General features: G+C 39.7%; 1 protein-coding gene across 1 annotated transcript; it reads left to right on the top strand.

Moving 5' to 3' along the window:
• The first annotated feature begins 32,734 nt into the window (after window positions 1–32,734).
• On the top strand, window positions 32,735–136,327 carry LOC126253694 (uncharacterized). The gene is made up of 6 exons (XM_049955220.1): window positions 32,735–33,021; window positions 33,107–33,344; window positions 35,767–35,955; window positions 68,386–68,630; window positions 90,249–90,403; window positions 133,057–136,327. The coding sequence occupies exons 2-6, from the start codon at window positions 33,242–33,244 to the stop codon at window positions 135,593–135,595; spliced, it is 3,231 nt and encodes a 1,076-aa protein (XP_049811177.1). The 5' UTR covers window positions 32,735–33,021; window positions 33,107–33,241; the 3' UTR covers window positions 135,596–136,327.
• The last annotated feature ends 7,852 nt before the right edge of the window (window positions 136,328–144,179 follow it).

Below are 144,179 nucleotides of genomic sequence, written 5' to 3'. Positions count from 1 at the left end.
TCTTTATTAACAAGGCAATCTTTTATGGTTCACCAAAACAGTTACTCAAGTCTAGTGGATTTTTAGGTCTCCTATTTTCTGCATCTTTCACTACACTATTGAGATCTTGCCAACATTTTATTTCATTGGGTGGCTTTTTAGGTCTTGGAATTTAAAAGTCTGTAGTAACATGCAAGAGCTCCTGTTCTGTTATCATTTCATTGGGTGGTTCTTTCTGCTCCTGTAATTCACACTATTTCAATGCATTTGTTAAGGCTTGCCCCAGCGTAGTAACATCTGGAGGTCCCTGCAAATTATGTTCCTGTGCTACATTCCTTCGGTTTTAGCCCAGTTCTATTTCCTGTATCTTGCTTTGGAAAAATGTCACTAATTTTTTCATACCCTCTTTCAGTAAAAGTATATTCACTTCCGTTTATTCCTGAGAATTCATCTTCAATGGAATCATCACTACTCCCTTCCTCACCATGAGATTCACTTAAGTACGCGACTTTTGAAAGTCAGTATATTCATTCTTATTTGTATCCTTATACCCTTCATGATCTGAACTATCACTGAATTCATTTTCCTTATCAAATTCGAGCAGGAATGCAACTTTCAGACAGTTGAGCAGCTCATCATTCAATGGTTCAGCCACTTCGTTTTTCGAATCATTTTATCCACAATGCACATCATTTGGACACTCAGGCACTTTATTGTATCACTTTGAAAGATTTCAGCCTTAACTTCATACTTGTCACATACATAGATAACCTTCATTTAATTTTCCTCTTTGCTATCATTCTCAGACAATTGTACGAAATTCCTACCTGATCTTTCTGCATCAGAACCACAAAACATGATTTCATCAGCAAGAATTTCATCTGCACTGTTTATAACGTCATATTTACTAACACCATTCTTTGCATCTATTCTTTCTCAGATTAATCAGTTTTTGACTGATACAATTTCAAGTCAACAATGTTACATACACCTAGCAGTTAGGAAAAACTGAACATTAAGTATCAGTATGAGGTATACCGACAATCTTAAAAGGTCCATTATAAATGAATTAAAAATCATTAACTATCTGGCTTGATTTCTCCCTCACTTTGACGAGAACGAGGTCACTAGTTGCAAATTTGGCAAACTGTGCATTCATGTCATGACGGCGTAATCGCACCTTGGCTTTCTTTTGCATTACCTCATGTAAACGTTCTTTTTTCAACTCAGTGTCAATATCAGTTCACAGGGCGAAATCAATTATCTCTTCCGACAAACTCTTAGACTTATGGTGTAATAGGATTTCCTCTGGAGTGAATACTGTGGATTCGTGCGTCATAGCATTCCTATATGATCATAAGTATCCGGACACCTGACTGAAAATGAGTTACAAGTTTGTGGCGCCCTCCATCGTTAATGCTGGAATTCAATATGGTGTTGGCCCATCCTTAGCCTTGGTGACAACTACCACTCTCGCAGGCAAACGTTTAATCAGGTGCTGGAAGGTTTATTGAGGAATGGCAGTCCATTCTTCACGAAGTGCTGCACTGAGGAGAAGTATCGATGCCGGTCAGTGAGGCCTGGCATGAAGTTGGTTTTCCAAAACATCCCGAAGGTGTTCTATAGGATTCAGGTCAGGACTCTGTGCAGGCCAGTCCACTACAGGGTTGTTACTGGCATGTAACAACTCCGCCACAGGCCGCGCATTATGAACAGATGCTTGTACGTGTTGAAAGATGCAGTCGACATCCCCAAATTACTCTTCAACGATGGGAAGCAAGAAGGTGCTTAAGACAACAGTGTAGGCCTGTGCTGTGATAGTCCCAAGCGTAACAACAAGGGGTGCAAGCTTCCTCCATGAAAAACACGACCACACAATAACACTACCGTCTCTGAATTTTACTTTTGGCACCACACATATTGGCAGATGATGGTCACTGGGCATTCGCCGTACCCACACCCTGCCATCGGATCGCCACATTGTGTACCTTGATTCGTCACTCCACACAACGTTTTTCCACTGTTCAATCGTTCAATGTTTACGTTCCTTGCACCAAGCGAGGCGTCATTTGGCATTTACCAGTGTGATGTTTGGCTTATGAGCAGCCCCTCGACGATGAAATCCAAGTTTTCTCACCTCCCGCCTAACTGACAGAGTACTTACGGTGAATCCTGATGCAGTTTGGAATTCCTGTGTCATGGCCTGGTTAAATGTCTGCCTATTACATATTACGACCTTCTTCAACTGTTGGCAGACTCTGTCAGTCAACACATAGGGTCGATCTGTACCTTTTTGTGCCGTACGTGTCCCTTCAATTTTCCACTTGACTGACAAGGAGTACCTGGCAGTAGGTGGCAGCACAATGCATCTAGTATGAAAAACATAGGTTTTTGGGGGTTTCCAGATACTTTTGATCACATAGTGTATTTGCTCCATGCCCTGTGATTGTGACGACAATACGTTCAGCAAAGTAGCCCCAGCTCACGCATGAATCGTTCCACTGCATTTCTGGCCAGGCATTAGACCGAAATGTGTATCACTTCAACCCCATTGCTTTCCATAGTTTCGTTCCATAATTCGGAAGAAAACTGTATCCCATATCGGACAAAATCCCTTTTGGTTTGACAATATGCACAAAGTAATCGTTGCAAGTTTGCTATAAACGGCTCTAGCTATCGCTTTTCTTATCGAATTAACTTAATGAACTTCAGAAAGGCTTCCAGCTCTGTTATTATATGGCAAAAATTACCTGTGGTCTTCGGCAGGGGGCCTTAGATATCCGTGCACAGTGACTCTAATACATCGTCAGGCCCTATATTCTGTATACGATCACGATTTATGTAGTTGGCCTCTATCACCTTCTGATGCTTATCGCAAATATTTATCCTATGTGCTAGTCTCTTTAACATGTTGTTAAAATTCACAACTTCAGCCATTTTTTCTGTAATTTCTTTGGTCTGTGATGACCAAAGGCTAAGTGATAATAGTCTACTATTTTGGTGATGTCGCTGGTGGGCCAGCACACCCTCCAAGTGTCGCTACCCCCATCTCTGTGTATGTACAGGATATTGTTGTGTATCGTGTAATACTTCCTCGAAATTTCTTCGTCTTTATTCTTTTCGTTAGACTTGCTCATTTCATTATTTCAAGCATTCATTATCGAATTGACGACGACGCATATTTTTACAAGTACTCTCTATTTCCTTTCGTTTTTCTACGTCTTGAAAGTAGTACAATTTCAGTAGACCTTCGGATTCGCCTTCTACTATTCGCTGATCGGTTTCAGGTAAACGAGACAGCGCATTCCCTATGCAGTTGTCTGTATCTTTTACATAACATACATCATAATGAAACTGCTGTAAATAAAGAGACTTTCTTGTCAATCATTCGTGCAGCAAATGACTATCTTTGAGATGAGTGAGCGCCTTATAGTCTTTGTGAATTAGTACTTTTTGGGTACCATAAGACACTTTCAAATTTTCTGAAACTTCATTCAATTCCGAGACTTTCCTTCTCGAAATCGTATAGTTTTACTCACTTTTCGTCAACGTCCGACTTGCGAATGCAATCTTCCAGTATTCCTCGTGCTCTCCTTCTTCATCTCCTGAAACAGTTCAATATCTAAACCATGATTTGACAAATCCGTTCCCATGTGTAAAGGTAACGAAAGGTCAAGATGGTACAACATGTTATCAGGATGGTACAGTATGTCACTCTGTAACAACTCGCTTTTCAGTCTCTCAAATGCGGCCAGACACTAGTTAGTCCACACAAATGGTGTATTCTTGAGTAATAAGTTCTTTAAAGCTTGGATCATTGAACGCTTGCCCCTGCACGAACTTGCAATAAAATCTGGTTAATCATAGAAAACTTTTTTAGTTGTTTTGTAGTCTTTGGAGGGAGACAATTCTTTATTGCCTCTAACTTCTGGCTACCTTTGGCGATCCCTGCTGTAGTAAGTATGTGACCAAGAAAATTCAATTCTTTTTTCACAAACTCACACTTTTTCAGTTTTAAAGTCAGTCCACCTTTGCGTAACGCACTGAAAACGTCCACATATACAGTCAGTCTGGAACTTAGGGCTGCACCTAGTACTTTATCACGTGCTCTAATAAAGACAGACACTGATATGTTCAGTCCAAATGACACTATCCTTTACTGGTAACATCTCCCTGGACAAAAAAGGAGAAATCTGCCAGTAGCCAGTCATAAGGTCGAGACTAGTCATAAATGAAAGTGTACAACAGAACCTTCTGAAGGAGGAATCTATTCTAAACTCTATCTAAATACTGATAATAATTTTGAAATGGGTGGAATTTAGTGCAACCGATAATAAACCACAGAGATGGAAAAGGGTACCATGCAATATTTAACACAAAAAATACTGATTAGCAGAAAAAGGGGAAAATTAAATTGTCGCTGGCCCACTAGGACAATGAGTACACAAATCTCAACAAAGGTACTGGCAAAGAAAATTAAGCAATAAGCACTTACATGGCAACAGAAGGCTGCCATGCATTTCCACAAGACAACAGCTCATGAGGAAAATAAATGAATGAGAAAGCACTGAGTTTGCAGTTACTTATTCTGAAACACTAAATTTTGAAAGCAAAGTTCAATGAATTTCTGGTTAAATAAATGGCTGGCTGTAACTGAAACTTTGTTACATAAATATGACTCTCAGTAACCTCAGCATAACATAATACAAATTTGGAAAAAAAGCAAGCAGTTTACTTTTAAATCATTGAAAGATTGAATTGAAATTTACTTTTAGAAAATGAGCAACTGATTTACTTTTAACAGAAGAACAGCAAAATACGTACCAAGCCAACAGAATAAACGAAACTGGGCACTCTTAATTTGTGCTGTATCTTTAGTTACTAGTTTTGCCTGTGAAATTTTACATTACCTTAAGTTATTACTCAGAGTTGCAAATTAGTTAAGACTCTATTACGCAATAGAAGAATGAACAGTTACTTAGGCAGGAAAATTTTGACTGAAACTGGTTAATAGCAAACAAACGAAACTGGTAGTAAAAACTTAATCAATTTTCATATTTTTACAGCACTCGCAGAATGCTTGGAAAGAAAAGGGTCCCTGCTTGGTAATATGTCTGAGCTCAATGACAACATTGGTGCCCTACAAGTTTAAACTATTGCCGGTTTTTTCAAGAACGTCAGCGATTAAAACTTGTTAAAGAAATTCCATTGGGTAAATCCTGTACAATGTTAGTTATACTCTACCAATTAACAGTCTTATGATACCGTAGCTGTGCACATGACAAAGAATGCAGCCAACGACAGTATTGTGCCACTTTTGCTGCTGCTGCTAGTTGAGAACCACAAGTCAGCTCCAGAGTCACAGTTAATTATGGGCAGGCAATATTTAGAACTGCAGATTCCTCCACCTGTCCACTCTGTGGTCCCAATACTCGCTGGTTAATAAAGTAGGTGGCATTGACTTGATTATAACTGCACACTGCATCTCAGGGAGCGCCGAAAAACACTTCTGCACTCTTTCAAAAGTCAAGCTCACAGAGTAACAGAGATTCTCCATATACAAAGATAAACAATGGGACAGCTACAGGCATTTCTTCGTAGGTTGGACAATTTCTCAGTTGTTTGACGAGATTATGGTCTATAGCCCTCTTCTGTTTCCTTTAGCCCTAGTATCTTTATGATGATGTTACTTTATTCATTTAATAAGTTTTGTAGGTCATCTTTTATGTAGACTGTCAGGGTCTCACTGGCATACAGGACTTCAGGTTTTAATACTGTATTATAATGCCTAATTTTAGTGTTGCTGGAGAGAGAGAGAGAGAGAAAGAGAGAGAGAGAGAGTGTGTGTGTGTTTCAGAAGTGATGGTCAATATTCAGGTATATAACAGGAATGATCATTCGAAACAAAAAAGTCAAGTAAACCAGCACACCTCAAGAGCTATGAACAATTCTAGATCATCAATACTGAGAAAGAAATCTCTTCCACTGCCAGCTCTTTGCTATCCATATTTGGGGACGTGGTAGTATGGTCCACGTAAAAACAATCTAGTAAACATGTGCTCCAAAATGCATACTTAAAACAATGATCATTAGAAGAGTTGTGTTTCAAAGTAGTGAAGATGAACAAGTGTTCATAGCTCTCAAGGTAGACATTTTAGAGCACACGTTTACTGGACATTTTTTTCTTGTTTTGGTCCATATTACCACTTCACATGATATGGAATGCAAAGAGCTTGCAGTAGAATGGATTGGTTTCACAGTGTCAAAGATCAAGAATTGCTCAAAGTTCTTAAGGTATGCATTTTAGGCCCAATGTTTACTTGACTTGTTTGTTTCGAATGATCATTCTTGTCATGTCCCCGAATACTGACCATCACTTCTGAAATACATGTAGTTGTATTATGTTCAAACACAGGAAATCCCAAACCCATGAAGAATTCTAGAAGCAATGACTACATCAAGATGATGTACCATATTTTGTGACATAGAGAGTATCTCCTAGGAAACATAATCTACTAGCATGTTTGGTTGCTCCGGTGGGTACTATAACTGTGTAATATGGCACCAAACTAGACGATTAGCGGCCTTCAAATAACAGCTCGAAAAATGTAATGCCAGCTCATCCCTTCCTATTCATTTTGATGCAGATTTCCTTACACCACAGCAACTGAGGCTGAAGTCAAGACATTATCCTTTAGCAGTCGCCAACCAATTCAACGACTTCAACATGAACGTCACTTTGGCAAGATGAGAATGTCCCAAACTCCCTCCCCACGAGAGATTCAACTTCGAAGGTACCAGGATTTTCTCTTCCAAGAAGAAAGTGGAGCAAAATCAACAGGATTTTCACAAACCATAGTATGTACAACAAGAGCCTGACTCAGTGACAAGCTTCAGAATGCCCCTGATGTGACAGATGTAGAGCTGAATAGCAAGCAGTTATCCACCTGGCCCTGGTTTGCCTCAATACGTCTTTCAGGGTTATGTGACAAGACAACACCAGCAAAGTATTTGCGTGGCTGGCCCACAGTGATCCGTGTTCACAACAAAAAAGTGGAACAAATTAAACTGATACCTGTTACTTTAGTTTATGTTTTCTATACTTATTGTGAATTTTAATTTATTTATTAGTTCATTGTAATAAATAAAAAAGTATGTTTGAATAAAACAAATGAATAATGTTGCCCACTTTGTCAAATAAACATTATTCTCAACTACCTTGTCAGTTATGTTTAGATTGTTAAATGAGTAAGAGTGTTTGAAGCCACAGTACAGAACACAACTAACTGCCTTCTTCTAACATACTATTGATTACTCAGCATTGAGATAAGCCCTACTTTGTATTACATAGTTGTTGAATGAAACCATGTGTTCAGGATAATAGTATTCACCTACTGATTACCCCAATAGTACCAATTTTTCCATGTTTCAGACGATTAGAAAATACATCAGGAAGACAGAACAAGCTAAATGGATGGCAGAAGATGTGAAAATGCGAGACTGGCTTTTGTTGGAGGTTAATCGATGAGAAAGCTGCTGAAAAATTTTTAATGCCTTGCACCATGGTGCAAATCAGATTAAGGAGTGAAAATGAATAGGGCCTGAAAGTAATCCCTACTCTGCATCACAAAGTTGAATTAAACGATGTTATGGTCATCCTGTAAACTCATCTTATAGGTACAAAATGAAAGCAGAAGGTTGGAAAAAGGATAAATACGCTGTTGCTGGATGTTTATTGATTGATGAGACAGCCGAAATTTTTTAAACACCTCATAGAACACTACAAATCAGATTAAACAGCGGAATAGAATCGGAGCTGAGATTTTGAACGAAATGTGCTCCCAAGTGCTGTCAGCATTCCAGTTAGTACAACAATGTAAACAGAATGGAATGCAATGGTCGAACAGCCCCACATATTTCTGTAATCAATGCTAAATGGCCCTTGAAGTGGTTTAAAGAATATGTTACTGGACAGTGGACGACTGGAAATGATGATTTGAAGCGATGAATTGTCAGTGAAATATGGAGGCGATGGTGGTTTTCGTGATACGGGCGTGGATCCCTTATTCACTTTAGAAAGTGCCGAAAACAGAAGGATACGCAGACTTTTAGAGCATTGAGTACTGCATACATTAGAGGAGTGGTTCAGATACAATAATTGATTTTATCAACATGACGACACACCCTGTCATTAAGTAGCACCTATGAAGCATTGGATTGTGGATAATAACATTCTCAAACTGTCCTGTTCTGCCCTGAGTCCCAACCTGAACCCAAAGGAACATCTCTGGATTGATTATAATTCCGACTTAACTCCAGACTTCAGCATCCAACGTCACTGGTTTTGGCCATTGAGAAAGAATGAACTGTCATTCCTCTACAGACATTGAGATGTCTCATTTAATATCTCCCTAGCAGTGTTCAGGGTGTCATAAAGGCAAAGGAGAGACACATTTCATATTAATTTTGCAATTTGCAATTTTTTGCTGAGGGGGTTTGCTATAATGATGGGCAATCGAAAGTGAGAGACAGTAATTCACATGATAATTAAATAATATTCACTGAAGAGGATCTTCCATTATTACTTAAAGTATAAAAAGACTTAATTGTAGAAAATTCCATTGGTTGAAGGAGATATCTCGCAGAATGTGTGGAATCCCTTCATGTAATTACATTGTTTGGGCACATACCACGAGGCCAACATCTTGAGACCGCCTACAGGTGGATGTGTTATCTTATTGCTGGAGGCTGTGGTCAGCCATTAACTAGTCTTGTCATATCTTAAGATGTGCACCTGTTTTGAATTATTATGTCTGCTGTAAACAGCGTAAAAAAACCACAAAATTTCAGGGTGGAGTTGTGAGGTCTACTTTTCTGTTCCCCATGCCACTGCAAGAGATTCAACAAGCACATCTGCAAGATTGAGTTTCCTGGGGATATCTCAGACCCTGGAGCTTGTATTCCATGAAAATGTGGTAGACAATAAAAAGTTAGAGCCCTTGCTGACTAAACACTTTCTTTGTCTGCTGCCTTCACATTGTGGCATACTACAAAAGCTGGAAGATACACTGCAATAGCTTAGAAGGGAACATTTCCAGGTGTCAATAAACGATCATGGTGAAACTTGGCACTTGTCTAGAGGGAGCAAAATAGTGCAGCACATATACACTCCTGGAAATTGAAATAAGAACACCGTGAATTCATTGTCCCAGGAAGGGGAAACTTTATTGACACATTCCTGGGGTCAGATACATCACACGATCACACTGACAGAACCACAGGCACATAGACACAGGCAACAGAGCATGCACAATGTCGGCACTAGTACAGTGTATATCCACCTTTCGCAGCAATGCAGGCTGCTATTCTCCCATGGAGACGATCGTAGAGATGCTGGATGTAGTCCTGTGGAACGGCTTGCCATGCCATTTCCACCTGGCGCCTCAGTTGGACCAGCATTCGTGCTGGACGTGCAGACCGTGTGAGACGACGCTTCATCCAGTCACAAACATGCTCAATGGGGGACAGATCCGGAGATCTTGCTGGCCAGGGTAGTTGACTTACACCTTCTAGAGCACGTTGGGTGGCACGGGATACATGCGGACGTGCATTGTCCTGTTGGAACAGCAAGTTCCCTTGCCGGTCTAGGAATGGTAGAACGATGGGTTCGATGACGGTTTGGATGCACTATTCAGTGTCCCCTCGACGATCACCAGTGGTGTACGGCCAGTGTAGGAGATCGCTCCCCACACCATGATGCCGGGTGTTGGCCCTGTGTGCCTCGGTCGTATGCAGTCCTGATTGTGGCGCTCACCTGCACGGCGCCAAACACGCATACGACCATCATTGGCACCAAGGCAGAAGCGACTCTTATCGCTGAAGACGACACGTCTCCATTCGTCCCTCCATTCACGCCTGTCGCGACACCACTGGAGGCGGGCTGCACGATGTTGGGGCGTGAGCGGAAGACGGCCTAACGGTGTGCGGGACCGTAGCCCAGCTTCATGGAGACGGTTGCGAATGGTCCTCGCCGATACCCCAGGAGCAACAGTGTCCCTAATTTGCTGGGAAGTGGCGGTGCGGTCCCCTACGGCACTGCGTAGGATCCTACGGTCTTGGCGTGCATCCGTGCGTCACTGCGGTCCGGTCCCAGGTCGACGGGCACGTGCACCTTCCGCCGACCACTGGCGACAACATCGATGTACTGTGGAGACCTCACGCCCCACGTGTTGAGCAATTCGGCGGTACGTCCACCCGGCCTCCCGCATGCCCACTATACGCCCTCGCTCAAAGTCCGTCAACTGCACATACGGTTCACGTCCACGCTGTCGCGGCATGCTACCAGTGTTAAAGACTGCGATGGAGCTCCGTATGCCACGGCAAACTGGCTGACACTGACGGCGGCGGTGCACAAATGCTGCGCAGCTAGCGCCATTCGACGGCCAACACCGCGGTTCCTGGTGTGTCCGCTGTGCCGTTCGTGTGATCATTGCTTGTACAGCCCTCTCGCAGTGTCTGGAGCAAGTATGGTGGGTCTGACACACCGGTGTCAATGTGTTCTTTTTTCCATTTCCAGGAGTGTATTTTTGTCGTGTCCACCTTCAGTTTTAAGGGCTTAAACACACCCTAAAAGATAAAGATAATGTGGCGTTTTAGGTTTAGAGCGAAGATCTTCGAAATGAAGTCTAAAAAAAGTTTTCATGTAAAATTTGATATAATTAATGTTCTCAAAAACTGTATAATCAACTTTTGTAATAATTTGAAAATTTGCAAAATATCTCACCACCATTAAATAATTTTGCAAAATGTAAACTTATGTTACAACATAAATTAAACAATCTTTCAAGCCACATACACCTCTGTGTTTCTCAATGTTCCACAGAACACTGAGTACAGCTTATTTTCTAGAAATGGTATTTCGGAACACTGCTTTATTACACAGGGATGTACATAGCTTGAAAGCTTCTTTAATTTATGTTGTAGCAAAAGTTTTCCTTCTTCAAAATTATTTGATGATGGTGGGGTACTTTGCAAATCTTCAGATTATTAAAAAAGTTGATTATATAGTTTTCAAGGGCATTAATTACATATCAACTTTTACATGAAAATATTTTCTAGACATAATCGTTTTGAAGATATTCTGTCTAAACCCAAAGTGCCAGATTACCTTTTGGGATGTGTTTTACCCCTAAAAACTGAAATTGGACACAAACAAAAAAAAGTACTGTAAGGTGTAGGCTTCGCCGGCGATGGGCGAGGCATGACAGAATATCTGAGCAGAGAGTAGTTTATTGTTAGTTGTTGCTTGTCGCGAGTCTGCGCTTGTCTGCGCGAGTCGACAGTAGAAGTCAGTCTGCGCTTGTCTGCGCGAGTCTGCAGTAGTAGTCAGTCGTCTACAGTAGTAGTCGGTCGGCTTTAGTAGCGAGTGGACGGTAGTAGTCTGCGGGAGTCGGCATGCGTCAGCTGTCTGCTCTGGTCGCGACTCTGCTCAGGACTCTGGAGGATGAGTATTGGTGTAGAAGGTAAAGAAGCAGCCTTGCGCATAATTAATAATGTATGTTAATTGTAATTTAATTTGTTCAGAAAAAATGCCCCAAGAATAATTTTTATAATATAAAGTAACTCTTTTGAAGAAAAAGCATTCATTTCAATTTAAAGAATTTTTTCAATGTATTATCATTGCTTCCAAGAATCAAAAAGAAATATACGCCAGCATTGCATGAAGCTGTGTCGATAAATAAGAACAGAAATAGTTGCAGTTGTTATTGAGGTAAGAATTTTTGCTTTTGTTATTCAGAATACAGGTTCGAAGGTCAGTGCTGCTGTCCTTATAAAATTTACCAGATATTATTATTTCTGTTAGGAGGTTACATTTCGTTCATGGTTCATTATTTAATTAATATTGTTGTTGGTTTATGGTCAATTTTCATTCTTTAATTTTTGTGGGGAGGTTTCGCTTGGCTTTATTTCAAATTTTCATTTATCAATTTTCTGTGGGGAGTTTACACTTGGCTCCATTTCCATTATCATTTAACAATTTCTGTGGGGAGGTTACCATACATACTGCACTATTTGGCCCCCCTCTTCTTTCCTGCCAAATTCCATCAAGACCATTTATTGACACTTACGAAAGTTCCATTGTTTGTCATCAGAGATGCCAACATCAGTGTGGACAGTCACCTTCTAAACGTTTCAGCAGGTCCTCAGTTTTTTCCAGTTCAACCCCTCATCAATGCATACAGCTAGAAATTTTGAATATTCTACCTTAGCTACCGATTTCTGATCGAAGTCTATATTTATTAATGGTGTCATGCCATTTACTGTGTGGAACTGTGTATACTGTGTTTTGTCAAAGTTTAATGAGAGCCCATTTGCAGAGAACCACTTAATGATTTTCTGAAAAACATCGTTTACAATTTCACCCGTTCATTCTGATCTGTTGGGAGTGATAGCTATACTTGTATCATCGGCAAAAAGTAGCAGCTTTGTATCTTCGAGAATATAGAATGGCAAGTCATTAATATGCAGGGTGCCCCAGCTATCTTGTCCACCCAAAATATCTCTGGAACAATAACAGCTATTGGAAAACGACTTTCACTGTTATCAATGTAGGGCTGGGGCTCATGAATGTACATATTTGGAAACATTCTAAAACAAAAGCGTACGTGTTTTTTAACACAAACTTATGTTTTTTTAAATGGACCTCCTATATTTTTTCTTCAGCAATCCATAGCATGACAAAGCACATACACAGTGGCGTTGATTGCATCGCAATATTCCCATTACATCACCAGATATTAAGACGCGAAGTTGACGCTTGAAACACCCGACATGCGCTGCTAGCGCATGTCCTGAGGCTCAGGCGTGAACCCCATGCTGCCCGTAATCGCGATGTGATTGACATGCGTAATCACACTTCCATACTCATCAGGATGTCCGAAACGAATAATATGGTCTGCTGCCATTCTGCATTAACGTCGTACATTCCAGCAGGTATTTATCCCATAGGCTAGGGGTGATGCGGTTCTGTAACATATCTGTGTACCGCAACGTTAGTCACAAAGTTAACTTCGCTTATCGTTACTCCGTTACTAAAAAGGTAATGCCGTTCAACGTTAAAACTTTACTTTACTGTAGATCTAGCGCAAGTGACAGTTAATCATTCACTCGTAATAGTAAAATTCATGTTGATGGTTTTTGTGAAATGACCAAGTGGACTAAAAGTTTTACCGTTGTTTAGGTAAATATTTTTGATTTGGGAAGTTCAGGTAGGACATAGAAGATGAATGTAAACATGTTTAACCAATTAGTTTTATTATCACATAATTATCACTGTTATGTTTATCTAATGCGTTAAATGACAAATTGTTGCAAACAAATATTTCTTAACATCACTGTGTAAAATGGCCCTTTGTAGAACTTCCACTGTGATACCAGCACTACATACTAAACATAGCGTTCACATCTCATGCTCAAAGTGATACCCATTGGCTTGCATACATAGGGCCACTCTGCAGATGAAGGATGCCCTACTTCGTGCCACTGTTTCCTCTTTGATGGCTGTACAAGCATCAACAATGCGTTGCTTCATGTCCTCTGGTGTTGTTGGTTCATGTTTGTAAACAGCATCCTTCACTGCTCCCCATAGAAAATAATCCAGCGGTGTAAGGTCCGGAGATCGGGCAGGCCACCTAACTGGGCCACCTCGTCCAATCCACCTACCAGGGCACTTACAGTTCAGAAGTCGTCGTGCTTGTAAGGCATTATGTGCAGGGCATCCGTCATGCTGATACCACATGACCATTCTCCGGTTCAGAGGTACGGTGTCCAAGAGAACAGGAAGATTGTGTCGTATAAATCTGGAGTATTGTCTGCCATTTTGGAAGCCATTTATAAAGAAGGGTCCGATAATGGTATCTCCAATAATCCCACACCAAACATTAACTTTCCACGGACGTTGATGCTCTACCTGACGGAGCCATTTTGGATTGTCTGCAGACCAATAATGCATATTCCTCATATTGACAATTCCTTTGTTGGAGAATGATGCCTCGTCGGTAAAGAGAACATCTGCAAAAAAATTTGGATTAGTCAGAAGTTTTTGCTGAGTCCACCGACAAAATGTTACCCTATTGCAGAAGTCATTTCCATGAAGATCCTGGTGTAAATGAACATGGTAAGGATGAAATTTATGACGTTTAAGAATACGCTGTGCACTTGATTCCGACACACCAACTTCACGTTCAATTTGACGTCTGCTGATTTGAGGATTCACAGCTATGGTAGCGAGCACAGTAACTTCAGCACGTTCATCTGTGTGTGTTCTACGACAATGTCGAGGTCTTGGATTTAAGCTTCCCGTTTCACGTAGACGAGATGTGAGACGACCAAACATCCGGCGCGAAGGCGATGGCTTGTCAGGGAATCGTCTTCTGTACAGTCGTCCTGCCTGAACAGCATTTCGTCCACCTACAACAGGGTACAGTACAGGTATGTAGAGTAGGGTAGAAAACAGACATATTAACTTAATAATCATAATGTTCGCTAACAGTACTATCAAGAAACAAGCAATCTCATAACGTATTTCCCGTCAACTTACATTCTCCATAGATCAGCAGCATTTCTACCATCTCTTCATGGGTGTACATTAAACTGTACAGTATAAGTTCCACAACATAACGTTTATTCACAATGTGTGCTACCTCCGTGCCGTCACTAGATTACTCTGATGCATGACTACACCGGCAAGCGGTGTACTGCACGCCAAAGCAACAACAAATGGGATGCTCGGAGGGTGGTGGAGTACAGGAGTCTGCATGGGTCGCAAATCATAAGCAAGGCGAAGTGGTAACTGTGGCAGTAGTGGGAACTACGTTGGACACTTGACTAGGTAGAGCCAGGCCCTGTGCGACAGGCACAATGGGTCATATAACGCATTAGATAAACCTTATTTTGGGTGTGCAGGATAAATAAGACAACCTGACAGGTGTACACCGATCGGTACTGGTTCATATTGTGTACGTAGATATGTAAAACGTGCAAGAGGGAAACCATTATGTGCTTATGAGAGTTGATGGCAGCAGGCCGTATTATTCGTTTCGGACATCCTGATAAGTATGGAGGTGTGATTACACATGGCAATCACATCGCGATTACGGGCAGCATGGGGTTCACGCCTGAGCCTCAGGACGTGCGCTAGCAGCGCATGTCGGGTGTTTCAAGCGTCAACTTCGCGTCTCAATATCTCGGGATATAATGGGAATATTGCGATGCAATCAACGCCATTGTGTATGTGCTTTGTCATGCTATGGATTGCTGAAGAAAAAATATAGGAGGTCCATTTTAAAAAAACATAAGTTTGTGTTAAAAAACATATATGCTTTCGTTTTAGAATGTTTCCAAATATGTACATTAATGGGCCCCAGCCCTACATTGATACCGGTGAAAGTCGTTTGCCAATAGCTGTTATTGTTCCAGAGATATTTTGGGTGAACAAGATAGCTGGAACACCCTGTATATTAAGAACAGCAGAGTACCCAAGACCGAACCTTGCGGCACCCCATTCTTGATTGTTCCCCCAGTTTGAGAAATCACCAGTTTTTGCATATTATGCGAACTGTTTATTTCAACTTTCTGCACTCTTCCAGTTAGGTATGATTTAATCCATTTGAGCACTTTCCCATTCATACCACAGTACTTTAGCTTATCTAGTAGTATTCCATGATTTACACAATCAAAAGCCTTTGAGAGATCACAAAAAATCCCAACGGGTGACTTCCAGTTACTAAGAGCATTTCATATTTCATTAGTGAAAGCATATATAGCATTTTCTGTTGAAAAACCCTTCTGTAAACCAAACTGACATTTTGTTAAAACTTAATTTTTACAAAGGTGTGAAGTTACACTACAATACATTAGTTTCTAAAGCATTTTGGATAAGGCAGTCAGAAGAGAGATTGGGCAGTAGTTGTTGACATCAGACGTATCCCCTTTTTTATGCAGTGGTTTAACAATGGCATACTTCACTCTATCTGGGAAAATACCCTGCTTCAGAGAGTTATTACATATGTGGCTAAGAATCCCAGTTGCTTATTGGAAACAAGCTTTTATTATACTGCTGGAAATGCCATCAATTCCATGAGAGCTTTTATTCTTGAGAGAGTTTATTATCTTCCTAATTTCAGAAGGAGAGGTGGGTGGAATTTCAATTGTATCAAATGGTGTGGGCAAGACCTCTTCCATTAACTACTTTGCTTCTTCTGATGAACATTTAGATCCTATTTTCTCTACAACATTTAAAAAATGATTATTCAAAACGTTTTCGACTTCTGGCTTGTTGATTGTCAAGTTTCCATTCGCTTTGATGATAATGCGATCATCCTGTACTCTTGGTTGCCCTGTCTCCCTTGTAATAATATTCCAAATTGTTTTGATTTTGTTATCAGAGGTATTAATCTCAGACATGATGCACATGCTTCTGGACTTTTTAATAACTTTTCTTAATGTAGCACAGTAGTTTTTATAATATTTGTCTATTTCTGGGTCATTACTCTTTCTTGTTGGTAGATACAGTTCCCTTTTGTGGTTACAAGATATTTTTATTCCTTTAGTAAGCCAAGGTTCTTTTGCATGGTTTCTTATAATTAGATTTAACTACTTTCTTGGGGCAACAGTTTTCAAATTCTCTTACAAGTGTATCATGAAATAAGTTATATTTTAAATGAGCATCAGGTTTCTTGTACACCTCATCCCAGTCTAACTGCTGAAAATTTTCTCTGAAATTTCTAATTGTTGAGTCAATACTTAAATGCACAACTTTAGAGGGTAGTTTTGAATTACTGAATGGAGCTATGTCACATACTGTAACTAGCTGAGCACCATGATCAGAAAGGCCATTCTCAACAGGACAAGAATTTATATTTTTAAACCTAACTTGGTCTATAAAAGTGTTATCTATGAATGTGCTGCTGTCCTTTACTACCAGAGTAGGAAAATTAATGACAGATGTCAAATTGAAAGATCCAAGCAAGACTTCCAGGTCGTTCTTGCTATTACACTCTTTCAGTGAATCAAAATTGAAGTCCCCATAAATAATAATTTGCTTTCCCCTATCTGACAGATAGCACAACAAGGCATCAAAGCTTTCCAGGAATAAATGAAAGTTTCCTGAAGGGGACTTATATACTGTTACAATTATAGAAGAGCCCTCCTTCAGTTTAAGTTGACAGGCCCATGCTTCTATATGTTGCTCTAGTCAAAACGTTTTTGTATATAAGCTTTTTACACAGTGATAACTTTTGACATTTATGGCAACTGCTCCTCTCACCTCCTCTCTACTCATATGTGCAGCTAGTTTATAACCACTGATATTTACCTTTTCCATATCAGACACAATGTGATGCTCAGACAGGCATAGTATATCTATTACGTTATCAGATTCAATGTCATCTAAACAAACCAGGAGCTCATCTACTTTATTCTTCAATCCCGGAATATTTTGGTGAAAAATCATTATTTTTTACTTTACTTTTGTGAGAATCTACTTTTTTCTTTAATCTACCAATATTTTGGTTAAATATGGTAACATTATTATTTACTTTCCTGTTGCGAGAATTTTTTGAGTTTTGGACCACTTTAGCACCTGCCTGCCAGAATGTCTCATTGGACACTGATATTAGTCTAAAAAAGAGGTACAACCATGAGTACTAGTGTGCCTTGCCAGTTTACCCTTCCTTTTCCTATTGAGGGACTCACTGGAGCAAAGCACCACCTCCTTCTGGCAGAAAGCTTGCGCATAATAATAATGAAAATTTCTCCAGGTCTTGTTAGGGGAAGTCACACACAAACATCAAAACATGCTGGGAGTTACTTCACCACAGATAAGATTGTGGATGAAATAGTTCATTGCACAAATCTGGAAAGACGACGCTCAGCAGCTATAAAAGGTCAAACATGGAGTAACGCCACAAATGAGGAACTGAATGCAATTTTTGGAATTCTCCTATTAGCTGGCAGTTACTTAGCTTGTGTTCCTATAAGGGAATTATTATACAACGTTTCTGGCAACACTGTTTATATGGCAAATTTTTCTATAAAAAGGTTTGGAGAAATAAGGAGAGCCATAAGGTTCGACTATAACACACTCGACAAGCTAGGAGCCAATATGTCAGCTTTTCGCAATGTGTGGGAACTATTCATAAGCAACTGCAGGAAAAGTTTCATTCTGGGGAGAGTGCACAATAGATGGACAGCTAGTGTTTTTCAGAAGGAATTGTAAATTTCTACAGTTTATTCGAAGCAAACCAGGAAAATATGGAATAAAGATGTTCTGGCTCTACAACTCTTTGACATCATATGCTATAGATGAGCTGGTGTAGTCATGAAAAACTCCAGATCGCCATCATGAAGCTAATTTGCAGCTCATGTGGTAAAGACTCAGGCAAAGTCGTTCAGAGGATGCTTTACCAGTATTTCCCTGTTTCAAGATTTTTTGAAGGATAAAATTACAGCAGTTGGCACTCTTCGCCATAAAAAACCACAAATTCCACCTGAAATGAACCCATGTTAGACACAAGAGGTTCTGTCTTCAACGTTTGTATGCAGAGATGATTTGACTATTGTGAACTACATACCAAAGAAGAATAAGAGTGTGGTGTTACTACGTTCCATGCATCATGATGACACAGTTGATGAGACTCATAAAAAGAAGAAACCAGAAATAATTCTATTTTATAACAAAACTAAATCTCAGGTGCAGATTCTCTTGATCAGATGGTGTGTACATACACTTGCAAAAGGCAGGGAAGGAGATGGCCGTTTGTATTGTGGGCTAATGTAATGGATGTAGCAGCTGTAAATGCTTTCTGTTTACTCACAAAACAACATCCTGAATATCACAATGGGAAATCACATAAAATGAGGCTTTTCTGGAAAGACTTGGTTCTACAACTTATTCGTCCACATATGGAATCCAGAGAAAAACTCGAAATTTGCAAATAAATGTCATACAAGCATTGGCTATATGTGGCGTCAAAAGGTGCCACGAAGTGGATATCAGCCACAAAGAAGAAGGCCCAGAACAAGATGCTTTTTGTGTCCACGTGAACTGGAAGGGGAAATTGCTCAGTTTTGTTCAAAATGTTCTAACAATGTATGCAATGAAAATAATGTGTTTTTTTGTGAAGATTGTTTCCAGTAACGTGTAAAACTTTGTGACAGGCAGCCTAATCTTTATTTGTATAATATGCTGTGTACCTCAATTTTGGTGAGCCCATGATATATGAAACTTAGGCATTATCTTTCTTTCTGTTTTGTATTTGGATGCTTTATGCATACTGATTTGCATTGTGCCTCACCAATGTACAGTTCATAGTTTATTTCAGTGTCAATATAAGTTGTTGTACACAATAATAATAAAATTAGTATTCATTGAATTAAAACTTATTCCATTGAAATTATTGTCCACACCTTTTCTTTAATATTTTTCTAATTAAACTAGCTACACACATGTTTTATAACTGTAAGATTTCATAATAAATAATGTAACAAAACTGAGAAATAATCATTTTCATGGAAGTCCCATTGGGGGCATCTGAGGCCCCATCTTGCGTAATGTCAGTCCAAACACTCATGCATCCAAGGGTTAAGACGTCTCTTTCTCAGGAAAGGGCAGAGGTAACAAGTTGAAATTTCTATCCCATGCTAAGATGTATGGTCCCTTGGTGGTGTGACAAGTTTCTAAGTCAATGCACTCAAAAGATGTGACCATATATGTCACATAATTCTATGCTTGCATACACACTAAGCAGAAGTTAAATGGTACTTCCTGTTTACCTGTCATCATAAATTTGGGAAGAAGCAAGGTTTCACAACACAAATAATGGAAAAAATCCGAAAATTGGAAGTTCATAATTACATCACACATAAAAATATATTTTGCGGTTTGTTGTCCGCCTGTCTGTTTTTATCATGATGGGGTATACATTTCAAGTTAAAATTTATCTCTGACACTAAAGTCTACTGTCCCTTGGTGGGGTAAAAAATTTAAGTTTCTAAGTCAATGCTGTCAAAAGATACAGCCATATATATATATGACATGTTCTGATACTAGCAAACTCACATATCAAAACCTACAGACAAACTTTCTATATAAATGCCAGGCCTGGTGCTCTAGTGGTGAAATGCGTAGCTGAAAACAAGAAGTTGTAGGATCGAGTCTTCGTTGGATGACAAATTGCTTTCGTCTCTACTTTAACCTAGCCATAACCTCTCAACAAAGTAAGGAGTCAACAGAAGCAACACATGGTTCAGATTCCACGTTAAGCTGTAGGTCTCTTTTCCCCAGCTGGATAACTGAAATAGCTTAGGGACATGCAAATCGCCAAAGCGGCACCCAATAGGAAGACTTGCACCACGCCGCTAAGCCACACGCAATTATTATTATTATCTACATATGTAATTGTGCCAGCGGCTTGCTGCAGTGGTAACACTGGTTCCTGTCAGATCACTGAAGAGGTATTGGGTTTGGTAGCACTTAGATGAGTGACCATCCAGTTGTGCTGAGTGCTTTTGTCAAGGAGTGTGCACTCAGCCCTTCTGAGTTCAATTCTTTAGCGACTTGGCTGAGAAATAGCAGCTCTGCTAACGAAAACTATCAACAGCTGGGTGAGCATTGTGCTGACCACATGCTGTTTCATATCTGCATCCTGGGATGCCTATTGGTCTGAGGATGACAAGGTGGTCAGTCAATACTACTGGTTCTTGCAAGGCCTGTTTGGACAGAGAATAAACATTCATAATTAAGTTTATTCAGAACCCTTAGTGCACCAGTCCTACTCACGTTTGTCTTGTTTTTTACAATCAGGGTATTGTCACCACTGGCCTTGCACATTGCAAAATGATTTATTTGGTTAATAGTCAATTGAAACTTCCTGGCAGATTAAAACTGTGTGCCCGACCGAGACTCGAACTGCGGACCTTTACCTTTCGTGGGCAAGTGTGAAAGCCATAGGTCCCGAGTCGAGTCTCGGTCGGGCACACAGTTTTAATCTGCCAGGAAGTTTCATATCAGCGCACACTCCACTGCAGAGTGAAAATCTCATTCTGGAATAGTCCATTGACTTTTTACATTAACTTCACTCCTCTCTCTGCTGTATCATTTCATGGTCTGTTTGGCATTAAGTTAGTTGTTGAGCCAGTTTTAATGAGAGTACCATTTCCTTTGCTCTACTCCATCCAGTAGCATTGTCCCTATACACGGCGCAAATATTTCTGGGTGCCTTCACTGCTGGACCCCTCTACTGATCTCAAACAGAAGAAAATGTCGGAAAAGTTCCAACTTCTCCCCTTGCCAGCGTCCACAGTTCCACTCACAACTTCCACATGACAATATGTAAAGTCAAATAACAACAATTAACTTTAAATAGAAAATGACAATCGATAAATAAGCCCATGGCAACTGAAATACCAATACACAAAACGGAAACGCTACTTTGGATGTCGAAAGGAAGCAATGATGAATGCTTGACGCTTGTACGGAGGTGGAGTGGTAGTTTCAAACGTAGTTCCAGCCCCTTACGCCACCTGACGTCACTCAGCCAACGGCGGCAGGGGCGTCTATGGGCTGCCCAACTCAGCTTCTGCGCTCATGTCTTTTCAGCTCTCTCCGACTTGTGCCAGATGTTGCAACTGTGCCTATATAAGAGGAAAACCATGCCAGTCTGTGCAGTCAGTAGTTTAACTCTTGACGACAATGATCGGATAGCCACCAAAACCTTGAGATTTTTATTCGAACTGAAATCGCTCGAAAACCGAAAAAATTTTACCCAAAAATTCTACGAACGTATGTTCCAACCTATTACTACTACTACTACAACTACTATTTATTTGCACCTTTATGTCCAAAATAAGTGTCTATTACATATTCAGAAATTTTAATGAGATGATACAAGCTGGAATATTTCAAGGACTTGATAATTGTGTACCACACTCTTTAATTTATACGTTGACTGCATCACAGAAATCTCAAAAATTATAAACAAAACCTTTGCAATAAATCGCCCAGGTAGACCACTCTTTGCAGACAACGTAGTGATTATAGCTGCACAGAACAGGATCTACAACTTGCATTGTACCTCCTTGCTGAATTGCCTCAAGACAACACTGTATTGACCCATAGTGAACACGGGTTTAGAAAACATCCTTCTTGTATAAAGCAACTAGCTCTTAACTCACACAGTGTTGAGTGCTATCGACAAGGGATTTGAAATTGATTCAATATTTCTAGATTTTCAGAAGGATTTTGACACCATACCTCACAAACAGCTTGTAATCAGATTTCGTACATATGGAATATAGTTGCAGTTATGTGACTAGATTCTTGATTTCCTGTCAGACAGGTCACCGTTAGTATTAATTGACAGAAAGTCATCGAATGAAACAGAAGCGATTTCTGGCTTTCCCCAAAATAGTGTTATATGCCCTTACTGTTTCTTATCTATATACACGATCTGGGACACAATTTCAATAGCTGTCTTAGATTGTTTACAGATGAAGCTGTCGATTATCGTCTAATAAAGTCATGAGAAGATCAAAATCAACTACAAAACGATTTAGATAAGATATCTGTATTGGGCAAAAATTGGCCATTGACTCTAAATAAGAAAAGGTGTGGGGTCATCCACAGGAGTGCTAAAAGAAATCAGTTGAACTTCGGTTATATATGAACTAATTAAATCTAAAGGCCATAAATTCAACTAAATGCTTAGGAATTACAATTACAGACAATTTAAATTGGAAAGAACATGTAGAAAACGTTTTGGGGAAGGAGAACCAAAGTCTGTGTTTTATCCACAAAAAATTTAGCATATGCATCAGATATGCTAAAGAGGCTGCCTATATTACACTTGTCTGTCCTCATTTGGAGTACTATTGCACAGTTTGGGATCCTTACCAGATAGGGTTAATGAAGTATACCAAGCAAGTTCAAAGAAGAGCAGCACGATTTGTATTATTGAGAAATAGAAGAGAGAGTGCCACAGACATGATACAGCATTTGGGATGGAAATTATTAAACCAGGGGCGTTTTCGTTGCAGTGGGATCTTATCACGAAACTTCAGTAACCAATCATATCCTCCTGCAATGGAACTGTTCTGAGTTTCACTGTCACTGAAGCAAGCTGCAAATTGATATTCACCTACCTCAGATCGGCGTCTGCTCAGTGTCCCTTCACTCTGCAATGTAGATGCTTACAAAGCGGTGAAAAAGCAGTGTTGACGAAAACAGCACCTAATATCTACAATTACTGAGGCTGCGTAAATCTCGTTATGATTGTTCCTGTAAATATTCATAATAAATTCTTGTGTGGAAAACAGAGTCCTGATCTTCATTGAAAGTTCGGAAATCTGGTAAAAGTAGGTTTTATTTTCTTTGCTTAGACATGTGTCATCAGGCCACATGTAGTATGCAAAACTCCTATTATAAGTTCCCAGTTTATGTCACACGTAAAGCCGCCAGAATTGTCCTAAGTCCATTCCAAGAATAATCACGCGAATATACAGTCACTTTCTACACATAACGTTGATTTCTTACATAAGTCATTTAGTGGATTTCTTTCTTCCCAAATATATTATTCTGTAGTAGAACACACGGAATTTTCTAAATCCAAGTCACTTTCATATATCTCCCCAACAAAATATCTCACGACTCTCAAACTTTTACAAAATGTTCATAGCAACAAAAGCTACCATTACAAATCTATCTGAACTCAAAGGAGCGAACATTTCTTCATCTAATATTTTTTATGGACGGACACATTTAACATGACCTTTGCATCTCAAAAGCTCGTCCGCAACTCTCTCGATGCCATTGCTCACAGCACATATACTACTTGATAGAGTGCACGAAAGACTTCACTCTGATAGGTTGATCAAATGAACAGCCAATCAGATCACTCTTTCAAGATCATATTCGTGCCTAAACTGTTCTGAGCCAATCACTACATCAGATTCATTGGCATCACTTCGACAAGCAAATTATTACTATAATGTTTATTAACTGAAACTAAACGAAAATTAATCTTGAGATAACTTTAGGAAATCATTACTCTACAAATATAATTATTTGCATAAAACTAATCTTGAAATTTAACGTTTGTCCCGCATACACACTCTCGCTCACTCTCATTTACTCCCACAACAACATAAGACACAAATAAAAATTTTGTCTGAATTTTACATGATGAAAATGAAAGTTTTAATATGAAAATCTCATTTAATTAATTCTGCACACTGAGAGTTCTGGTTATGTTTTGAAATAAAACCAAAAGATAAACTATTATAGTTCCTAACTGAATTTAATTCCCTAAGTGTCGGTTTTTGATATTTTTGGTAATTTTCTCTAATTTTGAAAATACCCCAGCCAGAAAGCTGAGATTTTGCAACCAGCTTTTTTTTAAGACTACATATTAAATTTTATGAAAATTGAATAATATTTAGTATCGTTTATTTAGAATCTTAGGTGCTTGAATATTCTGTCGCAGGAACTGACACAAGCAGCACATCCCACGGCCGTGCTAGCGACAGGCGTGAGTGAATCACGCCGAGATACTAGTGGCTGTCACCGCCACCAGCTCCAAAGCTACGAGCCCGTACTTCATTAAAACACTATTGTGGATCGACTCGCGACATTCCAGTCCGAATGCGAAAAATATTTTATTGACGTCGACCTACATAGGGAGAAACGATCTTCATAAGGGAAATCGGAGCTCGCACGGAAAGATACAGGTGTTCGTTTTTTCCATGCTCTGTTAAAGAGTGGAATACTAGAAAATTAGAGAGAAGCTGGTTCAATGAACACTCTGCTATGTACTTAAGTGTGATTTGTGTAGAGTAGCCCTGTAGGTGTAGATGTAGAGCTAAATGTGTAATTAATAATAAGGCAGCAGACTAAGTTAATAAATCCCTTCATCTTGGTCCCAATATTGCTTACATACCAAATGCCAACATGAGTACAGAAATACAGAAATTCCATTACCGATGTGTTAAAATGAAGCAGCATTTTATGTGAATGAAAAATAGCGAAGTACAAGAACAAACATAAAGAGAAAGCAAAAAAACAGAAACAAGGACATCATAGACCCATTTGAAGTAGAAACCGAAAAAAGAAAGAAGGAAAAAGCATTTATCAAAGAAAATATGGTCAGAGTAAAATGATTTGGTATACTAACATAAACTACTAGTCCAAGAAATCGAAAAATGAGTTAAGGCGGCATAATGCTGTGTTCAGCATTAAGCACATGATTATACAACTGCTTTTGCCAAAAACACCTCAAGTCGTACTGCATAGGCTGATAAAAATACGGCGAGTCTGCAAAAGCCCCACAAGTCTAGACTGCAGCTAGCTAGAGCACCAATAGTTATTGGTGCTTCAGGCAGCTGCAGCTCAGCTGATCTCTGGATAAACCATTGACACATTACACTTCGTTTAGAACTTCCCTCATTCTTCTAGGTTATACTCCTGTTCTCTAAGTTTTTAAATTAATATGGACACAAATCGTTCAGAGTGGCCGCAAAAGAGAACAAGAAAGACGAAAAATGTGGATAATATACATGATGCCAAAATGTATGGTGAGAAATACGTCAACCACACAGGAACTTGGTACCAGCTTGCATGACTTTAAAGGACTGCAGGTTAATAGCAATATATATTTATTATACTGTCATTATTCATTGGTATTGCAGACATTACCATAAGGTGACCACTTTTAAAAATCCAAAATTAGCACATTCGAAATAGCTCAAATGTCAGTTTTAATTCTATTTGTCTTCATCCTTTTTTTAAATTTAAGAGAAAGAATGACATAAAATGTACTTCTTTTACTTGTGCTGCATGGGAGCTTAATTATAATACAATAAAAATAATTTTAGTAGCTGTGTATCTGGTTACGAAGTCTCGTAACCGGTTGGCCCTGGGTAGTGTTAGTATGCAATCTGACTGCATAAAATAACAATAAAGAATGAAGGGAAATTTCCGTTAACACAATTGATTAATTAAGTCCCCAGCAACTATAAAAGCTACGAAACAACTAAGCACAAGTGTAACTGTTCTGTGTGTGGTAGTGTGACTCAACGTACATGTATCTGGCACGGTTCTTCCTCAATACGACAATAAATTTTAAACACCATTTACAATGAACTAATTACTAAAAACCAGAAATACTATAATTGCACATAGAAACCAGAATTACAAGTCTAATACATGAACATGAGCCAGATGCTTTGTTGACTGAACCTGTGACCGAAAGGCATTGTTATTTAGGAAATTGAAATAAAAAAATGTTTTTGTTACCTCCATATATATTGACGAAAAATGCATTGTGATGATTCAACATCTTCCTTATATACATTACGCCAACCGAACAGCATCTACTCTCTCGCCAGCAGAAGAACAACTGCACCAACATGCTCTCAACTAGTACAGCTCTCGACATCCTCTCAACAAGCACTTCCCACGACAACCTCTGAACTACTTCTGCCCTCGACATTCTCTGAATAACAACTGCGCTAGTGGAGGCGGCGGAATAATACTCTTTGGCGCAATATCTGGCGCTGTGACTCAGTGTAGCCACCTTTCAGTACTATAAAAGTAATTTTGCAGAACAAAATGTATATGTGATGTTTAAAGCTTCGTAATTTTTTTTCACAACTGTATTGGTTTTATTTCACAACAATCTAGGCACTGACGAAAGAACCAATACTGTACTGGTAAAACCAGCACGAATAGCCACCTTAAATATGATCATTGTTCTTGTTACTTCCTATAATTTCTTTGGTTTCTTATATAAGACATATGCAGCGCTTAATCAGTTTATATTTAAAAGATAATCAGTTTCTTTGTCTGTTTTTAGCTGGGTTTGAGGCTGCGCTCTTTTGAGAAAGTGGTGAAAGAAGCCCAGCATAGCATCATTGTAGACTTTAACAAAATGATTTAGAAGTAGTCTCAAGATAGTCATCTCAGTAGTTTAATAGGCATGCATGGTGTTGCGAATTTTCGGCCAAGAACAGATGATGAGAAGAATATGACATCTAGGGCACCGACATTCAGCTGTAAAGTGCGGGTAACAGGAGGAAATGTTGTTTGCAAAAATGTATTTTTACGTTTTCTTGGAGATAGCTAAGAGAGATTGGGAAAACTGGAAAATAACTTAGTTCATTGTGGGAGCTCACCAAAAGACAACACTGGTAAATATTTGAACCGGCAGTGCCAAGCACCAGAGCAGCTTGTAAAGATTATTGAAGTCCATATCATATACTGCCCTGCCTGGAAATCCCTTTTCGCACTCAGACATAATTCCAATAGGCGCTGTTTGCCAGAAGACCTCACTGTCAAGGATGTGCATGACGATTTCCTTAACTACTACTGAATAAATGTGCCCTATAAACTTTACTTGCAGATTTCCAGAACTTTCAACAGCCATTTCGGATGACTCAGATCTGACATTTCCAAAGAACGCTATTCGCTTCAGTAAAATATAAAAGTAGCTAAAGAAGATGCAGAGAGAAACTTTTGAGGAATAAAAGCTGTGCACCTCAGAAAAGTGGAAGCTTTCTTGGATGAAACATGAGTGCTAATTATGAAAGCTGGACAGGGAAAAGTTAACTGCATCTCGATTGATTTTATGCAGAATTTACCTCTTCCTCATTTACTAACAAGTGTTGCAGATAAATTTGTCAGTTGTGGCATTATGTCTTTGGGACAAACGATTTGGTAACAAGAAATGTCACAGTATAGAGATATTTGGAAAATGAGGGAAAGAAAGGTCCCTATGAGGTCATCTTAATACTGCTACAATTTCATAAACTGCATTTGACATTCAGATTTAACAGAGGAGTTGTTTTTAATAAATGACAGTTGTCCAGGGCATAGCAAAAATAAAACAATGGGTTACTCCTCTTCTGTGTGGTGCTCATTCTCAGGTTTTTTTTAAAAGAATTGCACAGTGTTTCCCTATTCATGGTCATAGCTACTACTAAATTGACAAGATTTTTCACTTATTTCTGCTCAACCCAGGAAGACTGCCACCGCTGGAATTTCCAAAACCTTGGATGAAAGGATTCCGCTGTCCCAGACGCAACCACCTCCATATTTTTGGAGGTATTCATCCACCATGATTTCAAGGATTTTATGAAAGCAACCCCCAGTTTGTTTTTAAAAACGAAAAGCCAGTATTCTAGCAATTTCAGTTAAACAAAGAAAGCTATATGTTTGCATACCATAGTAACTTGGAGCTGTCACATCATAATAGCTCTAAAGTTCAAAACTCCCAACACAATGAACTTACCAGGAGCTTCCACATCCCCTCCTGGAGTGAAACCTGCGAAGGCTAAATATATATTAAATCTTGCGGAATATCGAAAATCGTCGTATTAATGAGAACTACACAAGACTGTTTGGTATAGCTGCATCAAAGGATTGATATCTACAACCAGTAGACAATGATGACAACAGTGATGGAGATGGAGATCAACGTTTTGAAATGTCATTGTATGGTGTATATGACTTTTTCGTTATCTACCTTTAGCAAATAAGTGTTTAACTAACACAAATCATTAGACATTACTTCAAATTTTCCAATAACATACGCATGATATGTAACTACAATATTATTCAATATATTAGTAGCTTTTACATTGAATTCTGCAGAAACCCCACTAGTGCAATCCATTTTCCTTCTCCACACCCAGAGAATATCAGTTCTGATAGCATTCCTGATGTCTACAGGATATTTAGACAAAAGAAAAACGAATGAACAACTTATCGGACGAAGACACTCTTTTTTTTGTTTTCTCAACATTGTGATTTTTCTGACTAATGGGTTTTTTGCTGACAAACCTTCAACTGAGTGTGAAAGAAACTAAGATATTTTAATGTTATCAAGAAACTGCCTAAAATTTCTATTTATAGTAGTAGCTTAACAATATAACTTGGTCCAAATCAAAGGCTGTAAACTAAGAACTAAGAAAGGGAACACTGGAAGCTACTAAATAAAGGAATTTTATTGTATTTAATATATACTATAGAAGTAAACATTCGAATACACTTAAAAAGAAAATGTTTTTACTGAGTGGAAAATTTTAAGAAAGAAGTAGACATGTAACACATGTTTCAATTTTTGCATTATAATCTATTTGTGTGTATGTGCATATGTGTGTGTGTTATTTTAATATGACTTTTTTCTTTTTATATGTGGCTATGTAGGCTATATAACTATATTCACTGATGAGCCAACAATGTTTCAGTCAAATGATTTTACATGACAATAAACATTCTGTTATGTTCTATTCTGTTCTATACCTTTTCATTTGTACAAATGGTATGTGCACTGTTTATAAATAAAATATCTTCTCTACTTGATATTTCTTGTATGTAGTTGAGTCACTCATTGCTGGAGGATATGTTCCTGGAAACTGAGGAAATTTACAGTTGACATTTTGCATGCAATATTTTGATTACTATGCTACATTTCTTCGTTAAATGTTGGTAATTACGTCATTATATATTCTCTAGACTTTAACTAGTCAATTGAGACTGCATGTTGAGCTTTACTTGTTTATTTGTTTATTTTCCATGTTATGCATTTGTGTGCAGTCTATGTCATCATGAGTAATGTACAAGAGGCTATATAAAGCTTTACTAACATGTTAGGAAACATGTATACTATGATGCTACTCGAAATTAAGATACACATAATGAAAGAAGATAGATGATGAAACAACATGGGTGATACACAAAACATTCTCCACATTGTTAAGTTACTTCCCAAGGAATATACAACAAAAGCACTGATGGTGTGCACAACAATTTTCCCATTGCGATTAATAGTAAAATATTAGCAGAACATTATTTAGGTGCTTGCATATTAATTATGCACATAGAACAAGAAACTAGAAGAAACAAAAATGGTTAGAATGGCGGCTCAAATGTGTCAACTTTTGGTCAGTTTTAGATTCTTTAAAAGAATAAAACGCTAAGTTTTTCAGCCATTTGAATCCTTATTTTTACAGGAATTAAGAGAGGCAGCATGTGCCTGCACAGATAACGCACTGAAAAGCCTAATACTTACATATTTGTAACTGCACTTTTTTTAACTTCGTGTTGTCTGTCTTTAAGTTTTGATGTGTGTTATAACTATGAACAATTTGCCTATGGTTATATCTGTAGGAATTTCCCGAATGTAAAAACTGTGATTGTGTATATAGGGTATTGGGACTGGCATTAGATCTAATAGTTTGAAATAAAGGAAATATGGTATAGCACTCCAGAGATGCTCCTGACGGCTTTCTTCTGTCAACTAATTTTTTCCTGGCCCCTGGATCTTTACACCATAGACAGACACCATAGATTAGATAATGAAATAGATAATTTGTGGAAGCTTTTGAGACATATGTTCTTTGTGACTCTCCCAAGTTAATTTCGTGTCTAGGTATATGTGAAGAGTTTGGTAGAAGTGGACTCAACATCAACATTGCACAAGTTGAAAGAAATATTTACAGTTTTTTCGTAGTTAACAGGTAATCCATTGTCATCACGCTACATATTGGGCAATCTAAGATAATCTTTACATTGTTCCTTCAGTTTATTTATGTCGTTTTCAGAACTAATGAAAGTTGTATCACCTGCATAAAGCATCGATTTGCAAGTCATGTTGCTGGGTGCATCATTTATAAATGTTGCTAACAGTCATCGCACAAGCACTGATTCATGGGGAACATCTCTGGTAACATTCGGTAACTGTGAATTTTGATCATTATAGTTTAAAATTTGTTTCCTGTTACCGAAAAAATCATTGAATAAGGGAGAGTTCCAGCTCTATAATTCTATAACATAATAGTTTCTCCAGTAATATTCTATGGTTTACGGACTCAGATATCTTGTTCAAGTCCACTAGTGTGGCTTTAGCAGATAATTCTGATTCAAAAGAGGAATGCACAAAAGAAATATTGTTTTCAACAATTTTAACCGTTAATACTTCGGACCTAAACCCATACTGAGATTTAGTCAATATATTAGATTAGATTAGTACTTGTTCCATAGATCATGAATACCACACTTCGTAATGATGTGAAACGTGTCAGGTTAATAAAAGGTGTCTATACAAGATATTACATTACACAAAATATTACATGACACTTAATACTTTTAATTTTTTGTGGGGTTGGGGAAATTACCCACTTACTATATCCAAAAATTGGGTAGGAAGTTACCATTAAGAAATTCTTTTAATTTCCTTTTAAATGCTATATGTCTGTCTGTCAGACTTTTGATGCTATTAGGTAAGTGACCAAAGACTTTTGTGGCAGCATAATTTACCCCCTTCTGAGCCAAAGGTAGATTTAACCTTGTGTAATGAAGATCATCCTTTCTCCTAGTGTTGTAGCCATGTATAGTGCTATTACTTTTGAATTTGTTCAGAGTGTTAATAACAAATTTCATAAGTGAATATATATATTGTGAGGCTACAGTGAAGATCTCTAGCTCTTTAAATAAGTGTCTGCAGGATGATCTTGGACGAGCTCCAGCAATTATTCTGATTACATGCTTTTGTGCAATGAACACTCTTTTACCCAATGATAAGTTACCCCTGAATATGATGCCATACGAACCATAGGTAATGAAAATAGGCGCGGTAAGCCAATTTACTGAGATGTATATCGCCAAAATTTGCAATGACACTAATAGCATAACTAGCTGAACTCAAACGTTTCAGCAGATCCTCAGTGTGTTTTTTCCAGTTCAGCCCCTCATCAATGCATACACCTAGATATAAATTAATTTTTTGACAAATAAATTCAAATATGCAGTTGTATCTTTTACACAACGTACACCTGTTCATAATTTTACTCCCTCTACACAGCATTACATTTATTATTGGGGTTTTAAATGAAGTTATTATTTGCTCTACATTTGGGGAATCTTACTTCTGATCTGTAGCGTCTTTTGAATGTAATTTAATACAATCATTTTCAACGTGTAATATTGACTATTAGGTCAATTATCCATATTTAGTGGACAAAAATGAATTACCAACTCTGCTGCATTGATAAAATGCTTATATTTTGCTGAATAACATATGTTCCCTTTCTCAGAACACATTTTATTTCATTATACATATGTTCTCTACTTGCTGGTACTACAAGGTGAGAGATTTAGTGGAGGCTCTATAGTAAATGATTAGTACATTGGAAGTCAGTTCGAGAGGATCAGGCTTCAAATTTCTATCCGGTTTTCGGCGCTTAACAAAATATGATTACAATATCAATAAGTGACAGTCGAAATCAATCAACTCTTACAAATTAGCTGTATGTGACAGTTTGTAGGAATATGAAATGGAATCATCACATAAGCTCAGTTGTGAGAAAGACACGTGGATGATTTTGCTCATTTATTTGGTGAATTCCAAAGTTGCATAACGTGAAAGTCAGAATGGTTTCATTGAAAGGAGACATTGCTGCTTCCTTCTCCACTCTCAAATTGTTTGCAGTCGTCGGCGTTAGGCTCTAATCTGCTAGCGCTCCTAGTATAAGGTTATACTTCCTCTGCACTCTTCAGACAATCGCACCATTCGTGTAACGGAGCAAGGCCCATGTGTCCTTGAAAGCTGCGCATGACGTCATCATGATGTCATACGCGATGCTAGCGCCAACACAGGAACGTTTCGAGAGATATGGCAACGCAGATTATTCAAACATTTGTTTCTTTGTTCAGAGATACTTCCTGAATAAAGTTTATGGCTTTCGAACAATCCGAACTCTTTAGTAACGGTTAAAAGCAGAAAATATCGTAGACCTTTCTATCATTATATGCAAGTACTGAGAGGAGAACTGGCAACATCGCCTGTTCCAACTCTCTATATACTGCGCATTATTTTTTTGACGCAACAGTAGCGCAAAAAGAGTATGTTGTGTTGTCTCCTGAATGGTATGTTCTTCGCATTACACAATCCTGACGCGAACATGCAAATTGCACAAGGAACTATGTTGGAGGTATGGTAGGGAATATCTTTGTTATGTTGTGCGACAAATGTTTGTGGCGCGTTTGGCGGGTGACGTTTGTTTTGTTGCTTTGCAGAAAGAATGCAGATTTTATGGATTGTTGCAGAGGTGGTGGTTGTTAATAGTAACGGTGTAAAATAACAGAAAGCGAACTATATAGGAAGTTATACGAATATTTTGATGTATATGCTTGCAAAGGGAAAGAAGAAATATGGATGAAGAAGGGGAGGAACCCTTTGTAGCATTGGACTCTTTACTAGAAGTGAATCTTGTTGAAGATACGACTGCTGGAACGCCTACACTTGGTGAAGGAGGTAATATGAAGAATCAGTTATATTTTAGCGTTGCATTATACATAATTTAAAGAATGATGTAGAGCTATCTCTTTTTAAGCATCTGTTAAAGATGCCTGTTTGGTAGGAAATTAATGGGTTACGTTTCGTAACAATCCGTTGTTGTTGTTTAAGAGAATTAGACTATCGTATAAACCAATTTTTAAGAGAGTCGCTTGTCTTTTGCTAAATAAAAAACGTGACAACTTTATGTTGCCGTGGTATACAATGTGCAAGACCTCGGTTTACTCTGTAGACCAGTCTTGTCGCAGCAACAGATTACATTGCTAGAACTGTGGATTAGCTTAGATTCAGTTTTTCTTCCATAGACCCAAAACTGAATTGGCTCACGTGGGTTTGGAACTAGCCATAAAATCTAAAATAAAATATCTGGATATAATACTTACTATTCTTCTCATTTGTCAGGAGATTGTCAAAATATGTGAATACACTACAGTGAAGTGGAACTGCTAATATTACAGAATTAATACCCTTGCAGAATGAAGCATAATTATGCACTTTTAATAAATTTATTACACACAAGAGAACATTCTTTAATGTTGTGACCAAGTGCTGTGAACACCAAAATCTAACAGACGTTTTTACTTAAGCTGATCTAACAGTCCCTGTTAAGACATTCATCTATAAAGTAGGGGTTCCTTACCAAAACTGTCTTTCAAACTCTGTTTACACTGTATTTTATCTGAAACCAAGTTTTTAATTTTTCTTGGCAATTTATTGAAACTGTATGTTCCTGAATATTGGTGAGTGAATTTAGGTCTTCATGTAGATTGTTATTCCTAGCATTGTTACTATGTTTTGAGCTACTGGTTGGAAATAGACATATTACTTGCAACAAATTTCATTAAGGAAGAAATATACTGAGAAGTAGCAGTTAGAATACAAAGTTCCATAACAGGATTGTACATTACATTCATGAATTTAGACAGCAAATGAGTCTCATTACATGCTTTGTACACTGAAAACTTTTTCTCAGTTTGACGAGTTACCCCAGAATATGATCCTTTATGTCATGATTGACTGACAGTAGTCTGAATACGCAAGTTTTGTTATATCTCCTATCTGTGACCTTATTTTCACTGCAAATACAGGCTTGTTTAGGCACTACAGTAAATCTGTGGTAGCCCTTTCCTACTGAATGTATTATCAAGTTGTAATACCAGAAATTTAACTCTGCCAGCGTCTTCAATCAGCATGTCTTCATATATTATAACTATGCTGGTTACAGGATCTGAACTGCATAGAGTGGGTCTTTTCAAAGTTTAATTACAGTGAATTGCTTTTAAACCCTTTATTACTGTCAGTGAAAATTTGATTAGGAGCGATCTCGAAATACGTACTTGACATTGCTACTTAATGCAATGTTTGAGTCATCTGCAAACAAAAGAAACTTTAAGCATCTGGCATTGTAACAGACAAAAGGTCATTTCTGTACTGAAGAAAAAGCAAGGGACCCAACATGGAACATCAGGAACACCTCATGTAATTAATTTCCTATCAGATTAAGACTGATTGCTTACTCCACAAGTATTTCTGCTTACTCCACAAGTATTTCGCAATGACACTCTTTGTTTCCTGTTTGGTAGGTAAGACTCGAGTCGTTTTGCAGCACTATTAGTGACACCATATTTTAATTTGCTTAAGAGATTGCTGTACTGTGATTCACACATTCAAAGACTTTTGACAGGTCACAGAAAATGCTAGTAGCCTCTTATTTGTTATCTAATGAATTATGGACGTTCTCACTGTATGTATAAATAGCCTTCTCTATATCGGATCCATTAAGAAAACCAAGTTCTTACTTGGACAATATATTACTTGCAGTCAGATGCTTAAGGAGATGCTTGAACACGTCCTTTTCAGATATTTATGAAGAAGCTGGCAAGAGTGAAATTGATTGATACTTTGATGGTATCTCTTTGTCCCCATTCTTTTAAAGAGGCTCAACTTCAGCATATTTTAGCCAGTCTGGAAATGTTCTGCCGATAACAGATTGATAACACAAGTAACTTGGATAGAACTCAACTTGCATGAGCACTTTTGATTGACTTTGTTGATTTGTTGTCATAACGAGTAGAATATTTTGATTTTAAGGATTTTGCGATGAATGCTACTTCCTTAGGGAGATGTAAGTGTTCATTTTACTAAAATTATTTGTAAAGACTGGTCAGATATTCCATTGCACTGTTCACTGCACCTGATAACCCAGGCGGTGAGTTACAAAACCATAGTACTTCTTTAAGAGGTTTGCAACACTACATGCTGTTTCTTGTTGTTAATCATTGTGTTTTCCAGTACCTTATAAGCGCTGTCATCAGAAATGACCATAGTCATTATGATATGATCAGTTAAGCAAAAGTTCAGTTGTGATTATGTTTTCTAGATCCTTTGAAAGATGGCGGTCTAGAGAGCAGGCCTAATAGGCTTGGAGAAGACATTGTGAACAGTAACATTAGTTATGCTAAAAATACAGGGCTGGATAATTGTGTGCCAGACTGTAATTTGGATCCTATTCAGATTGCATGGGGAATGGATTTGGAAGAGGATACGTTCTACAAGGATCTCTTCAAAGGTAAGGCTCAGAACAAAGTAGGTTCAACACATTTTTCATCCTACATTTGCTGACAGAATAGACTAAGAGTTTCTGTGATTGAATGTACATATTCCGACATTTTTATACCATTTCTCTGTAGAGTAACTCATTTATCGTGCAGTATTTGAAGGGTTGCATGCTAGTTGCTTTGGTTGAAGAGCATTGCAAGAGAACACGTAGGCCCTGTTACGCAGCATTACTCTGTTAGTGGGAATTATAGATTTTGTAGTGACCTCCGATCTTGCTGTAAAGACACAAAACTGGTGGTTTCACACCCATTAATTGAAATTGATAACAGTGAGATTTTCGGGGAAAATTCAAGCCGAAAGGAAAGGCACATGGAAAGTGGAGGTGCTGTATTTGTTGCATTAGACAAAAAACTCAAATCCACCAAGATATAAATTGAAGCTGCATGTGAAATTGTTTGGGCAAGACTCAGTATCAGTGGTGGGAAAAAAATGATAATTGGTTCCTTGTGTTGCCCTCCAGACTCATCTCGTGATGTAACTGAAAACTTACGAGGAAACCTCTGTTCACTTATACATAAGTTCCACAGTCATACTGTTATCGTCTGTGGACACTTTAAATCAGCCACCATTTAACTGGGAAAATTTTGTTAGTGGTGGGCGGGATAATCCATCCTGTGAAACTTTACTAAATACCTTCTCTGAAGACTACATTGAACAGATAGATAGGAACCCCAGTGATGAAGGAAATACATTGCATCTAATGGCAGCAAATAAACCTGACCTCTTCGTGGATGTCCACATTGAAACCAGTATCGGTGACCATGATGCGGTTGTGGCAACAATGATTACCAGCGTACAAAGGACAACTATATCAAGCATAAAGATATATATGTTCAGTAAACTGGATAAAAAATCAGTAATGTCATATCTCAATGAGGAACTTGAAACATTCAAAACAGGTCAGCAGCAAGTTTAAAAGGACAGTTGATCATGCAGTGGATAGATATGTACCCAGTAGAACAGTTCATAATTGGAGGGAGACTCCATTGTATACAGTCACTGTAAAGAAACTTCCAAAGAAACAGAGATTACTGCATAATAGGTGTAGAACAAAGTGTTGGTCTGTAGATAGAGAGATTCTGAATGGAACTCATTCGGCTGTCAAGACAGCAATGTGTGATGCATTCAGTGACTACCGTTTGAGAACACAATTCAAATGACATTTCACTAAATCCAAAGAAATTCTGGTTATATGTAAAGGCTGTTAGTGGCACGAAAGTTAGTGTCCAGTCCCTAGCGAATGAGGCAGGAACTGAACTTAAGAGTAGCAAAGTAAAAGCTGAAATGCTTACCTTTGTTTTCAAATGTTTCTTTATAAAGGAAAACCCAAGAGAACTGGCCCAATTTATTCCTTGTACCACTGAAGAGATGAATGAAATAAGTATTATTGTCAGTGGTGTTGAAAGACAGCTGAAATTGTTAAAATTGAAGAAAGCTCCAGGCCCCGATGGAATCCCTGTCAGAATGTATAATGATTTTCGGCTGAGTTAAGCCTTCTTCTCACTGTAATCTATCATAGATCCGTCAAACAAAATACTGTGCCCAGTTCTCGGAAAATGCACAGGTCACACATGTCTACAAGAAAGGTAGTAGAAGTGATCAACAAACTACCGCCCAATATCATTTGCATCGATCTGTTGTAGAATCTTAGAACATATTCTGAGCTCAAACATAATGAGATATCTTGAACAGAATGACGTCAATGCCAGTCAACATTGTTTTCAGAAACATCAGTCATGTGAAACCCAACACGCACTTATCTCATGTGACATACTTAAAGCTTTGGATCAAGGCAGCCGGGTAGATGCAGTGTTTCTTGATTTCCGAAAAGCATTTGGCACAGTATTTCACCTACGCTTATTGTCAAAAATATGATCATATGAAATTTGTAACTGGATTGAAGACTTTTCGGTAGGAAGGACACAGCATGTTATCTTGTATGGAGAGTCTTCGTTAGATGCAGAAGTAAATCCGGGTGTGCCCTGGGGAAGTTCATTGGGATCCTTGCTGCTCATGTTGTATATTAATGACCTTGCAGACAGTATTAATAGTAAAATCAGACTGTTTGCAGATGACACTGTTATCTATAATGAAATACTGTCTGAGAGAAGCTGCATAAATATTCAGTCAGATCTTCATAAGATTTCGACCTGATGCAAAATTGGCAACTTGCTCCAAATGTTCAGAAATGTAAAATTGTGCACGTCACAAAGTGAAGGGGGGGGGGGGGGGGGAAGTTGTACCACATGACTGTATTATCACTGAGTCTCCAATGGAATTGGCCAACTCATACAAATACCTGGGTGTAACACTTCATAGGGATATGATTAGATTAGATTTACTTTCATTCCAATTGATCTGTAGTGAGGTGGTCCTCCAGGATGTGGAACATTTCAGAAAAAACAACAATACATGACAGATATTTACAACTAAAACAAATAAGCTAATGTACCATTCCACAGGTCCCAAGTGGAATGATCGTCATTTTTTAATGAACACTATATGAAAGTCATTTTACAAATACTAATGCACTGAATTTAAAATAAAAAAGTTTTTTATTTATTTATAAGGTAATAAACATGTAATAAAACTACTATAATACTTATTTACAATGAACACATTACTGCACTGAAATTGCGCAGAAGTTATATTGTACTTATATATATATATATACACAAATCAGTTGGTTTTACTGAGAAATTCATCAATGGAGTAGAAGGAGCTGGCCACCAATAAATCCTTTAGGTTTCTCTTAAACTGAATTTCATTGGTTGTTAAGCTTTTTACGGCTGCTGGCAAGTTATTGAAAATGTGTGTTCCTGAATAATGCACACCTTTTTGTACAAGACTAAGTGACTTTAAATCCCTGTGAAGATTATTCTTATTTCTAGTATTGATTCCATGTTGGTTTGAAAAAGTGACATATTTTTAATGACAAATTTCATTAAGGAATAAATATATTGGGAAGCAGTAGTTAGTATCCCTAGTTCCCTAAACAGGCTTCTGCAGGATGTTCTTGAGTTCACACCACATATAACTCTTACTGCACGTTTTTGTGCCCGGAAAACTTTAGCTTGGCTTGATGAACTATCCCAAAAAATAATCCCATGACATTATGGAAAGAAAGTAAGCATAGTATGCCAGCTTTTTCATTTTTATATCCCCTATGTCTGACAAAATTCGCATTGCAAACAGAGATTTGTTAAGACGCTTCAGCAGTTCTGTGGTGTGCTCCTCCCAGTTGAATTTATTATCAAGCTGTAATCCCAAGAATTTAACACTGTCCACTTATTCTATCTTCTTGTCATCGTATGTTAGACATATACTCGTGGGACACCCCTTACAAGTTCTGAACTGCATGTAGTGTGTTTTTTCAAAGTTTAGTGTCAAGGAATTGGCTAGGAACCAGTGATTAATGTCCACAAATTTTTATTAGCTGATATTTCTAAGACTACGCTTGATTTGCTATTTATTGCAATGTTTGTATCATCGGCAAACAAAACGAACTTGGCATCTGGTAATGTTACTGATGAAAGGTCATTGATATACACAAGAAAAAGTGAGGGTCCCAAAATGGAACCTTGTGGGACCCCACATGTAATTAGTTCCCAGTTGGATGATGCCTGATAGCTTGATACATGTCTCTTTCCTAATAACACCCTTTGTTTCCTGCCAGAGATATAAGATTTGAACCATTTTGCAGCATTTCCTGTTTCACTATAATACTCTAATTTACTTAAAAGGATATTGTGATTTACACAGCCAAATGCCTTTGACAGATCACAAAATATACCAGTTGCCTGCAATTTTTTGTCTAATGAATTAAGCACATTTTCACTGTAAGTGTAGATAGCGTTCTCAATATCAGAACCTTTTAGAAATCCAAACTGTGACTTTGACAGTATGTTATTTGAGATAAGATGGTTATAAAGCCGACTATACATTACTTTTTCGAAAATTTTTGAGAATGCTGGCAACAGTGAAATTGGACGGAAATTTGATGCTATTTCTTTATCTCCCTTCTTAAAGAGTGGCTTAACTTCAGCATATTTCAGCCATTCAGGAAATATTCCATTGATAAATGACTTGTTACACAGATAGCTTAATATGTTACTTAACTCAGAATCATATTCTTTAATTAACTTTGTTGATATTTGATCATACCCACTAGATGTTTTTGATTTCAAAGATTTTATGATGGACATTATTTCTGTTGGGGTAGCGAGGGTCAAATTCATATTATGGAAGTTGCTTGAAATTTCTGGTCTGAGGTATTCCATAGCAGCATCTACCAAACCTGACATCCCCATCTTTTCAGTAACAGTTATAAAATGTTGATTAAAAAGTTCTGCAACACTATACACATCTGTCACCAATGTATCATTTACTCTTAATGATATTTGTTCCTCTTCATGTCTGGTTCTACCGGTCTCCTTCTTCACTATATCCCATATTGTCTTTATTTTGTTATCTGATATGACTATTTTTTCGTTGTAATATATTTGCTTTGACATCCGTATTACAGTCTTTAATATTTTGCAGTATTTCTTGTAATGTGCTATAGCATCAACATCGGAACTGTTTCGGATTGACAGATACAGTTTTCTTTTTGTTTTACAAGATACCCCTATTCCTCGTGTAATCCATTGCTTTTTTTGTAGACTTTGCTCTAACCTTGGTAAGTTTTGGGAGAAAACAGTGTTCGAATAAGGTAAGCACTTTATTAGCAAAAGTGCTATATTTTTCATTCATGCCATGAGCACTGTAAACATAAGTCCAGTGAATGTCTCTGAGGAGTGTCCTAATATAATCAATTTTTGGCTTATTGATTACCCTCATGAGCTCAGATTTAACAGATTTTATATCCTGTTCAGTATTAACATTTAACAGAAGGAACTGCATGTCATTGTCTGAGAGGCCATTGACTATTGGTTTTGTAATATAATTTTGTTCATTGGACTTTTCTATAAAGATATTATCAATGGCTGTTTCTGAGCAAGTGGCTATCCTAGTGGGGAACTTTACTGTGGGAATTAAGTTGAATGATAGTGTTACTAACTCAAATAAGTTCTTATTGGGAGAGTCTTTCAGGAAATCTACATTGAAATCACCAGCAACCACTATTTCTTTGTTTTTGGTTGTTAAATGGGCCAGTACAGCTTCAAGGTGGTTTACAAACAGATTAAAGTTACCTGCAAGTGCTCAATATACACTTAATATTATGAAGGATTTTTTGTGAAATTCTAATTCTGTTGCACGTGCTTCCATATGCTGTTCTAGGCAAAATTTATGAATGTCTATGTTCTTAAATTTATGACAGTTCCTAATGAATGTGGCAACTCCTCCTTTCTCCATTTCTGATCTACAAAAGTGAGATGCTAACCTAAACCCAGTAACACTTAAAAGTTCTATACCAGTGGTCACATGATGTTGAGAGAGGCAGATTATGTCAGCTGGGTTTGAAGACTAATTCATCTATGCAGATAGTTAATTCATTAATTTTATTTCTCAGTCCTCGAATATTTTGATGCAATAAAGATAGCTGACATTTCACATTGACTGAGTTAAAATTTGGTAGAGTTATAATATCTGTTGACTGTTGAAAATTCTTAACCAATAGCTGTTTATGCTGATGTAATAAGCTAGAATTATGTTTTTTGTTTCTTTCTCAAACTTAAGGTTTGTCTCAATTCTAACCTCTCTTAAAATTTGCTTTCTTTCTGTCCTCCCTACCCTAAAAAAGGGTCTTTTCTGAACCCTATAACCACTGTATTTTACCACTCATGACAGTGCCTCCCCCCTTTAACTTTCCTGCTATTTCCCCAGCCAATTTACCCTTCCCCTTCCTGTTGAGGTGAAGGCCATGCCTAGTATAATCCCACCTACTGAGAGAATCAACAGGAACCACACCAATGTGTGACCCTGCACCCGAAATAAGCAGCCGTTCCAACTACAAATTAACTCTCTTGACAGAAAAGTTCAAATGAGGTTGGTCATGGCGCCCAAGAGCAGATACAAACTCAACACTAGTATGCTTCGATGCTGATACAATCTTTGCCAGGTCACACTCTATACTGTACCGAGGATCTCTGTCAATACTGTTACCTGTCCCACCCACTATAAGCACGGTGTCTTCCTTAGTGAAATCTTTGCAAAGTGATCCTAAATCCTCTGACACTTGCTCCAGACCAGCACTAGGTTTAAAAAAAATGGTGACCTGGTATTCTGATCCTAGTTCATCCTGCAAAAGTTGGCCAACACCTCTTCCATGGGAACTACCTAACAACAACACTTTCTTTCTCTTTACTGATTTCCCTACATTCTTACTTTTCAATTTGCTGCTGAAAGTTTCTTGTGCCCTGTCTACACCTGCAACTGCTTGAGGCTCACCAGCTTCTAACTGAAGCAACAGGTCAAATCTATTTTCCACATTCACCATGAAGCTGTCAAAGTTCTGGGCCTGTTCCTCCTGTTGCCTGTTGCCACTTCCCACCTCTCTTTACCCTTCTCCCTCCTTAACTTGTCAAGATCTCCCCTGGCCTTGTGTAACTCAGCCTGAAGGACGGCAACTTTGCCCTCCTATTCTAGTATCTTCTTATCTCTACTACAAATCCTACAAAACCACTGATGAGTCTCATTTACTTCCCCTATTCCCACGCCACTACAGTCACCCACATGGAAAAACTACAGCACCCATCACACCAAAGCCCCGACCTACGGCAAGTCAAGCACTTTTCACTCATGATAAACGTAATGGTTTATTAAGAATAAGTCAGTTAAGTTACAGATAAACACGAAAATTCGGTTACACAAATTTGGCCTATACGCAACTGTGTGTAAACAAAAACAAAAGTGCAAAGTTTCTGAAACAACAACTTAAACTTTACGCTACTTTCCGGAAATGCTAGTTAAATAATGAAGAGGTACGCTAAGTTAAAGTGTTGGAGAGGGCAAGGAACAACTAAACGAAATTCTATAGATTTGCTGTAGCAGAACGTGAACAGAAAATATGACTGTACGGTCTTTTCGCGTTTTCTGCTTTATTACGTAAAGAAAAATGAAACTTTTAATGGTACACTTAAAAGGCACACTAATACACCTATTTACCACGTAATCAGTACTAATCTATATGTTTTATAATCTTTTGACTTATCTTTACGAGAACACCAAAACGCGCGCTAGTCGCCTGGCTACAGGGCTGCAATGATCACAGAGATTCATTTGTGGGTGAAGCAGGTGGTGGACTAGAGTACTGGGGAAGTGCAATTAGGCTACAAGAGAAATTGTTTAAAAGTTACTCAGGTGACTCATCCTAGAATGTTGCTTACATGTCTGGGCCCATACCAGATAGGACTAACAGGGTATATTGAGTGTATACAGAGCAGGGCAGCATGAATGGACACAGGTTTGTTTAATTTGTGGGAGAGTGTCACAGAGATTCTGAAGAAAGTGAATTCGCAGACTCTTGAAGAAAGATGTAAACTATACTTAGAAAGTCTGTTAGGTACGCCCCTTTATAAAACCCCTATTCTTTCGGCCACAGGTCGTCCTATCTTCATGTAGGTATGTCTGCCCTATATACTTCGCAAATCCTGGGTACGCCCCCCTATGTCCTTCCTGAGTAGGCGTCATAGTGCATTACCCTAGTACATATTCCTGTGTATACTATATTTAAGTTTTCTCTGGTAAAAATAAAAATCTATTCTACACTTTGCATTCACTTTTTACTGCATTTACTCCCTAGAGTCCTATTCTACTTCTCAACTTCTGAACTCTTAGTGGATACTGTGTCTATATATACTATTAAAGTCCCACTATCCTACAATTCGTCAGTGTACTTATTAAGCTGACATTCCCTCTGTGTGTGTGTGTGTGTGTGTGTGTGTGTGTGTGTGTGTGTGTGCGCGCGCGCGCGCGCACGCACGCATGCATATTTCCCTTTGTACACATATTCTTTCCCCTACAATACGTGGCGATTCTCACATCGTGACAGGCTTTTTAGTCTGTAACTTCAATGTTTGTGTTTAAATGTATTTTTGTATGTATGTGGATGTGTGTTCGTGTAGTCAGATTCTTCGTCCTTCTTATCTAAAGCTAAGATGTAGGTTATTAGAAACTAAGGAAAAAAGAAAGGACTTCATCGATAGAAGTTTGTGAGTATGGAAAGAGAGAAAAATAGATAGGTCCTCAAATGAGAAGTAAGAAAGGGGGAGAAAAAAAATAGATATGGGTGCTAAGATCTAAGAAGAGAAAGAAGATAGCTCCAAAGACAGGAAATCCTTCCCCCCCTCCCCCAGGATCCCTACCCCTCAGGTACTTCGGTGAGACGTCGGAGGTGGTTTGGTGTTAAATCGTCTCCTACATAACGGACATTCCCACCTTCACCCTAGAGGTCCCCGAACGGTATCTTAGCAATCCTATGGAAACGGCAAATGGTGAAGAATTGGGCACACTTGTTTGCGAGGGATGTTTGAAAGGTGTGATGTGTTTTTTTTGTTAGCAATGATTTATTTACTCTTGTAAACCATGCTTTTATTTACAATACCCACCCCTTTCAAAACCTATACAAACCCTCCCATTTACGTCACATCTCATAAAAGGTATTTTCAAGTTGCCGCCGCTCATACCTCACCTGTCTTTCAACAACATCTTTGCCCCTGTACTTCTGCCTCGACTGACATCTCTGCCGAATCTCTTTGCCTTTACAAATGTCTGCATGTGTCTGTGTATGTGTGGTTGGATATGGGTGTGTGTGTGCGAGTGTATACCTGTCCTTTTCTCCCCCTAAGGTAAGTCTTTCCGCTCCCGGGATTGGAATGACTCCTTACCCTCTCCCTTAAAACCCACATCCTTTCGTCTTTCCCTCTCCTTCCCTCTTTCCTGATGAAGCGAAAGCTAGAATTTTGTGTGTGTGATTGTGTTTGTTTGTGTGTCTATCGACCTGCCAGCGCTTTCGTATGGTAAGTCACATCATCTTTGTTTTTAGATATATTTTTCCTGCGTGGAATGTTTCCCTCTATTATATTCTATACAAAATAGAAAATTTATACACTATAGTATCACAGTTGTTTAATTATTCACCTCATATTATATTATCCATAAATACAGAGTTATTACAAATGATTGAAGCGATTTCACAGCTCTACAATAACTTTATTATTTGAGATATTTTCACAATGCTTTGCACACACATACAAAAACTCAAAAAGTTTTTTTAGGCATTCACAAATGTTCGATATGTGCCCCTTTAGTGATTCGGCAGACATCAAGCCGATAATCAAGTTCCTCCCACACTCGGCGCAGCATGTCCCCATCAATGAGTTCGAAAGCATCGTTGATGCGAGCTCGCAGTTCTGGCACGTTTCTTGGTAGAGGAGGTTTAAACACTGGATCTTTCACATAACTCCACAGAAAGAAATCGCATGGGGGTTAAGTCGGGAGAGTGTGGAGGCCGTGACATGAATTGCTGATCATGATCTCCACCACGACCAATCCATCGGTTTTCCAATCTCCTGTTTAAGAAATGCCGAACATCACGATGGAAGTGCGGTGGAGCACCATCCTGCTGAAAGATGAAGTCGGCGCTGTCGGTCTCCAGTTGTGGCATGAGCCAATTTTCCAGCATGTCCAGATACACGTGTCCTGTAACGTTTTTTTTGCAGAAGAAAAAGGGGCCGTAAACTTTAAACCGTGAGATTGCACAAAACACATTAACTTTTGGTGAATTGCGAATTTGCTGCACGGATGCATGAGGATTCTCTACCGCCCAGATTCGCACATTGTGTCTGTTCACTTCACCATTAAGAAAAAATGTTGCTTCATCTTTGAAAACAAGTTTCGCACTGAACGCATCCTCTTCCATGAGCTATTGCAACCGCGCCGAAAATTCAAAGCGTTTGACTTTGTCATCGGGTGTCAGGGCTTGTAGCAATTGTAAACGGTAAGGCTTCTGCTTTAGCCTTTTCCGTAAGATATTCCAAACCGTCGGCTGTGGTACGTTTAGCTCCCTGCTTGCTTTATTCTTCGACTTCCGTGAGGTACGCGTGAAACTTGCCCGCACGCGTTCAACCGTTTCTTCGCTCACTGCAGGCCGACCCGTTGATTTCCCCTTACAGAGGCATCCAGAAGCTTTAAACTGTGCATACCATCGCCGAATGGAGTTAGCAGTTGGTGGATCTTTGTTGAACTTCGTCCTGAAGTGTCGTTGCACTGTTATGACTGACTGATGTGAGTGCATTTCAAGCACGACATACGCTTTCTCGGCTCCTTTCGCCATTTTGTCTCACTGCGCTCTCGAGCGCTCTGGCGGCAGAAACCTGAAGTGCGGCTTCAGCTGAACAAAACTTTATGAGTTTTTCTACGTATCTGTAGTGTGTCGTGACCATATGTCAATGAATGGAGCTACAGTGAATTTATGAAATCACTTCAATCATTTGTAATAGCCCTCTATAATACTCTATTCATTTTATTTTGTTTTGATATCACTTTCTTTCTTATTCTGTGATTCTCCTAAGTTTTCTTTAGCTTGTAGTCGTATCCAGTTTTTCTAAGCACTATGATTATAGGATAGTTCAAGATGTTAGGAATAGATGACAGAATATTTTCAGATTTTAAAGGAATTCTGTGCAGGAAAACTATCTAGTATTGCCGAGGTTTGGCAATATCTTTGATCCAGGGCTGATGCACAGAGCAGTCTGAGTTGTAGTGGGGAGATGTATAGTCTCAACGTGCCCCGTGTTTAAGTTTAATGATTTTGCTGTTTCCTCTTCGTTTATTGCTTTCATGTCAAATGAAAACAAATTGGATTTCTGTGACCGGGAGCTATCAAGTGAATTAAAATACATTCACATAATTATGGAAAGGTAAAATATATTGTTAGTTTCAGGTTTTATTTTATTTCCATCTTTCTGAGAGTTGAGCATTAATCGCCTTGCGGAACAATGAAGTTATTTTTGTCGATTTTCTAAAGAAATTTGGCTTTTATTAATCTTTTCTGCTGAGGCGATCAATGTATTTGAAGCAAAGTGTTTCATATGCATGTTTTCATCTTCTAGCGCCTATGCCATTATGCCATAATAAAGAACCAAACACAAGAATATAGTACTGGTACTCCAAGAAAATTTACATATGAATCTGCACTGTAAGCCGAATTATGCGTTTTAGTATGGTTCACGAAATTCCGATGCTCGTGGAGTATCCTCTGATGTCTTGCTTCTTTTATAACATGATGTAAGATCTTTTAATGTTTTACAATTACGAACACAAGGGGTTCCTGCATCATTGTAGCTGCACAAGTGCGGTGATGCCTGTTATCTTGTGCTCTCTGGTAACTCCTGAAATGAACCTATTTCTAACAGGTTGTGGGAAAATATTATGAATGATTGTTTGTAAAGCGTTACTTTCAAAGTAAATTTCCTTTAACGCAAGATGAACTTTGTACAAGAATGTATGATGAATTTCTTACATCACAGAGCATTTGACTCTCATTTAAAAATCAACTCTGTGAGGACGATCATTAAAAAAAATTTTGAGCCCAGAAGATCAAACATTTATGTCATTATTAAAAATTTTACTGGCACATTTGTGTGATGTATCTGAAAGTGTAACATACGAAAAAAAGAACAACATAATATGTGAAAGCTTCTCTTGCAGCTTATTAATCTTCGAGACCAATATTATATGTGAAAGCTTTGCTTTTCTTGTAACAACACTATATATATATATATATATATATATATATATATATATATATATATATTAATTTAAACCATTAACTTTTCCTATTTCTCTGTACGCGCTACTTAACAGTGTTGTTGCTTTTGACGGACTACATCACGTGTTCTGCTGTCATTGGCTGGAGAAATCACATGACATGAGCCATAACTGGCTTACAAAAGTGCATCGCAATATCTATTTCAATGCTGTGGAAAGTAACATGTGGTGTTTGGTTGAATTTGAATTTATACTTTTGTAATACGAAAATATGCAGCGCACATGTTGCTACACATCAAATATCTTTCCAAAATGCTCTTTTTTTTAAGGGGGGGGGGGTGAAGTATATTTTCACCCGGGAGAAAGTGTATTTTTTACTGTGAAATCCGGGAATTTTTTTTTCTTGTCCACGTTTACACCCTGTTTAATCTTCTTTTGCAAGCTTTCCCAAGATGATAAATTCTCAATATTTACTGTACCTGAGGCTTCCCCGAGAAGGTACACCACAGCAAATTCTATCTTCTTAGAACCTCCCCATTTTTTTGGTAATGCTTGGTTAAATCTTTTTAAGAAATGGGTCGAATGTACATCTCCGTCCAGCTTAAATTTGGGGAGTTGTCTATAATTGTCTAGATAACCCTTGGGGTGGTGGGGGGGGGGGGGGGGTGTAGCCATTCTAGCACCATCTGAGGAGGAAACATTAGAAATAGTTCTCCAAGCAGACCTGAGTCCCTAGGAGAGATTGATTACCTGGTCCTTGCCGTTTGTCTTGATCTGCATACATTCCTAAAAGTATTGTGCAACATACCCTTTCTAACTCATTTCTGCCCAGTAGTTTTGATTTGTTTTTCCAAATTTTACATGAATCACAAAGACTTAAAGAACAGTCATCTATTTTGAGATTTTAGCATGTATGAATGCTCCTGACGTGTTGATCTTATGCTGAACCAACTCTATCTGTATCTGTATCCCCTCACTGTACATTGAAACATTCACAAAAAGCTGTTCTGCCAGTTTTTCGGATATTCATTTCCTTATGGGCGCAGAACAGAACCATGAACCATGGACCTTGCCGTTGGTGGGGAGGCTTGCGTGCCTCAGTGATACAGATGGCCGTACCGTAGGTGCAACCACAACGGAGGGGTATCTGTTGAGAGGCCAGACAAACATGTGGTTCCTGAAGAGGGGCAGCAGCCTTTTCAGTAGTTGCAGGGGCAACAGTCTGGATGACTGACTGATCTGGCCTTGTAACATTAACCAAAACGGCCTTGCTGTGCTGGTACTGCGAACGGTTGAAAGCAAGGGGAAACTACAGCCGTAATTTTTCCCGAGGACATGCAGCTCTACTGTATGATTAAATGATGATGGCGTCCTCTTGGGTAAAATATTCCGGAGGTAAAATAGTCCCCCATTCGGATCTCCGGGCGGGGACTACTCAAGAGGACGTCGTAATCAGGAGAAAGAGAACTGGCGTTCTACGGATCGGAGCGTGGAATGTCAGATCCCTTAATCGGGTAGGTAGGTTAGAAAATTTAAAAAGGGAAATGGATAGGTTAAAATTAGATATAGTGGGAATTAGTGAAGTTCGGTGGCAGGAGGAACAAGACTTTTGGTCAGGTGATTACAGGGTTATAAATACAAAATCAAATAGGGGTAATGCAGGAGTAGGTTTAATAATGAATAAAAAAATAGGAGTGCGGGTTAGCTACTACAAACAGCATAGTGAACGCATTATTGTGGCCAAGATAGACACAAAGCCCATGCCTACTACAGTAGTTCAAGTTTATATGCCAACTAGCTCTGCAGATGATGAAGAAATTGATGAAATGTATGACGAGATAAAAGAAATTATTCAGGTAGTGAAGGGAGACGAAAATTTAATAGTCATGGGTGACTGGAATTCGTCAGTAGGAAAAGGGAGAGAAGGAAACATAGTAGGTGAATATGGATTGGGGGGAAGGAATGAAAGAGGAAGCCGCCTTGTAGAATTTTGCACAGAGCACAACTTAATCATAGCTAACACTTGGTTCAAGAATCATAAAAGAAGGTTGTATACCTGGAAGAATCCTGGAGATACTAAAAGGTATCAGATAGATTATATAATGGTAAGACAGAGATTTAGGAACCAGGTTTTAAATTGTAAGACATTTCCTGGGGCAGATGTGGATTCTGACCACAATATATTGGTTACGAACTGCAGATTGAAACTGAAGAAACTGCAAAAAGGTGGGAATTTAAGGAGATGGGACCTGGATAAACTGAAAGAACCAGAGGTTGTAGAGAGTTTGAGGGAGAGCATAAGGGAACAATTGACAGGAATGGGGGAAAGAAATACAGTAGAAGAAGAATGGGTAGCTCTGAGGGATGAAGTAGTGAAGGCAGCAGACGATCAAGTAGGTAAAAAGACGAGGGCTAATAGAAATCCTTGGGTAACAGAAGAAATATTGAATTTAATTGATGAAAGGAGAAAATATAAAAATGCAGTAAATGAAGCAGGCAAAAAGGAATACAAGCGTCTCAAAAATGAGATCGACAGGAAGTGCAAAATGGCTAAGCAGGGATGGCTAGAGGACAAATGTAAGGATGTAGGGACTTGTCTCACTAGGGGTAAGATAGATACTGCCTACAGGAAAATTAATGAGACCTTTGGAGATAAGAGAACCATTTGTATGAATATCAAGAGCTCAGATGGAAACCCAGTTCTAAGCAAAGAAGGGAAAGCAGAAAGGTGGAAGGAGTATATAGAGGGTCTATACAAGGACGATGTACTTGAGGACAATATTATGGAAATGGAAGAGGATGTAGATGAAGATGAAATGGGAGATACGATACTGCGTGAAGAGTTTGACAGAGCACTGAAAGACCTGAGTCGAACCAAGGCCCCGGGAGTAGACAACATTCCATTAGAACTACTGATGGCCTCGGGAGAGCCAGTCATGACAAAACTCTACCATCTGGTGAGCACGATGTATGAGACAGGCGAAATACCCTCAGACTTCAAGAAGAATATAATAATTCCAATCCCAAAGAAAGCAGGTGTTGACAGATGTGAAAATTACCGGACTATCAGTTTAATAAGTCACAGCTGCAAAATACTAACGCGAATTCTTTACAGACGAATGGAAAAACTGGTAGAAGCCGACCTCGGGGAAGATCAGTTTGGATTCCGTAGAAATGTTGGAACACGTGAGGCAATACTGACCTTACGACTTATCTTAGAAGCTAGATTAAGAAAAGGCAAACCTACATTTCTAGCATTTGTAGACTTAGAGAAAGCTTTTGACAACGTTAACTGGAATACTCTCTTTCAAATTCTGAAGGAGGCAGGGATAAAATACAGGGAGCGAAAGGCTATTTACAATTTGTACAGAAACCAGATGGCAGTTATAAGAGTCGAGGGGCATGAAAGGGAAGCAGTGGTTGGGAAAGGTGTGAGACAGGGTTGTAGCCTCTCCCCGATGTTATTCAATCTGTATATTGAGCAAGCAGTAAAGGAAACAAAAGAAAAATTCGGAGTAGGTATTAAAATCCATGGAGAAGAAGTAAAAACTTTGAGGTTCGCCGATGACATTGTAATTCTGTCAGAGACAGCAAAGGACTTGGAAGAGCAGTTGAACGGAATGGACAGTGTCTTGAAAGGAGGATATAAGATGATCATCAACAAAAGCAAAACGAGGATAATGGAATGTAGTCAAATTAAGTCGGGTGATGCTGAGGGAATTAGGTTAGGAAATGAGACACTTAAAGTAGTAAAGGAGTTTTGCTATTTAGGGAGTAAAATAACCGATGATGGTCGAAGTAGAGAGGATATAAAATGTAGACTGGCAATGGCAAGGAAAGCGTTTCTCAAGAAGAGAAATTTGTTAACATCAAGTATAGATTTAAGTGTCAGGAAGTCGTTTCTGAAAGTATTTGTATGGAGTGTAGCCATGTATGGAAGTGAAACGTGGACGATAACTAGTTTGGACAAGAAGAGAATAGAAGCTTTCGAAATGTGGTGCTACAGAAGAATGCTGAAGGTAAGGTGGGTAGATCACGTAACTAATGAGGAGGTACTGAATAGGATTGGGGAGAAGAGAAGTTTGTGGCACAACTTGACTAGAAGAGGGGATCGGTTGGTAGGACATGTTTTGAGGCATCAAGGGATCACAAATTTAGCATTGGAGGGCAGCGTGGAGGGTAAAAATCGTAGAGGGAGACCAAGAGATGAATACCCTAAACAGATTCAGAAGGATGTAGGTTGCAGTAGGTACTGGGAGATGAAGAAGCTTGCACAGGATAGAGTAGCATGGAGAGCTGCATCAAACCAGTCTCAGGACTGAAGACCACAACAACAACATGGGCGCAGACCACACAGTGTAATTTTGTTGCTCTGCATTTCTCATTTGTTGGCTGGGACACACAACATAGTGTCTATATCATGTATGCAGTAGTAATATTTAATAATCGGTGGTGTATTGGCAATTTTATCTGAACCTCAAAGCCACAGAACATGCTTAATGAAATTGGTGATAATGAGGACCTTCAGGTATTGGCATAGGCCATCATTGTGTGTGTGTGTGTGTGTGTGTGTGTGTGTGTGTGTGTGTGTGTGTGTTTGTGTGTTTTGCATGCAATCAGTATCTGTTCTTCGTGTTCTAATTGAGTTTCGCATTAATTCCAAACTATGTTGCTGAAAAAAGACCCTGTCTGCATGTGCAAATTTTGTGAAGTAACATTAACAATAAATATAATCTTAAATATTTAGTAATGTTTCATATCATAATGCAAGTACATTATTTTTTCATAGAGTGGGTACATCATTTTTTTCATAGGAATTATGGGATTTTGAGATATGATTGAAAAACAATTGAGACCAGTGAGACAGATAGTTTGTGTTCAAATTTGATTTTACAGACATTCACTTTTCTCAATACTTTGTTTTGGGCTTTATGTCCTAATGGTTATCAGTGCCTCATGAAACTGTTTTCTTCACATTAAGGGTCAGTATATTGGTGTTGAACCGTTAATGGAGGGGCTTGGGGACTTGATTAGTTGTTATGGACATATATTCCTTGACATCACTCACCTCGACATTAGTGTCATGTGTAAACAAATTTGAGTCTTGTGAATAAAAAAGAGAACATTCTCCAGAAAAGATTCTCAATTTCATATCAATACAAAATTCAAAGCATATTCTCTGACATTGGAGTTTTTCCTCACAACTTCACCTCCTTTTTGACAAGATTCTTGGTGTGTGTGTGTGTGTGTGTGTGTGTGTGTGTGTGTGTGTGTGTTGTCTGCCGTGTCGGACGTAGAACAAATGCATAATCTTTGATTTTGTTCAACGTGCTCAAACAGGCAAATTATTCAGTGTACAAATATGGAACTACCATCAATATATTCTGGAAAAGTTACACCATCTTTCAATTTCACTTTTAAGTGAGGCAACAAATTATTAAGACGATTATGGACACTTTACAAAAATGTGTTTTCTGACGTTGTTACCGAATTTTTGATGTGCACGAAACTTTCTCTTTATTTAGTTTATGTGAACTCATTATATGAAAAAAATCTTAAGAATTCATCACAATTTCATCTACACCAAACTGGAACTCTTGTCAGAGCTTACTAACATGAATTAATTATGGTTGAGGAGGTATTGAATGGAATTGGGGAGAAGAGGGATTTGTGGTACAGCTTGACTAGAAGAAAGGATCGGTTGGTAGGACATGATCTGAGGCATCAAGGGATCAACAATTTAGTACTGGAGGGCAGCATGGAGGGTAAAAATCGTATGGGGGGGGGGGGGGGGGGAGACAGAGAGATGAATACAGTAAACAGATTCAGAAGGATGTAGGTTGCAGTAGGTACTGGGAAATGAAGCAGCTTGCACAGGATAGAGTAGCATGGAGAGCTGCATCAAACCAGTCTCTGGACTGAAGACCACAACAACAACAGCATGAAAAGATTGGATTCAGAATACAGCTTTCTCCTCCAGTTACTTGCACAACAGAGCCTTGTCTGAGCAATGACATCATACAGGGTAAAGAGGTTATGTTATCTGTACAGAGTCATCACAGGCAGCTAGTCAAGTTGCAAAATCCCAATACACCACACACTAGCCAGTGAGGATATTCTACACACAGGTCAAAACCAGACAGAGCTACTACTAAATCTACAGTCAAATGTTGCATTAGCAGTTGTAAATAAATCAGAGCTGCAGTTACAGAATAAACATTTGCTAGTACATAAATGAAAATAATGAATTCTCAAAAATGTATTTGGATAGATGAAAACCCAAGGTGCCGGGTGAATTTTCTATTACTCTACTTATTTCCTAAACTTCACCAGTCCTTTTACTTCTATTTAGTAAAATATGAGTCTTCATGTATCAAGTCTCAAAGGTTACTTGAATAAAAGAAACATCTTTACACCCTGGAGAAAAGAATGAAATAGAAAGAAGTAAGAATTGTTTAGGAACAGAAATGTAATCCTTGTAAATACTTTTTTAAAAGAGAAATAAATGACATTAATGGTGTAAATCAAAAAACTTACTCACCAAGTGTTGGCAGGAGAAGACAAACATGAAAGGAGGTTATACTTATCCAAGCTTTTGGAGCCAGTGGCTCCTCCTCCTGGCTGAAGGGTTCAAGGGGAAGGAAGAGGACTGGGGCGGATTAGAAAGAGGGGTAGATTTGAGAAGTGTCACTCGGAACTGTGGGTCAGGGGAGACTTACCAGATGGGATAAGGAAAGACTGTTGGGGACCCCACCATACAAGTTGAAAACCTGAGACCTTAAAGGTGGAAGACAGGGTAATATGCTAAACAGAGATTACTGCTAAAACATCATGCATAGACTAATAAGAGTGAAAAGCTAAGTGCATTGTATGTAACAGAAGTTGGAGGGGGATGATGAAAAATAGACAGGTAATAAATGAAAGAGGTAGAAAGCTAAAATGGAGTTAAGAAACAAGAAGTTACTGTGAAGAAATGGTTATACAGAAGAAATTATCGTAAATTAAGGTCAGGTGGATGGCGAGAACCAAGGACATGTGTTAGTGCTAATTACCACCTGCAGAGCCCTGAGAAACTGGTGCTGGGGGAAGATTCCGGTGATGAAACAGGCACTGAGATTGCTGGTAAATGTCCTCTACCTATGCCCATTCATCCTAACTTCACCCCTCTTCTTTCCTTTTCAACCCTTCTGCCGGAAGGAGGAGCTACTGGCTCTAAACGCTTGCATAAGTATAACCTTTTTTTTATGTCTGTGTTCTCCTGCCACTGCTTCCTTAGTGCTTACTTTCGTAGTCAGTCCAGTTACATTATATTGTAAAAAATTATTTTCATTGTTATACTGTTATAAATTGTAACACCAATGACAGCTATGCATCCTCACTGGAAGCAGCGGCAGTGGTGAAAGACTGAAACTTTTTAGGATCAGATGTCCTTGCTAAACAGTTGAAGTGTACTATGTTGTTATACACAGGCTGAATCAGAGATACGTAAACCATTGTATTTAATTTATTGTTGTTTGTTGTAATCTTCAGTCCAGAGACTGGTTTGATGCAGCTCTCCATGCTACCCTATCCTGTGCAAGCTTCTTCATTTCCAAGTACCTACTGCAACCTACATCCTTCTGAATCTGCTTAATGTATTCATCTCTTAGTCGTCCTCCCCGCCCCCCCCCCCCCCCTACGATTTTTACCCTCCATGCTGCCCTCCAGTACTAAATTGTTGATCCCTTGATGCCTCAGATTGTGTCCTACCATCCGACCCTTTCTTCTAGTCAAGCTGTGCCACAAATTCCTCTTCTCCCCAATTCTATTCAATACCTCTTCATTTGTTATGTGATCTATCTATCTAATCTACAGCAGTCTTCTGTAGCACCACATTTCGAAAGCTTCAATTCTCTTCTTGTCTAAACAGTTTATCGTCCATGTTTCACTTCCATACATAGCCACACTCCATACAAATACTTTTAGAAAAGACTTCCTGACATTTAAATTTATGCTCGATGTTAACAAATTTCTCTTCTTCAGAAACACTTTTCTTGCCATTGACAGTCTACATTTTATATCCTCTCTACTTCGACCATCATCAGTTATTTTGCTCCCCAAATAACAAACCTCATCTACTCCTTTCAAGACACTATTCATTCTGTTCAACTGCTCTTCCAGGTCCTTTGCTGCCTCTGACAGAATTACAATGTCATCGGCGAAACTCCTCAAAGTTTTTTATTTCTTCTCCGTGGATTTTATGGGGATAGGCTACAACCCTGCCTCACTCCCTTCTCAACCAGTTCTTCCCTTTCGTGCCCCTCTACTCTTATAACTGCAGTCTGGTTTCTGTACAAATTGTAAATAGCCTTTCATTCCCTGTATTTGACACCTGGCACCTTCAGAATTTTAAAGAGAGTACTCCAGTCAACATTGTCAAAAGCTTTCTCTGAGTCTACAAATGCTAGAAAAGTGGGTTTGCCTTTCCCTAATCTATCTTCTAAGATAATTCATAGGGTCAGTATTGCCTCATGTGTTCCAACATTTCTACGGAATCCAAACGGATTTTCCCCAAGGTCGGCTTCTACCAGTTTTTCGATTTGTCTGTAAAGAATTCTTGTTAGTATTTTGCAGCCATGACTTATTAAACTGATAGTTCAGTAATTTTCACACCTGCTTTCTGTCCGATTGGAATTATTATATTCTTCTTGAGGTCTGAGGGAGGGTATTTCGCCTGTCTCATACATCTTGCTCACCATATGGTAGAGTTTTGTCAGGCATGGCTCTCCCAAGGCTATCAGTAGTTCTGATGGAATGTTGTCTACTCCCAGGGCCTTGTTTCAGCTCAGGTCATTTAATGCCCTGTCAAATTCTTACATGCAGAATCATATCTCCTGTTTCATCTTCACCTCTTCACCTAAGTCCTCTCACATGTCCATTATATTGCCCTCCAGTTCACCACCCTTGTATAGACCCTCGATATACTCCTTCCACCTTTCTGATTTCGCTTCATTGCTTAGAACTGGTTTTCCATCTGTGCTCTTGATGTTCATTCAAGGGTATCTCTTTTCTCCAAAGGTCTCTTTAATTTTCCTGTAGGCAGTGCCTATCTTACCCTCTAATAGTATATACCCCATCCTCTTTACATTTGTCCCTAGCCATCCCCGCTTAGCCATTTGGCACCTCCTGTCGATCTTATTTTTGAGACGCTTGTATTCCTTTTTGCCTGCTTCATTTACTGCATTTTTATATTTTCTCCTTTCATCAATTAAATTCAGTATCTCTTCTGTTACCCAAGGATTTCTACTAGCCCTTGCCTTTTTAACTACTTGATCATCTGCTGCCTTGACATTTTCATCTCTCAAAGCTACGCATCCTTCTTCTACTGTCTTTCTTTCCCCCGTTCTTGTCAGTCGTTCCCTAATGCTCTCATTGAAACTCTCTACAACCTCTGGCTCTTTCAGTTTATCTAGGTTCCATCTCCTTAAATTCCTACCTTTTTGCAGTTTCTTCAGTTTTAGTCTACAGTTCGTAACCAATAAATTGTGGTCAGAGTCCACATCTGCCCCAGGAATCGTCTTACAATTTAAAACTCAGTTCATAAATCTCTGTCTTGCCATTATATAATCTATCTGAAACTTTCCAGTGTCTCCAGGCCTCCTCTACATCTGGCATAATCCGTATCACTTCAGGCGGTGGGGGGTTCCTTCGTAGTCTTGGATGTTATTGAATTTAGCATATGTTAAAATTCAGGAGTAGGTAATAAACGTGTAATTTTTTTGTTTTCTCCAAAAAAATTCCTGTCCTGAGATACAGGCCTCCAAAGATAAAACTGCGGACACCATTTTGAAGATGCGGATTTCAGAAAAAACTGATTGACTGATCTGGCCATGTAACACTAACCAAAACGGCCTTGCTGTTCTGGTACTGCAAATGGCTGAAAGCAAGGGGAAACTATAGCCGTAATTTTTCCCAAGGGCTTGCAGCTTAACTGTATGGTGAAATGATGATGGTGTCCTTTTGGGTAAAATATTCCGGAGGTAAAATAGTCTCCCATCTGGATCTCCAAATGGGGACTACTCAGGAGGACATCGTTATCAGGAGAAAGAAAACTGGTGTTCTACGGATCGGAGCACGGAATGTCAGATCCCTTAATCGGGCAGGTAGGTTAGAAAATTTAAAAAGGGAAATGGATCGGTTAAAGTTAGATATAGTGGGAATTAGTGAATTTCAGTGGCAGGAGGAACAAGACTTCTGGTCGGGTGAATACAGGGTTATAAATACAAAATCAAATAGGGGTAATGCAGGAGTAGGTTTAATAATGAATAGGGAAATAGGAATGCGGGTAAGCTACTACAAACAGCATAGTGAACGCATTATTGTGGCTAAGATAGATACGAAGCCCACACCTACCACAGTATTACAAGTTTATATGCCAACTAGCTCCGCAGATGGCAACGAGATTGATGATGAAATGTATGATGAGATAAAAGATATTATTCAGATAGTGAAGGGAGAGGAAAATTTAATAGTCATGGCTGACTGGAACTTGATAGTAGGGAAAGGAAGAGAAGGAAACATAGTAGGTGAATATGGAATGGGAGTAAGGAATGAAAGAGGAAGCTGCCTGGTAGAATTTTGCACAGAGCATAACTGAATCATAGCTAACACTTGGTTCAAGAATCATAAAAGAAGGTTGTATACATGGAAGAAGCCTGGAGATACTGGAAGGTCTCAGATAGATTATATAATGGTAAGACAGAGATTCAGGAACCAGGTTTTAAATTGTAAGACATTTCCAGGGGCAGATGTGGACTCTGATCACAATCTATTGGTTATGAACTGTATATTAAAACTGAAGAAACTGCAAAAAGGTGGGACTTTGAGGAGATGGGACCTGGATAAACTGAAAGAACCAGAGGCTGTAGAGAGCTTCAGGGAGAGCATTAGGGAACGATTGACAAGAATGGGGGAAAGAAATACAGTAGAAGAAGAATGGTAAAAACGTAAAAAGATGAGGGCTAATAGAAATCCTTGGGTAACGGAAGATATATTGAATTTAATTGATGAAAGGAGAAAATATAAAAATGCAGTAAATGAAGCAGGCAAAAAGGAATACGAACGTCTCAAAAATGAGATCGACAGGAAGTGCAAAATGACTAAGCAGGGATGGCTAGAGGACAAATGTAAGGATGTAGAGGCTTATCTCACTAGGGGTAAGATAGATACTGCCTACATGAAAATTAAAGACACCTTTGGAGAAAAGAGAAGCACTTGAATGAATATCAAGAGCTTAGATGGAAACCCAGTTCGAAGCAAAGAAGGGAAAGCAGAAACGTGGAAGGAGTATATAGAAGGTCTATACAAGGGCGATGTTCTTGAGGACACTATTATAGAAATGGAAGAAAATGTAGATGAAGATGAAATAGGAGATATGATACAGCCTTGGGAGAGTCAGACCTAACAAACTTCTACCATCTAGTGAGCAAGATGTATGAGACAGGCGAGATACCCCCAGACTTCAAGAAGAATATAATAATTCCAATCCCAAAGAAAGCAGGTGTTGACAGATGTGAAAATTACTGAACTATCAGTCTAATAAGCCACGGCTGCAAAATACTAACGCGAATTCTTTACAGACGAATGGAAAATCTGGTAGAAGCCGACCTCGGGGAAGATCAGTTTGGATTCCGTAGAAATATGGGAACACGTGAGGCAATACTGACCCTACGACTTATTTTAGAAGATAGATTAAGAAAAGGCAAACCTACATTTCAAGCATTTGTAGACTTGGAGAAAGCTTTTGACAACGTTAACTGGAATACTCTTTCAAATTCTGAAGGTGGCAGGTGTAAAATACAGGGAGCGAAAGGCTATTTACAATTTGTACAGAAACCAGATGGCAGTTACAAGAGTCGAGGGACATGAAAGGGAAGCAGTAGTTGGGAAGGGAGTGAGACAGGGTTGTAGCCTCTCCCCGATGTTGTTGAATCTGTACATTGAGCAAGCAGTAAAGAGTAAAGGAAACAAAAGAAAAATTCGGAGTTGGTATTAAAATCCATGGAGAAGAAATAAAAACTTTGAGGTTCGCCGATGACATTGTAATTCTGTCAGAGGCAGCAAAGGACCTGTAGGAGCAGTTGAACAGAATGGATAGTGTCTTGAAAGGGAGATATAAGATGAACAACAACAAAAGCAAAACGAGGATAATGGAATGTAGTTGAATTAAATTAAGTGATGCTGAAGGAATTAGATTAGGAAATGAGACACTTAAAGTAGTAAAGGAGTTTTGCTATTTGGGGAGCAAAATAACTGATGATGGTCGAAGTAGAGAGGATATTAAATGTAGACTGGCAATGGCAAGGAAAGCGTTTCTGAAGAAGAGAAATTTGTTAACATCGAGTATAGATGTGTCAGGAAGTCGTTTATGAAAGTATGTGTATGGAGTGTAGCCATGTATAGAAGTGAAACATGGACGATAAATAGTTTGGACAAGAAGAGAATAGAAGGTTTCAAAATGTGGTTCTACAGAAGAATGCTGAAGATTAGATGGGTAGATCACATAAATAATGAGGAGGTATTGAATAGAATTGGAGAGAAGAGGAGCTTGTGGCACAACTTGACTAGAAGAAGGGATCGGTTGGTAGGACATGTTCTGAGACAGCAAGAGATCACCAATTTAGTACCGGAGGGCAGCATGGAGTGTAAAAATCGTAGAGGGTGACCGAGAGATGAATACACTAAACAGATTCAGAAGGATGTAGGTTGCAGTAGGTATTGGGAAATGAAGAAGCTTGCACAGGATAGAGTAGCATGGAGAGCTGCATCAAACCAGTCTCTGGACTGAAGACAACAACAACAACATCTCTGTAACAGTTTTAGATACTTTGTTAGAATTTTTTTATTTTAAAGATAATTGCAATGAATACAACAGTATCCTTCCTATGGACATATCTGTCAAAGTTCTTTAATGTCGCCTTTTGAGTTTTTTTATAATTTACAGAAAAAATTTTTTTTTTTAAAGATGTCAATCCAGAAAGTTAGACTTTTTTCTGTTGATTAGTACCATGTAGTGCTATATCCTCTGTAAAGAAGAGCTTCCACTTTTAAGTTTTGTAGGTTTTATTTTTAAAATATTTTTTTTTAACTTTCAGGGGTAGTGTATGTCTTCACTGAAGTCGTTTCTTACTAATTTCTTTGTTACAATATTTATTTTTATTGTCTTTGTTGCAGTTATTTCTTTTCACTTTCATTGTTGCAGATATTTCTTACAGTTTGTTTCTTGTCACTTTCTTTGTTGTGGTCGTTCATTGCAGGTTTCTGTATTGTAGTTGTTCAGTGCTAATTTGTCTACTGAAGAGGCTTCTAAGGAATCTGAGACCGTCAAGTGAGTTCTGTGTTTTCGTGAGGAATTTGTCAGTTGAGACAGTTGCAGTGTGTCTTATGGGAAGGACTGTTTGAAATGTCTTGTGACTGGGGCCACAGGAGTGTGAAGTGTGCTGACTATTTGCATATCCATGAAAGAGCGATATATAATACAAAGAAAAAAAAAACAGACTTTGTTCAGGTTGAGAATAAGTGTTCTCATTTGAAGACTCTGTTTCAAAGTGTAGATGTTTCCAGTGATGATTGTCTGTGTTCTAAATGTTTTGACAGAATAACGACAGTGATAGTATCTGAACGAGGTGAAGCCTCTTGTGGTGCAGATGATGTAGATTTTGCATCAATAGAGGAAGAATTAAATACCCTGAATCAGTTAACTACAGAGGTAGGTATTAGTGCTGTTAAGAAACCGTGATCAGTAAAGTCAAGTCATAAGCTCTGTGCATCAAGAAAGCACAGAGAAATTGCTAAAGCTATGGATGAACACACTACAGCAAAACTGACAACACTCTTCAAAGTAGAAATTCCCACTTCAGAAGAAAATGAACCATAGCACTCGTGCACCTCTTGCCGGGAATTTTTCATGAATATTGATTAAGCTGTTAAACTTTCTGCAGCCTACAGTGAAAAGGTGCAAGTTTTAACTATTATTCCAGAGACATTTTCAAAGAAAACAATTTTTAATCACGTTCCATCAGTATCAAAGTACATTGTAGACAAATCAAGAAATGTGAGTTCTGTAAAAGGAGTTTTCGGAAGACCAAATCCCAATTATGGTCATCTTGTAGAAGCAGCTCAAGTTCAAATAGTGCAGTCATTTTATCCAGCACATCAATGGGACTGTTTTCACCAGAGTGCCAATAAAAAAGACACTATAACTGTAACAGTTGAAGGTCAAAAAGTTGTGAATGTGAAGAGGTACATGACTCACAATATTAAAGAAACTTTTGCAATTTATAAGAGCAACTATACAATTTCACGTATTGGAAGATCAAAATTTTATGCACTACGACCCAAGTGGGTTGTTCCACACCCACCTAGAGATGTCTGTTTATTTGCGTACTGTGCGAATCTTGAACTTTGTGTGGTAACTTTGAAGAACTTACTGGAGCACGTGACATATGACATCATGGTTGGGTGTGTGAAGTCATTAGTAGTCTGTGACATAAAGTGAGAGACTTGTTTGTTTCAAGAATGTGGTGACTGCCCTGGAAAGGGAGGATTGTGTGAAACTACTTGATAATCATTTCGACGAAGACACAGTAGAATTATTCCGCCATGCACTCACAACCACGTAGTACCAGTGAGGGGACAAGTTTTACCAACAGGTGGATGGAATCGCTGTGGGATCCCCATTGGCACCATGTATTGCCAATCTGTGCATGGAATACTTCGAGGATATCGCCTTGGAAACAGCACGCCTTAAATCCAAGGCCTTTTATCGGTACTTGGGCGATACTTTTGTGGTCTGCCCACATGGCGAGGACACTCTTAACGGAATTTCTTAGCCATCTGAACAGCATACATGAGAACATCAAGTTCTCAATGGAATTGGAAGAAAGTGGGTGCCTACCCTTCCTCACTATCTTGATAAAGAAGAAAACGGACAGCACACTGGGACACTCGGTCTACCGACAGAAAACACACACAGACCTGTACCTCAACGCTAACAGCTGCCATCACCCAGCACAACGGAAATTTGTACTCACTACTCTTGTCCGCAGAGCTCATGACATATGCGACAAGGGCGGTTTATCTACTGAGATTCAGCACCTGAAGAAAACCTTCCAGAAGAATGGATACACCAAAACGCAGATGAGATGCGCTCTCAAGATGGGCAAGAAGAAGAAGGAGAAGGACCTTCAGGAAGAGAGGAGAACAAAAAAGGTCTGGTGTTCCTCCCGTGTGCAGGGCTGCCCATGGCCAAGATTGTTAGGATACTGGAGAAGAACAAGATAAAAACTACCTTCCATCCTCCATCAAAAATCAGAAATATGCTGGGCTCAATGAAGGACAATTTGGGTCTAAGAACACCATGTGTTGACAGTATTTCCTGTGAATGTGGGAAACAATATATCGGACAGACACAGCGTTGCATAACACAACGCATCTCTGAACATCTGAAAAGTGTCCGCCTTGGAGAAAAAGAAAAATCCGCTGTAGCGGAGCACAGCCTCAGTGAAGAACACACATTTCAATTTGAAGAAACCAAGAGACTGTGTCGAGTGAAAGGTTTCTGGGACTCTGTTATTAAAGAGGCAGTGGAGATACGGGTCAGTGATAACCTGGTCAATCGGGGTAGTGGCTTCCAACTCAGCAGTGCGTGGAACACAATATTATCAAGAATCAGACGAGAGCGCACCAATGGAGGCAGGTCGGTGGCGGAAGATGGAATAAACAGGCTGCACCAGGACGAGACGGCAGGATCCAACGCCCCCACCCCACCCCACCCCACCCCCCACCCGCTCCCCACCACCACCATGCGCCGCCGCGCCAATTCTGCTCGGACCGGATTGGCCCGACTGCTGGCGAGGATGCAGAGAAGCCTGTGGTCCAGTGGCTATAAAGATCTGGACTTTGCCTGAGGATAGCAAGTAAGGAACTTGATGAAATGTTGCTGGAGAACAGCACACTGACTCCGCTGTCAACCTGAGAAGATTCTGTCATCAAGATTTGGTGAGAAAGTCTGCATTCTCATATAAAATTGTGTTAAATAATTCTAGATTTTGATTTTTATGAGCCTGTTATGTGATAATGTGTTAGTGAAACAGGTTTTATGTGTGGCAGAAATTTCAGTTGTTTATAAAACCTGTTCAACCTAAAAGTGGAAGCTCTCTTTTTCAGGGAATGTAGAACTATTTGGTACGAACGAACAGAAAAAAATCAAAATTTTATGTATTGGCATTTTTGGATAGAAAATTTTTTTTTCCTGTACATTATAAAGTTCAGAATGTTATAGTAAAAGAACAAAAAAATACGTGTTCCTTATGTAGTCCTTCATATTAACACATGCTAAATCCAGTAACATCAGAGACTATGAAGGTAAGATTTTTTCCTAGCCTGCCTGAATTGATATGGACCATGCTGTATACAACCTTCTTTCATGATTCTTAAACCAAGTGTTAGCTATGATTAAGTTATGCTCTGTGCAAAATTCTACCAGGAGCCTAACCCCCACTCCATATTCACCTGCTACTTTTCCTTCTCTTCTTTGTCCTACTATCGAATTCCAATCCCCCATGACTATTAAATGTTCGTCTCCCCTCACTATCTGAATGATTTCTTTTATCTCGTCATATGTTTCTTCGACCTCTTCGTCATCTGTGGAGCTAGTTGGCATATAAACTTGCACTACTGTGGTAGGCGTGGGCTTCGTGTCTATCTTGGCTACAACAATGCGTTCACTGTCCTGTTCATAGTAGCTTACCCATGCTCCTATTTTTTTTATTCATCATTAAACGTATTCCTGCCATTATCCCTATTTGATTTTATATCCATTTCCCTTTTTAAATTTTCTTACATACCTGCCTGATTAAGTGATCTGACTTTACATGCTCCGATCTGTAGAACGCCAGTTTTGTTTTTCCTGATAATGACGCCCTTCTGAGTAGTCCCCGCCGTGAGACCCGAATGGGGGATTATTTGACCTCCAGAATATTTTATCCAAGAGGCGCCATCATCATTTAACTATACAGTAAAACTGCATGCCCTCAGGAAAAATTACGGTTGTAGTTCCCTTGTTTTCAGCAGTTTACGGTATTAGCACAGTAAGGCCGTTTTGGTTTATGTTACAAGGCCAGATCAGTCAGTCATCCAGACTGTTGCCTCTGCAGCTACTGGAAAGGCTGCTGCCCCTCTTCAGGAACCACATGTTTGTCTGGCGTCTCGACAGGTACCCCTCCGTTGTGGTTGCACCTACGGTATGGCTATCTGTATCACTGAGGCACGCAAGCCTCCCCACCAACGGCAAGGTCCATGGTTCATTGGGGGAGGGGAGGGGGGGTTAATTTATTATGAATAACATATTTGTCTGCTCTGACTTAGTGTCTTGAGCTTTAGAATACTCCCGTATCAGAATTTTATGTACTTGTGGTAAAACTGTATTTAAGTACTCTCTGACGGTTTGATTGTAACTTAAATGGCAAAAAAGTACTAGTAATAGCGTTAAAATTAAAGAAATTTCTCAGTTATTTCTTTGTATGGACATTCTCTTATGTATTGTTGAGCCCGATTCCGAAGCAACAGAGCATCATTGAAAGAAAAAATGATTTTTATGTTAAGGGAGAATTGGGCTAAAACCAAGCTAGTGTGTAAAGTTTGCATCTAGAATTTGTCTAATGAACATTGTAAAATAATGCCAAATAAATGTGCAAAAGTAGGAAGTCGATGTGGAATGCACCAACAAAGATGTAGCCCATGCGGTCCAGTCTTCTATAAAGTAATTGAGTGCCATAATCCAAGTGTTGTTTAAATTGAAACCACTGTCCTTGTTTAATATTTTTTCTGACATTTTTATGTCGGTAGACAACTTAATTATGCTGTCCCAGAAACTTGGCTTTTGCACAGTGATACTCGTCTCCTCATATTTAATTTTATATGAGTGTATTGTAGACAGTGCTCGGTGACAGCAGATTTACTTGGTTTCCTTAATTGGGCATGCCTTTGGTGTTCCTTGCATCTCTCCTCGATGGTACTGATTGTCTGCCCCATGTAAGATATGCCATATTTGCATGGGATGCGATACACACCCACTTTCAAAGATGTAGATTGTCTTTAACATTACAAAGAATACTTTTTATCTTATTTTAAGGGAGCAAAATACAACAGATTCCATGTCTTGAGGAGACTACGTATCTTTCCAGATATTGTGCCAGCGTAAGGTAGATAAGTGCTTTTTGGCTTCTCTTCCTTTGTCACGGCCTCAACTTCTTTCTCAGGCGTTCTTGACTTTGACTGCATCACCATTTCAATTTGATGATCTGAGTACCCTTTCTTTAGAATGCTGTTCTTGAATGTGAAAATGTTGGAGCTCTATGGAAAAGAGTCTTGAGCATAAAATTTCTTTGTGACAGATGGTAATGGGTAGAGATGTGGACATACAGGTCAGTGTGCATGGGTTTTCTGTATACACTGTGACTCAGTATCCAGACGGATCAGTAGGTTTCTACAGAAACTGGGAATTCAGTGTATTTAGCTCCATTTAGCTCCCTTCAACTAAGTATCCATTGTAATATTAAGGATGATCTAGGTCTCTGAAAGCTGGGTGTGTACTGCATTCCATGCGAATGTGGCTTATATGGGGCACACTATCAGAACAGCCAAGGAAAGATGCAAACAATGTCAGAAACATACCTGATTGAATCAACCAAACAAATTATCTGTTGCCGAGCACTGCCTAGAACATAACCATGAAATGAAATATGATGAGACCAGTATCATTGTGCAAACGTCAAGTTTCTGGGACAGCATAATTGAGGAGTCTTATCAAGATAGCGATATCAGGAAACTTAATAAACAGGGATGGCGGTTTCAATTTAAGTAACACTTGGGGTCGAGAATGCATTTTATTAAAATCTTGCTGCTCATCACATCCACAAAATTTGGAAGGCATAGAGGGAATTTGTGTTCGTGGAATATCAGTACGGGCTCTGAAAAACAAAGGTACCCTATAGAGCATAGTGAACGTAGGGACTCAAACTTGGCTGTAAATAGCACATGAGACCAACAATAGTCCACAGTCTGGTTGGAGTCCAGGAGAAAGTACACGCAGCAAAATTCACAGCATCTGAAGGAGATGGCAGGGGTGGCTGTTGAAATATTGTGCATAAAATGGAAACAACAACTCGGCAGAAAACGCGGAAGCACAAGGTTACAAGGTTAATGCTTATAATATAAACTTTGTTTTATTGAATGTAGATGCTACTGCAGTAAAATGGTAGCAAAAGTCTGATATGATGTGTTGTTGTAAAGTAATATAATCTTTACTTTGTGTAACTTCATTTTAATCTGAATGTTCATATTAATACAAAACTTGAGACCTAATGTTTATATGCTTTTGAAAAAAATATTTTATAGCCCGAGTGAAATATATTTGTGACTTGGCAATGTATGGGGCAATGTTGCCAGGCAATATATAATATTCCGTGTTCTCCAAAGGTTCCTAATAATGCAAACTTGGTGATAATAGAAAGAATGTTGTGCTTGTAGATTGTTCTCACCACAGCCTGTCGGCAGTGGGGGTAACAGCAACAGCAGTAGCTGTAGTGATTGTGATGCATATATATCAGTAGTGTAACGATTTGTTGAAAAAGTATCAATTTCACATACTAAATATCTTGAAATAACAAATAGCCTATCTAGAACTGTAGCCAGAGTGTAATGAAATAACGTGTAGCTCAATGTCATTTTCAAATACATAACAATTCCCTCACATTTTCATTACATCTTACTATGTGTCGAACAATTTTATGCCACTAAGATAAAGCTTCTCAGTTGTTTGAGTTTTCCAACATATGTTTTGTAGTATTCTTTCTTTCGTAGCCCTCAGTTGTATCCCATTCAAGGTCTATGCAGTTAAAGTGGTGTGACACAGTTGCAGTCTCAGAAACCTGTGACCAAAATTTGTGCCACTTCATGTGTTACATATAGAGGCGACTGTCGGCTATTCAGAGCTAGGAGGCCAAATCATTTGCCCTTCCTATAGTTGTTTGGTATGGGAGGGCTTTTTAGTTTTAACCAGCCAATAATTTCCATTTTCTAGAGGCAGCTGTAGATGTCTTTCAGGGATGGTCAGATTTTATGAGTCATTATTCCTCACAGTTATGGAAGGGGAAAAAGGGAGATTTGGACTTACGGTGATGAAAGGCATGGATGTTCTGATGATTCTCATTTCAAAACTCCTCCTTTTTTTGCTTAGCACTCCTCTGGACAGGTGTATTATCCTGAAGGCATATAATACTGACAAAATAAATTTATTGAGCATTTTCATACAATGTTCAGAATTTACTGTAACTGGACTTTGATTGTGGTCATGTTAACCATTTCAGGTAACGCAGTGCAAAATTTCATTACTGAAGGGAAGCTGCTTTGAAAACTAAAGTAATAGATTTTTGTAACAGCTGTTTTATCTTAATTTTAAATATGTAGACAGTTCTTATTCCCAACTGCTAAAGTGCTGATGGATGAGTAATTACCCCCCCCCCCCCTCTCTCTCTCTTCGTGTAGTGTGTGTGTGTGTGTGTGTGTGTGTGTGTGTGTGCACTTTATAGTGAAAGTAGGCACTGTGATTTATGATTCTTGCTTTCAGATGTGTCAACTGTGCGGTTTCTGCGACTACACTGCACCGTCTGTGATACCCATTTAGGATGTAAACCAGGTTCTGTGCTCATGAGGCATGTTCGCTTGGGAACACTCTTGTGTAAGGACTGCTTTACATTTTATGGTGCAGGTGAATTTCCAGTTGCAGAAGATGGAAGTGAATCATTCTGTTGCTGGTGTGGCCAAGGTGGAAGTGTAATTTGTTGTAGCAGTTGCTCAGCTGTCTTTTGCAAGGTTTGTTGTATGATCTGATTCAGTGTATGTTGTGCTTGTGTGGGACCTGTGTCTGTGGGGTCAATTTATTGACTTGTTTAACTCAAGCTATTCATTTGTAATCATTATTTATATGTTGCTTACATAATGTCAAACTGAAAGGAGTAAAAGGACTGGAAACTGTTAGCAATGCCCTCAGATTCATGTTGTATACTTACCAGTATCTATCTTTGGGTATTTTATTATATTTTTTGTGTACTTTATTATAGACTTCTATATAGATTTTTAAATTGTTAGGAATTTTTAGACTTGTTCATTATGAGTGCATAACAAATACAGACAGTAAGTTTGTTAATCACTTGTTTGGTTTAAACCACTTCTTTGATAGTATACAGTAAGCTCGAATTCTACTTCTCATTTAATATAAAATTTTGAATCATTCACAGGCATCTAAAAGAGCAAGACATCAATAATTGAACCTTATAAAACATTCTTTGTGATTTCTTGCCATATAGGCCGGCTGTATGGCCGAGCGGTTCTACATCTACATCTACATCCACATCCATACTCCGCAAGCCACCTGACGGTGTGTGGTGGAGGGTACCCTGAGTACCTCTATTGGTTCTCCCTTCTGTTCCAGTCTCATATTGTTCGTGGAAAGGAGGATTGTCGGTATGCTTATGTGTGGGCTCTAATCTCTCTGATTTTATCCTCATGGTCTCTTCGCGAGATATACGTAGGAGGGAGCAATATACTGCTACACTCTTCGGTGAAGGTATGTTCTCGAAACTTTAACAAAAGCCCGTACCGAGCTACTGAGCGTCTCTCCTGTTTAGTCTTCCACTGGAGTTTATCTATCATCTCCGAAAAGCTTTTGCGATTACTAAAGGATCCTTTAACGAAGCGCGCTGCTCTCCGTTGGATCTTCTCTATCTCTTCTATCAACTCTATCTGGTACGGATCCCACACTGCTGAGCAGTATTCAAGCAGTGGGCGAACAAGTGTACTGTAACCTACTTCCTTTGTTTTCGGATTGCATTTCCTTAGGATTCTTCCAATGAATCTCAGTCTGGCATCTGCTTTACCGACGATTAATTTTATATGGTCATTCCATTTTAAATCACTCCTATTGTCTACTCCCAGATAATTTATGGAATTAACTGCTTCCAGTTGCTGACCTGCTGTTTTGTAGCTATATGATAAGGGATCTATCTTTCTATGTATTCGCAGCACATTACACTTGTCTACATTGAGATTCAATTGCCATTCCCTGCACCATGTGTCAATTCGCTGCAGATCCTCCTGCATTTTAGTACAATTTTCCATTGTTACAACCTCTCGATATACCACAGCATCATCCGCAAAAAGCCTCAGTGAACTTCCGATGTCATCCATAAGGTCATTTATGTATATTGTGAATAGCAACGGTCCTACGACACTCCCCTGTGGCACACCTGAAATCACTCTTACTTTGGAAGACTTCTCTCCATTGAGAATGACATGCTGCGTTCTGTTATCTAGGAACTCTTCAATCCAATCACACAATTGGTCTGATAGTCCATATGCTCTTACTTTGTTCATTAAATGACTGTGGGGAACTGCATCGAACGCCTTGCGGAAGTCAAGAAACACGACATCTACCTGTGAACCCGTGTCTATAGCCTTCTGAGTCTCGTGGACGAATAGCACGAGCTGGGTTTTACACGACCGTCTTTTTCGAAACCCATGCTGATTCCTACAGAGTAGATTTCTAGTCTCCAGAAAAGTCATTATACTCAAACACAATACGTGTTCCAAAATTCTACAACTGATTGACATTAGAGATATAGGTCTATAGTTCTGCACATCTATTCGACGTCCCTTCTTGAAAACGGGGATGACCTGTGTGCCCTTTTCCAATCCTTTGGAACGCTACGCTCTTCTAGAGACCTACGGTACACCGCTGCAAGAAGGGGGACAAGTTCCTTCGCATACTCTGTGTAAAATCGAACTGGTATCCCATCAGGTCCAGCAACCTTTTCTCTTTTGAGCGATTTTAATTGTTTTTCTATCCCTCTGTCGTCTATTTCGATATTTACCATTTTGTCATCTGTGTGACAATCTAGAGAAGGAACTACAGTACAGTCTTCCTCTGTGAAACAGCTTTGGAAAAAGACATTTAGTATTTCGGCCTTTAGTCTGTCATCCTCTGTTTCAGTACCTTTTTGGTCACAGAGTGTCTGGACATTTTGTTTTGATCCACCTACCGCTTTGACATAAGACCAAAATTTCTTAGGATTTTCTGCCAAGTCAGTACATAGAACTTTACTTTTCGAATTCATTGAACGCCTCTCGCATAGCCCTCCTCACACTACATTTCGCTTCGCGTAATTTTTGTTTGTCTGCAAGGCTTTGGCTATGTTTATGTTTGCTGTGAAGTTCCCTTTGCTTCCGTAGTAGTTTTCTAACTCGGTTGTTGTACCACGGTGGCTCTTTTCCATCTCTTACGATCTTGCTTGGCACATACTCGTCTAACACATTTTGTACGATGGTTTTGAACTTTGTCCACTGATCCTCAGCACTATCTGTACTTGAGACAAAACTTTTGTGTTGAGCCGTCAGGTACTCTGAAATCTGCTTTTTGTCACTTTTGCTAAACAGAAAAATCTTCCTACCTTTCTTAATATCTCTATTTACGGCTGAAATCATTGATGCAGTAGCCGCTTTATGATCGCTGATTCCCTGTTCTGCGTTAACTGTTTCAAATAGTTTGGGTCTGTTTGTCACCAGGAGGTCTAATATGTTATCGCCACGAGTCGGTTCTCTGTTTAACTGCTCAAGGTAGTTTTCAGATAAAGCACTTAAAAAAAATTCACTGGATTCTTTGTCCCTGCCACCCATTATGAACGTTTTAGTCTCCCAGTCTATATCCGGCAAATTAAAATCTCCACCCAGAACTATAACATGGTGGGGAAATCTACTCGAAATATTTTCCAAATTATCCTTCAGGTGCTCAGCCACAACAGCTGCTGAGCCAGGGGGCCTATAGAGACATCCAATTACCATGTCTGAGCCTGCTTTAACTGTGACCTTCACCCAAATTATTTCACATTTCGGATCTCCGTCAATTTCCTTCGATACTATTGCACTTCTTATCGCTATAAACACGCCTCCCCTTTCACCGTCCAGCCTGTCTCTGCAGTATACATTCCAATCTGAGTTTAGGATTTCCTTACTGTTTCCTTTCTGTCCCTAGTACTATATGGGCATTGTGACCGTTTATTAATGAGAGCAGTTCTGGGACCTTAGGTTAGTTAGGTTTAAGTAGTTCTAAGTCTAGGGGACTGATGACCTCGGATGTTAAGTCCCATAGAGCTTAGAGCCATTTGAACATTCTTGACATATAGAGGATGCTTAGTCCATTTATGAAGTATGAAAACAACATAACTTCCTAGGAATCAGTAAAGAATGCAGTACAGTGCCAACAGACCATTAACATAGTGGAGATATGAGCCTCAAGAAGCTACCGACAGATGACATTGTTCACAGCATGAAAACACAAGGAAAACAAAATACTAATGGGACCTTCACATTAATAGGGGTTTTTGGTTGGGAATGTTGTTATTAGTACCTTGAAACACATTAATAGCTTGAAAATACCAGGCCACAGTGGAAAAATGGAGATTTTTGGTGGAATGTGATTGTAAGTATTGAATACTCATTGTATTTATGTATTTAAAAAATGTCGTGACTCATGAGTTTGGTTTGCCAACTCTCAACCAATGTGTCACGTAGCTGCCCAACGTAGACCTCAGGCTACGCAATAAACCAATCTGTCACCACAAGTGACAAAAAAAAAGGGTAGAGAACAGAACAGCACTGTCGATATCTTCAGTAAACAATACATCCGCCATCCGTGCTAGAGTACATATGTATAGTATGCAACATGGTCTAAGCTGCACCTGCAATAAATAAGTGACATCAAAACATTGCATGTGATTTTGAAGTTTTCTTATTGTAATGAATATTCCTGGAGGTTTTGAGGTGTCTGACCTAAAAAGTGCAGGGTGTCTCGTGTAAAACCAGTACTCTTAACGTCCCGCTTGTGAAGTGGCCTGGATGCCTATATGGTGAGTAGCAATCTGTCCTTTTCATAATATTGTCATTATTCCATCCTGGATTTTTCATAGTTTAAACAGATAACTACACGTTTTTGAACATTACTGTTATCTATCCTTTTTTGGTTGTTCATTGTTGCTTGAATCTCGGGCTTGAGGTGTACCGGTTTTATGTGGGACACACTGTATAACAACAAAGGCTTGTTTTGTTCACCAGAGCGATTTCCTGTGTTACTTTCCGTAAAAAAGAAGTAAATCACAGATGAACTGAATAATTAATATGGTAAAATGTAATGTCTCCAATACAGTGTTATTACTGACATTATCTAATTTCTGGGATAAGTATTAGGAGATTTCAAGTGGTGTTATTTTGTCTTACTGGAATTTTATTATATGGTCAGTGTTTGTATGAATAGATGACTCACACGCTCTTGAAACCAAACTATGACAGCTATGTATTCCATTATTTAAGCAATGAGTTTATCAACCCATCTCACTTTGTTTAAACAGTGTAAGTAGAATGACAAACTGATAGTTAACATTTGTGAAAGCTATAAAAGCACTCTTCTTGTAGCTTTATGTGTTCTTATTAATGAGATATGAGAGGTTTTAAAAATTTCATAAATTATAATTTATCATCTTCTTTTGACTCATTACAAACTATTGCTCAGGCATCGTAATTGACATATGCCTGCTTCCCTCTCTGATGGGTTGAATATTGATGGCACATTAAATTCAGTTGCTGGTTAAATATGTTTAAGTCTGATTATTCATACATGTTTTCGGAGTTAAATGATTCAGCAATTTCTTTCTAAATTATGCTACAAAATGTGACTTATGCTAACAGTCATACAGGTATGCACTAATTTATGATGTCATGTCTCCTGAACCATGCATCATAAAATGATATAATTTTGCACTTAAATTCAGCGCCATACATATGTACATACTGTCTGTGAAAATAGTACAGTTGGTAGTAAAGGAGTAATACATTTAACATCATGTGTCATGAAGTACCTTTACTTCATGAACAGGGGAAAAGAAGTAAGTCCTTGTTACATATTGCACTGTTAATAACAGAATAATTCAGCCACAGTACATTTCAGTCTGAAACATCAGACCATTGTCTTTATATAAAAAATATATTTAATTTTCCAACTACAGGGTGTATGTTGAATTTGGTTCTCACTGTACATTTAGCGACACATAATTATATTTGTATTACAAAGTAGTTACATTTTTCATCAAAGAATTTAGAGCCACAAACTACTCATCAAAGACTTTCTGTTAACTATAATTAGATGAATACATGTATTTTTATTTTCATGTTACTGATTTGTATTACAAGGATGTTGACCACTTTCATATTAAATGCGTTACCATAGAATATGATTAAACCATTTACCTCACAATATTTGTATTTCTAAATTATTAATGGAAAATCTCATATGAAGATGTGAAACTAATACTAATAAAGAGATAGAGGGGCTGGCCAGTACTTACCTCAGCTCAGTACAGCCGATAGATACACAAAACAGAACAGAAAATTTACATTCCTAGCTTTCGGAACTTTGTTCCTTCACCAGGGAGGAGAGAGGGGAAAAAAGGGAAGAAGGGAAAGTGGATTCAGTTACTCACAACCCAGGTTATGAAGCAATAGGGTAAGGTAAACAGGGAGGGTAGTAAGGATGGAGGCATGGTCGTCAGAGGGAAGCCAAAGATATTCTACTGTAAGTACTGTGCCAGCTTCAAACCAAAGAGGATGCATACAGAAGTAAAGAGGTATATAGTATAAAGATAAACACAACTGTGTAGGAAGAAAAGGTGTGAATGGCTAAAGAGGAGAGGGAAAAAGGAGAAGACTGAAGAGTAAATGGGAGTGAGGTTCGTTAACGTAGGTTCAGTCCAGGGCGATGGCGGGATGAAAGGATGTGTTGGAGTGCAGGTTCCCATCTCCGCAGTTCCGAGCGACTGGTGTTGGGTGGGAGAAGCCAAATGGCACGTATGGTGTAGCAGGTTCCTAGGTCCCTAGAGTTATGCTGGAGGGCATGCTCTGCTACTGGGTATTGGACATCTCCTAGGCGGACAGTTCGTCTGTGCCCGTTCATGCGCTCAGCCAGTTTATAGTTGTCGTCATACCGATGTAAAAGGCTGTGCAGTGCAGGTATGTCAGCTGATAAATGACGTGTGTTGTTTCACATGTGGCCCTGCCTTGAATTGTGTATGTTTTACCAGTAGCGGGGCTGGAGTAGGTGGTTGTGGGGGGATGCATGGGGCAGGTTTTGCAGCAGGGTCGGTTACAGGGGTAGGAACCGCTGGGTAGAGAGGATGCCTCTTTATCTACATTATTCCGTGATTTATTCAGTTTTCAAATTTATACTGACTTTTTGATCACCCGGTACTTACAGTAGAATATCTTTGGCTTCCCTCTGACGACCATGCCTCCATCCTTATTACCCTCCCTGTTTACCTTTCCCTGTTGCTTCATAACCTGGGTTGTGAGTAACTGAATCCACTTTCCCTTTTTTCCCCTCTCCTCCCTGATGAAGGAACAAAGTTCCAAAAGCTAGGAATGTAAATTTTCTGTTCTGTTTTGTGTATCTATCGGCGTTACTGAGCTAAGTACTGGCCAGCCCCTCTATCTCTTTATTAATATTTGTATTACGATAGTTTATGAAGTGGTATGATGAGTATAACATACAGTTAAGAAAATTGTGGTGTTTCTGACAAGCACTCTGGAAATACTTGTATGTGTATTCAATTTATTAGTTCGCTATTGAAGGATCACAATAAGATTACAATTATTATGACAGTTATTGTCATTTTTTCCTGTTTAAGCCAAATGTTTTGAATTTCATTGTGTCCAGTGCATCGTTCACCCATGCATTTGGCATCAGTTGTCCATTTACTATCTCATAAAGTCCCAAATGTCTGTTCTGAAAATATTTCAGTTTTGTGCTTTCTGGTGAAATACACAATTATTCTAGATATATCTTTGCTGTCGATATACCAAGGAAACTTGTTTTAAGTCAAAGATGTTGAAGATGTGTTTTGTCCATGTGGAGTCATTCATTCTTCATTTCTTCATATGTTGACATAAATCCGAAGACTACATTTGTGTTTTTTTTTGAGGGGGGATGTGTAGTGATGGGGAAGGGGGGGGGAATCAATCAGAAGTGGATAAAACACCCAAATCCATAGCAACAGGCTTTATGACAGGAGTAATTAACATTCACATACACAAGACAGGAAACTTCGCTAGCTTTTGACAGATTCTCTCTCTCTCTCTCTCTCTCTCTCTCTCTCTCTCTCTCTCTCTCTCTCTCTGTGTGTGTGTGTGTGTGTGTGTGTGTGTGTGTGTGTGTGTGTTTTCTTCCCCCCCCCCCCCCCCCCCCCCCCCTCCACACACACCTCTGTATGGTAACAGTGTGCCGGCAGAATACACTGTGCTGTGCAGTTTTACTGATAGACTGTGTTGATGGAGTGTGTGTAGGGAGAAAGAGGGGTCCATGAGGGAGAATTGGAAGGGTTGGGGAAGGATGGCTCATGGCTGGGAGGAAGATGCAAGTAAATGTGAGGGAGGCAGAGGCAGCTGGTGCATGGGATATGAATGTAACATGGCTACTAGCCCTGATGAGCTTCTGCAGCTTGATGTGTGGAGGAGCAGATTGGGAGGAGATGACAGAACAGTGTAGTAGAGATCTCAGGGAAGAGGGTTAGGGTGTGCAGGATGAGTGAAGCTAAAATACTGGGGTAGGGTTGAGTGGATGTGAGGCAGGGCACTAGCAGAGATTGAAGCCAGGATGATTACATGAATGAAGGATGTGTTGTAAAGATGGGGGGGACGGGGGGGTTGGAGGCAGATGGCATGGGTTGTGAAGCAGCCATTGAAATCGAGCATGTTGTATTCAGCAGTGTGATCTGCCACTAGTTGTGTATACTGCTCTCGGCCGTAGTTAAGCTATGGTCATTAATTTGGGTGGGTAGTTCCCTCCCTTATCGCAAGGGTTGAAGAGTGGGTGTTGCATAGATTTCAGGGAGGGGTGGGGGTGGGGGGCAGCAGCACAACTCCACTTTTAGAGAAGTAGGAAGGTTTGCGCGAAGTATGTTTCTTGTTTCCAGGCAAGACAATAAATAGTCAAAGCACTGACAAAGGAAATGATTCAGTTACACAGCCCAGGATGAAATCAGCCGAGAGGTAGAGCACTCCTGGGCAGTAGTTTCTTCAGGGGAGTTAGGAGGATTAGGGTTGACTGGGGATATGGTCTGGGAAATTGCGCTTCATGGGGATGCCCTGGTGCTACTATGATAAACATACACTTTATTATGATAGGAAAAGCAGACTATACTTGTGATGATATATTATTTTGTAATTACTATTCCACCTGCTTTACTTAATGTACACAAAAGAACCAGTGATTCTTACGGAAAACCAAAGAAAAGTAAAGTGAGTCTCAGATCGATGAAAAAGCAACTTATAACCAGCAAAAGAAACAGTATTACTTCTTCCAGTAACTAATGAATTCAAGCATTGCACAAATGGTACAATTTTATCAATCTGACATTTCTTTATGGGTTTACTGATATTTTAGCATATTTCCTGATAACTTTCAATAATATTTTTTAATTTCACTCAGTCTTACATTTAGTGCCTGTAAACATCTTCTCTTTGGTATATTAGTTAATATTTCATTATTCCGTATGTTACGGATAAATTGTCCTTTTCCACTTCTCAACTTTCATTTATCAGTTAAACTTAAGCAACAAATCGACAATATAATTTTCTTCAGAGATAACTCGCTCTGTATTATGTTGTATCCAATAATTTTATTTGTTAATTTACAAGACAATGTTCCTTCATCATGAAAGAAATTCCTTTACATAATGATTTCCATCACACAGTTGACTTAGTAACTAACTTTCCCAGAATGCTGGAATTCAAATTAGTCTTTCTATAATTCTCCTTCAAACAAATAAATTTCTTTTGATACTTCAAATAAGAAATCAAATATATATCATTCATTTATTATCAAAATCTAATATTAAATCTATTTTTGGGGTAAATAACAAATCGTGTTTCATGCTGTAATGCAATATTAATTTTCTTTTTCTTTCCGTAGTTCATAAGTTTTGACCTTTCATAAAAATAAAAAATTAGTTGCTACTGCCACAGGTGTTTTACTTTTTAAGGAGAGCCGGACGTGGTCAAATCCAAAAAATTACGATTTTTCTTTTTTTGCTACCGAAAATTAATTGGAACATTCCTCTTTAATGTAAACTTTGAATTATTGTTCTACTCGCCCTAGAAGTGGAGTTATTACCATTTTCCCCAACGCCTGCAGAGGAAATGGGCGGCCGCTGAATGCATCTAACACCCTCTCGTGACTTCCTGGCGAACTGCTTGGGATTTTCTCGGCCTGTTACGCATACAGCACCTTATGTTACGCATACAGTGAGTGTGCAAGGGTTGGCTACATTGTTTTCTGTGACAAATATTACCCGTATTTCCTTACAGCTTACTCCTATTTTCCTCAGAATTTCGAACATCTCGCTCCATTTAATATTGTCATACACTTTTGTTCTGGTTACGATGCCACGTTTTAGTAACTGTGTATATAAGAAGAGGAAGAACGTAGGGAAAAGAAAATTAACACTAATACCAAGTTGCGATACTACAATGAATAAGAGCGCGGAACATCGTCTCTTTGCTGTTTACCGTTTCGAATTAGTTCAGTGTTACGGCTGTTGTTGGTAGTATTATACTTCTTGTGTAAAGCGGGTAATATGCAGTATGTACAAGAATCAGGAGGGAACAATAAAGCCAATTTTTCATGACTTAGCACAGCCAGAATTGTTACACAAATGTCTACACGGAAAGACGCAGAATCCTAATGAGAGCGTAAACAGTTTGATTTGGAAAGTGATTCCTAAAAGGGTGTTTGTAAGCATAAAAACACTGCACTTTGGCATTTATGATGCAATAGCAACCTACAACCAAGGGAACAGTGTGAAGTGTGTAGTTCTGAAGCCATTAGGATTTACAGCTGGGGTGAACACTGTACGAGCACTAAGAAATATTGACAGGGAAAGGATAAGAGGAGCAGAAAGAAGAGAAAGGCATATGAAGTATGATGGAACAACAGGCAAGAAAAGAAGACAGAAGAGGAAGCTTTTGGAGGATGAAGAAGAAGACCCTGATAATCCATCCTATAGTGCAGGAATGTATTGAGAAACTTTGATACCCATTTCCCGTAAATTAGAATTTTTCGAATATAAGGAACATTTTCTCAAAATCCACTCAAGCTAGAGAGATGAAATTTTTATACAGCACTCCTAGTGGTCAAACTTACATTGTAACACAGCCATTTGGCAATATGTTCAGTAGTTTCATTTCAGTTTAATTATAAAGCAATTATTTGTAAAAGAAATTGGGTCATTAATAAAAAAAAGTAATTAGAAGGAAACTAGAAAAGATACTCCAAAATCCCTCTGTCATAACTGCAATACTAAACCACTCTACATGTAAAAAAAAAAATTCAAATTTTTCTATTTGGTAGTTTGTTCATAAATGTTCCTCAAACTTAGTGATTTTAACATGGGCAGCATAGGCACCTCCGGCTCCCCTTAAACATTGAAGGGGAAGAAAGAAAACAACTATGCACTTCAAACATTGGCATATCATTACTAGTAAATATCCCAAATAACTGCTTATAAATAGTGGTTGATATTTGAAGCAGCCTATTCTTTAAGTGGTAAGTAATGCTGTTCCTTGATTCATAATGGAATGAGCATGAAAGAACTGTAGTAGAGGAGGCGAATGATTGAGTTTGGTTTATTGGGAATATTTTAGGAAAGTGTGGGTCGTCCCTAAAGAGACAGCGTGTAGAATGCTAGTGTGAGTCATTCTAGGGTACTGCTCTAGTGTTTGGGAGTTTGCCAGGTTAATTTGAAGGAAAACATCGAAGCGGTTCAGAGATGAAGATTTGTTATTGATAGGTTTTAACGAAGCACAATTACTATGGAGATGCTGTCGAAACTCAAATGAGATCCCTGCAGAGAAAGCAATGTTCTTTCTGAGGAACACTTGAGAAAATTTAGAGCGCCTGCATTGTAAGCTGAAGGCAGTACGAATCTACTGCCACCAACGTACATTTCATGGTCCACAAAGGTAAACGAGAGAAATTAGGGCTTTCACGAAGACATATAGACAGCTTATTTTTCCCTCATTATATTTAGACACGAAACAGGAAAGGAAATGCCTACTACTGGTACAAGGTACCCTCCACCATGCACCATACGGTGGCTTGCAGAGTGTATTTGTAGATGTAGATGTTCAACCATGAGAAATTTTGAGAACCTTCGAGAAATGAAAAATACTGAATAACAAGACATTGTTTGTGGTTGGGTTTGAACTGGGAACCCACAGCATGCCACTGACACTAACCACTAGGCCACACTGCATGCGGCACGGCACAGCTCGCAGCATCAGTATCAGTGTTAAAAGTAACCATTTGTCTCTTCTCTCCTAAACTTAGAGAAACCGGAAAACCAAAACTTTGACTGCTGTGGAAGAGTTAACTTGCCATGCTCCGCTGGTCTCCATTGCGTTGAAACTCAGCCTCTGGCTTTTCTTTGATGTCAATTGACGATGTCAGTTGACATGTTTATGCACTTGTTACACTGACCCTCTCACCGTTGTGTATGAGTTGTTTACATATCTCGAAGAATAAAAAAGTTTTGATTGTTTATCATGCAACATTCATGCCTCTTTGCATGCTCTCATTTCCAAAAAACCTCGTTTCGATATCTTGAATTGTTTATGAAATATGGTGATAGTTAAGACCACATGATTCCTGATGCCCTGGGATGGATTGGGCAAGCAAGGCGTGACTGTCTGCCGGATATAAAAACTAAGAAGTTGAACAAAGTGAGATATTGTTCTGGTTTCTGTTTTAAATAAAATTTTGACATGGTATCTACACTTCATACACGGATTTGTTTGAGCTAAATCACATGCAAAGTTTGTACAATGCATTTTTACCTCTTGCAACTCTTCACAGTTTCATGCTGTGCTTTACTTAATTTGATGCAGCACAGTAAATAATATGAATAATGAAAAGAGATTGTCAATTATCGAGTGAAGGTAACAGACTGTAGGAAGTGCAGACATCAAATTTTTACACTGAGTAGGTTTCTTAAAACTGGGTAAGTAGTTTGTCGCAGCCAGAATGCCGTCTCTTGGCACAGATAGGACCATAAGGCAAGCACCAAAGTTTTCAGTCTTGTGTATTTGTCTGTTGAAGTCTTTACTATTAAGTGCACTGTTACTGTTACAGGTAAATAATTTATATTCTGCAAGAACTTTTCATTACCAAAATTCGTCACAAAGACTGTGTGCTAATGGACCAGTGTTTTATCAGCTCTTGAGACATGTTTAGCAAAAAAGTTAAAATGAAAAGAGAGAGAGATCTTACACAGTATTCTATGTCTAATTTATAGAACTGGTTCTACTCAAAAATCATTCTTAAAAGACTGAAGGGGTGACATCTTTAGCCTAAAACTGAAAACCGGTTTCCTTGGTATATGAACATCAGAACATAATGTTTAGGAGAATAAATATGTATTCAACCAGGAGATACAAAACCCGGGTGGCGCTTGTTATGGAGTACCTGAAATTCTCAGGGAGTTACATTTTACCTGGAAAAATCAGGGAAATCTCGGGGGAATTTCAGTCATTTCATAAAATGTCAGGGAATGCTGTGTTTTTTAACCAAGCATTGGAATTTAATTTTGTTTAGTTTTATAAATCACAAATTTAAAAAAAAAATAATCTTCCAGAGTGTGTTAATTATAGGAATGTGCATATAAAGTATCGATGTTTAAAAATTGTGCTCAAGCTGCTGGTAATGGCCAGTATATCTCAGCCGAGAGGAAACAAAAGTCGTTATTGTGAGATGCCCGCTCCCTTCCTCCTTTCCCCTCTATCCAATTTATAAGGAACTTCTTATGCCACTATCTTGCTCCTCATACTTGGATTCTTGTGTTTCTTTTCCAAGTTTGAATAGCCACCCTGCAAAACTGAACAATTTTCCGAACAGCTATTGTGACATTTGCAGCTTTATGAGATATTAAATGGACAACTGGTGCCACACTCCCTGCATATGGCGAATTGTGGAGTTTGTATGTAAATCATGACCAGATAAACACAGTGCTGGACACAATGAAACAATGGAAAAACCATGTGGCTTAAATGAGGGGAAAATGAGAATAATTTCATAACTGTAATTTTATCATGAACTTTAGATAGCCAACTAATGAAATAAATAAATATTCAGGCACTTCCAGTGTGCTTGTCAGAAACACTCCGATTTTCTTAACTGTATTTTGCCCCAGTCATACTACTACTCTATTGTAATATAAATATTGGGAGTAAAAATGGTTTGTTCATGTTCTGTGGTAACATAATTAATGCTCAACTTTCTTTGTAAAGAAAATTCTTATGAAGAAAATAAAAATACTTGTGCTCATACATCAGCAGTTAGCTGGAAATCTTTGATGAAAATTCTGTGGCTCTGAATAATTTCGTGGAAGGTGTAACTTCTTTTGCAGTGGAAACGTAAAACTGTCTCTCTACATTTACATTCAGGACCATTGGCGATTTTTCACATCTGAGTGCTCATGTTCATTAAGAGTGAGTGTGTGTGTGTGTGTGTGTGTGTGTGTGTGTGTGTGATTTTGATGGTTACACTATCATTATCAAGTAGAAAAACTATTTTACGTATCTATTGTTACATGACAAACAGTTGTCTTGATTGATGTGCCACGTGTACAAATTCTGTGGCCAAATTAATTTATTAGATGGAGTGCAAGACATGACATAACCTCGTGCCCATTTCATATGCTGCTGCAAGATATAGTTAATGCTTTCCTCTAGCAACATTATGTAAAATAGGTTTTGCACTACATAGCAATGTTTTAACAATCAAAACTCATAGAGAATAAAATCAAAATGCTTGTGACTGTAATGACAGAATGATGAAAAGTTGCCAAGAATAAAAAGAAAAGAAGGAAGGAAAAATCAACTAAGCATGAATATTAGTTGTAAGCCTTTTAACTTAAGTTGATGCACACAGTGCATGCCGTTTTTATCCCACATTAAGATGTCACAAGTACTGGGAAACTGCACTGATTTCACACTCACTGGTTATGAATTGAAAGTAAAAAGTGATATAAATCGTGTCATCTATGAGCAAACGGCCACAAAAACTCTATATAGAGACCCTCAAACGCCAAGCAAGGTAGAGTTAGAATTCAAGAGTTCCAGCAGATGACAGCAGCCTGGAATGAATGAGCCTGCAGCAGATAATATGTAAGTGAGCATCGGACTCGATTAACTTTTTGCACAAAAAGAAGGGCTTGAAAAAGCTTGCCTGTATGTACCACCGGACTTCAGTTACTGCTTTACATCATAACATTTGCCTACATGTACCTATGTCTTTGTGTCACTTTTATTGTGACAAGCACTTGAGCGTAAGGGTTCGATTGAAACAATAGGATGTGGCATCCATAGCTCGTGATCAGTAGTATCATATGTTACTGCGTCTTGACAAAGGGATCAGTTGCTTTCCACCATATAGTGGAGGTATTGAGTCACAGACAGGAACAACGAAAGGACTGCTAAACAAGTAATCATTCGGTCAAAAGGCCTTCTTTTGACTTAGACAACATAAACATGTGCCCCGCCTGCCATCTGTGTCAACTGCGGAGAGCACCATTCGCCTTGCTCACCAGACTACAGGATTCTCCAGAAAGAAAGAAAATCATGGAGTACAAGACCCTGGGCTGAGTGACCTCCACTGAGGCTAAGAGAAAATTTGAATGCCTGCATCCTGTATGTATGACATCGTCTTATGCCACTGCTACAACAGTTCTGGCACCATAAGCTCCGCCAACCTGTCACCTCTCAGAGCCGGAAGACTACACCTGCCTCCTTGATGGTGGGGGGGCATTTCCCTCCATGTTTCTCCCGCACCACGTACTTACCATCAGGGACATCTGTCCCCACTTCTAAGCCAGAGAAGCGTAATTCTTCTTCGGCTTCTCTCACTAGGAAGGGGTCACTTGGGTCATTCCCTTCCCAGGTTTCTGCTAGTAGGAAAGATGACACCCGCCAGTGGCTGAAGAGCCCAAAAGCAGCTGGTCACAGGACTTCACACTCATCCTCAGTCCCTGAGACTGAGACTGAGCCAGTGAAGCCCTCCCAGCTAGGGAAACCCAAGGAGCAGTGAGAGAAATCCAAAAAGAAGACCCCCCAAGACCAAGGAAATAGCAGCGGCACCCACACCACCGCTACCTACAAACTCTGCATCTGAGGATGGGGTGGAGATTCTGGCGTTCGCCATACCCTTAGACACAATGGATGTAGACTGCTCAGGCAATAAGTCGGTGGCAGCAGGTGACTCTGAGGCGTAAACTGCTGCATTAAATGTCCCATGACTTACCAGTCCCACGATGACGTCATCTTTCAGTGGAATTGTGGCGGTTTTTCCATCGCTTGGCTGATCTACACAACTGTTAAGCTTTACACCTGCTATCTGCATTAATCTCCAGGAAACCTGGTCCCCAGCAATGCAGACCCCTGCCCTCCACGGCTGTAAGGGATATTACAGGAACCGTAGCGACTATAATTGAGAGTCAGGTGGTGTTTGCGTTTTATGTCCTAAACTCAGTCTGTAGTGACACTGTGCCCCTTCAAACCCATCTTGAGGCTGTGGCTGTCAGAATATGGACTACACAGGAAATAACTGTCTGCAACGTATATCTTCCTCCAGATGGTGCAATACCCCTAACTGTATTAGCTGCACTGATTGATCAACTCCCTAAACCTTTCCTACTTTTGGGAGATTTTAATGCCTATAACCCCCTTGTGGTGTAGTACTGTGCTTACCAGCCGAGGCAGAGATGTCGAAACTTTACTGTCTCAGTTCGACCTCTGCCTCTTAAATACTGGAGCCGCCACACATTTCAGTGTGGCTCATGGTAGTTACTCGGCCATTGATTTACCAATTTGCAGCCCAGGACTTCTCCCATCTATCCACTGGAGAGCACATGATGACCTGTGTTGTAGTGGCCACTTCCCCATCTTTCTGTCACTGCCCCGGCATCAAGCCCGTGGACGCCTGCCCAGATGGGCTTGAAACAAGGCTGACTGGGAAACTTTCACCTCTGCTGTCACCGTCGAATCTCCCCCACACGGTAACATCAATGTGATGGTTGAGCAGATGACTACAACAATTGTTTCTGCGGCAGAAAACGCGATCCCTCGCTCATTAGGGTGCCCCCGGTGTGAGGCAGTCCCTTGGTGGTCGCTGGAAGTCGCTGAAGCAATTAAGGAGCGTTGGTGAGCTCTGCAGTGGCAGTGCACCTCATAGCCTTTAAACGACTCCGTGCTCGCATTCACCAACTTATCAAATGACGTTAGCAGGAGTGAAGAGATACGTCTCGACCATTGGGTGCCATATGTCACCTTCCCAAGTGTGAGCAAAGATCAAACGTCTTTTCGGGTACCAGACCCCAACAGTTGTCCCTGGCGTTAGAATCAGTGGTGTGCCATGTACCAATGCAAACGTGGCCGAGCACTTTGCTCGAGCCTCTGCATCGGAGAATTATCCCCCAGCCTGTTTGCACTCTCAAATGATGGCTGGAAGGGAAAGTCCTCTCATTCACTACACGCCACAGTGAATCCTATAATGCGCTGTTTACAGAGAGGGAGCTCCTCAGTGCCCTTGCACGTTGCCCCGAGACAGCTCCTGGGCCTGATCAGATCCACAGCCAGATGATTAAACATCTCTCATCTGTCTACAAGCAGCATATCCTCGTCAACTTCAACTGGATCTGGTGCGATGGCGTCTTTCCATCGCAATGGCGGGAGAGCACCATCCTTGCGGTGCTCAAACCGGGTAAAAACCCGATTGACATAGATAGCTATCAACCCATCTGTCTCACCAACGCTCTTTGTAAGCTGCCGGAACGTATGGTGCATCAGCGGTTGGGTTGGGTCCTGGAGTCACGTGGCCTACTGGCTCCGTGTCAGGGTGGCATCCACCAGGGTCGCTCTACCACTGATAATCTTGTGTCCCTCGAGTCTGCCATCCGAACAGCCTTTACCAGTCGCCAGCACCTGGTTGCCGTCTTTTTTGGCGTACATAAAGCATACAACACGACCTGGCGACATCATATCCTTGCCACAGTGTATGAGTGGGGTCTCCGGGCCTCGCTCCAGATTTTTATCCAGAACTTCCTGTCGTTCCGTACTTTCCGTGTCCAAGTTGGTGCTTCCCATAGTTCCATCCATACCCAGGAGAGTGGAGTACTGCAGGGCTCTGCACTGAGTGCCTCTCTATTTTTAGTGGCCATTAACGGTCTAGCAGCAGCTGTCAGGCTCTCTGTCTCACGTTCTCTGATGCAGATGACTTCTGCAATTCGTATTGCTGCTCCAGTACTGGTGCTGCTGAGCGTTGCCTACAGGGAGCCATCCACAAGGCGCAGTCATGGGCTCCTTCCCACGGCTTCCAGTTTTCCGCCACGAAGACGTGTGTCGTGCATTTCTGTCGGTGTCGTACCGTTAATCTGGAACCAGCTCTTTACCTTCATGATGATACACTCACTGTACTGGAGACGTTTTGATTCTGATTCTTAAACGGAAGTGTTGGCAGCACCTCAATGCCCTCCGCTGCCTGAGCAACACCAACTGGGGTGCAGATCGCTACACGCTGCTGCAACTCTACAGAGCCCTTGTTCAATCCCACCTTGACTGTGGGAGTGTGATTTATGGTTCGGCGGCACCCTTGGCATTGCGTTTACTCGACCCATTGCACCATTGCTGAGTTCGACTAGCGAGAGGAACTTTTAGGACGAGTCCAGTGACAAGCGTACTGGTGGAGGCTGGAGTCCCTCTGTTGAAGATCAGACGAGCACAACTGCTTGCCATTTACATTGGACACATTCATAGCTCTCCTGAACATCCAAATTACCGTCTTCTTTCCCAAACCATGGCGGTTTACCTCCTGCATAGGTGGCCCAGGTCAGGGCTAACAATTGCAGTTCATGTGCGATCGCTTCTGTCTTGAACTGGAGTCCTTCCCTTCACCACTTCTCCTCGGGGTCAATTCACATACACCTCTGTGGTGTAGCTGTAGGCTGAAACTGTGCCTGGACCTTTCGCATGGCCCTCAGGACTCCGTTAACCCTGCCACTCTCCACTGTCACTTCCTCTTGATTGTTGATGTGTTCCGGGGCTCTAAAGTGGTTTACACCGACGGCTCGATATCTGATGGTAATGTTGGCTTCACCTTTCTCCACAGAGGCCATATTGAACAGCATTCCATGCCCGATGGCTGCAGTGTATTCACTGCAGAGCTGGTAACCATATCTCGTGTACTTCAGTATATCCGTTCATGCTCCGAGGAATCATTTCTTCTATGTACAGACTCCTTGAGCAGCCTACAAGCTATCAACAAGTGCTTCCCTTGCCATCCTTTGGTAGTGTCCATACAGGAGTCCATCTATGCCCTGGACCGGTCCCATTGTTCAGTGGTGTGTGTGTGTGTGTGGGGGGGGGGGGGGGGGGGGGGGACCGCAGGACACGTCGGCATCCCAGGCAACGAACTTGCCGACAGGCTGGCCAAACAGGCTACGCGGAAGCTGCTTCTGCAGATGGGCATCTCTGATCCTGACCTGCGTTCTGACTTACACCATAGGGTTTTTTCGGCATTGGGAGATGGAATGGCGTAACAGTATGCGCAACAAACTGCGTGTCATTAAGGAGATTACGAATGTGTGGAAGTCTTCCATGCAGGCTTCTCGCAGGGAATCTGTTGTCCTCTGCCGGCTCTGCATTTGCCATGCTTGAGCGACCCACGGTTACCTCTTGCACCATGAAGACCCGCCTCAGTGTCGGTGCGGTGCCCGGTTGACAGTGGCCCATATTCTGGTGCACTGTCCCACTTTGACTGCCCAGTGATGAAATCTTGGGTTACCGGACTCGTTGCCACTCATTTTATCTGACAGCGCCTCACTGGCTGATTTAGTTTTAGGTTTTATTCGTGAGGGTGGGTTTTATTATTTGATCTAAGTTTTAACGCGTGTCCTTTGTCCCTCTGTCCGCCACCCAGTGCTTTTAGGGTGGAGGTTTTAATGTGTTGCGGAGTGGCTGGCTTTTCCTTTTTATTCTCGTGATCAGCCAGCCACAGTAATCTGCTTTCTTGTTTTACTCACTTCTGTTTCTAGCGTCTGTTGTTTTCTTGTCCTCTTTTGTTACTTTTAGTGTTCGTTGCTTTTCCTTCGTTCTTGTGGTTTTCCTTTCTTTACGTTTTGTGTTACATGTCTCGTCTGTTTTATTCTCACACTTGTGGCTTTGTTTTATTAGGAACAAGGGACTGATGGCCCCTTCCCCCCCTCTTTTAAATCAACCGACCAAAATGCACAGTTGCTTGCAGTCTGGCCTTGGCAGCAAAAGACACTGGCCATCTGTATGAGAGTTATGTTTAAAATAGAGGGACACATTCCACGAGGGAATAATATATATAAAAACAAAGATGCTGTAACTTACCAAATGAGAAAGTGCTGGTATGTTGATTTAACAGTTTTGTAAGGTTTTTGGCCATTTAAGATTTCTATTACAAGTTCAGAGTCCAGGATATGCACTGGATGCTGTACTTAACAGCAAAATATAATTGATTTTAATATGTTCCCATTTGAATACCCTTCATAACAAAAAAGGTACTCACTTTGAAATTTTAAGAATTAGAAAAAGAATTGGTTTGGGGAAAATTCAGCATTTTTATGAATTAGATCGAGTAGTAAAAATGCCAATAATTGCACAATTTACACAAATTAAAAAAGCAAGAACTCAAAAACGAAAGACCCAAAAAAAGTTAGAGATTTTTCATAGAAACAGCAATTACTATCATTGTACAAAAAAATTGACCCACTCTGAGGTGTCGACAACCAGAGTACTGGCTGACTTCACATTGACTTACCAACATGCATGTCAACAAAACACCCACGAAGACAAGGAAATGATAAATCGAAACGTTCAGGTTTGGATGTTATGTGCAACATTATTGTTGATCTTCTTGTATTGTTGTACACTGATTAGTATTTTTATTAATTAATTGTTGAATATGTCATTATTGTGGCATCAGTGTAAGTGAATGAAAATACAATTAAGATTTGTGTTCTGGAAGAGTATTCATGGTCGATAAATACAGAACCACAATTCTATTTATCTTAAACCTTTCACTGCTGTGTGCTGCTACACTATTCCTCAGGAGCTGTGGATGTGTCTATGCGTGCAATTTTAAAATTCATTCACTTTAGTGTATGGACTAAAATCAACCATACACAAAGTGCAATCCATTTTTACCTCTGCAAAATCTTTAAAATTATGTGCAATGTTGTACTTAATTTGATGCATTACAGTAACTATGGCTTACAACGAAACAAAATTCAGTTCTTTGTCGAGTGAAGATATTACTCTGTAAGATGTGCAAAAATCAAATTCCTTTCACCGAAAAATTGGGTGGTAAATACTTCATATTGGCTGGAATACCATCCCTCACTTCAGCCACCAGTGTTTCGTTAGCAGAACAGCCGTAACATAAGCTGCCCTCAGCATGGAATGCAGAGAGCACATCTGCAGCAGCGAAAGTGTTAAGGTCTAGAACCATGAAATGTGCGAGAAATGCCAGTGTGTTGTAGTCAGTAAAGTGGACATGGGCTGTGTCATTTTGGGTTTGCTCCTCAAGCTGTGTGCTGCGGTTCTGTGCCAGTGGGATTTTAACGTGTACCAAGGCTGCACATATGTACCTGCAAAGAAACAAAAACTTAACCGCATATCTTTGTTTTCAGGGTGGTAAAATTGGATTACTGCCCCTCATATGTTACTATTCTTAATAGGAAACTGTCCAATAGAGTAAAATGTTACTACACCTGATGTGGTCAAAGGAAGACAATCATAGGACATTGTTTCTGTGAATAATAAATTAAACAGTGTAAATAAGCCACCAACAGAGATTCATCAGCAGTGGCACAAGTTTTGAAACGTGATCAGTTATTTTAAAAATGCTAAGTTATTATTACTATATTCATTCAAAGTGCTGGCATACACCTGTGTTCCATATGACAATTTGTTGTGGAAACAGATGTCTTCCTTCTCGTGTTACTGAGGTGGTTTAGTCTTCTCGGATGCAATTCTCAATGCACTGTTAGGGCAATCGTTTGTCTCTTGTCTACATAATTTTAGTTGTTGTAACATGAAATATTATGCATTGTTTGTGGTAGATAAAACCCCATGTTACTGTAGATGAACGGTGTATGAAATATAGGATTACTTGAACATCTGATATTTAAGTGTGCCCGTGGACCTCTTTACCGCCATATCATTTCTATGCTCGTGAGTTGCTCCCTGTCCTCATTACGTGTTTATTATTGCCCTCCTATAATTTCCACTGTTGTAATAGGTACTATGTTCTCTTCACAGAAATGCATCAAACTAAATTATACCAAGAGTACTATAAAAGAAATTGAAACGAGCCCTGAATGGATGTGCTTTGTTTGTAATTATCGTTCGTTGTGGGAACACCGTGCAGTTTGTCGTGCAGCGATTACATATGAATCCTCAGATCATGTCTCCTTGTAAGTTGCCATTTATAATATTTTACTTCTGTAATTTTTATTCTGATATGCTGATTGCTAAATTAACTCTGTAACTGCTGAGCAGAGCCAACTTTGTGTGTGTGTGTGTGTGTGTGTGTGTGTGTGTGTGTGTGTGTGTGTGTGCGCGCGTGCGCGCGCGCGTGTGCATGCATGTGTGGGCGCACATGTGTGCGCCTGCAATGGGACATTTTATTGTATTACCAAAAGTATTTCACACATTTTATTACACTGTACACATAGTTGAGACACTAAGACGTTAAGCTCTCATTATAATTTTACACTGTTGTGTCGGCAGTTTCACTGCTGGCACTGAATGATGAGTGCTTGTAACCACCAGTGTCAGGAAAATTCAGGAGCCGGGTTGACGTGTAGGTTGTTGATATGCTAAGAATGAAATTGATTTAGGGCTGAGCTTGGCATTTGTTTGTTGTTGCAGTGACCTACTCATGTCATAGCATTTGGCTGTTCAGCATCTAGGGGAAAGTTGTGTTTCGTGATCACAGGGTGAAGGAAAATTTATTTGGGAATGCAGGGAAGAAATAAGGCATTGGTGGCGGCAAGCCAGACGAGTCGAGCAGCAGTCTGCCGTGACACGTGGAACAGGAAGGCATTTTTAGTCCAAGAAATCGACATCAGAAGTGAATCAGGCATATGCTGTAGGTTTTTCTGCAAGTTAGCTGAATGGCACCTAGCTTTAAATGTAGAAAAATGTAAGTTAATGCAGATGAATAGGTAAAACAAACCTTTAATTTTGTACGTGGTGGTCATGACGTGTAAGTGGGCATCCAGAGCTGCCTTTAAATGACAGAACAGAAAATTGGGTGGAAGAAAGAGGATATATTTCGATGTATGGTATACAAGGGGCAATCCTAGGGTTGGAAGTTGCCAGATTTAGGCCACTCTGGGAGATCGAACAACTAACGGAAACCGGCAATGGAAGGGGAGGCAGTTCATGTTGATCGATGTCAGTGGCCAGTCGTGGAACACAGAGCCATAGGCTCTGCCTCGTAAGAATGCGTCTGTTCTGCTCGAGGTGTGAATCACAAGAGAGAGAAGAAACTGTGTTCTGCACTGCAGAATCTTCCTGCGTCCACACACGTGACCTGTATCTCGTGCACGCTTTCTGCTAAAACCAGTGGTGTGAATTTGCTAGTGATATCAGCAGAGGGCTGAGGGCTTCTCTTGCTAGCAGCTTTAACTGGACAGAACTGCCTCGGTTCTGACAGGCAGGCAGCTTTGTCACATCGGCATAGCAGAAGTTGCCCTGGGAGTTGACTGGGCCTATGAAATAAAGTTTTTTAAACCAATTCCCTAAAATATTCCTTGACTGGCTGCCACCATGTACATTTCTTCCCACTTCCAGATGAGTGGTGACTCACATTTTCACAAAAGGATGTAAGTCACTCCCCGGAAAGACAGTTTGCCCTAGTAGGGGCCTTAATGCTGTGGGAGGGATCTGTTACAATATTTCATTTAGTGTAAGTGGGAGGGGACTTAGACCTTTTCAAGTTTATCAAATTTCATGAGTTAAGAAAATAGTAAAATATTAACAGTTCAGATTTTGTGCAGAAATACAGTAACTTCTGGAATAATTGAAATCATTGTTATCCAGATATCATCAGATCTTATGATAAATGAAGTAAAAATTGTGCCAGAGAGTTTCACAAAAGAGGAGTGAACTATTACGGTTTCTGTTAGGTTGAGGAAAAAAAATCTATTATTAATTTGCAGTAGCAGTGCTAAACTCAGTGCCATAGAAAGTAGATGCTGGCTGAACTGAATCAGCACTGATCGTGCAATGGTTTCCAGGTGCTGTTAGTATTGTCTGGCAGATATTAATCTTGTTGCTACATAGTGGAACTAATACAAAAATAAAAATTGCAACGTCAACATAACAAAATACAATGGAAAATCCAAAATTATAAAAAAAAATTACCTAATTCTATGATGATCAGAATATTTGGGTAAAAACGTAATAAATCAGCTTACTGCAGAACATAACACCTGTCTTGGGTTAGAATTGGATTAAGTACATTTGAAAAACAGTGATAACCTAAGTAAAATCTTGCTACTTATTCTGACTATATTTTTGCAGATACTAGTTGCACAGATTCCGCAGGTTACAAAATATTAACGCTGTTATAGTTACAAGTGGAATTCAGTTAGGAAGACCGATAGATGATGTACCGTAAAATATAAAGACATTTAACCATATTAACCCATGTTAATATACAAGTACAGAACTTTTCTTATACTGATAAAATACTGGAATTGTGGATGAAATCAGGGGATAGCAAAGGCTACACATCAAAACCCATGAATTTCTAATATTAACGTTCTACCCACTTAATTTAAAATACCTTAAATTACTTCATAGAGCAATCGTCCTTCAAAACATGGCATACTAGAATACTTACTCAGTAGTTAAATCGAAACTGGGTAGCTGTAATCGATATTTTTCGTAAGTTAGTGCTCAAGATCCCACAATATTGTCCAATTGCCAAATGAGTATCTGGTATGACCTCAGGTATTTGTGGGGTGAATGCACCTAGTATAAGGGCTTGCTAGTCATAATACAGTTTTGACATTACTCATTAATTGTAGAAACTACATGAACTTTTAAATGGTTATCCATGGTGCATACAACCCGGGAGATCTGGGAAAAACCCTGGAATTTTTTCATCTGGGAGAAAACTGTGAAAAACCCAGGAATTTTTTAGAATTCCGGTAATTTTTCAGAATTCCGGGAATTTTTCATTGTTTTAGTTTTCTGATAAATTTTTGTAATTTTGACTGGGATGAACAGATAATCTAAAAAAAGGATATTACTTTATCCGCTACTGCAGAATAATATTCAACAATAAAACATAAACGAGAGAAAAAACGAAACTAACTTAAATTGCAAAGGAAATGCGCCATATACAGCAATGACACACAGTGCTCATGCAAGCGTCTGCCAACCTCAAAATGTGTCAAAGGTTTTAGGAAGACTATGGAATGCTTCATAACAACAAATTGCCTCCGATGAGCGTGAAGTCGCAACTGTTTACATTGGATTCATTTTAGCAGTTACGAGTGGGCTCATGCACATGCGCAGTTGAGTCGCATTTGAATAGTAGATTCTCCCGCTTTTGTCTACAGGAATATGGCTGTTAGCTGTGCAAGCAATCACAGCAAGCAGCTAGATGATACCGGGAAAAGGTGGTGCCAAATTCATATTATTGAGGAAAAAAAACTTGTTTCACAAAGCGCCTAGCATCCAGCGGACGCTGTTCTATTGATTATTCGTATTATTTTGAAACACGTCCCTGTTGGTTTTTGAACATTTTTGAATACATTTTAAGTTAATTTCTGAATGAATCATAAGCTGATTTTTTAATTTATGCATAGCGTACGTGATGTGTCTGTCAGGAGAATACTCGTCGCATCTAGAAATAAACTTTTCGAAGACAGAAGAGGACGGGGCTATATGAGCTGAGCGGAGTAAAGCCTAACAGATGGAATGCCAATCGCTATCTGATTATGTGGTTGATTGGGTTTGTGACTGATCAGCGTTGTTATAATTAGTAGTGAAATCCATAGATTCAGACTCCAGAATGGAAATAAATGACTAACAGGAATAACAGGTGAGAAAGATTACGTATTATCTTCTCGGTGTACCCGAGAAAATGAAATTTTGACAAAATTTTTGGCCAGATCGCTACACTAGTAAGGACCAGTTGTACAGTCCCCGGCTAGCAGCAGCGTAAGTTATATTCTGGAAGTAATGTGGACAACAGGTTGTACAAACACGTAATAACGCCTAACCGGAGAATAATCGTGGGATAGTTAAACCTGTGATTCCTGCAGGGTTAGTGAAGTCAATTGGCGAACAAATTTTGAAAATGGCAGGAACAGCTACAGAATTGGTGGTGATTGTTTGTTAAAACGAGGAAGGAGAAGAAACAGGGACATCACTCAAATTATGGAAGAATAAGACGATTCCAAATTTATATAAAAATTCCTGCAGGGTTAGTGAAGTCAATTGGCGAACAAATTTTGAAAATGGCAGGAACAGCTACAGAATTGGTGGTGATTGTTTGTTAAAACGAGGAAGGAGAAGAAACAGGGACATCACTCAAATTATGGAAGAATAAGACGATTCCAAATTTATATAAAAATTTCGTAACACTACTTTTCGATCTCATGCTTGAGAAACTGGTGCGTATGAATGAAATGTGAAACTATTTCCTAACATACAACTTTTTGCTTGTAGTAGGCCTAAGAGGCATTTGATATTGGTACTTTGTGAATTATATTCTGTCGTGTTATAAAAATGACCATTTGTGCCAAAACAGTATCGTTTATTTGGTATGTGTTACTAAGTTGCTGAAATGGTGGATTTGCTGAAATATTAGAGAGGCCTATTTTGTTTTATCTAGCAGATAGTGACAAAATAGACGTAATCAGATTGAGAAACCACACCAGTCTTGGGTATTATTTGTATGAAGAGCTTTTTCAGTATTAAATAACGACATTTCGATTTTTCATGTAGCAAAACGTTGGACGATCTTTGATGAGGTAATAGATTCTTTCGCAGAAAGGAAAGCACGCCATTTAAAGCTGTAGCAAGATTAGAGACGGGGGGGAGGGGGAGGGAATGCTAGGATCTAAGGATTGAAGAAATGTGTACTTTCTATTGTCTCTTGTCTCTTGTCTGTATTGGTTTTATGTATCCTGTATTTAACTTTGTCACACAAAACAACAAGTTATTACCTAATAGGCACCACACGACATTTCAATTTCCACTGTCCTGAATATAGTTTCATGGCTTCCATTACAAAGTATACATATTTCAATTCCACAGAGCGAAATACAGTGATGTGCGATAGAAGAATGCTGTATGAAGAGGCATGGCACTGCATTTTGTCACACTTAAGACCAAATAACATGTCTTACATTTCCTCAAACACATATGTTTAATGCTTCAGACATTTTCAGAAAAATGTGCACTACAAAATGAACATATTTTTGAAAACTCGATTTTTTTTTTGGTACTGACCTGTTTAGCAAATATCGTAGATCCGGGGCTGATGCACAGAGCAGTATGAGTTATAGGGGGGTAGTTTCCATGTGACCCGTGTTTACATTTAGTGATTTTGCTGTTTCCCCTTCGTTTACTCTCACGTCAAATGAAAACAAAATGGATTTCTGTGGCCAGGAGCTATCAAGTGAATTAAAATACATTCACATAATTATGGAAGGGTAATATATGTTATTAGTTTCAGATTTTACTTTATTTCCACCTTTCTGACAGTCAAGCATTAATCGCTTTGCAGAACAATGAAGTTAATTTTGTCTGTTTGCTAAAGAAATTTGACTTTTATTAACCTTTTCCACAGAGGCAGTCAATGTATTTGAAACAAAATGTTCAATTCCACAGTACTGGCTAGTTTCCACTGTTCCTTGCATTTCAAGTGCACGTTTTCATCTTCTAGCACGTATGGCATTATGCCATAATAAAGAACCAAACATGATATAATACAGTACTGCTGCTCCAAGAAAATTTACATCACGAAAACCACACTGCAAAGCTTAATATCTGATCGAGGTCTACTTCATTGGGAATCTGGCCATATGAATGTGCACTTTAAGTATGCATTTTAAATGTGCACAATTTCGCATGGTTCACGAAACTCCGATGCCCTTGGAGTATCCTCTGATGTCTTGTTTCTTTTATGACATAATATATATGATCTTTCAGTGTTTTACACGTACATATATACATACATATGGGCCTCCTACGTCATGGTAGCTGCGTAAGCACGGTGTCGTCTGTTATCCGCGCTCTGTGACAACTGCGGAAACGAACCTATTTCTAACAGGTCACGGGAAAATATTCCGAATGGTGGTTTGAAAAGCGTTACTTTCAAAGTAAATATCCTTTTACGTATGTTGAACTATGTGCGAGAATGTACCATGGATTTCTTAAATCACAGAGTGTTTGACTCTCATTTAAAAATCAACTCTTTGATGACGAGCCATTTAGAAGAATTTCGAACCCTGAAGATCAGACATTTTATGTCATTATTAAAAATTTTACTGGCACATTTGTGTGCTATATCTTAAAGTGTAACACGCACGAAAAAGATCAACATATGCGAAAGCTTAGCTTCTCTTGCAGCTTATTAACCTGAGAGACCAATATTATATGTGAAAGCTCTGCTTTTCTTGTAGCAACACTATGTATACTAATTTAAACTATTAACTTTCCATGTTTGTGTGTTCATGCTACTTAACAATGACGTTGCTGTTGGCTGACTGCATCACATGTCCTATGCTCGGAATATCCGCTGTCATCGGCTGGCGAGACCACGTGACATGAGCTATGACTGGCTTACAAAAATGCATCGAAATCTGATTTCAATTATTTGGAAGGTAACATTCGGTGTTTGGTGGAATTCCAATGTATACTTCTGTAATACGAAAATATGCAGCGTACATGTTGCTGCAGATCAAAGATATTTCCAAGAGTTTCGTTTTCTAAAGTGGCGGGAAATTCTACGCCTGTGTATAAAACCGTATCCATTCAAAGGATTGATAGCTTTGCAGTTCTCAGGGAAAATATGCTGTCGCTTAAAACGGAAAAAATGTATTTTCACCCGGGAGAAAGTGGATTTTTAACCAGGAAATCTGGGAATTTTTTTTTCCTTGTCTGCATATACATCCTGTTATGGTTCAAATGGTTCTGAGCACTATGGGACTCAACTGCTGTGGTCATCAGTCCCCTACAACTTAGAACTACTTAAACCTAACTAACCTAAGGACATCACACACAACCATGCCCGAGGCAGGATTCGAACCTGCGACCGTAGCAGTCGCACGGTTCCTGACTGAGTGCCTAGAACCGCGAGACCACCGCGGCCGGCTACACCCTGTTATCTAATACCCAGACCCACAAAATAAAATCATCAGCGTGTGTCACATCATTACATCACAATTATAAAAAGAACATAAGGCAAAAAGTAGAGGTAACAGATATGTGATAAATCGTTAATATCCATTATGTTGTGTAAAAATACTACTCATTAACTCATCAAGACCATGGTCCACTCTTTTGCATGAAACACGTGAAAAATTACTAGTCCCCATTATCTGAGAAGGTAAAATATGAAAATACTCCAAGAAAGTACAAGATCTAATGTTCAGGATAAAACACAAGTTTAAAGTTTTTCCCAATAGCGTCAGTCAACCACCATGTTCTGCAAATACGTTACAATAATTATTAACAAACTGTCTTCTATAACTAAACCTACAACTAGAAATTCAGAAGGACAAGACCAGAAACAGCACTTGTTGGATTGTCAGTTGAAAATGAGGATCGATTACAACCTTATTTTTTCCTCTAAAATGGCAGATTTCAAGAAAAATGGCTATCCTGTCAACTGTGTTAGAGTTTACAGTTTTCAGATTATCGGAGGACCTTCATTGGCGTAATATAAGCTTGTAAAATAAAGTTACAGGCATGGAGAGACAGAAGGCAAAAATCTAGAAAAGATAATTAAAATGTGTGTCCCCAGTGAGAAAACAGTTAACAATATCCTCGTTCTGTTGGTAAAATTTCATATAAAAGAAGGGAAAGAAAGCAGTGAGTTTATGATCAGTTCATTAAGTATGAAAATATTCACAGCCAGAATGTGGTTCTGCATGACAGAAGCACACACTCTTTTTGTAAACAAACTTCCAACTGATGGAGCACGACGGGGAAGAAAATATACACGTGTGACATCGACAAATTTTAATGGCGCTTCTCTCTCATATGGTGATGGACGGGGGTATTTTCTGTGGTGCAATGCATGTCTTACAGAGGGTGAAGGAGTGGAGAGGTAGGCAGAAGGGAGGAGGGAGGGCGAGAGTGGTGAGGGGGAGGTGGCACTTTCAGCACTCAGCACAGCACACATATGCTTGCTAAAGCGATCTTGAAGAAAACGTTTTTTGAAGCACAGCTGGTGGCATGTACTGGTGGTATAAAACTAAGAATGCACAAAAACAGAGTAAGACAATGCCATTTGACAGCAGGTTAAACCGCAAGTATAGAGCGACACCAAATTTGTGCATGAAAGGCTCTTAACTTCTGTATGACAAAAAGAAAGAGAGAGAGAGAGAGAGAGAGAGAGAGAGAGAGAGAGAGAGAGAGCGTTAGTTGGGACCGCCGGTACAGGACTTGTTTTAAATTTAAAACAGAAACAGGGTGGCAAGAGTGCATCTCTGTGTTGAATTGCAGCAAACAGAACATTCAGAAAACATTGGCCAGTCATTTTAGGAATTAGTTGTCTGCATAAAAACTACAACGGAGTCGCCTCAAAGTGACGAAAATTCTGATACGTAATGGTCGGAGCATATGATAAGAGTACTGTAGGACTTAATGTAGCATGTAAAACACACAGATAAGAAAAAAAGTAAATGTTAATTTCACTGGACACAGGACAGGAAAGTTTTGTAAAGAGAGACCGAAGGGAAACAATTCAGCGGACTTGGGAATGAAAAATGCACACTCATTTTTAGCTTTTAGTGACAGGTTGAAAGAAAACGGAAATAAATGCTTATAAATCAACAGTGGAGTTAGCTCATGTGCAAAGCAGTGGAATAGGAACAATAATTCTAGGTTTGACAACAAATGAAAAATTCGAAGATGTAGGCTTGTAAAAAGTACCATTGTAGAAAAACTTAAGTAAGGTAAACTTAATGCATTCTTTTGAAAGACAGAAGAAGATCCTCGTCAACAGGAGAGATTTACAAGTGAAATGTAGTAAAACTCCAAAATTCTACGACAAAGTGGAATAATGCAGATAGCTTAATTCATCACATGACAAAGACAATACAGTAGTTGGGAGAGGGTACCTTCAAACGCCTCAAAATCTTCAAAGTACCTAAACTTTGTACATAATACAAATTGGCATCCTTCTTACAAAAAATATTAATGGTTACTTACTACCACTTAATATTTATGCTCTATGTAATACTCAAAACCTATGCAATAAATGACTTAAAGTCAAATGAAAATTAGACATCATTTATGACAGATCAGATGAAGAGGGAGCGAAGTGCTAACATGTGGGGGCATGTCTGGCTTATTGAAATGCAACAGCTGTGCCAGTCCACATGTTTGCACCATGCAGTCTCTGCTTATAATACACTATGTGTAAAAGTATCCGGACACCTGGCTAAAAATGACTTACAAGTTCGTGTCACTGTCCATCGGTAATGCTGGAATCCAATATGGTGTTGGCCCACCCTTAGCCTTGATGACAGCTCCCACTCTCACAGGCATACGTTCAATCAGGTGCTGGAAGGTGTCTTGGGGAACGGGAGCCCATTCTTCATGGAGTGCTGCACTGAGGAGAGGTATCAATGTCGGTTGGCTAGGCCTGGCACGAAGTTGGTGTTCCAAATTGTCCCAAAGGTGTTCTGTAGGATTCAGGTCCGGACTCTGTGCAGGCCAGTCCATTACAGGGATGTTAATGTCATGTAACCACTCCGCCACAGACCATGCATTATGAACAGGTGCTCGATCGTGTTGAGTGATGAAATTGCCATCCCCGAATTGCTCTTCAAGCAAGATGGTGCTTAAAATATCAGTGAAGGCCTGTGCTGTGATAGTGCCACGCAAAACAACAAGGGGTGCAAGCCCCCTCCATGAAACACATGACCACACCATAACACTTCTGGCTCCGAATTTTACTGTTGGCACTACACACGCTGGCAGATGACGTTCCCCGGGCATTCGCCATACCCACACCCTGCCATCAGATCACAACATTGTGTACCATGATTTGTCCCTTAACACAACATTTTTCCACTGTTCAGTTGTCCAATGTTTGCGCTCCTTACATCAAGCGAGACATTGTTTGCCATTTACTGGCGTGATGTGTAGCTTATGAGCAGGCGCTCAACCATGAAATCCAAGTTTTCTCACCTGCCGCCTAGCTGTCGCAGTATTTGCAGTGGATCCTGATGTAGTTTGGAATTCTTATAACCATCTTCAACTGTCGGCTGTCTCATGTCAGTCAACAGACGAGATCGGCCTGTACGCTTTTGTGCTGTACGTGTCCCTTCACGTTTCTACTTCACTATCACATCGGAAACGGTGGACCAAGAGATGTTTAGGAGTGTGGAAATCTCACGTACAGACATATGGAGTACCTGGCAGTAGGTGGCAGCACAATGCACCTAATGTGAAAAATTTATGTTTTTGGGGGTGTCCGGATACTTTTGATCACATAGTGTAAGTGTTTACTAGTATAGCCTGCAATTTAAACTACTCCAAAAACATTGTTTCAACTGGAAACTCGCTGCATGGTAAAATGAATCATGGTTAGCGGTTCTGCTCTGTCCTCTGGGAGCGACAGACCATTTAACGTCACTGAATCATCTTCTCTCATACATTCAGCTACATAATTAGCATTCATTATATCCTCCTCAGCTTCCACAACAAAACATTATCCGTACAACAAAAATAACATCACTTACAACAACTGATGCAGGAACTCTTTCTTGCACATAATTATCTCCAACCACATGAAAGACAGAACCTCTTGCCTGCTCACAAATAACCTCAGTACAACCACATCATACATATCTTCGTATCAACAAAACTTCGCTGCCCTCTGGGGGGTAACAACTGGAAGTCGTCATATCCTCTCTTATCAACTTACAGTGATACAAGAGATCGATTCTCTTTTCATTCATTATAACTCTTATCACGATACATCACCTAATACATCGTAAATTCTTGCATTGAGTTAACCAGTTAAGCAACTGCCAATTTAAAAAGTATAAAAGGTCGTGAAAGAGAAAGTAGAGTGATGCAGAAACAGGAGAAAAGAAGGCAGAACAAGTTCATTCCTTTTGTTCCGCAGTCTGGCACATCACACAGTGTCCTATCGGTTTCGGCAACACAAGTGCTAATCATGTAATTAAGACTGTGTATGCTCTTGGGGCCTCAAGTTGCCTAGTACCAATAGTAAACTATAGACAGTACCAGGATTGTCAAGACTCCACAGTTTGTCGCTTTTCTTACAAGGACTAGACGCTGATTTTGCGTCTGTGCCTGGTCTTAAAATGAAAACAAACTCCCATCAGGGTAAAAGGATTTAGTGCACCAACAGTTTCGGAAATCTTTCAGATGTTGTTTGGAGGTGTAGGGGGTTACAGAGCCCTTAAGGCACTCAAGTCTGTGGAGCAAGGTGTAGGAACCTACTTTCATCAGAGGGCACAGAAATTATGCTTACAGGAAAGATGGGAAAAAGTAGAAAGGTTCACGACACGAAAATGAAATGGAAGAAAATGTCATAACGGCTGGGAGACTCTGTGGTTGCCAAACACATTGAGCAAGTTGCACATCCCTGGAGATTAATCAAAAGCTCTCAAAAATATACCTTAAAAAACTTTTCATCGCAACAACTGAGCATGAGATACTTCGATGACAAGACTCTAAAACAAGTATAAGAAATTTATTGCAGTACACATGTTCAATGGAAGAATGTGTCTTAATTACACAGGTTTTATTAACCAACCAACAAACATCTTAAGTGCTTATCTACGAACAATTACACATTCAGCTTACCTCAGTAACTATACTCATAAAAATTTGAAGTTCAGATCAATATGATAAGTAATGTCGCTCCAAACAAAAAGCAATAACTGCATAAGGTGCAAAAGTCAACTGTATACTATAATTTACTGATATTTGAGTTCTTCTCTGAACAAATGGCTGCAGTGCTTCAGTACATATCAACACTCACAGTGCAGTCGTTGCATTGCGATGTGTGCGGTACCCACGCAGCAGCATCATGGGGGGGGGGGGGGCGCTGGCTGCACGGTGGTGAAACTACGTGCCTGGACGTTGAGGCCAAGACCCTAACAGAGATGGTGTCAGGGAGCCGACTGGCGACGAATGTGGGGCGGTTCCTCTGCGCCTGCAACACAGACATCTTGACCAGTGCGTGGCAGCAAGGCTTTGTGGCCTGCCACACTGTACTCGGTGAACTGGTGTTGTCAGTTGGTGGTGACCTTGGCATTGAGTAGCACACCCGTGCACTCAGTGCAAAATGCGAGTGGTTCGAATGCAACTTGCGATTTTCTTTTGTGCCTCCGCACCCTGCTCAGAATTTGCTGGTGGATACGGAGAAGCTGGACTGGCTGCACTATCAAATGGGGCTGCTGTGCACGCAGCACACACGTGCGCTGTGAGGTGCAGCTCAGCGTACTCAGCATGCACGCATTGGTGCGGCACACTCTGACAGGCAAGAAGTAGACTTTGCCCCGAGTGCCGGTATGTGCAGATGCAGTGTCTGGGCAACACCGTATCTGGTGCACTGCAGCACCCAGGCTCGTCTGGTAGTGGAATAACAGCCGTGAATAATGACCAGCTACACATGAAACATGAACCAAAAGTGAACGGCCACCCTATGGACTGAATGGTGGGAATAAAATGCATTTCTGACACCAATGCACATGGGCAAGGAAACAGTAGAAGGTTGTTACGTTCAGCTTATAACGACCATGTACGGGAGGTCAAGCAGTCATCGCACTTGTAAGTGGGCATCCAGGGCTGCCGTTAAATGACGGAACAGAAAAATGGGTAAAATAAAGAAAATATATTTCAGTGCACGGTATACAAGGTGCGTGCCTAGGGTTTGAAGTTGCCAGGTTTACGCCAGTCAAGGAAGTCGAACAACTAATTGAAACTGGCAATGGTAGGGGAGGCGGTTCACGTTAATTGATGTCAGTTGCCGGTCCGTGGAACACAGAGCCGTAGGCTCTCCCTCCTAAGAAGACATCTGTTCTGCTCGAGGTGTGGATCACAAGAAAGGGAAGCAACTGTGTTCTGCACCGCAGAATCCTCCAGTGTCCACACACGTGGCCTGTATTTTATGCATGCATTTGGCTAAACCTAATGGCATGAATTTGCTAGTGATATCAGCAGAGGGCTGAGGGTGCCTCTTGTCTGCAGCTTTAACTGGACAGAACTGCCTCGGTTCTGAGAGGCAGGCGACATGGGCCACATAGGCACAGCAGAAAGTTGCTCTGGGAGAAAACTTATGATGATTTGACTGGGCATATGAAATAAAAAAATTTAAACCAATTTCCTAAAATATTTGTTGGCTGGCTGCCACCATGTACAATGTTTGGATGCAGCATAAGTAGTGTTCTGCTCGACACAGTCACATTGTTTAACTTCCTGAGGCGTAACACCGCAAAGTGATACAAAGTGTAATGAGCATGTGAAGATTGTGGTAGGGAAGACGAGTGGTTGACTTTGGTTTATTGGGAAAATTTTGGGAAATTGTGGTTCATCTGTAAAGAAGACGGCATATAGGACAGTAGTGCGACCTGTTCTCGAGTGTTGCTAAAGTGTTTGGGATACATATCAGGGCAGATTACAGGAAGACACTGAAGCAGTTCAAAGGCAGTCTGTTAGATTTGTTAGTGGTAGGTACTGCTACGAACATACATTTCACTTAAGGAACGTGAAGACAAAGTACAAGAAAATAGGGATCATATGGAGGCATAAAGACAGTCATTTTTCCCTTGCTCTATTTGTGAGTGGGAACAGGAAAGGAAATTAGTAGTGGTGGAGGGTACCCTCTGCCAGAAACCGTACGGTGGCTTGCGGAGTGTGTAGATGTAGATGTTACCAATGGCTTACATACATTAATCAGTGTCACTGAAAGCTGCTTGTGTAAATAAAATTCATGAACAAAAGATATTAATATTTTGCAAGCCTTTCTGTCGAATCCACAACATCCACATTAAAATCTCCAGAATGTTGAAATACTGGTTTTGCAGGGGAGATATTAGTAAACAGGTGACTCCTGTTGCAGTACACGGCATGAATATGCAACAACATACTGGCTGTGAGTGTACACACTTCGCACATTATGCTTCACCCCTTAATTCTGGTGGTGATGTTACTAATGTAAAATGCTGGACAATACTTGTAATTCAGCTGGAAGATGCAAATGTATGTGTTTCCAGATTATGTTCCTTTGATTGCATCTGTTTTGTAATGGGAGACTTTAAAATGTTATTTGTATTGCCAATAGTGAGACATGAAAATATTTAAGCTGTCTGCATGGGGAAGCACAAAAGTAGATAAAAAGGTTGCGGGAGTATCACAGAATTATTTGTGTGTGTTTCAGTAGTTAGATTGAAAGTGAAAGGGTACCCTGTAAGGAGTGGAGATAATTTGGTTTGATCCCATTTCGGCATGTCCTATAGAATTCGTACTATTTGTATAGCAGCCCATTAACAGATAGTTAATGTTGTTAGAAGTGGCCGAAGTTTAATGGAGCAACATAATTAAGTCTTAAGAATACTTCCAGCCCATCAACTTATCTGGATCTCAGCCAAACTCAATATATTTGGGGCACTTTGTCACATTTGATCTCTAAATTCCTCCTCCTCCTCTTCACCACCACCACCATTACCATTACCATTACCATTTCCCAACTCCAGTTTCACAGTTGTACAAGTGCTCGCCCTCTCCTGTTGGCTTCATTGGTCTTTTGTTTCTGGACATCTTCCCACTGGAATCTTCCCTCCTCCAGGTCTTATTTCACTTTATCTATCCAGCATTTTCCGTGCCTTTCACGTAGTCTTTTGTCTTGGTTTCAAAATGTTTTCTGTCTGATCTTTTCTCATCCATTCTCATAATGTGTCTCCATACCACTGCATCATGCATTTCTTTGTTGCACTAATAATAGGGACTTTGATCCCAGTTACATTGCTGTTTGCCTCATTTTTTTTATCTTATGCTTTCTAGTAATTTGGTTTGTAGTTTTTATACCTGTAGAGCAGTATCTTCCGTGACGGACACCAATTGAAGAAGGGCTATCATCCCCTCTCTGACCAAATCCACAAACTACCACCACCTTAAACCTCGACAACAATCAGTTGCCGAAGGATGTGCGAACTTTGGGTTATAAGACAACGTGTTCATCTTCAGTTCCAGAAACCCACTCTGACATTTCCCAACTGGAGATAAAACCCCACAATGAAAAGAAGGAAAATGAAGAAAAGAAGAAACCAGAGGGAAAGATGGACCTGATAATCTCATTGGACCTGGATTCCCAATGTCACTTAATAGAAATGACACCGATTGACAACAATCCCTCGCAACAGGTGATATCAGTAGATACTGAATTGTAATATAAAGTTTCCCTGCTTTCACTTGCTATTCCTTGATGTTAGGAGACATTGGGATAGTGTGGTCATTTCAGTATCTTTAATTCCCAGGTGTCCTTTTTGATCACCTCTTTCACTAAATGATTGGATTTCAACATGGCTTGGCGCGCAGAGAAATAAAATCAACCTTCTGGTCATTTGTAACTCAGGAAAGAGTCCTGAATGAACGAATACAAAAACGAAAGTCATGAATGGACTTATTTCAGTGGGTGTAAGGGATAGCAGTGAGCTATAGCTTGTAAACTATTCAAAGAATCGCCGTAAATTAGAAAAGTCGCTTATGAACAGATACAGATGTGTTGGAGAGCCCACGTAAAGACTTCTTTTTCTGCACTGAAGACACTACATTCTGGGATTAGGAATTATTGTTCACTGGGACTTCATTCACAACCAATCAAAGTAGTCATGACAGAATAGATTGGTCTGTGTATCTTTTGGACTGAGGGATAAGTCTAGATGAAGTTGTGTGCTACGGATAATCCAATGTGCTTGTGGGAATTATCGTGTAAAATACTTCAGGTGTCCCACCTTCGGCCACTCCTGGTGGAGGTTCTAGTCCTCCCTCGGGCATGGATGTGTGTGTTATTCTTAGCATAAGTTAGTTTAAGTAGTGTGTAAGTCCAGGGACCGATGACCTAAGCAGTTTGGTCCCTTAGGAACACACACACACACACACACACACACACACACACACACACACTTTGCCCCACCCCACATCACCTCACCCAACCCCAGCCCCATCCCCACCTCCACCCCCACTTCCACCAACTGCCAGAAATGCCTGAAATGACAGTGAATTGGAACTATAATGGCTGTATCAGTCAACTTGAGGGTTTTAAACAGCTGATAACCAGTGAATTGAACTGTGCTGCATCAAAACTGATTCCTAGCAAACGAATCCCATATTCTTAGACAGTGGGTCATTCCATGTAATCTCACAGCAGGTGATAAGACGACCCTTTCTGAATTTAGTCATATTTCGTATATGGACACCTACATGTCTTAATTGTAATACTGCCAGATAACACTGCCCTAACTCTAACCATTTTTGATAAATTCCTGTTTGAAAGATCAAGGTTGTGTACCCAGTCATTAATCAGGCACCAGTTTCCCTATCGTCTGAGACCTACTACGGAGCTCACGTGAGGCAAACTTAGGAGCTACTTGATTGAAAATTAGCGGCTCCAGTCTCAGAAACCGACATACGGCTGGGAGAGTGGTGTGCTGACCACATGCCCCTCCGTATCCACATCTGGTGATGCCTGTGGGCTGAAGATGACACAGCAGCCGGTAGGTACCGCTGGGTCAGCCAGGGCCTGTAATGGAGTTTACTACTTATTAATGAGATGACTTACAGACCTCAACTATTTATGCATTTAGTATATAGCCCACTAAGTTGATACAATTTATAAAAATTAAACGTCATTCAGATTCTCATGCCTAAAATATCTACCTTTCTCCTTTCCATCACAACCACTATCTCCTCCACCTTCCCTGTCATATTCTTGTGCTTTTCAATCACATCTGGCATGAGGGTGAGTTTACCCCATGTTGGTGTGAAAGCATAGTTACTCTAGTTTTGAAATTGGTAAGGATTTTCCTGATTCAGGTTTTCTGCGATTTTTCTTAGTGACTGAAAGGAAGTGTTGGTTTGGTTTCTTCTGTGAGGTGTCTGCCGATTCCCTTCCATAACGCTGATCAATCAGGGCTTGTGCTTCGTCTCTGGTGACAACAGCATTGAGCTCTGCACTTTGGACCATAATCCCAACATAATGGATAATAGTTTTGCACTGAAGACACTAAATTCTGTTAACTGGGATGTTGTTCACTGTTACTTGCCTGTGTCAGGGCACAGCTCATTTGGCCACACCATACAGTGTAAATAATTCTCAAACTCAGGAATTCATCCACCATCAAACAAAATAGTCATCGTAGATTAGATGGGTCTATATATCTTTTGGGCTGATGTCTAAATCTACACGAAACTGTGTGCAAGGGAACCTCCAAGATGTTTATGGTAATTATGATGTAGAGGTCTTTAGAAATGTCTTGTGCAGTACAGAGAGGACGGTCACAGAATAGCCATTTTTGACATACCGGATTGAGAGCATTTTTCCAAGGGTTGTGTCCTTTCATCCAGGAAAGAGGATCTCTGATGCAGCATACATGGACAATGCAGTTAAGCAAAGCTGTAAGAGGGGGCAGGAGGTGGCATGAGGCTCATCCAGTTGTGCATCTCACATTGATAAACTGGGCCTAAAAGACATATAACAAATGCTGATTCATACACCTTGTTCCCATATCCCATAAAGGAGAGTACAAGAGCTCTGCAAAGTAACAGAAAGCTGACGTGATCGGCACTTCAAAAAGTATTGCTGAGGTAGGGTAGAGTATTAAGTTTTGCGTAACTAAGGGGATTAGTGACAAACTGCCTATTGGCTTCTGTCTCGGGTTCTTCGGCTGACGTTCATCTAATGATTTTTCTGACGTTTCGCCAGCACGGGTGGCTGGCATTGTCAAAGCTTCACCCTCCATTGCCGGTGGTGAACTGGAGCCGAGCTCGCGGGCACAGACTATATGTACCTGGCGCGCCAACGTCCGAGGGCTTCTCCGCTGTCATTTCCGGTGCGGTTCTCCTCTTGCTACCTGCGACGGTCGTTCGCTGCAGTACGGGAAGCCAAGATCCGTTGACCTTAAGGCTTTCCTCTTTCTTGTTCAAACTGTTCACGTGTTTTTGTATTTCTACAGCTTCTCTGAACAAGCGCTTGTGATAATGCTTCTCTAGAGCCAGAACTTCCGTGTCGACGAATTTTATTACGTGGTCGGTCTCATTCAGTGCGTGCTCTGCCACGGTCGATTTCTCCACCTGCCCCAACCTGCAATGTCGCTTATGCTCTTTGATCCTGGTGTTGATGGATCGTCCAGCCATTCCGACATAAACTGTTCCGCATGTGCATGGTATACGGTATATTCCCGACATTGCAAGTGGGTCTCTTTTCTCCTTCGCTGATCTAAGACACTCTTTGATCTTCCTTGTCGGTTTGAAAATCATCTTTACACCATGTTTGCGCAATATGCGGCCGATTCTGTCTGTCACTCTGGGAATGTATGGCAGAAAGGCCGTACCCGACATTTCTTTTTCTGGTTCCTTACTTCGCCGAGTGTTTGGCTCTGTTACACTTCTAATATAATTTGTGGAGTACCCATTGCTCCTCAGGACAGTTTCCAGGTGTTGCATTTCTCGTTTGAGGTGTTGCGGCTCACATATTCGTCCTGCTCTCGTTACGAGTGTATTAATCATGCCTCTTTTCTGGCTCGGGTGGTGGTTTGACAGTTTGTGCAGGTATCGGTCCGTGTGTGTCGGTTTTCGATACACGCTGTGTCCCAGGGTTTCGCCGTCCCTTGTGACCAGCACATCTAGAAATGGCAGTTTCTTGTCCTTTTCTACTTACATGGTAAATGTTATGTTGGCATGGAGGCTGTTCAAGTGCCTTAGGAAGTCACCAAGCTGTTCTTCACCATGGCTCCACACCACGAAACTGTCCACAGTTTTTCAGTGACCATTCGTGTGGACAGGCGGTCTATCGGTTGTCGTGCCCATATAGAATGCAGCACAGTTGTTGCAGCTCACCTTGTAGATCACATGACTGGTTTCACTGGTGGCCCTGCCTTTGATGGTACATTCTGACAGTCTCTTTTGTTGTGCCTGTCTGTGACTCAGCATCTCCACAATATGGTGAAATTTTGATAGAATTTTCTTCATTATCACAGAAGTTTTTTAAGGTGGAGAATTAAGAGTTTGGACAGTAGATATGCTGCTGTTTTTTTAATGTCTTGACTCACGATTGGTTCTTCTGATCACAATTTTGCCAACATAAATGGTCATTACTCTATTCTTCTGTCCATTCCGTCGTCATAACTCCATTGTAGCGTCCAACTGCTTAACTATAATGGTAGCAGTCTTTTATCTTATCGACTTACCGTCAATTTTTACCTGTAAATTACACTCTTAGTACTAGAACCCAGAACCACATTCCCGTATCACATGACAAAATAGACACAAAATAAAGCATCAAACTGAAATGGTAGTGTTAAAATTGGCAGTCAAACGAACCAGAGAATTTGAAGTGAGATTTTATAACAGTACACAACTTATTCTACAACAATACAAGCAGCATTATCAATAATTATTAACCTGAAACAAATTTCATGTATGAAGCTAGGTTGTTTCAGATAACTCATGATTAACTGTCTTTACAGCACAGTGTTAGGTTTATATCTTTTGTGAAATTGTTTAAAATGCAACAGTCGACTTTAGTCCGTGCACATTCAAGCTTAACCTCAGCTTGGGTGGAAAACTCGAAAATTCACTGTGTAGCATGCTATTAGATTTACAACAGTTGTCTACAACAGTCTCAGTGAGAGTTCAAGTGTCAGCACTAATCAGTGTCTGTAAGTACCTACATAAAATCACAAGATGTCATTAAACTGTAATCGATTGGATGATCAAATGACAACTAAACAACTACGAGTATACATACAACAAACATAGCGTTGTAAAAAGTTGGTGTTTATACCAACTTATAAGTTGAAAGCACCACAACAATGTATTGACATATATCAGGATGTGAACACTGATAATTTAAATGCATTTCTCAACGTTCAGGTAATCTGTTCATACAGAATCAGTTTAATACAGCAAAGCTTTTTCCTATTTTTTCAGTACTATTGACCCTCCACCTTCTTGCTACATCTTTCGTGACAGTCATCATTTATATTTGCCAAAAATTTTTCTAAATTATTATAGGATGATAAGACTGATCAGCAGCTGATTACATTATTTTTGGAATAATCCTCCTCGGCACAGTATCCGACATGTTTGCTGCAGTGACATTGTCAGATTTTTTCTGTACATTATAATACCAAAAGAACCACAGTTAGATTACTTCAATTCTCTGTTGTCATTGGTCAAATATTTATTTCCTTACAATATTATCAACACCTCTCTTTAATTACATTCCATATAATCTAATGAATATGATATACTTCGTTTAGTGACTTTGAATCCTTACCCCTATCCCCATCATTTCCTTCACCATAATACAACTATGCACATACCTTCTCACAACTTTCCAACATGTAACATTACAAGACATTATCATCATTGTATTCCTTGAGCACTAAATTCATGAAAAATCCCTGCATTCCAGTATATTCCTCACATCTCATGAAATTAGTACATTAGTATCCACTACCTAACCAGCCATTCTAGAAAACCATAAATATAACTTTTTCCATACATTCAGCGTCGCTACCACCAGATTATGGCCCGAACACTCGTAGCTTACTGCATTTAAAGATTTTCATTTTCACACCGTATCGTCTGATTTGCAGCAACCTTTTTTTCCCAATTTTGCAGTTGTATTCTAATATGAATGTAGTACTCCTTACAGATAGCTTCTGTGACATGTTCTTGCACCAATTTTGACAAAACTTCTGTTCTTTCCACATATGGTTTATCGTGTATTACTGGCTTATTTATATATGCTTATTGTAGAAACTATGATTGCCATAGGTTCCATTTACAATCAAGTAAGTTGACATAAATATAGGATTAAAGTGCATGTCATAATATAATCAAGTGAAAACCCGAATGTTTGCTGAAATGAAATGTCATGTTATGCAAAATGTAATCACGTTGCAAAAGAATTTGTTAGCTGACAAAGTAACATAATAGGAAAATTGTAAATGTATAATTGCCATCTCAAAACAATGGACAAGTTGTCTCACAGGGGATGAGAAAACAAGCTTTATACTGTGTGAGGAAAAATGGGAAAGCCTATGCAGAAGAACAGCGAATAACTAAATACGAGGGTCATTCAATAATTAAAGAGACAAACTGGTCCGGGGAAAAAAACTTAAGTGGGGCAAGTTGGTACTTTTCTGGCTTTAAGTTGGCATCACAGGGATGGACCCTGATCAGCTGGTGTATCAACATTGTTTTGTTTATAACCTCAAAATTACATTACAAGATGGCGGGTCCACTTGAAACATCCACATTATTTGAGCAATATTCTGTTATTCGATTTTTACTTGCTGAAGGCGAGAAAACAATGAATATACACTGTAGAATATCTAAAGTTTATGGTTAAGGTTGTACGGATCATGCAAATTTTTACAAGTGGGTATAGCAGTTCAAAAATGGTCGTGACTCAGTGACTGACGAACACCGTTTTGGCCGACCAATTGCAGTTTCAATTCCCTCATTTGAAAGTCGCGTTGATGACGTTATTCGTGCCGACTGTCGTGTGACTGTGGAAATAATAGTTGATAGGGTTCAAGTTAGTACTGGTACAGCTCATAACATTATCTGTAGCAAGCTGAAGTAACGTGAAACATGTGCAAAAGGCTCCTAAAGGAGTTGACATAGCTACACAAAGAAACTAGGTTGAGAGTGTGCACAGAGCTAAATGAACATCATGAAAGGGAAGGTGAGCACTTCCTCAACAAAATTTTAACGTGTGATGAAACTTGGGTTCACTATTATGAGCCAGAATCAAAAATAAAGCATGGAATGGAAGCACACCAACTCACCTGTCAAGAAAAAATTCAAAACGCAAGCATCCGCAGGAAAAGTTATGTTGATGGTGTTTTGGGATGCTGGAGGTCCTGTTTGTAATTGTATCGAAGAGCAGTGTTCAGTGAACAGACAATGCTACTTGGACTTGCTTTTAAACAAAGTGAAATCAGCCATGAGAGAGAGACTTCGTGGATCTCAGAGGAGAGGTGTGATTCTCTAGCAAGACAACACACGTGCTCATATTGCTCAACTAACATGTGAAACCATCTACAAAATGGGCTGGGAAGTACTGCCTCGTCCCCCTTACAGTCCTGATTTAGCACCTGGTGATTTCCATTTGTTTGGTGCACTGAAGGAGGCATTACGTATGAAGAGGTTCCAGGACAATGAGGACATGAAAAGTTTGCGGGGAAATTGGTTCAAACATCAAGAGACAGAGTTCTTTGCAGGCGGAATAAAAAAGCTTGTAGGCCGTTGTAACAATTGCACAAATGTTAAAGGGGATTAAGTTGAAAAGTAGATAAAGTACTGTTTTGTAAAAATAAACGCTTTTTTCTCCAGACCAATTTGTCTCTCTAATTATTGAATGACCTTGTATACTGACAGTCATACCAGCGCATAGTAGAAATAATCAAAATGCCAATAAGTACAAATTTAAGTAAAATATAAATCTCAGTAACGACTACTTCCCACGACCCATAAGATAACGCAATAATCAATCAATATTGTTTGTAAGTATTAATTACCCGAACAGTTTTCAAAGATCAGATACGTGTGTGTGTGTGTGTGTGTGTGTGTGTGTGTGTGTGTTTATACAGCACAGTCAAGCCAGTATAATGACAGAGCATTAATGCTGAGTCATGCAGTATGACAGAACACATAACCTTAATATTTCACACAGCATAGACAAATATTAACATTCAGTAGTTCAAAATAAATAATAAATATCATCAGAATGTTATTGAAAGTGTAAATAATCATCAGTGTTCATCATGTAGTGAAATCTCATAACATAGTATAATTTCAGACTCAACTCAGTGGTTTGTGTGTATCTTAATTGAATAATGTAACGAGTACCTTCCTCCAGGAACATAATTTCATGTACAATGTCATGGTTCATAGTAGTGTAGCTGAGTTTGATTATAAAACAAAATAATTAAGGATCCCTCACTAATAAAGCATGATAATTTTGGTAGAGAGATATAATATTGACTGTTTGACAGGGCAGAAGAAGAACAGATGCAGCACAGAAAACTAAGGTAGAAATAGTGACACTACAGCGAGACCCCTGTCTCCGCCACAGGACATGAGATATAAATGGTGTTTGCCCTCTGAGATAAAAGGGTGCGTGTCCCTCTGAGGTTTCCTTTTCAATATGACAAAATACATACACAACACAAATGACTAATGCAATGAGAAACAGTATATTTGTAGGTATTGAAACAACTACATCAGTACAGCTAGAAACTGCCACCACATGGAACGTTTATCACCACTGTACATTTGCTGGGACAAAACATCAGAAAAGGCCACTACGTGACTCCCTCTTTAGTGCTAATGGTAGCACAGGTTGAATTTAACGTGCCTTCCAACCCCCATAACTACTGCTTGCTTGAAACTGGGTGGTGCACCATGTGAGTCAGTGGTTCTAACAGGGATGGGGTAGTGGTTCTCGACGTCAGTCTCAGCGACTCAGTGCCTGGTTCACCGTGGTGGTCATCGGGTTCAGGAACACCTGTTGTTGCTGATTCTTCCCTCGTCTCAAGTTTGCTTTCCATGCTCTTTGTTATGTCTATTGCATCCAGAAACACTGGCTTGATACAATCCAGTGCGACTGTCGCGGGTATGCCGTTGATCATTATGCGGAAAGTATCGCTGCTTCATACTGATTACCAGATATGGTCCATTGTGCGGTGGCTGCAATGGCTTACAAACTGTACCATTGCGTAAGAGCATGTGTGCACTCATCTCACTTCACAAAAAGGAGGTCTTTCTGACTGGTTTCTAGGCACTGTTGATCTCAGCTCACATATAATTATGCTGTCTTAATTGGGTGGTGAAGTCTGAGGTGGTGATTGTGTCACCCACCATGTTTTGTGAAAACTCTCCCAGTAGGCATAGCGTTTGTCCAAATATTAGTTCCGTTGCTGTACTCCTCAAATCACTCTTAAATGATGATCATAGACCTAAAAGCATGACAGGCAGTGTCTCTGACCAGTTCAGTGTTGCGTGACATCTCAATGCTGCTTTTATGGTGCTGAAGACACTCGTCTATACTGTGGGATGGTATGCAGTGGTGCGGGGTATGTGTGTTGTACCTAATAATATGGCCACTGCTCTGAAAACGTAGCCTTCAAATTGCTGACCCTGATCAGTTGTAATTTTCAGCGGGACTCCGAACTGGGCAATCCAACCACGAAAAAAATGTTCGCGCTACAGTTTCTGCCATGATGTCCTTAATTGGAGATGCTTCAGGCTACCTGGTGAACCTCAGGCAATAACTATAACATGCTGATTCTGTGAGTGGGCCTATGATGCCAGCAGGCTTGCATTCAAAACACTGATTTGGCAGAAGAAATTCACCTAATGGTGCTCAGACGTGATTTTATTCCTCTGGCACACCACCCATCGCTTTACAAATGTTCTGCAGTCTTGATGCATACGTGGCCATAAAAAGCTCCATTTGACTAATCTGACAGTGCCCATTACTTTTGGGTGCCAGATTGTGCATTGATGCTATTGCTTGTGCTCTGAATTGCTGTGGCTCAAATGGGTGTATCTTTCCTCCTGCTGCGTCACAGTATAACTCTACATTTGCCTCAGGTAATGTCACAAGCTGTAACCTCGAACCTTTTGATTTTTGTAGTATGCCACATAACTCACTATAAATGTGTTGCACATGTGCAAGGATGTTGTAATCAATGGCACTTGTCACTGCTTCCACATGTGAGGTGTCGTCTGCTACCTCTTTCACTGTTTCTACATGCGAAAGTCCGTTAGCTGTTTTGTGCTAATTTTTAACTCACTTCTGGAAGCATCACTGCTTTTAGCAGTTTGACTGTTCATTTCAGCAGTTTTATTGTTCCAGAAATCTGTTTGTTTGTTTTGGAAATTTGATCTAACTCATTTTTGATCACATCGCTGTTTCTTGCCCAGTCATTTTTTAAAGAGTTGTTTTCGGAGATTCAATTGTTTGTTCCAGCCGTATCATTTTTTACAACTATTAACTTCATAATGTCCCTCACAAACATTTCTAATGATCTTTCATTTCCCGACTCTTTCTAATTATCCATAGACTAATTTAATCCTAGTCCTTAATTGTTCCCTTCAAGTAATTCCTGAACTTTTCTCTTTTTTGATGTCATTTTGAAAGTATTAATAATGGAAATCTTAAAAAAAAGTTTTGCTTGCAAAAGGAGAGGCACAACTAATAAATTTAAGCTACTGTTTTATACAGTGATGAAATACACTGAAGAGCCAAAGAAACTGGTACACCTGCCTAGTATTTTGTGGGCCTCTGTGAGTACACAGAAGTGCCGCAACACGATGAGGCACGGACTTGACTAATGTCTGAAGTAGTGCTCAAAGGAATTGACACCACGAATCCTGCAGGGTTGTCCAGGACCTGTTTCCGGCCGCAGCGATGTCAGAGATTTGATGTTTTACCGGATTCCTGATATTCACGGTACAGTCGTGAAATGGCCCTACAGAAAAATCTGCGCTTCATCGCTACCTTGGAGATGCTGTGTCCCATCCCTCGTGCACTGACTGTAACACCACGTTGAAACACTTAAATCTTGATGACCTGCCATTGTAGCAGCAGTAACCGATCTGACAGCTGCGCCAGACACTTGCTGTCTTATATAGGTGTTGCTGACCGCAGTGCCGTATCCTGCATGTTTACATATCTCTGTATTTGAATACGCATGCCTGTATCTGTTTCTTTGGTGCTTCAGTGTAATTAACCCTCCGGCAGGCGTGGTTTTTTTGGCACAAGCAGTTTCGTAGCACATTTTGTGCGCCACTTTCACTGCTCAGTTCAGTAGTTATTTTCATATGCTCTCACACTAGTATTTATATTAATTAGTTTATTGTTTTTAAGGTTAGCTATAGTATCACTCATAATTATATTAATAATATTGAAATAACAAATTTTATTGTGCAATTAATACAGATAACTTATTATGGGCACAGTGGAAAATACTAAGAAATAAGAATTTATATCTAGCCAAGAAATGTCTATACACTGTTGCTCACTTATAGTGGGAAAGAATGTTAAGTTATTTAACATGGCTGTTAGTTATACTTTATTTAGAAAAGTTGATATACATCAAAGCACATAAATGACATAGTTCTGAAAAATGTATTTTTCGCTATCCTAGTTGAAAATTAATATATTCATAGTGAATACATATGGAAACCATATTATAACAGCTTACAGACAGGCCATGTTCACTACTTAGCAATTTAAGAGATGTCAAGATTCAAATCAGTAGTCATCTGAGTGTGAGTGTGCAGGTGTAACTTGGCACTTTTCACAGGTGTAACTAACACTCGTAAGCTTCCTGCAAACAAAACTATTACAAGAGTCACACTTTACTGTTGTGTTAATATTCTTGACCTTTCCACAAATAGCACAGCATCCCAGTTTCTTAGCAGAATGCTTCTCAGCTTGCTCAGATGTTGTCTGGTACCTTTGAAGGAACAGCGATACGTCCTTGGGAAGGCTCTGAATTTTGGCTCTTTCTATTATATGTGGTTTCGTGAGGTCATAAGCCAGGTTCTTCAGAAATACTCGTCTCACAACCTTTCGATTTTGTAAATTTGAGTAAAAAAGGTTCTGGTCATTGATACCAGCAATGTCCATTAGAGCAAAAAAGATAAGCAAAGGCCACCTTCTTGTTACACGAGCCACAGAATGTGTGCCACATATCTGGGTGACTGTTTCGGCACCAAGTGGCATTGTAATCTAACACAATCTATGGCTTTCGAGAATCTTCATCGATAGTACCTGGATCGTGCATATTGACAACAACAACCTTGTTCTTCTTTGCTACATACGAAACCAACGTCAAATCGTTTTTATATCCGAAGAAAGGTACTTGATATTTCTTAGGCAGGAACGCCAAGGGAATTGTTTATTCTTTCTGAGTGTTCCAATACATGTAAGCCTTTTACCTAATAGCGATATAGCCAAGGAGCAACTTGTATACCAATTGTCCATAGTTATATTACTGTTGGATCCCTCTGCATGACTCACAAGTCTGTGAACTATTTCCAACACTGAATTTGATACTGCACGAGGTCCTTCAGGCTGCTTTGCACAATATAACTCGAGGTTGCTTGTAAAAAATATTTTTGTATCACAAAGTGCAAATATCTTAATGCCATGTAACGCTTCAGGCATTTCCGGCAATCTAATAACATCTTGGGTTGTCAGGTGTTGTGCCGGATATCAGCTTCATTCTTGTGCGAGAACAACGCTGACATCCATCAGAACACCTGACAGCCCAAGATGTCATATTAATGCCATATTTGGCAGGTTTGTTGGGGATATATTGCACAAATCCAGAATGACCATAAAAAGTTTGAGGTTTCTCATCAGTGGTTACAAACTCACCGTTGCTGTAGGCAATTTTGCAATTGGTTACAAACTCGTCCAGAATCGAACGTACTACGGCCAACTTATCAGATCTCCTCTCTTCGCTTGTGCTTTTATCGTTGAAACGAATACAATGCAGCAGGTATAGAAACAGCTTGTAATTCATCACAGCTCTTCCAATTTCGATTCCCAATCCATCGGTATTCCACAGTTCCATTACATTGGTGTGGTTAGCTTTCTTCATTCCAAAGAGATAAAGCAACCCAAGGAGTGATAGTATTTGACTCCTCGTCATTTCTTTTTTGTCTCTTTCTCTCTGATAATCAGTAATTATGGTTTGAGCTGAATATATTTGTTTGTATATTTCACTATAGTATCGATCATTCCCTTATTGATTATCTTGGGGAATCCAGAAATCTCGGTTGTTACATTCCTGGCAATAGCCTTGGGTCCAGGAACTTGTCATATATTATTATTATTATCTTGTGTGTGTGTGTGTGTGTGTTGGGGGGGCCCTCTACTACTCCTAATACATTAACAAACAACTGGGGAAAAACCCGGGAATTTTTTCATCCGGGAGAAAACCGGGAAAAACGCGGGAATTGTTTAGAATTCCGGGAATTTTTCATTGTTTTAGTTTTCAGTTAAATTTATGTGATTTTGACTGGTAAGAACCAATACTCTAACAAAGGATATTACTGTACCCCGCTACTGCAGAATAATACTGCAACAACATAACATGAACAGGAGAAAAAGAAAGAAAGAAAATAAAAAATAAAGTTGCAAAGGAAATGCGCCGTATACAACAACAAAACAGTGCTCATACAAGCGTCTGCCAACAGCAAAGTGTGTCATAGGCTTAAGGAAGACTATGCAACGCTTTGTAACAACAAATTGCCTCCGATGAGCGTGGCGTGACAACCGTTTAAATTAGATTCGTTTGAGCCTTTGCGGGTGGGCTCTTGCGCATGCGCAGTTGAGTCACGTATGAATAGTATCTTCTCCCGCTTCTTGTTACAGATGTGTGGCTGGGCGCCACTACTTAATATTGCCCCGGTTCGGAAATTAGTAAATCTGGGGCTGATGCACAGAGCAGTCTGAGTTGTGGTGGGGCGGTGGATCGTCTCCACATGACCTGTGTTTAAGTTTAGTGATTTTGTTGTTTCCTCTTCGTTTATTGCTTTCACATTAAATGATGACAAAACGGATAACAATGAAGTTATTTTGACCAGTCTGCTAAAGAGATTTGGCTTTTATTAATCTTTTCTGTTGAGGCAGTCAATTTATTTGAAACGAAATGTTTAATTTCACACTATTTGCTAGTTTCAACTGTTCGCTGCATTTCAAGTGCACGTATGGCATTATGCCGTAATAAAGAACCAAACACGAGATAATACAGTACTGGTACTCCAAGAAAATTTGCATACGAATGTGCATTTTAAGCCGAATTATGCGTTTTAGTATGGTTCATGAAATTCCGATGCTCTTGAAGTATCCTCTGATGTCTTGTTTCTTTTATGACATAATGTAAGATCTTTTAATGTTTTACACGTATGAACATATGGGCTTCCTGCGTCATCGTAGCTGCGCAATCGCGGTGACGCTTGTTATCTGGCGCTATCTTGCAACTGCTGAAACGAACCTATTTCTAACAGGTCGCGGGAAAATATTGCGAATGGCGGTTTGAAAAGCGTTACATTCAAAGGAGATTTCCTTTTATGTAAGATAAGCTATGTACGAGAATGTACGATGAATTTCTTAAATCACAAAGCGTTTGACTCTCATTTAAAAATCAACTCTTTGAGGACGACCATTTAGAAGAATTTCGTGCCCAGGAGATCAGACATTTACGTCATTATTAAAAATTTTACTTGCACATCTGTGTGATGTATCTTAAAGTGTAACAAGCGCAAAATAGATCAACATTATATGTGGAAGCTTAGCTTCTCTTCCAGCTTATTAATCTTAGAGACCAGTACTATAGGTGAATGCTATGTATATTAATTTAAACCATTAACTTTTCTTACTTGTGTGTTCACGCTACTTAAGAGCGATCTTGCTATTGGCTAACTACATCAAGTGTTCTGTGCTGTCATCAGCTGGCGAGATCATGTCACATGAGCTATGACTGGCTTACAAAAGCATGTCGCAATCTCGATTTCAATGCTTTGGAAAGTGACATGCAGTGTTTGGTGGAATTCGAATTTATACCTTCGTAATATGAAAGTATGCAGCGTACATGTTGCTGTACATCAAAGGTCTTTCAAAATGTGTTTTTCCCCCCTGAGTTACATTTTCTAAAGTGCCGAGAAATTCTACTCCGGTATATAAAACCATTAGCATTCAAAGGATTGGTGAGTTTTACAGTGCTGAATAAGAGTATACTGTCACTTAACACGAAAAAAGTGTTTTTTCATCCAGGAGAAAGTATTTTTAACCGGGAAATCCGGGAAAAACCCGGGAATTTTTTTTCCTTGTCCACGTATACACCCTGAACAAATTATTTCCCTTTTTAACCTACAGGAGTTGCCCTGTACCTTGTGGCATGTTGCCTCATGAGTTGATTCAAAGAGCCCCTGCACACAGATTAGGTGACTGTGTGGGACCTGCTTTGCAGAAGGTCATGTCCTCGGCTATAGAACATAGATGGAAAAATTTACATCCAGTTCAACTGTGTCCATTCCAAATCAACTTCAGCATGACCCTAAGATTGCACAGTAACCCTCACCTACACCTGGCAAAACTCCCATACAAACCCAGAAATTTTTTGCCCCAACCCAAAAACTAAAGTACCATTGAAAACAAGTAATGTATTGTTGTGGGCCCAACCTCCTTTTCCCCCATGAGGTCCACTGACACCTGCAAACCTTTGTAATTTAATGCTACCTTCCATCCAATAAGCTATCTGATCAAAATTATGCTACTGCTTAAGATTTTGCTGTGTTTATATTCACTGGGAGCACTAAGCAGTCGCTCAAGAACCCCCATTTTGGTTTAATGGTAAGCTGCTATTCTCATCCTATGTTTACCTGTCACACCCCTTGTTAGGCTTTTGTCTACAATCTCTTTCCAGGTGCCCTATTTGTCCACATTACCTACATTGTCTCTCAAGGCACATCCACCATATGTGCATTGTTTGACCACACCTGTAACATTGAACATCCACAGTTAAAATTCTTTTTCTATCCTGAACTCGGATCACTGTGTCAATCTCGCAGTTGCTGTGGGTTGAGCTAATTTCTTCAGAAACCCTACCTGTACTTTTCTTGACACATTGAGTAACACCACCATATAAAGATTTTATTCAGTGCCGTCTATTGTGCCTCTCGCAGAAGGAGCCTTTTGGTGTTACCTCTTTCTGTCAACTCTTGTGTATTTACAAAGTTTTCAAGGGTTTCTCTCTGTTTTTGTGATGTTGCTCAGCTGTTCCCTATCATATCTACTGCAATTTCTCTTCTTTATAAATATACCAAGCCGCCCCTCCTCCCAACCACACACACACACCTCAGAATTTCAAATGTCAGCTTTCTCAAGTACTCATGATACATTCCAAACGTTCCAGCATCTTCACCATACATAATTTTGCCATATTCTAAAGCTGTTCCTGGGTCCAATTCCTCAGCTTAGCGGCAGTTAGAAAGTTCTCTAATAAAGCTAAAATAACCTCTCCTGTCTTCACAGTAAAAGGAGAAATGAGGGCAGCAGCAGTGTATAGGATGGATACTGATATACTGGGTGGGAACCTATCTTGTCTTGATGCATCTAACTCCTTGCGCATCTCCGTATTGTTTTCCTACGTTTGTACCATCTGATTCAACAAAGTCTGAACAGCCTCTACAGAGGTAAACTTATTCCACCCATGTTTTGTCCATTGCAAAGTCTGAGTCCACAGTAAATTGGAATAATACAATAGGAAAGGAACCAACACCAATAACACAAAAAGTCAGTTTTCACTTACTATGTTGAAGTGATGCTGCAGATCACCACTCCGTGATGTTACTCATATTGACCAGCTCCTCTGACACCACTTGTATTGTGGTTGTGTGTGTGTTCACTCCTTTGCTGATGCCAGAGCTGCTAGATGCACACGTCTATCATAGAATGTAATGTGTGGAAGCTGTGGGGTGGAACTTCCAGAACCTTGGCGAACACAGGATCAGGAATGCTTACTGAACAGTAGCATTATTTTTTATTTGTTGCTTCAATATAGAAGGTTGATGACTCCAGTGAGTGAGTATGTTGAGGCAGCAGAATGCTGAGACAGCATAACATTGGCTGGCGCCTTGCGGCCTTGGTGATGCAAAATAGGAGTCAGTTTTGCAGCAGGTATGGTGATACTACTCAGTGATAAATATTGCGCACATGTCAAGATGACTGGTAGGGAAATGCAGAAGCCTCATTTTGAGCCCAGGACTTGTGGAGACTGGCTAGAATGTCAGGTGATGGCATCCAATGGGTGACCTGCCTTGGCAGTACCTGTTCGAAGTCCAGGTTCATCAGGACTAGCTGATGGTTCGTAGAACAGTTTGTTCGCCTAATTTGTGCTGTTTGCTTGATGAGGCTTTAGTTACTGGGCCATGCATTTGACCAATGACTGACGTGGAGACTGAAGACGCTGTTGAAAGTCTGAAGCATTGCTAATGGTTGAGTGGGGAGCATTTATACTTGTTCTGGTGGTGTGTATTGTGACAGGAAATCACTTTCCCATTATGTAGCTGGCTGCAGAAGCACAGTGCTGTGCTACAGTATGTGCTATCCAACCCACCGCTACAGTAGATGGGTGTGTTGCAGAATGTAGCATTACTGTTTTTAACAGAACAAGGAACTCTATTTATGCAGGTTTTATGATACTTTAATGTCCACTTTTCCCTGAAAACGAATTTTTAGTTTTTCTATATTGTTTCAATATTACAAATAACCAATTAGGATGTTAGTGTCAGTAGTTTTGAGAATTAAGTGTGTTTTACTATATGAATTTAGACACAATTTGTGTGTTCAACGACCAACATAACTGTTTCATCATGACTTAAAGTGCGTTGTCTATACTCCGTCCTATAAGGTTTACAGTCAGCTGTAAAGTATAAAAAGGTAATGACTTTTTACAAACTTGTAGCTTCTGAAGCTAAATATTTTGTCAGATTATGTATCAATCTGTATTATGTAAGAGTCTAGATGGCTTTTCGGTTTCTTTCTCAGGATATCATAATGAAGCAAATGAGGTATTAGTCACTATTAAACTGCTTCTCAAAGTGTTATCTTTACATATTTATATGTCACAAACATGCTTGTAATTACAGTTTTAGGGAACTTTCCTGACTTTATTAAATCACGAGAATATAAGCTGAACATTATTAAATTATATAAGTACTCTCTGTCTAACCTCTGCCTAACATTTCCCCACATTCTCTCAACTCCTTTGTGGGTACTTGTGTGGTGAATGGCAGAGCCCCAAATCAGTTTTGACTTCCATTTTTCCGTCCAAAAATTTTACTGTAGTGTGGGCCGACAAAAGACTCTTTTGAGACTGGTCGAATGAGGTGCTCAAGCTTCTTGTGAAACACAAGTAGCTCTTTACTCTCACAAAATGTTGAGTGCTATCAACAGGGGCTTCCCCCATGAACCATGGACCTTGCCGTTGGTGGGGAGGCTTGCGTGCCTCAGCGATACAGATGGCCGTACCGTAGGTGCAACCACAACGGAGGGGTATCTGTTGAGAGGCCAGACAAACATGTGGTTCCTGAAGAGGGGCAGCAGCCTTTTCAGTAGTTGCAGGGGCAACAGTCTGGATGATTGACTGATCTGGCCTTGTAACATTAACCAAAACGGCCTTGCTGTGCTGGTACTGTGAACGGCTGAAAGCAAGGGGAAACTACAGCCGTAATTTTTCCCGAGGACATGCAGCTTTACTGTATGATTAAATGATGATGGTGTCCTCTTGGGTAAAATATTCCGGAGGTAAAATAGTTCCCCATTCGGATCTCCGGGCGGGGACTACTCAAGAGGACGTCGTTATCAGGAGAAGAAAACTGGCATTCTACGGATCGGAGTGTGGAATGTCAGATCCCTTAATCGGGCAGGTAGGTTAGAAAATTTAAAAAGGGAAATGGATAGGTTAAAGTTAGATATAGTGGGAATTAGTGAAGTTCGGTGGCAGGAGGAACAAGACTTTTGGTCAGGTGATTACAGGGTTATAAATACAAAATCAAATAGGGGTAATGCAGGAGTAGGTTTAATAATGAATAAAACAATAGGAGTGCGGGTTAGCTACTACAAACAGCATAGTGAACGCATTATTGTGGCCAAGATAGACACAAAGCCCATGCCTACTACAGTAGTACAAGTTTATATGCCAACTAGCTCTGCAGATGATGAAGAAATTGATGAAATGTATGACGAGATAAAAGAAATTATTCAGGTAGTGAAGGGAGACGAAAATTTAATAGTCATGGGTGACTGGAATTCGTCAGTAGGAAAAGGGAGAGAAGGAAACATAGTAGGTGAATATGGATTGGGGGGAAGAAATGAAAGAGGAAGCCGCCTGGTAGAATTTTGCACAGAGCATAACTTAATCATAGCTAACACTTGGTTAAAGAATCATAAAAGAAGGTTGTATACCTGGAAGAATCCTGGAGATACTAATAGGTATCAGATAGATTATATAATGGTAAGACAGAGATTTAGGAACCAGGTTTTAAATTGTAAGACATTTCCAGGGGCAGATGTGGATTCTGACCACAATCTGTTGGTTATGAACTGCAGATTGAAACTGAAGAAACTGCAAAAAGGTGGGAATTTAAGGAGATGGGACCCGGATAAACTGAAAGAACCAGAGGTTGTAGAGAGTTTCAGGGAGAGCATAAGGGAACAATTGACAGGAATGGGGGAAAGAAATACAGTAGAAGAAGAATGGGTAGCTCTGAGGGATGAAGTAGTGAAGGCAGCAGAGGATCAAGTAGGTAAAAAGACGAGGGCTAATAGAAATCCTTGGGTAACAGAAGAAATATTGAATTTAATTGATGAAAGGAGAAAATATAAAAATGCAGTAAATGAAGCAGGCAAAAGGGAATACAAACGTCTCAAAAATGAGATCGACAGGAAGTGCAAAATGGCTAAGCAGGGATGGCTAGAGGACAAATGTAAGGATGTAGAGGCTTGTCTCACTAGGGGTAAGATAGATACTGCCTACAGGAAAATTAAAGAGACCTTTGGAGAGAAGAGAACCACTTGTATGAATATCAAGAGCTCAGATGGCAACCCAGTTCTAAGCAAAGAAGGGAAGGCAGAAAGGTGGAAGGAGTATATAGAGGGTTTATACAAGGGCGATGTACTTGAGGACAGTATTGTGGAAATGGAAGAGGATGTAGGTGGAGATGAAATGGGAGATAAGATACTGCGTGAAGAGTTTGACAGAGCACTGAAAGACCTGAGTCGAAACAAGGCCCCGGGAGTAGACAACATTCCATTAGAACTACTGATGGCCTTGGGAGATCCAGTCATGACAAAACTCTACCATCTGGTGAGCAAGATGTATGAGACAGGCGAAATACCCACAGACTTCAAGAAGAACATAATAATTCCAATACCAAAGAAAGCAGGTGTTGACAGATGTGTAAATTACCGAACTATCAGTTTAATAAGTCACACCTGCAAAATACTAACGCAAATTCTTTACAGATGAATGGAAAAACTGGTAGAAGCGGACCTCGGGGAAGATCAGTTTGGATTCCCTAGAAACGTTGGAACACGTGAGGCAATACTAATCTTACGACTTATCTTAGAAGAAAGATTAAGAAAAGGCAAACCTACGTTTCTAGCATTTGTAGACTTAGAGAAAGCTTTTGACAACGTTAACTGGAATACTCTCTTTCAAATTCTGAAGGTGGCAGGGGTAAAATACAGGGAGCGAAAGGCTATTTACAATTTGTACAGAAACCAGATGGCAGTTATAAGAGTCGAGGGGTATGAAAGGGAAGCAGTGGTTGGGAAAGGAGTGAGACAGGGTTGTAGCCTCTCCCTGATGTTATTCAATCTGTATATTGAGCAAGCAGTAAAGGAAACAAAAGAAAAATTCGGAGTAGGTATTAAAATTCATGGAGAAGAAGTAAAAACTTTGAGGTTCGCCGATGACATTGTAATTCTGTCAGAGACAGCAAAGGACTTGGAAGAGCAGTTGAACGGAATGGACAGTGTCTTGAAAGGAGGATATAAGATGAACATCAACAAAAGCAAAACGAGGATAATGGAATGTAGTCAAATTAAATCGGGTGATGCTGAGGGGATTAGATTAGGAAATGAGACACTTAAAGTAGCAAAGGAGTTTTGCTATTTGGGGAGTAAAATAACTGATGATGGTCGAAGTAGAGAGGATATAAAATGTAGACTGGCAATGGCAAGGAAATCGTTTCTGAAGAAGAGAAATTTGTTAACATCGAGTATAGATTTAAGTGTCAGGAAGTCGTTTCTGAAAGTATTTGTATGGAGTGTAGCCATGTATGGAAGTGAAACATGGACGATAACCAGTTTGGACAAGAAGAGAATAGAAGCTTTCGAAATGTGGTTCTACAGAAGAATGCTGAAGATAAGGTGGGTAGATCACGTAACTAATGAGTAGGTATTGAATAGGATTGGGGAGAAGAGAAGTTTGTGGCACAACTTGACTAGAAGAAGGGATCGGTTGGTAGGACATGTTTTGAGGCATCAAGGGATCACAAATTTAGCATTGGAGGGCAGCGTGGAGGGTAGAAATCGTAGAGGGAGACCAAGAGATGAATACACTAAGCAGATTCAGAAGGATGTAGGTTGCAGTAGGTACTGGGAGATGAAGAAGCTTGCACAGGATAGAGTAGCATGGAGAGCTGCATCAAACCAGTCTCAGGACTGAAGACCACAACAACAACAACAACATCAACAGGGGATTGCAAATTGATTTCGTATTTCTAGATTTCCAGAAGGCTTTTGACACCGTACGTCACCAGCAGCCTGTAATAACATTGCATGCTTATGAAATATCATCTTAGTTACGCACTTGAATTCGTGGTTTCCTGTCAGAGAGGTCGCAGTTCATAGTAATTGATGGAAAGCCATTGAGTAAAATGGAAGTGATTTCTGGCATTCCCCAAGGTAGTTTTATAGGCCCTCTGGTATTCCTTATGTATATAAGTGGCTTAGGAGACAATCTGAGCAGCTGTCTTAGGTTGTTTGCAAATAATGCTGTCGTTTATTGTCTAGTAAAGCCATCAAAAGATCAAAGCCAATTGCAAAATGATTTAGATAAGATATCTGCATGGTGTGAAAGTTGGCAACTGACCCTAAATAATGTAAAGTGTGAGGTCATCTACAAGAATGCTTTTTTTGTTGCACAATAAATCAGTCAAACCTGAAGGCCATAAATTCAACTAAATACCTACGAATTACAATTATGAGTAACTTAAACTGGAGAGAACACATAGAAAATATTGCAGTGAAGGTGAACCAAAGACACCCCTTTCCCTCATTACCAACCTGACTCTTCCTTAATGCCTCAGAATGTGTTCTAGCAAGCAATCCCGACTTTTAGTCAAGTTGTGCCATAAATTTCTTTTTGCCCTTATTCAGTTATCTACCTGTTTAAATCTTCAGCATTCTTCTGTAGCACAACGTATCAAAAGTTTACATTCTTTGCTTGTTTGTGCTGTTGATCGTCCACATTTCACTTCCACACAACACTGCATTCTAGACAAATACTTTAGGAAAGACTTTGATGTGCTTAAATATGTGTTAGATGTTAAAATATGTTTATTTTCAGAAACACTTTTCTTGCTATTAATGGTCTACATTTATATACTCGGTACTTCATCCATTGTCAGTTTTTTTATTGCCCAAGTAGCAAAACTCATCTGCTACTCTACTTTTAGTATCTTTTTACCTGGTTATAATTCTTTCGGCATCGCCTGTTTTAATTAATACCTTCCAGTACTTAGTTTTACTTGTGTTGATATTCATCTTATGACCTCTTTTAAGACACTATCCATTTCATCATCTGTTTTTCCAAGTTGGTTGCCATCTCTGACAAAATTACAATGTCTTCAACAAACCTGAAAGTTTTTATTTATTCTTATTTAATTTAAAATTCCCTTTCCAAAAAGTGTTCTTGGTTTCTTTTACTTCTTACTCAGTGACCACCGGCGACAGGCTAGAATGTTGTCCCAGTCCCTCCTCAACCACTGATTCCCTTTTATGTCCTTTGATTCTTATAACTGCAGTCTGGCTTCAGTACAAATTGGATATAATTTATTCCCCGTGTTTTACACCTGCTACTTTCAGAATTTCAAAAAATGTATTCCAGTCAACATTATCAAAAGCTTTTTCTAAATCTATGAATGCTGTAAATGTAGGCTTGTCTTTTTCCAGACAATCTTGTAAGATAATTCATGAGGTCAGTATTGTCTTGCGTATTTCTGTATTTTTCCAGTCTTTTCATTCTGGTGTAAAAAGTTGATGTTACTGTTTTGCAACCATAACTTATTAAACTGTTCATTCAGTAATATTCACATACATCAGCAATCAGCACTTGTCCTCATTGCAGTTAAGTTTATGACATTATTCTTGAGGCCTGAGAGTGTTTATCTGTATCATATATCTTTGCATGTCAGATGGAATAGTTTTGTCACCTTATATTCTCCCAAGGATCCCAGTAATTACGAGGAATGTCTTCTAAGCCAGATGCCTCATTTTGGCATCTGTCCGATCTCCGTCAAATTCTTCTTGCTGTTTTGATTTCTCCTATCTCATCTTCATCTACTCCGCATTCCCCTTCTGTAGTATTTATTATCTTCCACTTTTATATACTACCGACTTATCATCTGAGATCTTGATGATCATACAAATGCTTCCCTTTTCCCCAAAGGTTTCTTTAATTTTCCTATATGTAATATCGTACTCGTGTGCGTCTACAACTTAGTGTTTCTTCTTTAGCCATTCCTGCCTAAGTTTTCTTCTTTAGCCATTCCTGCCTAGCCATTTTGCATTTCCTGTCAATCGCTCTCTTTTTACCTTGTCTTTCTGCCTATTTGATCCTCTGCTACCTTCACTATTTCACCTCTCAACACTATCTATTTATCATCTGTTGTATTTCTTTTCCCTGTTTCGATCAATCATTGCCTAATGCTTGCTTTGAAACTCCCAGCAGCCACTGGTACTTTCATTTTATCTAGTTTACTCCTTAATCTTGTACCATTTTGCAGTTTCTTCAGTTTTAATGTGGAGTACATAATTAGTCACTCCACATCTGCTAATTGAAGTGTTTTGTAGTTTAAAAATCTGATTTCAAAATCTGTTTCTAACATTGCATAATTTGTATGAAACCTTATTCTATCTACAAGTGTTTTCCATGTAAACAATTTTCTTTCATGAATCTTGAACATCGTGTTAGATATGATTAAATTTTTTTATGCCAAATTCTGCCAGGTGTCTTCCCCTTTATTCATTTTACCCAGTCTGTGTTCTCCAATTTTTCCTTCTCTTTCTTTTCCTATTATCGAATTTGAGTGCCCCATTACAATGAAATTTCTGCCACCTTTAGTGAATTAAATATTTCTTTACATCGCCATACATTCATGCAATCCTTTCATCATATATGAAATCGTTAGAACGTCCAGTCCCACTGTGAACAATAGTGTATACCTGTGACCAGTTGAGGATATCTCTAAGGCTTGGCCTTCAGACTGTTTCCGTAAGGAATAATACACACTATAGTGCCTTAGCCACCTCCTAAAAGTCTGGAAAATAGTTTTAACATATCAGTAACTTTCAAAATGCATAGGCTCTGCTGAAGAGTGACACCTTTATCCTGGGGGCCACTCATAGGCTGCAGCTAAGCTCTGTGATATTCTGTCTTCCAGGATTGCTAAGTGCACAAGAAATCTTTCGTTGTGAAGACTGGAAAGTAGAAGAGTGGTACCGGCAGGAATGAAGCTGTGCCATCAGCTAACTTAGTCACTCAGAGCATTGTTTGCAAAAGACAAGGTTGTAGGTTAATGCTACAGTCTAGTATTCAGTATTAATTTTCAGTTGAAGGAGACACAGAGATCAGTATTATTTATAATAAATTGTAATGGTTTTGTCCCCTGTGTTATGTCATAAGACTAGAAGATTACTGGTTTTGGTTTACTAGAAACCATCTTCAGATCAAATTTACTCTATAAGTGGTGTCTAATTACAGTGTTAACAACAACATCATTGCTAAGCATAACTTGTAAATATCTGAAGAATGACTGTTAGCATACGAGTAGTCTCCTACTGGTTTTATACATTAACAGTCACACTTTGATAAATCTTTGTATATTACCCAAGTTATGTTTTGTGGTTAACAATGTACTCCGAGATGTTACAGTGACACACGAGCGAGGTGGCGCAGTGGTTAACACACTGGACTCGCATTCGGGACGACGGTTCAATCCCGTCTCCAGCCATCCTGATTTAGGTTTTCCGTGATTTCCCTAAATCGTTTCAGGCAAATGCCGGGATGGTTCCTTTCAAAAGGCACGGCCGATTTCCTTCCCCATCCTTCCCTAACCCGAGCTCGCGCTCTGTCTCTAATGACCTCGTTGTCGACGGGACGTTAAACACTAACCTCCTCCTCCTCCTCCTCCTCCTGTTACAGTGACAGGCTATTTCACTGTCCACACTCATTTCTGAAAGAAAGAAAGAAAGAAAGAAAGGGGGAAAAAAATGTAATCCCTGAAGTTGATGGAAAACATAAGTTGATTCATCATTGGTTGTAAAATATACTGCAGGAAGTTTGCAACTGGTTGATGCTATCCATATCTGAACTCAACTTTTGGTCTGAGTGTTATGGAATTTTCAGTTGAGGAGAACAGCAGAATCCTGGAAGGCGAGGAGATGAAGAACGGCCACAGGAGAAGTGGGTGGAAGCTGTGTCACAGAGAGGGACAGAAGTGGTCTCTCGAATGTTCTAGAAGGTTGTCATAGGGACACCTCTGGCGAAACAAGAAAGTAAAACACTGTGTGAGGGGAGAGGTACCCTTTGGCCCCAGCAGGATGAACTCACCCCTGTCCCTGAAGGGGCAAAGAAGCAAAGCTCTGCCTTCTGACATTAACGGACCGGCCACAATCGACCGACAGCCGTTTCATTCTCAGCCAGTGGTCTCATCGGATGCGGTATCGAAAGGCGTAGGGTCAGCTCACTGCGCTCCCAGCTGTTGTCTGCTTTTCACTCAGGTAGCTCCTCAGTTGAATCACAAGACTGAGTGCACCCCATTCCAGTCCTCCCACCAAGGAAAAATCCCAGCCAGTATTGGGAATGGAACCCGGGTAAGTGTAATAGTAGTGGAGAATCTTTTGTGAACGGTGCCAAGCAGTACATCGATATCGTACCATATGAAGTCCTGCTGTACTGAATCTTTTTTTGGAGGCGTCGTTGAACGTGTGGGTGTAATGCTTGCCTGTTTCATCTCCCACTGGTGTCATTAGTTCGTACGGAGCAAGGTGAGAAGATGACCACTCGCAGTTACTGGCTCCCATGAAAGCTCCTTGAATTCTGGTGTGCTGCACATACCTCTTTATTTTGAATAATAAGTTACAGGGCCTCAATTGTATAGTCTGTTTTCATCAGAAAAGTTTAGTACTTCTTTGCTGGCCATCCAGCCTCTTTCCCGGCATATCATTTCATTCAAAGTGTACGCATGTACCATGTACCATCTGCGGGTGTGCAGATTCGTGCAGCAAAAATTAGGCAGGTGAGTTTTGCAGTCTACAGCATCACTAAATCTGCCAACTTGGCGACCAAACAGATTGATTTGTTTTAGAGTGCAATTGTGTGCTCCTGTATATCATCCAGCCACCACGCTGGAGAGTTCTCTCTCTCTCTCTCTCCTTTTTTTTTTTTTTTTTTTTTTTTTTTTTTTTTTTTTTTTTTTAGGAGAATCATGTTTTGTAGTTTTCACCTAAATCAGTGTAAAATTGAGAGACTTGAGTTAGTTGCCCTTAGCTGCCACATATAGTGAATCATGATCTGAGGATGGTTACTCAACTGAAACTGGTTATCATTTAGTGTTATTACATTATATTACAATTAAGGCCGTTAAAATTTGTAATGTATAGTTTTAATCAATCATGTAACAATATTAGGAAGGAAAGTTGCTACTCACCATACAGCGGAGATGCTGAGTCGCGAAAGGACAACAAAAAGATTCACACAATTATAGCTTTCAGCCATTAAGGCCTTTGTCACAATACACACACACAAAACTGTGTGTGTGTGTGTGTGTGTGTGTGTGTGTGTGTGTAGTGCTGACAAAGGCCTTAATGGCCGAAAGGTATAATTGTGTGAATCTTTTTGTTGTCCTTTCGCGACTCAGCATCTTCACTGTATGGTGAGTAGCAACTTTCCTTCCTAATATTGTTACTTTCCAGCCTGGATTTTCCATTGTTTCATTTAATCAATCATGATGTTTTAGTACCATATATGGTAATGATTGCATGTTAGTGGTGGATCTTTTCTTTGTTAACATGTGGTGAAAATAGATCAGGTTGTTTCAAAATGAACTTGGTACCAAAGAAGAGGAGGAGACCTGCCTTGTTCTGAAAAAGTTGTTTGGCATGCTTGTTTTTTCCAGTTCTCATGAACTTAAATGAAGATTGTTTTGGGGCACCTCTCCCTATGAGAACTTTATTGAATGTTGATTATAAAAGATGATGCCAGTTTATTCGGGCAAGGTCCATTCAAATCAGTTTTTGCACATGTTGAATACGTTTACTGTATTCTTATTTATCTAGCTTATGCTAGAATTTACTATCCCTGCAAGGAACGAGCAAGGGCATTGCAGTGCTCTCTCCAATGTGTTGCGGTGAGCACTACCTCTTACTGTAATTTTTTTTGGTGCACTTCTCCGTATTTTCATTAAAGGGCACCCTGAAGTGTTTTACAAAAAATATGTACTTTCACAGACAGCAGTAAGTACTCATATTTTCTGATAGGCTGTGCGTGGTTACATACTTTTTTCTATAATTGGTCACACTGTTACGAATCTGTCACTGTCGGCTTATTCTTTCCTACTTGCCTGGAGGATTGTGAAGTTTGTGTGAGACACTTTGTACACATAGCAAGATGTAGTGTTTGCTCATCCTTTATTTACTCACAATAGAAATATGAGATGACCTGAACTCGAACAAAAATATGCCTGTTGCAGCAATCAGTAACACTGTTCTTTTGTGGTTCCATAGGAAAGGAGATGAAGAGAACGAAACCCCAGGTCATAATCAAGAATTCTGCTGCGGACCTACTGTCGAGCGGCGGATACCCCGTTTAAAGAGCAACATGCCTAGTGAGGTTACATTTGGAGAATATATCAAAGCAGGAAGAGTCAAGGCATCTGTAATGAAAATGTTGAGGAACATTACTGTGGACTCAAATGAAGATTTTAAAACTGAAAATCCATCAGCTGACACACAAAAAACTCTTACTCACAGTGCAGCTTCTGAAGAAATAGTAAGCAGTGAACAAAGTGGTGCTGCTAGCAATTCAAACAAAGAAAGAGTACATGCTTCTGTGGCTTCTCATAACATCTCATACATTGGTGTAGGTCCACTCATCAATCAGACTCATTTTTCCAGTATTAATTCACAACCAACAGCAGGACTTCCATTTCTTAATCATGGCATAAGACCTAACATTCTCAGTAATAATCAGATTATATCTAGTGGGCGAGTAGTTGTGATGCCACCTGTCCATATCCCACACCGTACTTCAGTCATAAGATTCCCTCAGCAGAACTCGCCAGCTGATTCACTATCTTTAGGTGCACTTCTTAACAGTAGTCCTCCAGTTGGTTCAGTATCACAACAACCAAATCCAATGTTTCGTTTTCAGAGTGGAACATCCCCTTTGGTAGTTGTAAGGAAGAGTAGTGGCGCATATGTGCCCATGTATGTAAATAATAGTGCAAGCCTTCACTATATACCAAAGGAGTCGAGTCAGATTAGTGGAGTACCACACTATGTACAGAATCAAGATACCAATGCAATAACAAGTCAGCCCAATCAACAGCAAGAAAAATCTGAGAACAGTATTAAATTTGCCCATAACAGCACCATAAACAATACAGCCCCACATCAATCCAACATAAATGGTCATACTTCTCAAAATATGTCGGCAACACTTGCACGTACAGCAAAAACATATGCAAAGTCTACTGTAAATACAAAATTAAAAACGCAAAGTAGGTATATTCAGGTGAGGAGTCCTACTGCATTGCAGTCTGTTAGAGTATCAGATATTGAACATAGTCCTTTGGCAGTGAGTGAATCACTTAGTTCTGTAAGTACTGAAGAGCAATCCATACATAACTCTTTATTACCAGATTGTCCATCAGGAACAGTTCCTTCAGCACCTACATCGTTGGCAAGGGACCAAAGCATGCTTAATAGTTTGCTTACAGATCATCATTCAAAAAAATATCCACAAAATAAACCAGCAAGTGGGCTCACTTCCAGTACAGCCAGTTTAGAGGCTACCAGTGTGTTAAAAAACATATTAACTGATCCAGTTAATGGTACTTCTTCGAACACAGAAGTTCCACAGGCTGCTGATATGAATCAGACCTGTCCAGAGTTGCCTTCAAGGAGAGAAATTCCACAGGCTAAAGCTGTGAATGAAACCTGTCCAGAATTGCCTTTGAGGAGAGAAATTCCACAGGGCCGTGTTGTGAATCAGACCTGCCAAGAATTGCCCTCAATGAGAGAGACTCCACAGGCTTGTGTTGTGGATCAGACCTGTCCAGAATTGCCTTCAAGGAATATAGATGCCATAGAGATAAATTGGTTCAAAGACAATCTGTTGGCAGCAGAGAATGTTGCAAAATACATGTTAACTCGCATAACGTGTGTTCTAGAAGAATTAGACAGTAAGCCTCACCAGAAACAAGCATATGATGACATGATTAATAATTTTAATAAATTTTTAGAGATTGCCAGCAAGAAACTTACAGATGTGAACAGGAGTTTTACTGCCAATCTTCAAAGATGGAAAGCACATTCACCATCCTCCCATATAGGCGTTTCACAGGAGTCGTGTGCAAACACTGATAAGCAGAGCAGTGGAGAAAGTATGAATGGACATAACAATACTCTTTCTCATGAAGATGTTGAAGTAATTTCTGAAAAAGTGAGTGGTAAAAGGAAAAGATCTAATTCAGGTCTAGAAATTTCTCTTCCAGTTACAAGTACAGTGAATCCATGTCCGGGCAGTGCCGTTGTGCAGGATGCAACGAGTAGTGACACCTGTACAGATTCGTCACAGGCACCTACTCAAGTTGCAAAACCTATAAACACCACTTACCAGCCAACAAGGATGTTTACACGTCGTTCAACAGCCACTAAATCTGCAGTGAAATGTTGCAGCAGTTGTGAGCCAGATCAACAGTTACACAGTAAACTGGCAAATGTTAAGCAGAATATGAGATCTTCACGTATTAGGCCTGAAAAGTTTGAACAAGATAAATGTATTCATATCCCAGAGAAGAAACGGAAATTGAAAGATTTAAGAATAGTGTTAGAACGGATACAAAATCCTGGTCAAATAGTTTTTAAAAGAGAACAAAATGACAACCATAGCACCAATGACAGCAGTGCACCGTCACTCGAAACAGTGGCAGTGGTGAAAGACCAAAGCCATTTAGGAACAGATGACCTTGTTAAACAATTGAAACCTTGCTCTGTTGTTATACATAGATTAAATCAAAGTGATATAACCCAATGCATTTGATTTCCAATGAGGAAACTTAACTTAGTGTCTTTAGCTTTGGAGCACTCATGTATCAGAATTTTATGTGCTTGTGGTGAAACTTTATTTAAGTATGTCTGGCAGTTTCATTGTAACTTAAGGGGAAAAAGTTGTAGTTATAGTGTTACATACACTCTAATTAAGCAAATTTCCCATTCATTTCTTTGTATGGGCATTCTCGTATGTTTTATTGAATCACATTCTGCAACAACAGAGCATTGTTGAAAGTGTAAGTGATATTTGTGTTGGGGGAGATTTGGGCTGAATACAGGCTAGTGTATATAGTGTACAACTAGAATTTGTATGAGGGGTGTAAAATAATGACAAATGTACATGCACAAGTAAGAAGTCAGTGTGTGATACAGCAATGAAGACGTGGCATGTGTTGCTCAATCCCCTGTAAAGCGCTGAACCTTTATTGCTTCTACCATGAGAAATGGCTATTCCTTTGTGTTTACTCTAATTATTTGAATCACACCATTTTCTTATGTCCCTTCTTAAAGTGAACTAACATATTCATTCAAGGTTGAAGTATCATATATTTTTACTTTCCAGTGTTCTACAATTTTGTTTCTGATTTACTGAAAGTAAGTGTTAGTATAAAAGTGAAACAGAAGTCTGATCTGATGTGTTGTTATAAAGTAATCTACTGTTTACTTTGTGTAACTTCATTTTAAACTAAATGTTCATATTAATACAAGACTTAAGATCTGATATTTATACGCTTTTGAAAAAATATTTTATAGCCCAAATAAAATATCTTTGTGACTGACCAATGACAGTGGCTAGGGGCGATGTTACCAGCTGATGCACAATGTTCCACATTTTCCTATGATACCTAATTGTGCTTGCATGGTGTCAAAAACAAAAGAATGTGGTGCTTACAGATTGTTCTCATCATTGTCTGTCTGCAGTGGCAAGGGCGACATTGCTGGTAGCAGCAGCAACAGTGGCTGAATTAATTGTAATAAATACATTACTATTGTAATTATTGACTGAAAGGAAAGTAGCAGCTATAAGAAGAGTATCCAGTCTCACATAGTAAATGTCCTGTAATAGCAAATTACTAAACAAATAAAAAAAAAATTGTAACGTGTGAGCACAACTAAAATGTTGGTGCCTCACCACCCCCTAGTTCACACATTGTATATCTGACCGTGAATTGATTTCTATGTCATCCATGTTTACTCTAGAATTGTTGTCGGAGTGTTATTTCATAACGTATGACTCACTATTATTTTCGAATACAAATTCATCCTCTCACCCTGTCCTAATATGTATGTCGCACAATATTATGCCACTCTGATGATAAATTTTCTCAATTGTACAACTTTTTGACCAGAAATTTTATAGACAAAGGAAAGTGCAGTATACAATAACGAGAATATTATGAGAACAATAGATTGCTACTCACTATACAGGGTAGATGTTGAGTCACAGCCAGACCAATGAAGGAGACTGCTATACAGTTAAGCTTTGGGCCAGAAGGCCTTCTTCTGGAATAGAAAATACACACATTCACACAAGCACAACTCGCACACACATGACTCTGTTTGGCTGCTGTGGCCTTTTCAGCTGGAAGTCTCTTCAGCTGAAGTTCTATAGGTTGTAGCAGGAGCCGATGATGGTAATTCATTATTAAAATTCTTTTCAGAAGAAACTTTTACGGCAGCAAAATGCCTGAAAGTAATGAATGAATGTGTGATAAATGTCTCACATGAAATGCCACTGGCACTTCTGTCAAAGCTGCATTTGCACAAAAAACACCTTCCTTTATATCAGTCAAAGCCACAATTTCCACTCCTGGGGACACACCTCTTTTTGTGAGTATGTGCTTGGCACCCATGGAGCCCCTGCCCTAGCAGCTATCCTTCCTTTCCATGCTGCATGTCTGTCCTCCTCCTGTTCTCTCTCCCTTCCCTTGGGGACCATGCGTCGTGTACAGTCGGAAAACAGAAGCTTGTGAAAGTGTCGGATGACTTGCAAGGAGAGATTCCCAGCAGTGGGATCGACTTCTTGAAACAATCCATACAGTTACGTAGGTTAAGACCCCAGGTATAACACTCTGCGGCCATTGACCCTGGTGGGCTTTTATTTGCGAGTAATTGATGAAGAAACAAAATTCGAAAGTTTGCATTATACTTAGCAGCATTAAAAAAGTGTTATTTTGTGAATCTTCACCTGTGTTATTTTGTCCATAGGAATTTAGGCTGTTTTTTAAATGTTTCTTTGACACTTGCCATGCAAAAAAATTGCACATCTTGTAATGAAAAATACATTTTTCACACCATTGCACAGTCAGCATAAATATATTATTTTGTCTTTTGCTTTTTAACCACAAAACAGGAATTTTCAAATAATTGCTTAGTGTTATAGTTAAATATAATTAAATTCACATTCACAAAAATGCCGTGTAAAGAAAATGATATAAAGAAAAATGAAACAAATTAAAAAGTTCATATGGTGATTAAAATGATGTGACAAAGAAATAGGAATAAAAATTACATTTAAACCATTTAATTGAATAAAAATAATGATTGGAGTAATTTTGATAAAGATTTAAAAATAAAAAAATTCATGCACCTAGTGAGATCAAACCCACAACCTTTTTTATGTGAAACCCTTACCGTATCCATAACTTTTTTAACGCTATTGAGTGTGCAAAATTTCGTTCCCCCCCACCCCCAAAATTATTCACAAACGAGGGTCCAGAATGGTGAATGGCTGCAGGGCACGACAACTCGGATCGTAACATACATCACTGTATATCTGGTTTCAAAAAGTTGTTCCCATCACTGGGGGCCTCTCCTTGTTCCTTGTTAGGTGGGTTTCATTTCTCTCTCTCTCTCTCTCTCTCTCTCTCTCTCTCTCTCTCTCTCTCCCCCCCCCCCCCCCCCCCCTTTCCCTCTCTTCCTTTATTTTCTGACTTCCTCTGTCCTTTCTCCACTTTGGCATTTGAGATCTCTCTTTTTGTCTTCTTTCCTGTGCATGCCTGGCTGACTCACGTGTTTGACACGCAAAGGGCGACAGGGTAAATGCTTATCTCCCAGCACCCAGAGTTGTCAGGTAGGGCGTGCGCGTACTCCTTGGTAAAGGCTAGGCCCTGGGAGAGGCGGTTGCCTGGTACAAAATTATCTCTTATCAGGGCGTAGCCGCAGTCAATTGGGTTATGAAGAGGATTGATGTGCCTATCCACACCCTTTTCTTATCATGTGATTAAGTGGAATTCCTCTCGAAGGCCAAGGCGGGCTATGAAGTCATTAACATCAGACCCTACATACCGAACCCAATGCATTGATACCAACGCCAGCATTATAACCATTCTCGCATGTTATGTAAAAACTTAGCCAAATGTGTAACTTGTGGCAGTGATGCTCACGAGGGAGATTGCCCACCTCTTCCTCCCCACTGCATCAAGTGCACTAGCAACTATGCCACTTCTTCTCTTGAATTGCCCGGTGTACCTCGATGAGTGAGTCGTTCAGGTGATCCATATTAAGGAAAAGGTACCTATCAATGTTGCTCGCAAAATGTTAGTTAGCCGAAAGCCTTGCATACCACTATCTGGCAGTTACAGTACTGTTGTTGCTATGTCACGCGAAAATTATGGCCATGCAGACATGCAACTTCCATTTCAGTGCTGCGGTTGTGAAATCACCTAGTGATAATGTGACGTCCTTATCTCCACCTACTACAGCTGTTCAACACAATAAAAACTTTTGCCTACACATATGTAGTCCCTTCTGATGCAACCAGGCGAACAAAAATTTCAAAAGGAATACTCCAGAGACGACTTTTTCCACACCTCAAATCAGCAAACATCTGGGTCCGTGTCTAGCAAACACAGAGGTACTGGGAAGTCAAACACAGCAAACGTTCTTCCCTTCTCCAACTCAAAGGTCCTCTACAACAGTGAAACTGTGCGACATCTCTGTCCAGCCAACCTCCATTTCACTGGTGAAAGTCACCAACCGGACCTCCACCCTGGTGTCATGTGACCAACCCAGGGAGGTTACTTGTACCTCTGACAAAATTTGGAACAAGATCCTCCGGCCTCAGAACCCTATACTAGTATGCAACCAAAATGTGGGGCTCAGCAGCCACCGAAGTAATAACCCATTGCAAGAGAAATATCTCCTAGCGTCTAATATGGTTGTTCTCCAGTGGAACATTTGTGGCATCAGATCCCACAGGGCAGACTTACAGCTGCTATTGCGATTGTAATGCCCAGTTGTTTTATGCCTTCAAGAAGCAAAGTTACGCCCTCAAGATCCCTTTGACCTCTTCACTCCACTCCAGTCCGTTTCTGAGGAAGGAACAGCTCCCAGTGGAGTCATGATGCACATTCGGGATACATCCATAGCCAAACCATTTCATTGAACACCGAGCTACAGCTGTTGTGTCTATCTTTCTCTCCCCAGTTATATCTCTTCTCTTCGTAATATCTACATACCCCATCATTTTATCTCACCAGGGCAGACATGATGCATCTTACCGCTCAGCTCCCTCAACCCATTTTGCCACTTGGCAACTGCAGTGCCCACCATCCCATTTGGGGCTCTATGAGAACCTGCCCGAGAGGCTCTCTACTAGCAGATGTTCTCTGCCACCTTACTCTCTTTTCTCTTAACACTAGTGAACCACATTTCTTTCACATTCCACACATACTTTGATGCACCTGGATCTCTCGTTCTGTATTGCACGGCTTGCACACCATTAGAGTGGTCTGTACTCTCAAAACACATACTCGAGCGACCATTTCCCATGTGTAATTCATGTGCTAAATTGTGTCCCATCTGTGCGCAAGACTAACTAGCAGCTTTCTAAAGCTGATAGGAGGCTCTACTCTTCAGTGGCAACCTTTGATGAACAACATTTCCACAGCAGTGATGATCAGGTAGTGTACTTTACGAATGTTATCCTTGCTGCTGGAGAATGTTTCATCCCCCAAACATTTTTGATACGGTAACGTGTCCCAGTCCCCAGGTGGACTCAGGAATGCCATGATGCCATTCGCATTCAAAGTGTCGTCGCATTATCAGAGATAACTAAAAACCTAGATGGATTTCTTTTACGAATTCTTTTAACCATTTTACTCTCTCACCTGTTTGCAGTAACCTACATCAGATTCCTGGATTGACTGCAGCAAATGATGCCCTTGTGAACCCTATTGATATTTCTAACACCTTGGGTCGATACTTTACAGTGATTTCAAGCTCTGCCCATTACCATCCTGCCCTCCTACCTCTGAAATGAGTGGGGGAGACTTGGGAGATATTTTTCTTCCGTCAGAATCATCAATGCTACCATACCCTTTTTACCATGATGGAGCTCAAACATGCTGTCACCTCGTCATGATCCTCTGCTCCAGGACTGGATGATATTCACATACAGATGTTGCAGCACCTACCTCTTGATGACATTGGTGTGAAGTCAGTGTAATCTCCATACCCAAACCTGATAAGAACAAACATCTTCCATCCAGCTATCACCTAATTTTCCTCACCAACAGTGTCTGCAAGGTGATGGAATGCATGATCTGTGGTCGGCCGGTATGGTGGCTTGAGTCTCGGAATTTGCTTACAGATTCGTAGGCATCACTATTCATTGATCATCTCGTCAACCTTTGTAATGAAAAATTTTCTATGGAAATGCCGGACTGTAGCTGTGTTTTTTGATTTGGAGAAGGCTTACAGTACCTGCTGGAGCATGAGATCCTCTGCACAATGCATACGTAAGGCTTCCAAGCCCGCATGCCTCATTTTATTCAGGTGTTTTTAAAAGACGGGTTTTCAACGTACATGTCAAACACTTTTATTCTGGCGAACGAGTTGCTTCAGGGCTCTGTGCTTAGGGCAGCCCTATTTGCCATAGCAGTTAACCCCATAACGAACTGTCTTCTGTCCGGCATCTCGGGCTTCCTTTTCATCGATCACTTTACAACCTTCTGCAAACTCTCAACTGGTCCACCTACTTTGTTGACTGTCCTCATGGAGCATCAACAAATGTTTCAATTTTTCCACTTAAAAAGCTGTCTCTCAGAACTTCTGGCAGTGTAGGGAGTTTCTTCCACTGTCCTTACCGTATTTAATCGAATCTAAGCCGCACTTTTTTTCCAGTTTTTGTAATTCAAAAAACTGCCTGCGGCTTAGAATCGAATGCAAAGTAAGTGGAAGTTCTGAAAAATGTTGGTAGGTGCCGCCACAACTAACTTCTGCTGTCGAATATATGTAGCGCTACACAGGCATGCTTTGCAAGCACAAAGATAAATACTGGCGCCAAAACCACTGCGTCAGTAAATAAATTAAAAGAAAAGGTAGAAGAATGTAAACATTATGCCATGTATTCTTTCGTGTTTGCTGCTATCTCATTTAAATTCTGTCTGCCTAATAAACTATGAAACTAGAGTGAGACAACAGCAAATCCAGAAGAATATACATATCATGTCACGTTTATATTCGTATTATCCTTATGCTGAATAGTGATACAGTCAGAAATGAAGCACGGCAACTGACTAGATTTTTGAATCTAAGATGACTCAATTTCTGTGCAGAATGTGATGTACTAAAGAGGCGTATGCAAAGATTTTCAAACATAGAAAAATTTTCGCTAAACTCTCGTTCAGAACACCTTCTATCATACGCAGTCTATTATTTGGTTGTTGTTGGTCATTATCAAAAAAAGCAGTGTAAGTAACAACAAATAGCAGTCTCTTGCCATTGTTTCGCTTAAGAGACAATTCCTCTCTCTCTCTCTCTCTCTCTCTCTTCCTCTCTCTCTCTCTCTCTCTCTCTCTCTTTTTTTTTAAAGCCACGGTAGCGCGCACAAAAGCAAGCCATGCCACAAGCGGCAACAGGTCGTAAACACTCATTATCAGAATGCGACAAACAATGCATGACACAGTACAATAATGCATTTTCATCTTAGAGTGACTTAAACACCTATAACAAAGAGAATGGCACTTATCAGATCAAAGCAAAATAAGCAATTGATTCAAACCAGACAAAGCACGTGAAAAAGGAAGGGTACCTGTATAAATACAGACGGAGCACCTGACACACAGCAATGAATTTTTAGACAACATAGTTGCGTTGAGATAGCAGCGATTGCTTGTACATGATTACTTACTAATATCATAACTTTACAGTGTAAATTGCCCTGAAGATGACCCCATCGCGGGTTGAAACTGGTTGGCGACAAAATAAATAATGTGATTGTGACTGTCATTTTGATTAATTGACATAGGAATGGCTACTTGGTAAAGCTTAACTGTTAAGCTTACGACTCAGACCAAACTACTGTAGCTGTATCTTCATCCATTCGACCTCAATTGCGTCTCATGTTAGGGTGGTCTAAAACTTTTCTCTCCCCTTGAATTTCGAGTCTCAAATTTCAGGTGTGGCTTAGCTTCGGGAAAATTTTTTTCCCTTGATTTCGAGTCTCATTTTTCAGGTGCGGCTTAGATTCAAGTGTGGCTTAGATTCGAGTAAATACAGTACATATTGGTCCTGCTGCTCTTCCATTTGTCGAAACTGCAAAGTTCTTGGGACTCGCGCACAGTGGAAAACCCTGTTGGTCCTTCCACATATCTTATCTGGCAGTATGCTGTAGCTGATCCCAAAATATCTTAAAAGTTTTAAACGATACTTCATGGGGAGTGGTTCAGAAAATCCTCCTCCACTTATACAATTCATTGTCTGCTCAAAAATGTACTCGGGATGTCTCCTCCTCAGGGGCTCAGCATTCATTTGCTAAGTATGGGCTTGACGACCCTGGGGTTCCTGAGCTGGGGATTGGTAACCACCACTAGTCCTCATTCACCATAAGCTCTGGGCATGCTTCAGTGACCACCGTTTGGTGCAGCAGTAGAACGTTATGTGTCACAGGGAACAAGGATCTTGGCTTGACTGCCCGGATTGTAAGAATGATAAAAACCTCTCATGGAGCCTCTTAATTCTTCAAAAACTTCTCACAATGGATCAAGTGGGCCACTGGTGAGCACTGTTACCTATCCCAACAAGAGAAGCTACGAGGGTATCTCTCCTGAGCATACTCCTCAGGAATGCAGAATCAGTTAAAGTAACAGAGACTTCTAAAAGCAACTGTGTTGGGCGACTACCCTATTACTGTTGAATAGCATAAAACCTTAAATTCCAGCCGTGGGATGGTAACGTGTGAAGACCTTATGGATGAGGATATCAGTGCCTTATAACAGGAATGGGCAGACGACAATCTTACAGAATTTCAAAATGTGAAGAAGAGAGTGAATGGACAGCTTTTACCTTTCCATACATACGATCTGCCCAGCCACATTAAGGCAGGTTTGTTATAGTTACTGGTTCACCCTTTTTTGCAAATTGTATGTGATGTTTCAAGTGTCCAAGGTTGCTCATACAACCATTGCGTGTAAGGGTCGTGCTACCTCATGGAACTGTGGTCAAGCAGCTCATGAACCAGGTGTGGAGTATTCATATCCATCAGTGTGTGTGAATTGCTCTAACTCACATCCAGTCTGGAATAGTGTGTGCCCCTCTGTAGGGACAAAAAGAAAATTCAAGAACTTAGA

Source organism: Schistocerca nitens, chromosome 4, assembly GCF_023898315.1.
Source record: "Schistocerca nitens isolate TAMUIC-IGC-003100 chromosome 4, iqSchNite1.1, whole genome shotgun sequence".
In the NCBI taxonomy this organism is placed as follows: domain Eukaryota; kingdom Metazoa; phylum Arthropoda; class Insecta; order Orthoptera; family Acrididae; genus Schistocerca; species Schistocerca nitens.
This window is presented reverse-complemented; position numbering and strand designations above follow the sequence as displayed.

Excerpts from the sequence above, each read along its gene's own strand:
- LOC126253694 (XM_049955220.1), top strand. The coding sequence starts at position 33,242 with ATGGATGAAGAAGGGGAGGAACCCTTTGTAGCATTGGACTCTTTACTA. Across the intron at positions 35,956-68,385 it reads CTACAAGGATCTCTTCAAAG|ATGTGTCAACTGTGCGGTTT; the intron begins GTAAGGCTCAGA and ends TCTTGCTTTCAG. Across the intron at positions 68,631-90,248 it reads GCTCAGCTGTCTTTTGCAAG|AAATGCATCAAACTAAATTA; the intron begins GTTTGTTGTATG and ends TTCTCTTCACAG.